Here is a 144,179-nt window from a genome sequence, read left to right as displayed (position 1 = left end):
TTTTTGGTCCTCTTACTATGTGTTTTAAATGGGGATATACATTTAAGTTGAGCCTCTATTATGGTGTCTTTAAAAAGTTTCCATGCAACTTGCAGGGATTTCACTTTTGGCACTGTGCCTTTTAATTTCTTTTTAACTTCCTCATTTTTGTGTATCACCCTTTCTGAAATTAAATGCTATCATGTTGGGCTGCTGTGGTGTTTTCCCCATCACAGGGATGTTAAATGTAATTATTTTATGGTCACTGTTACCAAGTGGTCCAGCTATATTCACCTCTTGGACCAGACCCTGTGCTCCACTTAGAACTAAATCAAGAATTGCCTCTCCTCTCTCTTGTGGGTTCCAGGACTAGCTGATCCAAGAAGCAGTTATTTAAGATGTCAAGAAACTTCATCTCTGCATTCCGTCCTGAGGTGACATGTACCCAGTCAACATGGGGAGAATTGTAATCCCCAGTTATTACTGATTTTTTTTTTTTAATTTTTATAGCCTCTCTAATCTCCCTGAGCATTTCACAGTTACTATCACCATCCTGGTCAGTAATATATCCCTACTGCTACATTCTTATTATTTGAGCATGGAATTATTATCCACAGAGATTCAATGGTACAGTTGGGTTCATTTAAAATCTTTATTTCATTGGATTTTATACTTTCTTTCACATATCGTGCCACACCACCACAACCTGTTCTGTTCTTCCAGTATATTTTGCACCCTGGTTTTATTGTGTCCCATTGATTACCCTCATTCCACCAAGTTTCTGTGATGCCTAGTATATCAATATCCTCATTTAATATGAGGCACTTTAATTCAACCATCTTATTACTTAGACTTCTAGCATTTGTATATAAGCACTTAAAAAAATTGTCACTTTTTACCTGTCTGCCATTACATGATGTAACTGAATGGGACTCTTTCACTTGACTGTTTCTCATCAGATCCTACCCGAGAGTGACCTGCTGACTAAGTGCTGCTTGCACAAACTAAAGATGCCGGGGGTAGTTATGAAACTGGGTACTTTGTATTTTCAGGTCTCCTGAATATTAAGGATTAAAATTAAATGAAACTGGTTTTGTTACAAGAGAGGGAAACAACTCCTTTCTTTTTGTAATTTCACTGTGCCCTTTTGGACATGTCCATCCCTTACCCTCCACATATCTAGCAGTTTCCCTGAGCGGACATCTAAACATTAAAACGGACTATGCCAATTACATATACAAACTTTAAAAAAGTGATACTCTGTAGTTCAGATTACTGGAGAAAACCTAGATACTGGTCAAATAAATCCTCTTTTTTGACCTTTACACATGCTTGCACCTTTCCATAAAAGCCAGAAATAGAAGGAAAACTGCTTGCCAAAATGGAATCTGAAAACCAGAATTATAGTAAAACTTAAAAAAAAATTACTCTTAGTCAAATTCACTCCAGGAAACTGCTGAGTTTGTGTCTATGGAGACTTTAAGCTGCTTGATAATTTAAAAAACGAACAAACAAAACAAAAAAGCATATCACATCAGTTACATAAGTAAGTCAGACGAGAGGTGAAATAGTTTCCTTGAAGCTGAACTATTATTTACACTTCATTACCAGGTCTGGGAACTTCCTGTCATCAGCCTTCCTTATTACTTTCCTGCAAAAGTACTGGCAGGCAGACTCAGGTGGCATTCAGTCAATGCTCTGGCAAGTACAAAAACTGTACCGTGATAAGTTGCAAACTGATTGCAAAGATGCGTTCTTGAGCATATCAGGTACATCAGGGTACTTCTCTCCCATAACAGTAAGGTTGACATTTCTCACTCATTTCAGACATGTTGGCTATTTAGATAGATGCACTTTAAAAAAAAAAAAAAAATTATGTCCACTCTGCTCCTCTAATCGTGAAAAAAAAAAAAAAAAAAGATTAGCCCTATTCTGCGCAAATACAGCAAAAAGCCCACACTGAAGTTATTCTCAATGTGAAGTTGTGGTACCTTAAATACTTGAGTATAGCACCTTGCAAATAGTGCAATGGAACAGATTAGGACTAATCTCTTTTCAAATTCACCCTCTCTACATGAGAATTTTTCACTCAGCAAAGAATTCCTGGAAGCAGAGTCAAATAAAGACTGGAACCACTCAACATGACTGCAGTACAAATAAGTAATCTACCATTACCATAGTAGGTAAACAAGTCAATCATTAACATATTTATTTGCATACCCCCATCAGCGTATAGAAATATTATCCCTAATTTATAGAGGGGGAACAAGAGGCACAGAGAGACTGTGTGATTTGTACAAGGTCACACAGGAACTCTGTGGCAGAGCAGGAAATTGAACCCCAATCTCCTAAAACCCAGGCTAGTGCCCTAAATACAGGACCTGTCCCTCCTCTCTAAACAATATCTGCTCACCTGTATACTTACAGTTTATGATTTCACATGTAATCTGGTATTTTGCCTCAGGTTTAACCCTCTTGTGGAGTAGAGTGTGTGAACCAACTACTTCCTCTGCCTACTGATGGTCCTGGTAACTCACTCTTTTGAGGTGCATGGTTTGTGCCACAGATCCTGCATTTGATCCTTTACCCCAGAATCCTCATTTGTGGGAAGACTGCAATTTATCCCTAGCATCTGCTTCCTGAAGGCTCCATGAGTGGCACCTTGAGTGGAGAATGCTGCCTGTGCCCCATCCCACAGTCTTGCCCTTCAGGACCATAACTTCCCACCTCCAACATCAGTTTCTTGGGGTAATAGGATAAGCACTATTGGACAGCCCATCCCGCTTGAGAATCCAGTTCTCAGGAGGATGGAGCAGTCAATAGGTAGCCACATTTTGTCATTCTGCCCAGCCCCACCTTGATAGGGCAATCAGAGCAAGGGCAAAGAAGTGGGAAGAGAAGTCCTTCTCATGCTGCTCCCCCCGCTCCCCAAAACAGAACCAACTGGGTGGGGGGAGGGGAAGAAAAAGCAGTCATACCACCTCCCCCACAATACAGGGCCAATACAGGGGAGAGAAGAGAGGTTCTTCCCATTCCATCCCTGCCCCCCCCCCCGCAATACAAAGCCAATGGGTGGGGGAGGGGAGAGGTTCTTCCCATTCCACCCCCGCCCCCATTCAAAGCCAATGGGTGGGGGAGGGAAAAGGTCCTTCCCATGGCTGATCCCTTCCCCAATACAGAACCAATGCCGGGGGGGAGGGGTCCTTCCCACACCACCCCCTTCCCCCACACAGGACCAACTGGGGGGAAGGGTAGAGAGGTCCTTCCCCTCCCCCCAGCAGAGAACCCCACAGTGTGGGGCCCCAGGACAATGTGAGGGAAAGGGGGTGCCCTCCTGTCCGGCGCACCCCGCCTGGCCCCAGTGCTGGGGGGCGGGGGGAGGGGCAGCGATCCTTGCTCCCCCCCCGCCCGTGCCCCAAGGCGCGGCCCGCGCCCCCTCCCCCGCGGTGCGGGGCTCTCAACCCGCCTCTACCTGTGCCGGGGTGGGGGCTCCGGCTGGTCCCGCGAGCGGGGCCGGGCCGGGCCCGTCTGGCCGGGGGGCGCCCCGAGGGGCGGCTGGGTCGAGCCCCGCTCCCGGCCCCCCGCCACTCCGGCCGCCTCTCCTCCTCGCCTTTAGTTTGACCTTTTCCGTGTCTCTCCGCTCCCGGCCCCGACACTCTTTGACGTCAGTCCCCTAGCAACCAATCCCCGCCCCCTCCAACTCTCGCGCTCGCACACAGGGTGGGCGGGGAACCCGGCTCGGAGTAGCCAATCAGCGCACAGGCCACCGCCTCTTCTCCCCTCCCCGCCGCTCGAGCTCGCGCGCGCGCTCTTGCCTCGTGGCCTGGAGGCGCGCGTGCCGGGCCCAGGGAGTGGGAAGGTGCCTGGCGGCGCGAGCGGTCGGTCTCCCCACTGCACCTGTGCCTGCATGCTCCAACCCCAGCCTGCGGGCCGCGGCTGCCCCCCTGTCCATGCGCATACCGTGCACCCTGCACCGTCCGCGCTGCGCACCTTGTGTGCGCTCCGGGTTCGTGTCTCGCCGGCTGCGGGACACGAGTGAACTTCCCTTGGCCCGCCCGCTCTCCCCCCTCGCCAGTGTGAGCGCAGGCTCGGGGGAGGGAAGAGCAGGGCGGCTTAGGGCGTCAGAGCGAAACGCTTCAGGCCTTTCGGCAGGAAGAGTTGGGAAGGAGAAGAGCAGCTGCACTTCCCCGGCGCGGCTCCTGTGGCGGGGTGCTCCTTGCTCCGTTCTCCCTGGGCAGGGGACAGGCAGGGATGCAGGGAGAGATTCTTGCACCCGAGTTGCATTCCTATCTCCCCCCCCCCTCCGCCCCGCTGACTCCTGACCTTTAAGGAGTTCAGTCTCCTGATTCCTCACTGCCCCCCGGCCCCCCTGCCTTTGGCCCAGTTCCTTAGTGGTCCAATGTCCATCTTCCCTACGCGCACTTTCTGTGGCTCCAGCTAGTGGCGTTGGAGCAATTTTTGTAGTGGGGGTGCTGAAAGCCATTAAACGCAACTGTAAACCCTGTGTATGGTGGAAACTACTTCAAGCCAGGGGTGCTTGTGCACCTTCAGCACCAGCCTTCCCTTCAGATTCCTAATCTAAAACCTGCTCCCACTGTCTGGGAGGGGGCATGTGTGGGGAGATTAGCTACTTGCAATACAGAGTTGAATAAATCTTGGCAGCTATGTGCATGAGTTATACCCACACCACTGTATGTGCACTGTTATACCTATATACCATCTATTGTACATCCACAGTGCTCACTCATGCACAATACACTGTGCAGCCTGTGTGTGTAACATTCTGTGCAACGTGTGTAAGCTGTGCATGTATTCTAAATATGCACACTTTATCCACACACAGCTGGCTAGGACTCTAGTCTGCACACAACTCTATACATTCATGAACTGTACATATGTCATATGTGCTCCATACACCATTGTATACCATTTTGCCATGTGTGCACTGTATACCATGCATGCACAGTATGCTATGAATACATTGTCGATTACACATTCACTATACAGTACGGTTCCAAAACTGACAGTTTGAATGAGGTTTCAAACGATTTTGAGTGAGATTTTAAATATCTCATTGAGGCATATATAAGATACTTACAGAGAGTGGATGCAATTGCTTTTCCTTTAAAATGAATGAGCAGTTGGGTGCATGTATTCATGGTGACAGTACCATGCTCGTACCCTGTTGTACAAAAGCTGAGGATTTCCAGCGTGCAGGACTTGCACGTGCATTGTAGAGACAGCACTAGCTCTACACTCAGACTCGATCATTTGAAAAGGAGAGTTCCTAAGGAAAATATGAAGGCAGAGTTTTTAACAGTCACTGGGCCAAATTCATCCTGCTGTAACTGAAGTTAGTGAAGTTACAAAAGGGATGAATTTGGCCCATTTTGTAGAAACTATACCCTTCTTCTGAGAGACAACAAACACACTTTGGGCCAAAGCCTCTGTCAGACTCGCACTGTGCTACTTGCATGAGTAAAACAGCAGAGTTTGGCCTTCAGTGTTTGTTGTGTTGTATGACTGCAGTTCATGCCTTACAGGTCAAATCGTGCAAAATTCTTATTGACTTTAGTGATTCAGGATAGGGCCCTTAGCTTGTAAACTCTGAGAATAGGATTAATTTGGCACATTTTCACTGTGTATACTTATAATAACATAATATATAATTATAAATAATAAAATAAGAGATGCTGCCTGCCATGAAGCATCGCAGTCTAACATAAAACACACAGCAATATAGGTAAAGGAGGGTATGGAAAGATCAGTATCAAGAAAAGACCTAGCAAATGCAAAACACTAGTGAGGCAAAATTTATCGATTCAGATATAATCTTGGGGGATGGCAGTGGTAACCTTGCAGTTCTTACTTCATCAGATTGTGGTGGACCCCTGCATCTAATTTCCATAAGAATAGAAACTTCTGGCATTGAAATGCTGCCCTGAACATGTGTCCCCTCTGCAAACTTTCTTCTTAATGAGATATTGAATGGGGAGGGAAGGAATAAATGGTGGTTTCCAACAGTGGTTGGAATGATCAAAGAGGCCTGTGAAAACCAATTTTGTCTAGAGGGGGAAAATAGAGAGTAGATCACTGCTTATAATGAAAAGGAGTACTTGTGGCACCTTAGAGACTAACCAGTTTATTTGAGCATAAGCTTTCGTGAGCTACAGCTCACTTCATCGGATGCATCCGATGAACTGAGCTGTAGCTCACGAAAGCTTATGCTCAAACAAACTGGTTAGTCTCTAAGGTGCCACAAGTACTCCTTTTCTTTTTGCGAATACAGACTAACACGGCTGTTACTCTGAAACCTGCTTATAATGAGTTCAGACACAGTGAAACTCCAATCAGAGTGAAGTAGGCAGAGAATCTAAAAGAATGTCAATGCATTTATTCAGTGCTGCTTTTAGTGAATCTCTGCTTAAAATGAAGCTGTTGTATAAGGGAAAATCACTCCAGTAGTAACTAGATATTACAGTAAAGGATTCATTATAAATGCCTTAGTTATTGGCCAAATTTTTCCCTCAAACACATGCAGACAACTCCCACTGATTTCAGCTCTCTTTGTTTCTTCGGCAGAATTTGGCCCTATAAAGGAGTTCATTGTGTATAAACACACACAGTAATATAGTGCTTTTCATTCATAGTGCTTTAGAAAGGAGGGCAAGTGTAATTAAGTCAATATTATGGATGGGACGCTGAGGCACAGACGGTGGACTTTAAGTACAAATAATTTTAAAAGAATTCTTGTTTAATCTTTGAAAAATAAGACACCTCACTCAGTTTGTTGCAAATAAAACAAATATTATGCAAAGATACACAGTACCAGATAATTTGTGCATGCAGAAAAATGCTATTAAGCTAATGTTCTGGCATGCTGTGTAGAAAGAGAAGAGCAACAAAAATGATTAAAGGTCTAGAAAACATGACCTGTGAGGGAAGATTGAAAAAACTGGATTTGTTTAGTCTGGAGAAGAGAAGACTGAGAGGGGACATGATAACAGTTTTCAAGTACATAAAAGGTTGTTATAAGGAGGAGGGAGAAACATTGTTCTCCTTAACCTCTGAGAATAAAACAAGAAACATTTGGCTTAAATTGCAGCAAGGGTAGTTTAGGCTGAACATTAGGAAAAACTTCCTAACTGTCAGGGTGGTTAAGCACTGGAATAAATTGCCTCGTGAAGTTGTGTAATCTCCATCACTGGAGATTTTTAAGAGCAGGTTAGACAAACACCTGTCAGAGACGGTCTAGGTAATGCTTAGTCTTGCCAAGAATGCAGGAGACTGGACTAGATGACCTATGAAGGACCTTTCAAATCCTATTATTCTTTGAAAGTGTCTCTTGCTGACCCTTAAGAAAATGTAAAAGGAAAAGAACTTAATGTTAGATTTAACATTGTGTGCATATGTTTTAGCACTTTTAAATATAAATTGAATACATCAAAACTTTTTATTCCAAAATGCCATCAATCCATATAAATTTGATCTGTCTGCTTTAAGTGTTCCCACAGACTTATTATAGGAAGCTTTCAGATTAAGTAGACTGGAATATTTGATGCTTTCTTACCTGTGTTTCAGAGCCCACATGCTACTGCTGTGGAAATGGTTACATTTTGCTCTATAGCATATATGCATGGTCTGGTGAGAGCCAGGATACTGGGAGTCAGGCATTCTGGGTTTTCTTCTTGGCTCTGCCACAAACTTGCTTTGTGACCTTAGGGAAGTCATTTCATTGCTGTGTTCCTCAATTTCCCCATCAGTAAATGGGGGATAATACTTCCTTAAATTATGGGTGGGGGGTTACAAAACTTTATAAAGAAATGTGCAATTTGCAGATAAAAAGCACTATTGTAAGTCTATAATAGTTCAAGTGAATCTATGGTAATAGTCAATCAGTCCAGTGAGACCAACCACTTCACAGATGAAGTTCAGTGACACTGGGTGGGAAAACCTCAAATATTTTTACTGTGTTTTATATGGTATGGTTATATAATCAACGAGACAGCCAGAGGCTGTTGGCTCAGTCATATTTTATGCAGCAGTTCTTTCACCCAGTAATGACCTTGAAACCAGGAAGAGCCAAATTCTGCTCTCACATCTATGCAACTATTATTTACATTCCAGTAGCACCTAGAGGCCCTGTTGTGGTAGGCACCCTACAAATATGTAACAAGACTGCCTCTGCCTTGAAAAGTTTACAGTCTAAATAAATTAAAGGTAGGAGGGAAACAGGCACAGAAAGGTGAAATGTCTGTCCCAAGATTCCACAGCAGTTTAGTAACATTGCCAGGAACAGTACCCCAGTCTTCCAAGTCCCAATCTAGCACTGTAATGCACTGTTTTTCTAGATTTCAACCACAAATAAAGGATGGATTTGAGTCTATGTATGTAATTTAACATATTGGTAGATACGTATGCCCTGACTGAGGCAGCAGAGTTTATAACAGATTTTGCCCTTTGATTTTTGTGTATATTTGGTTATAGAAAGAGTTGCTTTTTCTAAGGCAAAGATCACATTAATTTGTACTTAAAGTTCCATTTACTTCAATAGGGGCAAGATTTCATCTTAAGCATCCTCAAATGACCTTCATAAGATCCCAGGGATCAACATATTTTCCTTCTGATTATTTACCCAGAACCAGTACTTAAAAGAGTTCACACTGGCCTTGAACCCATTTGTGTTTGTTTGACAGTGATTTTTATTCCCAGTAGGTCATGAATACTGAATCTTAATATCATGTCATCTAGTTACTATACTATTTATGTCCCCATCACCACCACCTCAACTGCAGTTTTGTTTAAACAGCCAATATTTGATATAACGTTAGAGGTAAATACAGTTTGCATGAGGTTTTAACTCAACTCATGACAAGGTTTCACCCAGCTCATAACATACAGTTTATAAACTGGGCATCCTCACTTTCAAATGGTATAAAGTGTCATTTTCAATTCCTGAAATCACTTCCTTTGGCCATTTAACTACTGCAGTTCAAAGCAGTTCCTATTTTGGTTAAGGGTTCTTTCATAGAATCATAAAATATCAGGGTTGGAAGGGACCTCAGGAGGTCATCGAGTCCAACCCCCTGCTCAAAGCAGGACCAGTCCCCAACTAAATCATCCCAGCCAGGGCTTTCTCAAGCCTGACCTTAAAAACTTCTAAGGAAGGAGATTCCACCACCTCCCTAGGTAACGCAGTCCAGTGTTTCACCACCCTCCTAGTGAAAAAGTTTTTCCCAATATCCAACCTAAACCTCCCCCACTGCAACTTGAGACCATTATTCCTTGTTCTGTCATCAGCTACCACTGAGAACAGTCTAGATCCATCCTCTTTGGAACCCCCTTTCAGGTACTTGAAAGCAGCTATCAAATCCCCCCTCATTCTTCTCTTCCGCAGACTAAACAATCCCAGTTCCCTCAGCCTCTCCTCATAAGTCATGTGTTCCAGTCCCCTAATCATTTTTGTTGCCCTCCGCTGGACTCTTTCCAATTTTTCCACATCCTTCTTGTAGTGTGGGACCCCAAACTGGACACAGTTCTCCAGATGAGGCCTCACCAATGTCAAATAGAGGGGAACGATCACGTCCCTCGATCTGCTGGCAATGCCCCTACATATACATCCCAAAATGCCATTGGCCTTCTTGGCAACAAGGACACACTGTTGACTCATATCTAGCTTCTCGTCCACTGTAACCCCTAGGTCCTTTTCTGCAGATCTGCTGCCGAGCCATTCGGTCCATAGTCTGTAGCGGTGCATGGGATTCTTCCGTCCTAAGTGCAGGACTCTGGACTTGTCCTTGTTGAACCTCATCAGATTTCTTTTGGCCCAATCCTCTAATTTGTCTAGGACCCTCTGTATCCTATCCCTACCCTCCAGTGTATCTACCTCTCCTTCCAGTTTAGTGTCATCTGCAAACTTGCTGAGGGTGCAATCCACACCATCCTCCAGATCATTTATGAAGATATTGAACAAAACCGGCCCCAGGACTGACCCTTGGGGCACTCCACTTGATACCGGCTGCCAGCTAGACATGGAGCCATTGATCACTACCTGTTGAGCCCGACAATCTAGCCAACTTTCTGTCCACCTTATAGTCCATTCATCCAGCCCATACTTCTTTAACTTGCTGGCAAGAATACTGTGGGAGACCGTGTCAAAAGCTTTGCTAAAGTCAGGGAACAACATGTCCACTGCTTTCCCCTCATCCACACAGCCAGTTATCTTGTCATAGAAGGCAATTAGATTAGTCAGGCATGACTTGCCCTTGGTGAATCCATACTGACTGTTCCTGATCACTTTCCTCTCCTCTAAGTGCTTCAGAATGGATTCCTTGAGGACCTGCTCCATGATTTTTCCAGGGACTGAGGTGAGGCTGACTGGCCTGTAGTTCCCCGTATCCTCCTTCTTCCCTTTTTAAAAGATGGGCACTACATTAGCCTTTTTCCAGTCGTCCGGGACTTCCCCCAATCGCCATGAGTTTTCAAAGATAATGGCCAATGGCTCTGCAATCACATCCGCCAACTCCTTTAGCACTCTCGGATGCATCGCATCCGGCCCCATGGACTTGTGCTCGTCCAGCTTCTCTAAATAGACCTGAACCACTTCTTTCTCCACAGAGGGCTGGTCACCTCCTCCCCATGCTGTGCTGCCCAGTGCAGCAGTCCGGGAGCTGACCTTGTTCATGAAGACAGAGGCAAAAAAAGCACTGAGTACATTAGCTTTTTCCACATCCTCTGTCACTAGGTTGCCTCCCTCATTCAGTAAGGGGCCCACACTTTCCTTGACTTTCTTCTTGTTGCTAACATACCTGAAGAAACCCTTCTTGTTACTCCTAACATCTCTTGCTAGCTGCAACTCCAGGTGTGATTTGGCCTTCCTGATTTCACTCCTGCATGCCCAAGCAATATTTTTGGACAAATGACCAGGGAAGAGTATAATTTTCCACTTCTTGTAAGCTTCTTTTTTGTGTTTAAGATCAGCAAGGATTTCACTATTAAGCCAAGCTGGTCACCTGCCATATTTACTATTTTTTCTACACATCGGGATGGTATGTCCCTGTAACCTCAGTAAGGATTCTTTAAAATACAGCCAGCTCTCCTGGACTCCTTTCCCCCTCATGTTATTCTCCCAAGGGATCCTGCCCATCAGTTCCCTGAGTCTGCTTTTCTGAAGTCCAGGGTCCGTATTCTGCTGCTCTCCTTTCTTCCCTGTGTTAGGATCCTGAACTCGACCATCTCATGATCACTGCCTCCCAGATTCCCATCCACTTTTGCTTCCCCTACTAATTCTTCCCAGTTTGTGAGCAGCAGGTCAAGAAGAGCTCTGCCCCTAGTTGGTTCCTCCAGCACTTGCACCAGGGAATAGTTTCCAAAAACTTCCTGGATTGTCTGTGCACTGCTGTATTGCTCTCCCAGCAGATATCAGGGTGTTTGAAGTCTCCGATGAGAACCAGGGCCTGCGATCTAGTAACTTCTGTGAGTTGCCAGAAGAAAGCCTCGTCCACCTCATCCCCTTGGTCCGGTGGTCTACAGCAGACTCCCACCACGACATCACCCATGTTGCTCACACTTCTAAACTTAATCCACAGACTCTCAGGTTTTTCTGCAGTTTCATACTTGAGCTCTGAGCAGTCATACTGCTCCCTTACGTACAGTGCAACTCCCCCTCCTTTTCTGCCTTGCCTGTCCTTCCTGAACAGTTTATATCCATCCATGACAGTACTCCAGTCATGTGAGTTATCCCGCCAAGTCTCTGTTATTCCAATCACATCATAATTCCTTGACTGTGCGAGGACTTCCAGTTCTCCTTGCTTGTTTCCCAGGCTTCTTGCATTTGTGTATAGGCACTTGAGATAACTCGCTGATCGTCCCTCTTTCTCAGTATGAGGCAGGAGCCCTGCCCTCTTGCGCGCTCCTACTCGTGTTTCCTCCCAGTATCCCACGTCCCCACTTACCTCAGGGCTTTGGTCTCCTTCCCCGGTGAACCTAGTTTAAAGCCCTCCTCACTAGGTTAGCCAGCCTGCTTGCGAAGATGCTCTTCCCTCTCTTTGTTAGGTGGAGCCCGTCTCTGCCTAGCACTCCTCCTTCTTGGAACACCATCCCATGGTCAAAGAATCCAAAGCCTTCTCTCCGACACCACCTGCGTAGCCATTCGTTGACTTCCACAATTTGATGGTCTCTACCCAGGACTTTTCCTTCCACGGGGAGGATGGACAAGAAGACCACTTGTACCTCAAACTCCTTTATCCTTCTTCCCAGAGCCACATAGTCTGCAGTGATCCGCTCAAGGTCATTCTTGACAATATCATTGGTGCCCACGTGGAGAAGCAGGAAGGGGTAGCGATCCAAGGGCTTGATGAGTCTCGGCAGTCTCTCCGTCACATCGTGAATCCTAGCTCTTGGCAAGCAGCAGACTTCTCTGTTTTCCCTGTCGGGGAGGCAGATAGATTACTCAGTCCCCCTGAGGAGAGAGTCCCCGACCACCACCACCCGCCTCCTTCTCTTTGGAGCGGTGGTCTTGGAACCCCCAACCGTAGGACAGTGCATCTCATGCCTTCCAATCGGTGGAGTCTCCTTCTGTTCCCTTCCCTCAGATGTATCATCTAGTCCACTATCCGCATTAGTACCTGTGGAGAGAACATGAAAATGGTTACTTACCTGTATCTGCGTTGCTGGTACATGGATGCTTCCCTTTCTTCTTCTGGAGGTCACATGCTGCCAAATTTCTTCACCGTCCTCCTGTCCCCCAGTGCAGCCTGCTCTGAATCTTCAGAACATTGTGCCCGTAGAAGCATATCCTGATGTCTGTCCAGGAAATCTTCAGTTTCTCTTATGCAACGCAGGGTCGATACTTGTTTCTCCAGACCTTGAACCTTCTCTTCCAATATGGAGACCAGCTTGCACTTTGTACAGACAAAGTCGCTTCTGTCCTGTGGAAGAAAGACAAACATGGCACATCCAGTGCACGTCACAACAGCTGAACATCCCCCATACATATTACTTTCCTTCTACAAGCTTCCTCAGGAGTTGTAGTAACTACTCAGAGAAGCCGGCAATATGTAAGCCTCAGCGGGCTCTCCCTAGGCAAACTCCCTTTGGTAGCCACTCTGCTGTTCGCTGCTCAGCTGGTTCGCAGCTGACTGGCTTTTTATAACAGTCAGGCCCACTCAACTGGTATGCTAAGGGCTGCATTAAGGAGGCTGTGTTGGTGAGTATCTGAGTGTCTGTTGTGGGAACAGTTTGATCGTGTGCTTGATTGGTGGTTTGAAAAGTGTGAATTGGGAGTTCTTTGTTCCAGGGAGTGCTTTCTAACACTGTTTTCTTATTTACAATACATACTAAAGTCTCAAGCAAAACTTTCTGTGAGATGAATCTTTTTGAATCTGAATTTGAATCTGCCTTCATAATTTTTCTCCCAAACTTTAGATTTTATTTCATAGAGAAGGCCAGGTATTCAGCTGGTGTAAATAGTGTACAGAACCGTTTAAGTCAATAGACCTGTGCTGATTTACACCAGCTGAGGATCTGGCTTTTCTTGCAAAAGTAAAGATTAAGGTCCCTGGCCAATAGGAAATGGCATTGTCCCTTTTGATCCTGAGAGGTTTTCTGCACTCACAACCCCTAGCTGCATTCTGCATTAGGTTAGCAATCATTGGAATTAGTAATAACGTAGGTGTAACTGACAAAGCTGCAGGCTGAGTTTTTATGGGCTTAGTTTAAAGCATTGTTCCACCTTCCTTCCTTATTGTACCTCCACATTTGATGGGAAGCAGTCTACGTAGGCCCAAATCTGGAAGCAGTAAGTCTTATTGCAACACTAAGAGCACCCCAATGTCAGAGGGCTAGGGGCTCCCCATTATCTAACAGTGAGCCTCAGCCTATCTGGCCAACTCTGTTTACTCCAAGTTGTTGTCATAAACAGTATCTGAAAGGTATCCTGTAAGGTATCATATGCGAACCAGTAACACACTGGGCATTACTATTATTGTGTGGTGTATATATGAGTGATATATGTGCTGGAAATATGTTCTTAAACTTTGTTTGCCAGGTAGGGTTTAAGTCACCCCGCCCTAGAACGGGGAATGTGGTCCTACCAGCTTGAATGTGTCACCGATGTAACTTGAGCAAAGAGAGTCATGAGAGTACATTTACATAAAAGATAAACAAAGCCATCAAACTAGGAAGTTGGGGAGATAGCTACTTAACTGTTTCAACATGGGGGAGGAGACTGCAAAAATTAACCTGGCATCAGCTCCCCCACAGACACAGTGAGCTGAGTCCCCAGGATAGCTTCCTGACTTTGAAAACAAAGATAAAACTTGTTGTTAGGTTTTAACCTTAGAATTATAATCTTAGTGTTTTTACTTTTTCTTTTGTTTGTTTGTAATCATTTCTATCTCAATTCCTTCTACTTGGTACCATTTAAATGTCTGTTCTTTGTTAATAAACTTAATCTTGTTTTATTACACAATCATCTCAGTGCCGTGTTTCAAATTGAAGAGGAAAATCCTCAGCCAAACTAACAGGCTGGTGCTGTGTACTGTCTCTTTAAAGGAGCAGCAATATGAGTGGCACGTAATGGAGGCTGGGGGAGGCCAAGCCTGCCCAGACCTCGCACCGCCAGGGGGAGGCAGTGGGAGATTACTGCACATGCTCCAGCCAATTTGGGGCCTGTGGAAAAATCTCCCCCTGGAGGCCTCCCTCGCTTCCCGCAGCTCCCATTGGCCAGGAATGGCGAACCGCGGCCTCTGGGAGCTGCGTGCGGCCGTGCAAATGTAAGCAAAGTGTTTGGCGGCCCGCCAGCAGATTACCCTGATGGGCCGCAGGTTGCCCACCACTGAGTAAGGCTGTGTCCTATGCCTGTGCTTCTCCAGCAGTGAGGTTGCAAGTGAAATTCAACATCAGAGACAGAAGCTGCATTTTCTACCTTTGCTATTCTTTTCTCTTTTCTCCTTTTGAGTGCGTTCATCTTGCTTGTCTTTTAGGAAATGGGAATCGGATTTTAACACAGCTCCAGCCCATCTCAACTAACTTTGCTCATTTCCCCAAAAGGACAGTTAATACAATCTTTAATGCCATCTAAAAAACCTGTTCAGTGGGGATGGGGGTACTCCTTTGAATTTCTCTCTACTGCTAAAAAAAAAAAAAAAAAAAAACAGGAATATTGTTAAAATAAAAGCCTTATTTACTTCAAATGCTTTAACTGTTTTTCCTTTTTCTATATTTTTAATAAAAAGTTAATGGTGTGTTTGCCAGGGTCTAAGCAGACCAAGGTCTCTGTTCTCAAAACCCAGAACTTTGTTTAAAACTGTTGATGTTGTACAGTAACAGGGTCGTATTCAATCCTTTGACTCTTTGGAGCCATTTATTCCATCAAAATTAATACAACAGGGTCCCACTGCTCCAGAATGGTAGAGTGGGGCATCAAGTTGCTGCAGAACATCATACCTAAGGGCTACTAGGAAGCTTTAGTCAGCATTGTGATGAGGCGTTCACACCCATGAGAAGTGGTGGTGTATGGGAGACGATGGAAGAGAGTACGGCACACGTGGGCAGAAGGGATCACACAGAAATGTGATCGGAGATAAATTCTAGGGGCGGCTGAAGGACAAGGCAGGGGAGTCATGGGAGGAAGAGACAATATTTTGGGGCCATATTGCCCATCCTTAAATTCCACAAACCTACTCCTTCCTCCACTAGAGTTTGGAAAAAAGAGGAACTAAACACAATTTGACTTTTCTTTTTAAAAGTAGCTCTTTTCTCTAATGAAATCTGAAGTTAAACCCCTCATCAAATTCAACCCTACCTATGGAAACCTGTCTTGGGGCTGGGAAGACATGTCAGACAAGCTGGTGCAGCCTGTAAAATTCTCAGTGGGGGAAAAAGGGATCCTATGCCAGGCACAGAGGCTGGTTGACAGTGGCAGCCACAGCAATTGAAGAAAGGGATGCTCAAGGGACAGGCAGTGACTCTCAGAAGGACAAAGGGAGGGCAAGAGAAACAAAGGAAATTGGGGCAGAGACAGAGACATTAGCTAATTTAAAGCAATCTTACTTTACTTACAGTCTTACTTTGTCTTTTAGCTTTCCACTGTCTCTCCCCACTGTCTCCAACCATTATAACAGTAATACCACCATGTGATGATTACTTAATTCATTTCATCTACCAGGATCCCAATAGTTTTCCTGACGGGACAGACTGATACACAGAATCAGCTACACAAGCAAAGCAATAGTGAAAGCAACAGATCAGGTGCCAAATGCTTAGAGTAGCAGCCACTATGCTTAAACACAGGGTTGGGTAAAAGTGGAAACTCAGCAAATAGTCACATGAATCCCAGAGAGACAGGCTAGGGAGAGGGACAGACAGACACTATATAGTTTACAAAATGTTACTTTTCTTTTCAGTTCTGTAATACTTTTTCACAATTTCTTTGCATCTCCTTGCCTAATACAATAACCATATTTGTGTGACAGGTTCCCCCTGGGGCACCACCTGGAACTGGGGTACCACTGAGCCCCCTTGATCCACCAGCCTGGGCTCCCTTTACACTGTACTGCTGTGACCAGCGTGCACTTTCACCAGCACACATGCAGGTCGGGACACACCCAGCTGCAGTTACCTGCAGATGCTGTGATCAGCCTTGCATGTGAAGGCTCCAGCTAGGGAACTTCCCAGCTACTCAGGCACAAACACCATCTGGATGTAAACCCAAAACTATACCGTCTTGTGCTGCACAGAGTAAGCTCATGAAATTTGCCCCTTCCCTCAATGTGAAGAGGAATATACAACAGCTTTCTCCCCCAAGTTATGACTCCCACACACTGGTTTTAGACAAAGCAAAACCAAGTTTATTAACAACAAAAGATAGATTTTAAGTGATTATAAAGGACAGAAAACAGATCAAAGCGGATTACCTAGCAAACTAAGCTTTATATACTACATAGATCGGATATGAATAGCAAATTCTCACCCTAAATAATGATACAAGCAGGCTGCAGATTCTTAAGGGGCAATCTGCAGTTGCTTACAGCTTGGAATCTCCAGGTGTTCCATTCACAGGCTAAAAATCCGTTTAGACTGGGTCCAGCACTTCCCCCAGTTCAGTCTTTGTTCCTCAGGTGTTTCCAGGAGTCTCTTTGGGTGGGGAGTCAGTGAAGAACCACAGTGATGTCACTCCCCTGCTTTATATAGCTTTTGCATATGGCAGGAACCCTTTGTTTCAAAGCTTGGTTCCTATGACAACCAGTGGAAAAATACTGATATTCCAAGATGACCTGGTCACATGTCCCTGTAGTGTCACAGCAGCCATGAGTTGCAGGCTCTCTGCAGTTTCCTCAGGAAGGCCCCCAGGTAGGAGATAAGTTTCTTCTAAGGCCTATTGTTTTCTCTACTGTCCCTTCCCCACCCAGCTTTTCAGAATGAAAGCATCTTGTCTAGTGGGCGTTCCTCAGGTGTAAACACATTTGTAATAAAGATACATAGTCAATATTCCTAACTTCAGGTACAAAAATGATACATTCAAACAAATAGGGTAATCACATCCAGTAAATCATAACCTTTCAAATGATACCTCACATGACTTATCTTGCATAAATTAGATTATGATTATGTCATAATGATATCATCATCATATCACTATGAAGAATATGGGGTGCACTGTCACAATTTGTATCTCTCTTTTATCAGTTTATATATTGCCTTCCATCCTGAAGGACTCAAAGCACTTTACAAACACAACAGGTTGATACCTAAACTATAACTAATGATCACTTCCCCCATCGCTGGAAGGAAGTCACCTCTGCAGTGGATCATGGCAACTGTTGGACAGCACTCATCAACACTGCACAGCAACTTAAGGTAGGAAGCGAAGAAGGATACTCTTTCCAACTGAAAGCATGAATTTTAGCAGGATACATTTAGTCATGTCAAATGAGCTACACTGATTTATACCAGCTGAGAATTGGCCCTTATATATTTAAGGCAAAGGAGACATGGCAGAGTCTATAAGAAGAGAAAGCAGGGCCATTCTGGGGGTGTTGGGTCCTTCTTGGACAGAGGTGGGAGCACGTTAGCAATACTAGGAACTCCAAGAGACACTGACAGTGCTCAGCCAAATTAAGTCGATAAAGACACCAGAGGGAGTTTCTCTACATTCTTCCAACTCCAGGAAAAGGTCACTGGAGCCAAAAAAGTAGAGGCTGAATTGGCTCAGAATCTGAGACACAGCTCTGTTTCCCGACCTAGGTTTTTAATACACTCATGACCATGGTATCCAGGCACCTCTCTGGCTATAGTAGTGTAAGTGTCTGAGGCTGGAAGGTATTTGGAGGAGCCAGCAGTCGGTGTAGGGAGGGCTGATGCGGGGACAGGGTACGAGGCCATGGAGGCAGCCCTGCACTGGGTGTCATGAGGGTCAGAATTGCAATCAGGAGGATGGAGGTATTCTCTGTCACTGATGGAGTATCCTATTATTAAAGGGACAGCCTACCCATCATGATTTCAGCTCTTTCTATCTGCTCCCTAGGAAAGCACCGTGTGTTAGAAGAGGCCGGTATATATTAGGGAGAACCAACTCAGTTCTATTTTAATATAAAATCCCTCAACACCCAAGAGCCTGCAACACTTTCTAGAACTGAACAGAACACACTTCTCTGAAGTTGTAGGATCCAGCTGGGGGACAGTTATGTGACCTTGACAGTGTACCCATCTATACTACAAACAGGGACTGCATTATAACCAGGCTCCCTGACTCAGTTATAACTGTAATGTAGATGAGACACAAATTCAAGACTGAGTACCCAAATGAATTTAACTAGAGCTTAGGAGAGATGCAAAAAAGTTTTGGGGAGGATCATTCCGAAAGCTTTCTCCCAATCCTCCCCCTAGCATCCAGCTGCAGGTGCGGGACCTCAGAATGAGATAATCTCCTCCACCCCACTGCTGCTCTGCACACTAGTAATTAACAGACTGGTAGGGAACCACTCAATTTTTCCCATCATCTCCATAATACTCTGCTAGTCACAGAATGTCACCAGGCCCTAAAACACTTATTTCAAAAGCAATCATTAGTCTCCCACACAAGAACATGAAGCTAAGGAGGGAAAAGTAGAGACTGAAAACAGAGAATATGGCTGCCATGGCCCAAGTCAAGCTCGCCCTTCTGGACTCTCACCAGGCTACTGTGCTTGGATCCCACCATCCCTGTGGGCAGCGTACTGGCTCTTTCTTTGGCCTGTCTGGCACACTTTCTGGGCACAGGCTCTGTCTACTAATCCTTCATGGGAACAGGATCTCATGATCCAGCTGCTTTAGGCCCCAGAACCAGTTCACCTCCCCACCCCCGATACCCCAGTAGCTTAAGCACACTCTTTTGCAGAGCTTCAACCTTGTTGCCAGTCTGGGTTACAGTTTACCTCTCCAGGGACATGTGATAGTTCAAGCACATAACACAAACTTTGCAGAGGTTTCTGACACAATTACTCTGTACTTTAGATAGCACAAGCAAAATACAGATCTAGGTAAAAACAATAAACTACCCATACGCCATCCCCTGCCTCAGTTTCCTCACCATTCTTTAGTATTCTTTGGGATTTGGTCAGATTCCACGAGGGTGTTCAGGATCCCTCTCCTGCACATGGCTTCTCCTCTGAATCATGAAATGAATCCATCTCCCCCCTTCCTCCACTGCAGCCAGCTTTCCGCTTTGTATCCAAAATGCCCACAGAGAGACTCTTTCTTTTATAACTTCCAGTCCCCTTTCTCAGGTGACTCCTCATCAGCCTTTTCAGGTGATCCGAACCCCCCCCCCCCACTAGATGATTCATTGCTCAGTTACCAGCCCATCTAAGTAGAAAGAAAAGGAGTACTTGTGGGCACCTTAGAGACTAACCAATTTATTTGAGCATAAGCTTTCGTGAGCTACAGCTCACTTCATCGGATGCATACTGTGGAAAGTACAGAAGACTTTTTATACACACAAACCATGAAAAAATGGGTGATTATCACTACAAAAGGTTTTCTCTCCCCCCCACCCCACTGTCCTGCTGGTAATAGCTTATGTAAAGTGATCACTCTCCTTACAATGTGTATGATAATCAAGATGGGCCATTACCAGCACAAATCCAGGTTTTCTCCACCCCCCCCCAACACCCCCCCCCCCAAAAAACACTCTCCTGTTGGTAACAGCTTATCTAAAGTGATCACTCTCCTTACAATAAGAAAAGGAGTACTTGTGGCACCTTAGAGACTAACCAATTTAGCTTACAAAAGCTTATGCTCAAATAAATTGGTTAGTCTCTAAGGTGCCACAAGTACTCCTTTTCTTTTTGCGAATACAGACTAACACGGCTGTTACTCTGAAACCTCTCCTTACAATGTGTATGATAATCAAGGTGGGCCATTTCCAGCACAAATCCAGGTTTTCTCCCCACCCCCCCAACACACACACAAACCCACTCTCCTGTTGGTAATAGCTTGTCTAAAGTGATGACTCTCCTTACAATGTGTATGATTTGAGCTGGAAATGGCCCACCTTGATTATCATACACATTGTAAGGAGAGTGATCACTTTAGATAAGCTATTACCAGCAGGAGAGTGGGTTTGTGTGTGTGTTGGCGGGGTGGGGAGAAAACCTGGATTTGTGCTGGAAATGGCCCACCTTGATTATCATACACATTGTAAGGAGAGGTTTCAGAGTAACAGCCGTGTTAGTCTGTATTCGCAAAAGAAAAGGAGTACTTGTGGCACCTTAGAGACTAACCAATTTATTTGAGCATAAGCTTTCGTGAGCAACAGCTCACTTCATCGGATGCATACCATCCGATGCATTCGATGAAGTGAGCTGTAGCTCACGAAAGCTTATGCTCAAATAAATTGGTTAGTCTCTAAGGTGCCACAAGTACTCCTTTTCTTCTTACAATGTGTATGATTTGTGCTGGAAATGGCCCACCTTGATTATCATACACATTGTAAGGAGAGTGATCACTTTACATAAGCTATTACCAGCAGGAGAGTGGGGTGGGGGGAGAGAAAACCTTTTGTAGTGATAATCACCCATTTTTTCATGGTTTGTGTGTATAAAAACGTCTTCTGTACTTTCCACAGTATGCATCCGATGAAGTGAGCTGTAGCTCACGAAAGCTTATGCTCAAATAAATTGGTTAGTCTCTAAGGTGCCACAAGTCCTCCTTTTCTTTTTGCAAATACAGACTAACACGGCTGTTACTCTGAAATCATCTAAGTAGATAGATTCTTCTGGTCAGTAGCCAACTTTCTGTCCAAGGTGATTCCATCTGAGTAGAGGACCATCAAGATTTAATGACCCTCCATTGTTAGCCTTGAGGAGCACTACCCCTTGAAATTTAAATCCAAAACAGAGGTAAAAAGACAGAAGAGCAGGTAGATTAGCCTTGCAATCAAAATGGAGTTTGCAATTTGAAATAGATACATATAGGGTTGGGCAGAGGAGAAAGGGGAGGTCGATAGAGATTTGGATGGGCAGGAGGATTGAAGGGGAGGACACAGAAAAAGGTAAAGAAGGTAGGGAGGACAGGAGGAGGAATAGAGACAATGCAGAGGGGAGCAGTTCTGAGCGCAAAGCGGAAGCATGATTAGGAGACAGCAATTAATGGAAGGAGCAATGAATCAGACCAAACCTGAGTAATCGAGCACATTATCAGGCTAACCAAGTGGGTTTGATAGATTCATATATTCCAAGGCTAGAAAGGACCACTGTGATCATCTAGTCTGACCTCTTGTATAAGATCTAGAGATGCACAATGAAAGTAATGCTTCCTGCGCACTTCGTGGTATTGGAAACTGTGTCTTTAAGACTTTAAGCAGAGAGAGAGAGTCTTGGCAGAGCAGTATGAAGCTCCTGTTATGCACAGCCACTTGGAACAGGACACAGGATAAAGCAGAATTCTTGCAATCTTGTTAAGCAATGAGTGATCACTGAACACCATACACCTCACCCCACCCAACCTTAACTCTTCCCTCTTTGCTATGTCAGCACACAGAGTTATGGTAGCTCTATGTGTAATGATGCTATCAAAATTGGGTGTCATGTTGCATCAGTCAAGAGTTGTCTTGGCTACATGACAAGCATTGCCATGTTCTGTGGACAGTTAAGATACTTTGACTTTGTGAATTCTTTGTTAGAATAGGTTGTGATAAGAATGAGCATCCATGTTCTTTTCCTACTAATACCTTGGATGTGGAATGTTGATATTGTTTTGTACTCATATGTGCAGCCAAGTCGTTTTACTCATCATTTTCACTTAGTTGTTTATTTTATTATTAATGAAAGTAAAGCACTTTTTAGAAACAGAAGAGCAGAAGCTCTATTTGCCAGCTTTTGATTTGCTTATCGGTGACTACTTGAGATATCTTCAGCTCTGCATAATTCAGAAATTGAGAAGGAGACATTATGCATTCTCTAGAACTAGGACATTTTGAGTTCTAAGGATCTTTTTTTTACTTGCAGAAGCTTTATATCTTATCCAAAAGAGGACAACATTTAAGAGCCGGATCCCACAAGTCCTTATGCACATGAATAGCCAGTACAAGTAACCCTAATGAAGTTAGCAGAATTATGCACATAAGGGCTGTTCATATGAGTAATGGCTTACTGATTTCTTGATGAGATTGATTGTTTGGCACATGTTCCACTGAACTGGGATGAGCTGTCAAGCTTGACGACAGCTGATCTTGTTCATGAGCATCCATTAATTTAGTACCGTCCTATTAGTCAGTCTTAAGTAGGCTTTAGTAGGACCTGCTGAACATGGGCAAAATCCTTCAAAATGCTAAGCAGCTCTATCGCTTCTTATTTCAGTTGGAGTTGCAGGTGCTCAGCATTTCCAGGATTTGAAAAGACAGAAACACGTTGTAAAAGGCTGTAAAATGCCCACATTCTATTTTATTTTTAAAAAAGAAAATCTGACCTCATGAAAGGAAGTTATAGTCTCTCTTCATTTTGCTACAAGTGTTGTAAAACTGGTATTTAAATTGTAGTTTCCCTCTGACAGTTAAGGGGAAATATAAAAATTAAAATCTGTTAGATAAAAACTCCAACAACTTCAGGCCAAAAAAAAAAATCCTAAGAAAAATCGGACTCTTTTGGGTCATTGAGGTAACACTAAAATAAAATTAAAAAAAAAAAAATCACCACCAACACTGCAAGTGCTGAGAGCTTTCATGTTATCTTTGGTGCCTCTCTGTATGTCATTTTTGTGGGGCACTACGTTACAGTAGGGCCCGGCTGGTGCTGTTAGTGGCAACAGTCTATCAACATTGCTATTATAAACCCCATTTTTATAACTTGTGTGTACACATTTGCTGCCATTTGAAACTTGTTACAAGAAAGTATAACCCACTATGATATCTTAATGGATTGACAATTTCTCAATTAGAAGAATTTTATAAAACTAAACCACCACTGAAAGAAGCAGCTAGTAGCGTTATCATTACGATCATTTGTATTACCATAGTACCTAAAAGGCCTAGTCATTGTCCAGGACACCAATTGAGCTAGGTATTGTACAAAGACAGAACAAAACGATAGTCCCTACACCAAAAAGCTTACAATCTAAATAAGATATTTATAAGGCATGTAATTATAAGTATAGGTTATTTTATTCATGCTGAAATAACAAATGTCTTTGTTTACTTAACTTCTTGTAGTTATTAGTCTATTAAGTGGGTTTTGGAGTACTTAAATTTGTTTTACTGAATTTATTGCTGGTGAAAGATGTTAAATGGAGAGTTCTGGAAGATGCAATTCAATTGATTATTATTTACTTGTATTTTGATATGCATTTGGGCCTGTGACAGGGTGCTGGCTAAGAAACTCCAAGCCAGACCTCTGTCATACTCACTCCAATTGAGAAAGGGGAATTGGAGCTGGCTAAGTAAGCCCAGACCTGAGTGGCAAATGGGGAACAGCTGCCGGTCTCGTTAGCCAGGGGCTACATAAAGACTGTCAGGCAGGTAGCTAGGGAGAGGGAGCGTTTGTTCACTCTTCCTTGCTGGCTGTAGCAGTCTCTGAGGCTGTAAGACTGAAGCTGTTTGTAGCTACAAGGTGGTGTGAAAGTAAGCTGTGAATAAAGAGCATGGGTGATTACACCAACACAGAGGTGTCTGTCTGGTTTGTGGGTACATCAGGGTAGAAGCAACGGGGCCCTATTGTGCTAAATTTTGTACATACACATTATTATAATTCAAGGAAAGCACTTAAGCATGTGCTTAACTTAAAGCATGTGTGTATGTACCTATCCTGAATAGGGATGCTTTCCAGAATTGAAGCCAGTAAGAGACAGTCCATGCCCTAAAGCCTTGGTATAAACAAGATATACAAAATAGGGAGAAAAGCAGCATTATTATCTCTATTTTACAGATGGGGAATTGATGCACAAAGAGATTCAATGGCTTGCTCAGGGTCCTACAGGAAGCCTGTGACAGAGCCAAAAAATGAATCCAAATATCCTGAGTCCTAATCCAGTGCCTGAACCCACACACACAAAATCTTTCCTTTTTATTTAACCACTGAACAGGTACCAGTAAGGCTGCTTATGAATCGTTTCACTGCAATAATCATGGCAAATGGGCCTGACATCTATCTTAGCGCACCAACTCTGTCATGGACACTATGGTAGAAAAATGTGTTTAACCAGCCTCAGTGGTATAGATAAGTCATCATCAGTCCAAGCTTTCCTGACACTGCACCAATGGTTCTCAACATGATCTGGAAGGACCCCCCTTTAGGATGGAGAAGGTAGATCTGGCTCCAGGCCTAATCATTTCTTGGTCCCTCTGCTAAGCTTGAAAAAAGGGAAGGCAGATATTCCCCATAGCAGCTGTACTGACTCTTTGGTTGAAACGGGAGGATTTCTTGTATTCCCCTGCAGTTTTTTCTTTTGCTATGTATTTTTAACTTTGCCTTCACCACCCTATGACAGGACACAGCTCCCTCCAGAACCCAAAAAGTAATGTGATGTACTCTCTCTTCCATAAGGAACTATGCAAACTGCCAGGAAAGTGAATTATACATCCAGACTTAAATCCCCTCTACAGTGATGCATTTTGCTGCCACTAAAGATAAAAATTTCATAAATATATTTTACTACTTGGACTTAGAGGAAATGCACAACTGCCTCATTGACTCAATAGATTTAATTGCTCTCCAGGAGCTTTTATGGTCTATTGTCTCAATTATAAAGTGAATTACATAGTCCCCAAGTACTTGCTCACTTTGCTTTCAAGGAGAGTGAAAAGATCAAGTTGAAGCAGGAAATTCAACAAAAAGGACGTCATTTTATTGGAATTCTTCACCTTCTCCGTGAGGAAGGAAAGGTCATCAAGACCAGTCCAAGCCATTTGCAGATGACATATTTTATCCCTGCTGAGGCCATTAAAAGCCCTGAAGCACATCAACTCAGGAGCTGTATGCAAAAGACACACATTGATCTTAATGTATTTGTGGAAAAAGAAAAGTTCATATTGGATGAGAGAGAAATGGAATTAAGCACTGTTTCTTCCTGTGCTAACTGATGTCTATTGTTTGGCACAAGGAATATAGATAGAAGCTAAGAATCAAGGTTGGATGGATGATTTCTGAAAGGCTGAATGGCATTGTGAGGAGCAAGTGCCTTCTCTACCTAAAACATGAAAAGGTTCTGAAACCTATGATTGCCAGGATATCATAGCACTCCTGAAGAAGATTTAGTAAAAGCCAGGCCCTTTCAGAGGTCCAGAGAGGCCTGGGCCACTTCCAGCTTTTGAGGGCCCTAGCCATAATAAAAATAAAAAAAGCTAACACATGAAAACAAAATAATGCACCAGAAAAAGAGTGAGACATAATTTTAATATTTTTTTATTTAACAAATGCTTTTCTAGCCTTTTTCTGTGCAAATGCACTAATTATTGAGGAAAAATCTAGCTTTTGTGCAATGTCACAGTTGATATTAAGCATGGCGAGCCCATTCAAATGCTCTTGTTCCATAGTTAAACGGTGATAGTTCTTTACCTGCTTCAACATGTTGAAGGTGTGTTCACCTGAAGCCACTGATGCAGGCAAACTGACAAAAATATGCAATGCAATTGTGATATTAGGAAACACCCCAGACAGTCCAAGTTCGAGTATTTCTTGAAGCAAATTTCTTTGGCTTGCATCCAATTTGAAGTTCGTGGAATACATTCATTTGAGGAAGATGACCTCGTCACCGAGATCTTTTGAGATTTCTTTGTTGTACTGTTGCTGAAATTGTTCAGCTGCAGAAAGTAGATCTTCATTCCTCAGTCTGTTGAACTGCCAAAGAAACCCAAAAAGGATACAAATTAGACACAGTGACTCAAATGGATGTGTAAGACCTGATTGAATAGAGTCAATGATGACAAGGAAGACACTGACCCTAAAATGCTGCTAAGCATTGGATTCAGAAGGTAAGTTGCGACTGGTGGAGAACTCAGATGAAATGCCAATGTTCTGTGCTACTAATTTGAACTCAGACAGGATTCATCCCATTGTTCACGAATCTGTTGAATGTCATTGATAAGACTTTCAATGTTATCCCTCTCAACATCAAGTGTAGCATTGCATGCTTCAATTACCAGATTAGTTTGGTGGATCATTGTAAGTAGCTTCATCCACAAAGATGACATCAGAATGCATTCAAATTTGGACATGTGCTTCTGAATAGACTGAAGTTCAGTTCAAGCCTGTGCAGTGAAATTGAGAGATTCAAGCTCATTTAAAGCCTTTCTCACTGAATTCAAATGCTGTACAACTGGTTGAACACCATCAATCTGTGCAGACCATCTAGTTTTGGACATCCCATGCAGTGAAACAGGAAGATATTGCTTCAGAATTTCCCACCTTTGTGGACTGTACATTTGCTGAACAGTTCCAAAGTAAGTAATTGCATGATTCAGCACAGTCAACACCTACAAGGTTTAGTGTGTGGTTTCCACAGCCGGAGAAAATACAGTTTGAATTATGCTCGAGCAGAACTGCTTGTATGCCTTTGTACTTTCCAGCCATATGAGATCCATTGTCATGGCTTGACCAATGCAGACTTGAAAATGTAACTTAAAACCTTCTAGAATTGCTAGTACTCAAGCAGCAATTTCTTTTCCAGTTTTTCTTGTGAAATGATCAAACAAAATAAACCTTTCTTCAACTGAAAATTTTGAGCTGTCTACAATCTTAACATATCGAATAGCCATAGTAGTCTGTTCCATGTGAAAACAACCTGGAGTGGCATCAACAATGATTGAAAAATACTCGGCATTTCGAATCTCACCAAGAATTGTTATTTGTATGAATGACCCACATAGCTCAATAAACTCGTGATGATGATGGCCAAGCTACCGAGCTAGGGCTCAACCAACCAACCAGTCACCTCTTTTAGGTACCATATGAAGATAATAATGAGGAATTCTCACACATAAATAATTCCTTAGTCAACTAGACATAAAACTATAAAGACACTAAAATGTAATAATTCTCTGCCTTTCAACACGCACTTGATCCAGCATCAGCCACTAGTAGTGGTTTGTTTATATAATCAGCTGATCTGAGAGGACATGTTCATCATGGTCTAATCTTGTGCCATCAGAACCGATATATTTTTATTAATATTTATGAACATTTTAAACTCTTTAATATGACAAAATCTATATCAGTTAACAAAAAAATTATGTCTTTTACCAAATCGCATCTCTTATTTGCTTAAATTTGCAGCACTAAGCTGAGAGAGTGTGTCACATTTTGGTTCGATAGGGATGCGCATAAAAACAAGTTGTGAAACTTATCAAATACAAAAAAATTAACAAGTGTCTAAATTTGAGGCCCCCTTTGAGCTTGAAGCCCAGGCCAAATGGCCCTCCTGGCCCCTCCTCTGATTGGCCCTGACAGAAGCTAAAAGCTGGACAGAGAAGCACCCAAAGACACAGACTTGATATTGCCTGAAGCGATAAGAACTACAAATAATAGATCATACCAAGATGAAGGAAATCTTGTGATGATACTGAAGTAGCAATGGTGGGCTGGCATATTGCAAATAAGAAAGACTGAAAATAGGCTGTAATAACAGAATAAAGACCAATGAATGAGAAGAACTGTATGTAAAGACACTTTTCACACATTGATTTCTGCAATGGGACTACTCAGTTAGGGAAGACAGTACAATTGTTCTCACCCCCAAGGCATAGGATTTTCAATGCCCTGTGCTGCAATCCGTATGACTTAGAGACAGATTTCCTTTATCCTATATATTTCATACATTGCAGGTCATTTATAAGCCACAATAACATGTGGAGATGATATACAGGAAGTGAAAATTTAGGATTCACCATTGGCAGTTAAACACAAAAGATCGTCACAGTTTAATAAGGAAGAGAAGAGACACTGTTCAATGGTCCCACTCCTCAGTAAGGTATCAAAGGTGAAGTTAAAGGACTATGTTCATGGGAAAATGGAATAAAACGTTACTGAATTGTGTGGAAAAATCCCTCAATGTCAACAGCCCAGGAGGGACAAATCCTAGTCCTTGCTTTTTGGCTTCTGGTGGGTAGCAGCAGAAGTAGCAGATAATATCTGCTGCTCAGCTGATAGACTGGAAAAAAACCATTTGGATTTGTGCTGTGCACAGACCCAGTGGGCATGCTCAGGCAACGAGAGATACCAATGATGGGCATAGTATAAGAACCTAAATACATAAAGCGGACTAGAAATGTCCCTAGTATTTCACACTTGGTAATGTTTCTCTCCTTACTGTGAGTGTTTACAGTTACAGGGCAAACACTCAAATATTACCTTATAAGATGGGATATAGCTATTTATAAGTAAGATTAATATATGCTGCAACAAACAAGCATTTCATAAAGTCTAAACGCCAGATACATTCTTATAAGGCTAATACCTATTTTGAGAAAACCAACAGGTGACCTGGTCTGGTCTCCAGTTGTCAGTTCTTATCTAATGCCTGCAGACTGGACAAGAGCTGGCATTTGGCCTGCCAGCATCATGGTGGCAATGCATCATTTCTACTGCTTCTGGGCCTGATGCACCTGTGTTACCTGGCCCATAACTGGCCCAGGAGCAGTCGCCTGGCTGCCTGTAGGCTCCGTCCCACACAGACACAGTTCTATTAATTGATAAACTATCCCAGGGGTGGCTTGCTATTATTCTTCATTTGGCAAATGGTCATTAGCAAATAGATTGTTTGCTTTTTTATTAGCCACAGTAAAACTTGCTGATTCTTGTTCTTTTCATAAAAATGCTTGCAGTGTTGGGAGGGTGTTTTGGTGCTTGTTATTTATGGAAGAGCCTTTATTTCAATCTGTCTTGTAAAAGGTCTGTGGCATGCAGGATTGCTTGCTGTATGGCCTAGTAGTACACGTATAACCAAGGGTTCATCTGACTGATACTAACAGATTTACTTAGAAATCTGTCACAGTAGTAGTGGCAGCTCACCTTGATATACATTAGAGCTCTCAGAAAATGCTTTTGTCTGCTATTGTCGGATGGGATGATGCTGAGTGAAAGGTGTTCGGAAAACATAAATAATGGAAAGTAAATATATTTATTTTTATCTTTCTATTCCTCCTGCTAAGAAATGATAAATCTTATAAAATATCATTCAGAAATTTGAGCAATTTGCTTAAAAACACAATTTATCCATTAATGTTCCATGCAAAGAGTCTACAGCATGTAGGTGTCTGTGTGTGAATGTCCCATGAATGGTTGAAGACCCCTATTTCTAAATTCCATAGCACAACATTGGGAAAACTAGTCTAATATTCTGTTTTTAGCAGTGGTTATTACTTGATGCTTCAGAGGGCGTGGTGAAAAGTCTGTTAAAATTTGCCAGTCCTGCTTTACTAAGGCACCTGGAGGAAAAACATCTTCAGTATCCCTGCAGATGAACTATTTACAGTCTAAAGCCTAATCCCATAGACCAAGATTCTGGCACTCCTGCTCACATTAAATGGTGTCTTATTCAATGAGTGTTTACTCACATCAGTGTAAGGGTGCAAAAGCTGACTGGTAGCTTGTTTAGCTACATATGTTAGTGGGTAATACATTTATCCAGCCCTTTTTAAATCTAGATGTATTATTGTCTCCCTCTAGCAGTAAATGTGGCAATCAGCAGGTTCACTACACAAAAAGGTATATTTTTTATTGATACCTATGTTCTTTTATCTATTGTTCCCATGTGCTAGTATTTGGGGACAGAGAGGGCCGGGTCACTTTTACAATAATACTGTAATAGAAAATGAGCATAGTTGTCACTGAAATGGAATGAATAGCAACAGGGTGAAATGGGAAATGTACAGCTGTCTGCACAGAGGCCTTCAGCCTTCATCATGTGCTTTTAAGGTTCCTGTGGATTATTAAAGTCTGAAGAGCAAATGGAAAGTCAAAGATTCAGGACAGGCACATGGAAGATACTGGATTGCGAATGATGGGGATCAGCGAGGATTGACACAAACAGTAGATTTTGGCCAAGCGGCCGCCAAGTTCTTTGTAATGTAAACAGTATCGCCAACTCCAAGCATTCAAAAATCATGAGTCAGGCCCCCAAAAATCCTGAGATTTTTTAAAAAAAATATATAGATTAGGTATTTGCCTTCTGGTTTCCTAAGTCTTTAGGGTGCTCTCAGTTCATGTTTTCAATCTTTTCCCCACAATCATGAGGGTGAGGAACTTACTTTCTTTTACAAGGAAAGCTGGGATTCCCATGCAAACGGTTCATTCCAGCAGATGAGTGTTTAAGAAAGCATCAAATATTGTGATAGAATTGCCAGAGTTGGACACACTACATCAAGAGCATAAAGGCAGCCTGTCCTGGCAGCAGTGAAAGAGAAAAGGTGACAGATACCGTGCACTGTCATCTGCCTATCCCCATTGTGCTACCCAGAACCTGCACATTCTCATTGTCCCTATTTATGGCAGACATAGCATGGCCAGGAAGCTTGGCCCATAGGCCAGCACCTCTCCTCCCCACCAGAGCCTTTCTCTGCGGCAGGAAAGGCCCACGCAGTGGAACACTAATCTGCTAAAAACAGCAGTGCAGACACGGAAGGCACTGCTTGGGCATGCAGACAGTCGGGGTATGGTTAATACCCTAGGGGTTCAGGAGTGTAGGACCCCCTACTCTACCTGCCTAAGCCGTACCTCTCCATCTACCCTGCTATTTATACCCTGGCTACAGGAAATATAGCTGTACCCTGAGATGGTGCTTTTAAGGCACAGCCTACACAGTGGGTGGAGCTGTAACACTCCCGCAGTAGCCCGAGGAGGCAGCATATTTCCTGGATCTCCCTAGTTCATGGAGCAGTGCCCTTCTGTAGCCCTTCCTAGGGCTCAACTTTCTCCCTTCTGTGCTGCCTGAAGGAGTGGAGACACAGCCTTGCCTTCTCCCCATCCCCTTTGGGGCACTTGCACCCTCGGGGCAGTAGGGAGGGAGAGGTCCCTGTGCTCTCTAGTTCAGGGACTGCAGGTTTAGCTGGCCCTTACCCACATGGGGCATAGGGATTGTGGGGTGGGTGGGAAGACTCTTTGTGCCCTCCTGACCCTCTGTACCTGCATACAGGCCTGGAATAATTTACTTTGGAAAAGTCCCCATTGGGTCAGATCCTGAGGACCTTGCTCAGGGGTGGAATCTTCAACCCCTATCACATGGAGTGGGACCTTACTGGGCAAGCCCAGTGAAGACAGTGGGACCAATCGCACAGTAAGGTACTACTCAGCATAAGGGTGGCAGGAGCAAGTCCTTAGTTTTTACCTCTTGACATTCTAATTGAAGTCACTGTTTGTGTTTTGCCTGCATAAGGCTCAAGACAGAAACGAGTAAGGGCTTCACGATTTGGCCTAACGGAAATACATTATTGTAAGGGCAGTTTTCTGTTGTTGTCCATATTTCCCACGCCTCTTTGTGAATACTTGCTGCTTACAATGAATTCAAGTCTTTCCTTCTTACTGCTATTGAAAATAGTACACTGCACGTCTATAGAACCTTCCATGCAAGGATCACAAAACTTTTCTTTCTCTTTTAAACCAAACATTAATGAACTTAGTCTCACCACCCTACCTCCTGTGAGGCAGATCTACAGTATTCTTATGCTCATTTTACAGGGAAGTGAAGCACTGAAAAGCAAAGTGACTTGTTCCAGGGCATACAGAAAGTCCCCGACAGATGTGGGACATGATTCCTACATCCTGATTCCAGTGCAGTAATACCCAAACTATGCTTCTCTTTCTATGCAGTGCTATAAGAGTACACAGCACTGCAGAACAGCTAAACTATACCAAACAAAGGACAGAATCCCTTTCCCACAGAGCGTGCAATCTTAAACTCACAGGGGAACTGCAGTACCCACGTTCCCTCTCCTGCAACATTTATTCCCATGAGTAATCATTACTCCCATGGGTATCCCCAGGGCCTTTTGCCCTCGGATATCATGGTGTCAGCCAGCTTAGTAAAAACATCGATTTCATTGTGACTACTCATGTGAGTACAGATTACACAGGTGAGTAACAATAGTAGGATCAAGCCTACAATGACATAACCAGGTCTGATACAATACAGGACACAGTGGTATGTGGTCTTTATAGCTAGAATAACTTCAGGAAACAGGTTTTCAGAGGTTTTTTGGAAGAAGTGAAGGAGGGGGTTTGAATACTGATTGCTTAATCCTGTCCAACCCGTGAGTAACTTCCCCACTCCTATTTCTAGTCTTTTCAATAAAATACAACACAATGTCTCCAAGAGAACTTAGATGTGATACATTTTGCAGGCACTGTAGCTTATTCTTTGATTAGCCACTGGGTTGTGCTGTTACTCTATATTCTGTGCACTCATTTCTCATATACCAACTCCCAATACATTCTTCAGCTAAATGAATGTTGCTAGTGGCAAACTTAAATTGTAGTATGTCATAAGAATATGGTCAATAATTAATGTCACAACAGCAACTCCCCCCCACCCCCCGCCTGCCCTTATTGTGTACCTGAAGAAGCATACTGTAAACCACTTTCTGCTGGATCAAAATTATTCACAGGCTCATCACCAGCATTCACTAATTCAGATTCCTTGCAATGATTGCTGTGGCCCAGCTACCGGCTTGTCTGAAAACAGATGCTCGTGTCTGTACAGGTAAATTTAATAATCAAGCTGACTTTCTAAAAAAAATATCCTGTAGCTTTTGTATAACCTGTGTACAATTTGGTTCACTTTTTTCACAGCATTGTTCCTTGTAATCAAAACCAATCAGGGACTATCTGTGATTAGCCTTTTAGTGCATGGGTTTGTTTTTTTAAAAGGTGTCATGCCAGACAAGTGTGCAGCATGCGCAGTGTACTCCACTAACAATAATGCTTGATACAGAAAATCAAACACGTGGAGTTAACCCACTCCCTTCAGACAGCTTGCTTAGTTGTTTTTGATGTTCAAGGTTGCACTCCATATTGTCATTTTTTTCTTTGGGATCCAACTGCAGTATAATAAGATTATAAAAATTCCATATCTATGCTCTGTGGGTTTTACCCTATTAAGCCACTAGATCTCACACATTTTGTTCCAATAGAAAATATGGTAACTGATGTGCATCAATAAGGGTGTATGTATTTGCTAATAAAGCACACACCCTTTAGAGATCTTGGTTCAGTTTGCTTTCAATTACACTGATGTAACCCTGTTGGATCTGGCCCCCTGTATGGCTACACTAAAGCAGAAAGTAGACCTCACTTGATTTAAATATGACTTAGAGGGACATGATGGCTCAGGTATTGTTATTGTTTGTGTTGTGGTAGAACCTACGAGGCCTAATCATGGACCAGGACCACACTATACTAGGTGCTATACAAACACAAAACAAAAAGATGGTCCTTGCCTCAACCCCCTTCCAATTCTAGGGGACAATCTTGGTTTAAGCGATCATGAGCTAATGCAGTTCAAACTGAACAGAAGGATAAACAAAAATAAATCTGTGACTAGGGTTTTTGACTTCAAAAGGGCTGACTTTCAAAAATTAAGGAAATTAGTTAGGGAAGTGGATTGGACTGAAGATCTAAAGGCAGAGGAGGCCTGGGATTTACTTTAAATCAAAGCTGCAGAAGCTATTGGAAGCCTGCATCCCAAGAAAGGTGAAAAAATTAATAGGCAGGAGTTGTAGACCAAGCTGGATGATCAAGCATCTCAGAGGGGTGATTAAGAAAAAGCAGAAAGCATACAGGGAGTGGAAGATGGGAGGGATCAGCAAGGAAAGCTACCTTATTGAGGTCAGAACATGTAGGGGTAAAGTGAGACAGGCTTAAAGTCAAGTACAGTTGGACCTTGCAAAGGGAATTAAAACCAATAGTAAATGGTTCTATAGCCATATAAATAAGAAGAAAACAAAGAAAGAAGTGGGACCACTAAACACTGAGGATGGAATGGAGGTTAAGGATAATCTAGGCATGGCCCAATATCTAAACAAATACTTTGCCTCAGTCTTTAATGAGGCTAATGAGGATCTTAGGGATAATGGTAGCATGACAAATGGGAATGAGGATATGGAGGTAGATATTACCATATCTGAGGTAGAAGCGAAACTCGAACAGCTGAATGGGACTAAATCGGGGGGCCCAGATAATCTTCATCCAAGAATATTAAAGGAATTGGCACATGAAATTGGAAGCCCATTAGCAAGAATTTTTAATGAATCTATAAACTCAGGGGTTGTACTGTATGATTGGAGAATTGCTAACATAGTTCCTATTTTTAAGAAAGGGAAAAAAAAGTGATCTGGGTTAACTACAGGCCTCTTAGTTTGACATCTGTAGTATGCAAGGTCTTGGAAAAAATTTTGAAGGAAAAAGTAGTTAAGGACATTGAGGTCAATGGTAAATGGGACAAAATACAACATGGTTTTACAAAAGGTAGATCGTGCCAAACCAACCTGGTTCCTTCTTTGAGAAAGTAACAGATTTTTTAGACAAAGGAAACACAGTGGATCTAATTTACCTAGATTTCAGTAAGGCATTTGATGCTGTGCCACATGGGGAATTATTAGTTAAATTGGAAAAGATGGGGAACAATGTGAAGATTGAAAAGTGGATAAGGAATTGGTTAACAGGGAGACTACAGTGGTTCATACTGAAAGGTGAACTGTCAGGCTGGAGGGAGGTTACCAGTGGAGTTCCTCAGAGATCGGTTTTGGGGCCAATCTTATTTAATCTTTTTATTACTGATTTCGGCACAAAAAGTGGGAGCGTTCTAATAAAGTTTGCTGATGATACAAAGCTGGGAGGTATTGCCAATTTAGAGAGAGACCGGGATATCATACAGGAAGATCTGGGTGACCTTGTAAACTGGAGTAATAGTAATAGGATGAAATTTAATAGTGAGACATGTAAGGTCATGCATTTAGGGATTAATAACAAGAATTTTAGTTATAAGCTGGGGATGCATCAATTAGAAGTAACGGAGGAGGAGAAGGACCTTGGAGTATTGGTTGATCACAAGATAACTATGAGCCTCTAATATGATATCGCCGTGAAAAAAGCTAATGAGATCTTGGGATGCATCAGGCAAGGTATTTCCAGTAGAGATAAGGAGGTTTTAGTACCATTTTAGAAGGCACTGGTGAGACCTCACCTGGAAAACTATGTGCAGTTCTGGTGTCCCATGTTTAAGAAGGATGAATTCAAACTGGAACAGGTACAGAGAAGGGCTACTAGGATGATCCAAGGAATGGAAAACCTGTCTTTTGAAAGGAGACTCAAGGAGCTTGGCTTGTTTAGCTTAATCAAAAGAAGGTTGAGGGGAGATATGATTGCTCTCTATAAATATATCAGAGGGATAAATACCGTAGAGGGAGAGGAATTATTTAAGCTCAGTACCAATGTGGACACAAGAACAAATGGATATAAACTGGTCATCAGGAAGTTTAGACATGAAATTAGATGAAGGTTTCTAACCATCAGAGGAGTGAAGTTTTGGAATAGCCTTCCAAGGGAAGCAGTGCGGGCAAAAGACCTATCTGGCTTCAAGATTAAACTCGATAAGTTTATGGAGGAGATGGTATGATGGGATAATATGATTTTGGCAATTAATTGATCTTTAAATATTCATGGTAAATAGGCCCAGTGGCCTGTGATGGGATGTTAGATGGGGTGGGATCTGAATTACTACAGAGCATTCTTTCCTGAGTATCTGGCTGGTGAGTCTTGCCCATATGTTCAAGGTTCAGCTGATTGCCATATTTGGAGTCGAGAAGGAATTTTCCTCCAGGGCAGATTGGCAGAGGCCCTGGAGGTTTTTCGCTTTCCTCTGTAGCATGGGCCATGGGTCACTTGCTGAAGGATTCTCTACTCCTTGAAGTCTTCAAACCATGATTTGAGGACTTCAATAGCTCAGACATAGGTGAGAGGTTTATTGCAGAGGTGGGTGGGTGAGATTCTGTGGCCTGCATTGTGCAGGAGGTCAGACTAGATGATCATAATGGTCCCTTCTGACCTTAATATCTATGAATCTAAGAAATGTACTTAGGTAATTAGCAGTGTGATAGGATGCCAGCCATTAGGGCCCCAATTCAGAAAGATCCATGTTAAACAGGTGCTTGAGTGCGGTCAAGAATAGGGATAGGTTTAAGTACATGCTTAAGTGCTTTCCTGAACTGGGAACCAGTGAGACTCTGGCTCAGACTAATAAGCGCAGGATCCACCGAGTCAGAGGAGGGACGTTGTCACACCACTTTAAAGTGCCATTATCAGGAAAGCGTAAACCTGACATCCTGGTAGACTGCATTTATTCCTCCTCCACAATTTTCCTTCCAAATTCACTCAATCTTCAAGTCAATTCAGGGTTGTTGTTGTTTTTCTAGCTGCCAGCATTGTAAGCTCAACCTGATACCTGAGAATCAAGCTATGTTCCTTCTGCTTATTAAAACATCACCAACTGGAAAGCTTGTGAAATGAGAAGTTAACTGGCAATACTGTGGAAGATGCATAAAGCAATGTAGGACACAGCTGGCACATCTACGGGAAAGAGAAAAAAATTATCATTAAACTCAGCACATATGAGTCAGGCAGCACAGTGCGAGTGGGTATTTACAGCACCTAGGTGCCATTTTAATGCAGTTTTCTGACTATAACCACATTTCAAGGGAAAGGATCTAAATGAGGGTCCAAAAATTCAGATCCCTGTGACAACAGATTTCCAAGAGACTTATTACAAGGGAATCAAGTGAAGAAACATCAATAAAGGTTTATTTACTATTTGCTCACTTTTTAATTCTTAAACTGCAACACCTTTTGCCATTCTAATTAGCCTAACTTAACCTGACTAAGATGTGCTTATTTGTCTCCTATTTCTTTGTTTGTGGGGGGATGTTTAAATGTCAGCTTTACAGAGAGATAAACAGATCCATGGGTGAAAAGAACAATTGTTAAGTAGCGATGGGTGAGAACAAACATCCAAAAAGTTCAGAATTTGTGTTGGATTCAGATAAGCATCCAGAAATTCACATGTGTATTCAAACTATCTGAATCTCTTTAATCTGAAAATGTGGGCAGGATATCACATTGGAACAGTCTCTCTGGCTCCGGCCTTCTAGCCCCAGCTAGAGGGCCTCATTCTTCACTGCCTTACATCTTTCATAGTCACTGAACACCTGCCAAAATGCTATGAAATCAGATGGTAGCATTTTGCAGCCACTTTGCCCAGTAAATGACCGTGCAAGATGCAAAGCAGTCGAGTATCAGGCTGTGTGAGTTCAGAATCTCTCACTTCATTAGAGCACTTTTGGTTCTGATCACAGGCAGCTCTGTAAATGTCTAGCTGATAGCAGCCCTCCCAAAGGGTCAATGTGGCGATGACTGTCAGCACCTGAGATGTTTTCAAAACGTTTCTTGGCTTTACCAATAATAATAAAAAGGAGTAACCTCAGATCATCTTATTTTTTCAAAATTGAAGGCTGTATAGCTCCTATAACTACCTCACGGGAGAAATCAATTCAATATTTGTAAATTAGACCGCTGACATTTTGGTAACCACTGATGAAAGGGTCATAGTTCATATCTGGACAGATCTGCTTTTCCCTGTGCTCAGGACCCTGTTATGAATGAGTGCCCCAGATGTCAAGATTCTAGTCCAATGGAAACATGGAAGTTAATTGTGTCAGTCCCTCACCTGTTACAAGCGACTGTATTAGATTAGATATTGTGGAGTAATTAGAAAAGTGTCAAGAGTTCAGTCATCTCTACTCATTTCTCTCTGTCAGCTCCCTTTTTATTATCAATCTGGTTCTTCTATGCTACTGCTCGTCCATTTCTCCTGGCTGTTGGTCTTGGTCAGGCACCTGTGGCTACATTTGTAAATTATCTTCAGGAAACAGGTAAAATCAAGTTGAGAGATATAGTTAATATTTTTCCCTCCTAAAGGCCAACATCTACTATGACACCCACAAGAAGTGAGTCAGCCACTACAGTCTAAGGTTATTGGACATTTATCTTCTATATTCGGAATAATAAAAAGAAAAATTCAACCCTGCTGTGCACATGACTTCAAGGGAGTGTGAATCAGGCCCTATGGAATAACCACATAATCTTGTTACCATGACTACTCTTTCCTCCTCCACCCCTACCCACTGCATTGTTGCTCCTTTGTTACATCATACATGAAACTAGAGTCTAAGCTCTTCAGGGCACCGGACCATGTGCTAATCATCTGTATTGTGAGCTGCCTAGAATGCTGGTAAATTATAATTAATAATAAGTTAGAGAACAAACCTCTGCCCCAGAGAGGTGGCCCTTTCCCGCCTAGGTCAAGGCTATTTGGTGGGACAACAGGGAGGAAGTTTGCAGTGCTGCTTTCCATACTGTATAAGTTCTGGGTATAAAATAAGGATTTCAGTCTCCAGGACAGTCAGTCAGGCTCTTTTCCATCTGAGATTTTCTGCTCAGCAGCTGCTTCTGGTTCTCTCATTTCTACCCTATCACCTGCCCCCCATTCCAGTTTATCCATTGTTTGTCCTCTGTGCTCAGGTGCTCTCTGGGATACGTGGCTGGCTTCTTTATATCTGGGGTTCTTTGCTTGGTGTGCCCCACTGGCCCTCTCCTTTGGCACCTTTGACGTTTATTATGACCCCATCTTTTTGGCCTCACTTGACTCCAATTGCCTTTTTGGTCCCTCTTCTCTGAGTTGAGGGGGGAATCTTTGTTGCCTCCTGACAAAACCTCTGTAAGGGGCCCCATCAGTTTTCCCCACGTGAGGCACAAAGTCAAATAGGCTGGCTCTTTTACCCAGCCATGGAGTGGAAAGGAAAACTACAAAACAGCAATAGAGTGTGGAACTCTCCCTGGCCAAATTTATTACTGGCATTAATCTCACCACTCCCTTGAGTTCAGGGGAATGAAATCTTTCTAGTCGAGTGCTGAATTTGGACCATGTTTGCTTAATGAAATTTCTGAATAAAATAATTTAGCATCCAGTTTATAATGAGAAAAAAAAAAGGTGAAAAAGCAATTGAAAATCTGCATTAAGGCTGAATGACCTGATTTCTGGATCACAGAACCCAAGTGGGCGTAGATAGACAGTTCTGAGGGCAGCAGGACAGTGGGTGCCCTTTGCCTTCATGGACACATGGGCCACGTCCTTGTATGGATTTGGTATAGAACGATCTTCTTGTATAAATACGTTTCCCCATTGCTCTGGAAAAGTGGCATCACCCCAGAAACAGACAGCTGCTGCTGTTGCCATCCAAAGTCACTCCACTTGCTTAGATGCTTGTGTTGCGGCTGCTGCTCCTGTCACTCAAGGAATTAATCTGTGTTTGGACTTTTAAATCCGCAGGTGGGAAACTGGTCTTCCTTTCCCTGAATGGCTCACGTGCCAATGGAAAAAGCAACTAACTGTTACCAGCTGCTGCACAGAAATGGGGCACTGGAGGAGTGTGCCAAGCCTGTGTACTGTGTGGGACAGGACCTGGTGTAACGGGATACTTGAAGTGGGTTGTGAGAGGACTGAACCACAGGTTTGGGCCATCAGCATGGCAAGTGGTCCACAAGCCAATTTGACTGGAGATTTGAAAGGGAAGGGCAGTGACCCATGGACCAGCACCCCCAGAGGGTGAGCAGAGCACCTTCTAAAATGAGATATCTGTCAGTCTTCAAGCAATGATCATTTCTCTCTATTGTGTGCCAGGCCAAGGCTCTGCTAGGATTTCCTAGTCCAGGTACGAAGACCTATGCCCAGGGATAGGAAATAATAATAAACAAACGTGGCAGATACAGAATGGCAGCCAGAGGGAGGAGGGAAGCAAGTAGGATCAAAATGAATTTATTTTTGTCTTATTAGCAGGGTCCATATATTACTCTCTCACGCGACCATATATCACTCTCTCACAGTTGCTGCAGTGAAGGCATGGGAGTGGCATTGGGAGGGAAGTATCTAGGAGAGCACTGCTCCCTTCAGAAGGGTTCCACAGTCTAGAAAAGCCTCAAAACCCCTGGGTTAAGCAAAGCAGAACATGGTTGCGTGTTTCAGGAGCCAAGGAGTATTTGTTTTCAAAAGGAATCAGAAAATAAAGGTGATGAGTAGAAAAATAATTACAAGGCTTAGAGGGCTTAAAATGCACATAACAGGATAAAAAAAGTAAAGGCAAAGACATAAATATATGCAAAGAGATGATAGAGATATAAGTCCAATGCTATATCCCTTCCACTGGATCACACAACACCTGCCTTCTGGTATCACTCTTAAGCCACTCACTGGAGTCTAACCAGAGACCAGCTGACTGTCTATTTTTAGAGTGCCCATCATTGTGGTTTATGGGCACAAAGAAGTCTAAGGGCATACAAACGGGGTGCTGTGCTTTATAGGGTCGCATACTGCCCTTTAAAGGGCCCAGCCCCTTATCGCTGACTCAGTCTTAGAAGTACAGATACATATATTGACCACAAGACGGAGACAAGTATATGGAAGTGTCTATAGTCATGGCAGAACCACGATGCCAGCCCCGACAGACTGTCACTTCACTGCCACACACATGCAGGCCATGAGTCATGATACTGGTGCCAGACACGCATATCAGAGTCTCCTGCCCCCACAGCCACCTGCATGTTATCATGTCCATGTGCCATGCATCGAGTACAAGCAGTGGTCTCACAGTGACTACATGCCTCTCTAGCTTCGTACATCACTAGCCACCATTGTGGCATTAGGGATTGGCAGAGTACTGCTTCTGTTCAGTGTCTATCCCAGGGGTTCTCAAACTGGGGGTCGTGGCCCTTTAGGGGGTCGCGAGGTTATTATGTGGGGGTTGTGAGCTGTCAGCCTCCACCCCAAACTCCACTTCAACACCATCATTTATAACAGTGTGAAATATTAAAAAGTGTTTTTAATTTATAAGGGGGGGGGGGTCACAATCAGAGGCTTGCTTTGTGAAAGGGGTCACCCGCACAAAAGTTTGAGCACCACTGGTCTATCCCCTCTTTGTGGGTGTAATTTTGGTAATTTCCATAATATGTGTTCAGTTTAATTCTTTGGTTTGTTCCATACAACTAAAAGAGGACCAACCTCCTTTCCTGCCCTCACACACCAGAGTCCCCCGGAGGGATGTGCAGTCAGACATGGAGTTTAGAGACCCAGATTTGGTTACCACATGTGCTACTGCCCACCAGACAAGACCAGGGACAGAGAGACATGGACCAGAACTGTAGCCGGTTTAAATCAATATTGCTCCACTGAAATTGAAGATCTGACCTATTGCCTAGTGATCTGACAATTAGAAACTTTCCTCTATGGCTTTATCCTCTCTGCCTCAGTTACCCCATCTGTAAAGGGGAGGTGATATCAGCTATCTAACTTACACAGAGACTGTGAGAGTTAATTTGCCAGGCCCAGTTGTGCATGACTCCTACTGAAGTTGTAGGCATGCATCTGAGTGCCACATGTGGCTACTTATTTATAATAAGGTGCCACAAGTCCTCCTTTTCTCTTTTGCGAATACAGACTAACACGGCTGTCACTCTGAAACCAGTGACTGAAGGATCTCGAAAATGGCCATGTAATCAAGGAGTTCTGCCAAGAGATAGGTTTTTATTTCCGGATTCCAGCTACATGACATGGGTCTGGGTCATAAAAGGTTAATATCCCTGTCACATGACAAAACTCAGTATCCACTGATCCCCGTGGCTGCTGTTACAGATCCCAGTTCAATTCATCTGGTGGAGAAGGAAGAATTCTAGAGCCTCCTTCCAATGACTTTACAATACAGGCAGGGAAATGAGGGGCCAAATCATCAGCTGAGGTAAATCAGAGAAGCCTCAGCAAAGTTAAAGGAACTATGCTGATCTACACCAGCTGAGCAACAGATCTGAGAACTCTAATAGGAAGCATTTCCATTTTATTTAAACTTTTAAGGTTAACTACTTATGTGAATGAATATTTCTGGCAGCTGCAATATCTACTCATTGCATTCAGCCAATGAACTATTAAGTACAGAATATCTTTAGCAGAGTAGGAGACAACTTCTCTTCTGTGACAGCTAATCATTGTTGCCTTTGCTTTACTCATTCAGTCCCTTTACATGGAGTTACACCCACTCATAATCAGCCCATTCATACTCAGCCATGCATAGAATCACCTCCAAATATATACATTTCTGCTAATTACCAGTTATGCTCTCACTTATACTCCCATTGCAGGTATGATTCAATACTAAAATGGGTGTCAGCAGAACAGAAAAGATCTCCTAGTCCCTCTTATTTAATGCAGCAGCTCCTTCCTCTAATCTATGTACAGGCAGAGTCATTCATCCACTCCAGAAAGTAAACACCTCCCAGCATCACCTCTTGTTATAACATCTGCAATCTGCAGCACTTTTACATAAGGTCAATATATGGATTTTAAAAAAGATAATAAAATAAGGGGTGTGGATTTCCATAAGCCTCTAAATGATTTAGCAGCACAGGTTCCATAGAGTTAGTTGAGGTGCTTTTCCAAACCTCACCTTAAATAAAATAATAAACAACAGTACTTTGCATATTTAAGGTGAAATTCACCTTAGTGTAGAAAGCCTGCAGAAACCTCTGGGCACCACCCAACCCAGCAGTTTACAGGCTCATCCCTGTGGACAAGAGTCCCCCACTTGTCATTCCTTGGATGCCCCCTTTCCCAAACCATATGGGAATGCTGAATACTGCCTGTGCAATCCACCTTCTGCCATCAGTGCACACCTGTTCTCATCAGAGCTACCTGTTCTGCCTGGAGCACAAGACCAGGCCCAACCTAGGGGCCCTACGGGGATCAGAGGAGTGGTCCACACATGCAAGCTGCCTTTCAATCATCATCTTGTTATCTGCTCTGGCCACACCCTTCAGGCAGAGTGAGATGCAAATGAGAGAGGAGAGTATACTGTCAGTGAGTGGCCCTAACACACTGGAACAGGACTGGATGGGAGCACCACTGTCATGGCCATGCTTCTCTCAGGTTAATGGCTGCAGCTTGGTGTCGAGGTTACCAGAAATGGATTGCTTTCAGTTTCCTCTTTAACCAATGTGTCACCCAACGCCCTTCAGTGACAGCCTAGCAAAACCATGGTAATACTGACAAGAACTTGGTTTGTTTGCAAAGTTAGGTTATTGGTATTGCAGTTTAAATATTCAATATTAAATATTTGCATCTATGTTAAAATGGTTTAGCTTGATTAGGTAATTTACTCACTTAAGCTAAGTGAGGTTTAAACCAGGTTAAGTGCATCTATACAAGGTGTTCGCAGTGTTGTCACCAGATCAGTGGAGTTACCCCTGTGCACCTTTTCTAATGTAGAGCAGTCCTTAGCAATACCTAAGGCTTGTACATAATATGTTTTCAAAAAGTGGACAGAAAATACTATTTGGCCAAGGGAATGCAATAATGCAATAGTTATTAAAGAGAATGGTAGAATGTGATACCATTTCTTTCTCTGATTAGCCTAGACATTGTCTACCCTGGGGATTTCAGCCATACGCATTACTGCACCAGTGAAAAACCCTTAGCGTAGACAGGGCAGGCTGCCATAACTGCAATTTGCATTGGTGCAGGTTTCCTCTGCTTGAAACAGGATTAAAACGCACTGGTGCAAATCAGGGTTTATAGTGGCTTTGCCTACACTAGGGTTTGCTCTTGTCCAGTGACAATGGTGGCTGGTCACCAACGGCAGTAACTGGGCAAAGGCCTGGGGTAGGCAAGATTTTACATTCTTCCCACATTCACCCTGGCTGTAATCCACCCTCCCCCCCGTCCCACATCAAAGCAATCCAGCTTTGAGCAAGTGAACCATTTCCAAAAGAAGGCCGGGCAGGGTGGGCTGCACTGCAGCTGTACCAGAGGCCATTTCTCCAGCTTATGGACTGGGGACCTCTTGGCACTGCCTGTACAGTGTGGTTGGGCCATCGGATATGTGTAAACACAGGTTCCATGGCCTCTCATCACTCCATGTTGCCCGATGTGTGGCTAGCAACAAAGTCCTCTCCTAGTGCCCAGGGGAAAAGGCTGCTTGCATTTATCCTATGCGGGGGTTAAGTAATGCAGGGGCTCTTGTGCTGGCTGCCCACAGGCGGCTGAACACTGCCTCTTTTTACTCAGAAAACAACACGTATTTACACTTAAATACATTCCATTTTTACTAGGAAAATAATATTTAGTACTTTCTGGGCCAAATTCTCCTCTGGTTTCACTTCACTGCCTTAGGTGGAATTAATTACACCAGCAGAGAGTATGGCCCTTCTCCAGATCTCTGTAGAGTGTTAATCAGCCTAAACAAGGCCTTCTGGAGGTAGATGCTTACAGGGGCTATTGCTAAAAACAATTTAGAAATAAGGAAACTGAGGCAGAAGGATTAATACAGAGGATTAATCCTCACCTCAACCTGCAGACCATGGTGAGTGGTGAGAGGATAGTTTAATCTCCATGTCCATTCAACTTCATGTGCTGTGACTGACAAGAACTGAGCTGTGTGAATCAGTGGGAAGAAATGTATGTTGACATTTCAACAACATTTTCTGCACTTTGGACCCTTCAAATTCCCTTGGCCACAGAAGGAGTCAGAGAAAGGAAGGTCCAGTGGTTAGAGGGGTAACCTAGAACTCACAAGAACCCCTTTCAGTTCTCTGCCCCACCACAGCCTTTTGTGTGACCTTGGGCAGGTCACAGTCTCTCCATTCCCCACCTGTCAATAGCACTGATCTCCGTCACAGGGTTATTGTGAGGATGTATACACTAAAGATGGTGTGGTGTGCAAATACTAGGGTGATGGGGGCCATATAGGTGCAGTCAGCATCAGGGCCATTATTGGGGGAATTTGTTGAAGGTTTTTCAGGGTTTTCCACTATATTCATACTAAGTATTATCAGTAGTAATAAGTCTCGGGAGTTCCTATCGTGCAGTCTTGTGTTCAGCACTACCAGACTGAGCCTTCCTCACCTTTTATTATTATTTATTTGTATTTTAGTAATACCAAGAGATCCCAGCCAAGATCAGGGCCTCGTGCTAGGTAATGTACAAACATGTAATGAGAGCGTCCCCCCACCATTAAGAGCTTATACTCCAAAGTGGCCAGCACTGAAGTTAATGATTGTCTTCTCTATTCTCCCTCCATGAACCAGTTAAATGCTTTGTAGGTAGAAAAACCTGAATTTTGGGGTCCAAATCCTCCGTGCAAGAGAAGAATATTTTGCTTAATAGGTCAGATTGAGACTGATGTCTACATTCACTGTACAACTACATTGACATGAGTTGGGTTGCGCAGGCTGTAACCCAGACCTGAATTCGATCCAGTGTCTGTTGTTTTTGTATGTATATTGCCTTCTTGTTTTAATTGGTTTTATCTATATTCCTCTTAGATGTCCTGATTTTAAACTGTGTCCCTTTAATCTTCTCAGGCTGTTTGCCTGTATCAGTTTCCTCTGTCGCTTAAAAAATGTTGTCAGGGCAACGCGAATTCGTCTGAATTAGCCTGTTTAACCTTTTAAGTTAATTTAAAAGTTCTGTGGAGTATGTGTGTTCATGCTGCACTCCCTAGGAACAATCTCCCCTTCCTTCCTGCATGGGAACAAATAGTAAAGGGCACACACTCAGCAAGTGATGCCTGGCTTTTTCAGACAGTTCACCAGTTTGCCAGACTGAAACCTTGGTCCAATTCTCCATTGCCTGGCCACTTGTTTAGTCAGCCAAATGAGTAACATCGTGCCCCTGCTACATAATTTAGTGAAGCACAAATTACTGAGCTCAATACATGGGTAACTGTGTGAAATTTAAGGGCCTGTGTTACATAGTTGGTCAGACTAGATGATCTAATAGTCTCTCATAGCCTTAAACTCTAAGAATATATCACTAAGTTTCTCTGCTCATGTTGGTGTTAGGTCTTGCCCAAGCTCACACAAGACATTCATGGTGGAGCAAAGAATTGAACCTTGGTCTCCCAGGTCAGCATGCTATCCATGTGACCTCCTTCCTACTGTTTAGTGAACATGCTGCTGACGAAAGGAGCTAGACTATCAGCCCTAGGAGTCCTCCATTTACCCACAGTGCAGAGACAGCACGGGCAGTGGTAGTGCCAGATTCCTCACCTGGACCTGCAGACCATCGTGAGGGGTGAGAGGATAGTTTAATCTCCATGCTCATTCAACGTTAGGTGATGTGATTGTCAAAAGCTGACCTGTGTGAACCAGTGGGAAGAAATGTATGTTGAAATTTCAACATTTTTTGCACTTTGGACCCTTCAAATTCCTCGTTCCTGAAAAATGTGATGAAATTACTACTTTCCCACTGGAAACATGCAAACATCCAATATGCCAGATTTCAGGTGAATTCTCAAGACTCTTTTTGCTTGGAATGGGACTATCTTTGCCTGCAAATGGGCTCACTTTAACAGGAAATGGGGCCATTTTTGAACAAAATATTTCAGTGAAATAGACTTTTTTGCATTGATATTGAAACAAAAATGTTCAAATTTAACTTTTTATTGTGAATATCTCTCTCATCTTCAGCCAACAATGATGCCAATGGTGGTGGCGGTTTGTGTGCTGGTGACCTCTGCCTTGAGGGAACGTGATGGAAACCACAGAACTCAATTCCCACAGCCGTTAGAGGTAAGTCATGGATTCCTAGCTACAAAACCATCTTCCTCAATGGTTTGGCTCAAGGCACTTATAACCTTTCTGCCTCAGTTTCTCCATCTGTAAAATAGGGTTAAGTCATGACTACTCTGGGCTGGATCTGAGCTGCTGGTAAAGCTGAGCCCTGCCATTCTGGTCTCCATTATAAAGCAGCATCTGTCAGTGACTTGCAGTAGTCAAGGATTTCGTTTTTCTTCCCACTGTAAGCAAGAAAGGGGGTCAATTTTTATGAATTTGCTGAGGTGTATTTGTCAAATGGATAAGTGTAATAGCCAATATTAGCACAGACTCCAATAGGATAACCCCTAATTATTGAGTCCACCAAGTGTTAGCTTACTAATTTTAATACTGTGTTCCTTTCTGGTCAACTTTTAACTTGATCAGTATTTCTCAAATCAATTCACTTGGTTTTTGTTAACAAATAAACTATTTATTAATTCACCCAGAACCAAATTAGTATATTATCAACAGTTCACACCACTCAAGTGTAGACACAACCAATATTCTAGGTATTTACTAAACAAACCAATGTAGTCTTGCAAGCTGTTGTCAATGACTATGTTTGAGACTCAGCAGTTATACCAAGGAACAGTGCAAATCACTGAGATTTCTTATTACATTTACTTATGATGATCAGTTCTTTAGTACCTAACACATTTAGCACCCTTCCAGTATTTATCCAAGGAGGAAGGATGCACTTGTCTTTGTTGTCAGTTGTTAGCTGTGTGTGTGTTCTCTCTGTGTGCTGTACTGGCCAGATAGCCTGTACAGCAGGCTCCAATCGAACTGTCCGAGGATCACAGACTCCGTTCAGTAGCAAAGGCACTTGGCCAGGTTTACTGTTGATGAAGCATAGTAATAGCACCCAGCAGACTCTACGGGGATACTAAGATGTGCATGCCTATTACAATGGACTCAGCTCAGTGAATGGTAGGACTTTCTGTTCTGCCCTCGGCTAGGCAAAGACACCTCTCCTGAGACGCCTCTTTTATACACTGATACAAACAAGTTACATATTGCCCCTCTGACATGCTTAGTTACCACTCTTTACCTTGTACATGTTGGTTTGCTCAAAACATCTCTATCCATCACGCTGTCATCCTGACCTTATCTTTAGGAGGGGTCAGTGTGTCCCTGTTATCTTCCGGGAGTGTTTTTATACCATACTTGGTATCGGGGTGTTTTGGTACCACCCTTCGGAATGTGTTTACACAAGTGTCCCGTGTCTAACACTTCTTAGGTATATTTGCATTTTTGCAGTGTCAGCCCTGTTCTTGCCAGGTTCCGTGAACTAGCAAGTAGACATGTTTTGTAACAGAGCAGGGCCTGACTCTTGTTAATTCTGCTTTATATTAGCAGGTCGTGACTCTGTTTAGGCCTTAGGCCTTACACTAAGCCTTCTATACCAGGCCTAGTGTCTCAGACTCTCTCTCTCTCTCTCTCTCTCTCTACTACAGTTTTTAATGGCACTTTCGAGAGTGTGGTCCTTGCTATTTGAATGGATTGGATCAAAAGGGTCAAGTTTAGAATATCAAAAGTGATTGCTGATGGTTCAAATCTTAGGCCAATTTGCTTGGACTTATAAAGGAGTTAAAATCTAAAATATGGTTATTTGAGGTTTCACTGGAGAGTGTAGACTCAGCAAGAAAACCTACTGTTACTTAGGTTAAAGAATAGAAAGGGAAATACAGTCTTTGAAAATGAAATCTCACTACTACTTATCCTCTTAACCCTGGAAAGTGGGAGGAGTCCGTTCAACATGGCTGATCTGGGTATGGGTCATACTTAGAATTCTGCAGCTTGTTGTGTTCAGTCAACTCTAGGGCCCCACATGGTGACCTCACTGGTATACATGCCCTGGTCTCATGGCTCACTGGAGGTAGCCACCTTTTGATTTCTGGACATGTGCCAACTGAGTGCTCAAGTTTCAGCTCTGTTTCCCTGCTGCTTCCATCAATATCCAATATTTGGTGTTGGTGCAGAGCAAACTTCTTCAATCCTTTTCTTTTTATGTTTGATTCATTTCAAGATTCTAGTTCAACACTAGCTCACATTATTAATTAGAATTTCCCCCTTTTAAAGCAATTTCTTTTAATAATACAAAGTTATATCCTGGTTTATACCTTCCAACGTTCCTTCTTCCCTGTGCCATACAATTCCTATTATTTTGAGCATGCCACAAACATTTACAAAGAGAACCAACAAAATTCCTTGCAATCTTCCAAATTTGATGGACATATTTCATGCATTCTTTGAGCTATGTATGCATCATATGTTATTTAGGGTTTGCAACTGTCAGTAACCGGAATGTGGGTAGACATGCCTAATAGAGCAGGAGTCCTTCGCCAGGAATTGGAACCCAGGATCAAAGCTGGAGTCAGACGCAAGGTGCGAGAGCCAAAGTCAGAACTGAAGTCAGGAATTGGAGCCCAGGTTCAGCATTGGGCTGCCTGGAGTGAATCAAGGCAGAAGCAGAGCTGGGACAAGGCTGAGAACAAAGAGGTACAGGACAGCCATCAAACCAAACTTTCTTTTTTTCTTTTTTCTTGTGAAGCAGACTTGACTGAATAGTCTATAGATGCCACCAACTATAATTCCTCAATATTTAGCGATTTATGCCCTCTCACTTTGCCCCATGTCTTTCAGGTAATGTAACAGTACCCTTTTAAATAATTCTCCATTTCCCAAAAGTTTTTACTAAATAATAATGTAATTTATTATCTTAAGACATTCAAATTCCTCAGAAAGTTTCCCCTTTATCAAAGCTCTTACATACCCATCAAAGGTGATCAATAGGTGGATTATAAAAGGTGGATCAAAAAGATGGACCATAAAGTGGAGAGAAAGCTCGCTAGATTGTTGGGCTCAATAGGTAGTGATCAACGGCTCGATGTCTAACTGGCAGCTGGTGTCAAGTGGAGTGCCCCAGGGGTTGGTCCTGGGGCCGGTTTTGTTCAACGTCTTTATCAATGACCTGGATGATGAGATTAATTGCACCCTCAGCAAGTTCGCAGATGACACTAAGCTGGGGGGAGAGGTAGATATGCTGGAGGGTAGGGTTAGGGTCCAGAGTGACCTAGACAAATTGGAGGATTGGGCCAAAAGAAATCTGATGAGGTTAACAAGGACAAGTGCAGAGTCCTGCACTTAGGACAGAAGAATTCCATGTGACACTACAGGCTGGGGACCAACTGGCTAAGCAGCAGTTCTAGAGAAAAGGACCTGGGAATTACAGTGGATGAGAAGCTGGATATGAGTCAGCAGTGTGCCCTCGTTGCCAAGGAGGCCAACGGCATATTGGGCTGTATTAGTAGGACCGTCGCCAGTAGATCGAGGGAATTGATTATTCCCCTCTATTCAGCATTGGTGAGGCCCCACCTGGAGTATTGCGTCCAGTTTTGGTCCCCCCACTGCAGAAGGAATATGGACAAATTGGACAGAGTCCAGTGGAGGGCAACGAAAATGATTAGGGAGCTGGGGCACATGAGGAGAGGCTGAGGGAACTGGGCTTATTTAGTCTGCAGAAGAGAAGAGTGAGGGGGGATTTGATAGCAGCCTTGAACTACCTGAAGGAGGTTCCAAAGAGGATGGAGCTGGGCTGTTCCCAGTGGTGGCAGATGACAGAAGAAGAAGCAATGGTCTCAAGTTGCAGTGAGGGAGGTCTAGGTTGGATATTAGGAAAAACTTTTTCACTAGGAGGGTGGTGAAGCACTGGAATGGGTTACCTAGGGAAGTGGTGGAATCTCCATCCTTAGAGGTTTATAAGGCCCAGCTTGACAAAGCCTTGGCTGGGATGATTTAGTTGGTGTTGGTCAGGCTTTGAGCAGGGGATTGGACTAGATGACCTCCTCAGGTCTCTTCCAACCCTAATATTCTACGATTCTATTATTCTATAATTGTTTCTTCGAACTTACAGAACGTACATAGTCCATCTCTGTGTCTCTCTATTCAAAAAAGATTTTTGTTTAAGCCACAATGGCCAGTAGCACTCTAAACAAAAGCACTTCATTAGTCCTATCCAAGCCCTGAAGTATGTTATCCTCAGCTCAAGGACACAATTCAAAACTCTTCTTCCTCTTTTTTCATAAATCCAAATATTTATCATCCCCTCTTAAATTTTGGTGTACTAGGCTAAGTTCCGGTTTACTCCAAGGGTATTTCTATATCAATCCTTCCATTTTTTACAGCATTTTTAGCTGCTTTGTCTGCCATTTCAGTCTCTATTATCCCTTTATGTGCTGGGATCCAAGCTAATGCTACATGATTCCCCATCTGTACTAACTCCGTTATTTGAAATATAATTTCATTGATTAATTCACTTCTGCATACTGAGACACCCTTTTTTATTGTCATAAGGCCTGAGACTGAGTCTGAAAAAATGAGGGCTGCTGCTGGGCATACATCCCAAATCCAGTTCAATGCTAGCATTCTTACTACTAGTTCAGCTGTCATGGCAGCTACATAATCAGATTATAGTCTTTTAGATGCATTAGTTTCCAGGTTTGGTATGCAACATGCCATCCCTACTCTTCCTGTTTTTTCTTGGACCCATCTGTATAGATCTGACAAAACCAACTCCATTTTTAACCTGTATGCTGGTACGCTTCCTTTTTAATACCTGCTCTTTCTTTTTTACTATTCAGTTTATAAAATAAATCTAAATCCCTGTTTGGACATGTAACTTTCCATCCATAACTCATTTTCCCACATCTAAAAGTTTTGACTTCATTTAGCTTTTCCTTGTCTTTCAGCTCTTGCGTCCACACTTCTATTTGAACCTCGTGTGGAGTTCTAACATAGTGTGCTATCGTTTGCCTATCGAGTGACCAACAATCATCATATTTATTTGGTACTTTCAACGTTGCAGTTCCCATTAACTTTGGCCCAGAAAGTTAGATCCAGTCGTTTCATTTGCAGTGTATCAGTAGTGTGCCTATAGGTGTTGTAATAAATGCACCGCACACAATTCGTAGTGCCTGTGCTTGTATTAAATCTAATTTTTAAGTTCTGATTTTGATGCTGACCCAAAAGTTTGGCAGTCATAGTCAATAACTAGTCTAACTAAGGCTGTGTATAGCACCAGCAGTGTTTTCTTATTCACCCCCCAATTGGTCTCAGCAAGCGTTTTAAGCAGGTTAATTCTTCCTGTACATTTATCTTTAAACACAGTTCATATGATCTTTCCAAAGTAACTTAGTATCAAATATTACTCCTAAGAATTTGAACCTTTTAACTATATCTATTTGTTCTCCACACAGACACAGTTTACATTCCTTTGTAACTTTCCTTTGTGTAAAGATCAGTCCTTTCATTTTAGAAGTGGAGAACTTGAAACCCCATGTGTATCCCCAGTCATGTCTCTCGTAACACTTTGTTCATTCTTTTTTCTGCCACCTCAATATTCCTGCTCCCAACGCAGAGAGCACAATCATCTGAGAATAGAGTGACACCTACCCCAGCTCTTGTTTTTAGTTTTGGGAGATCATTTATCATAATATTAAATAAGGTTGGGCTGATAACACTTCCCTGTGGTTCACCATTTTTAATGTTATATATATTTGACATAACTTTCCCAACTCTGACCTGCATGGCCCTTTTACTCAAAAATTCTCTGATCCACACATGTGTTCTTCCCCTTATCCCTAGTGCACCTATTTTGTACCACAAGCCTTCCCTCCATAGCGGATCATATGCCTTTTCAGTATTTAGAAAGACAGCTATTATGAAACCCTTGTGCCTCACTCTTTTGTGTTTCAATTTCTAATTTAACAGTGTGATCAATGGTGCACCTTTCTCTCCTAAAACCACTCTGTTCTTTAACTATAATGCCATTGTTTTCCATCTAGGCAACCAATCTTTCATTCACCCTTCTCTCCATAATTTTACCCAGACAGGACATAAGGGCAATTAGTATTTAGGCATTGATTTTTGTGGCTAGTTTGCCTGGTTTTCATATTGGAGTTACTTACAGTTGCCACCCGTCTGGTTTTTATGCAGACATTCCATTATTTGGCTTATGTGTCCAGGTGCCATTTAGGGTTGCTAGGTGCCTGGTTTTCAGGTACCCGAACCAGCAGTCTGGTTACTGCGGGGCAGGGAGAGGTGCTGGGTCATTAACCTGCACCAGCCCCTGCTCAGCTGGAGTGCCTCCTACCTGCAGGCAGGCTCCTTGAGATGATCCAGCAAGCAACAGGGGGAGGGAGGGAGAGGAGTGAGTGCCCGGGGCTGGGCCTTGGTGGGAAGAGGCAGAGCAGGGGCGGGGCCTTAGGGGTCTGATTACTAGCAATTAGAAAGGTGGCAACTTTAGAATTACTACTTGTGATGTGGTGTACCTGGCCCTTTGAGGCCCCCTGATGGAGGCCCAATTGTCCTACCACACCCCACCCCAGGGAAGGAGCAGCAAAAATGGGCCCTCCAGGCCTGCCTACAGGTGCCTCATGGAAACAGCTAATCAGAGCCCAGCAGGCTCAAATAAAAGGAGTTGCCAGGCCCAAGCAGGTCAGTTCCTGGCTGGGATCAGTAGGGTGAAGAAAAGCATTGTTCTCTGGCCCGAGGTGCCTGACAGGGTGGTTTGCTTTCTCCTCTTTGTTGACTAATGAGTCACTTACTTAGGCCTTGTGTACACTACCGAGTTTTGTCGACAAAAGGCAGCTTTTCTCGACAAAACAGTGAATGTGTACACACTGTGATTTGACTTTTGCCAGCAAAAATGCCCTGTTTTGGCAACAAAATAAAATCACCCCGACGAGAGACATAAGGCTTTTTGCGCAAAATTTTTGTCAATGAAGTGCCAGTGTAGACACCGCACTTGATTTTATCACTTTAAGTGGCCTCCAGGAGGTGTTCCACAATGCCCATCCTGACTGCTCTGGTCAGCAGTTTGAACTCCACTGCCCTGCGGCCAGGTAAACAACCATTCACCCCTCCCCCTTAGAAGCCCCAGGAATTTTTGGAATTCCATTTCCTGTTGGCTTGGCACGTAGAGGTCTCATTGCATCTTCGCAGGTGACCAAGGTGTCTTATCACAGCAAACACTCTCCCTCTTGGACCACTGTGGAGTTGCTGAATCTGCTCAGTATATGGGCAGAGGAGGCTGTAAAGTCCCAGCTGCACTTGAGCTGTAGGAGGCTGTGAAGTCCCAGCTGCACTTAAGCTGTAGGAACTAGGATACTTACGGGCATATTTCTTGAGGCTTGTGTGAACAGGGCTATGATCGGGACATGCTGCAGTGCAGAGCGAAGATAAAGGAGCTGAGGCAGGCGTACCATAAGATGAGGGAGGCAAACTGTCGCTCTGGTGCTGCACCTAATATCTGCCATTTCTATAAGAAGCTGGATGCTATCCCTGGTGACAACCCCACCTCCACCACCAAGAGCCCCATGGATACTTCAGCAGGCCTGGAGGCAGTAGAAAGAGGACCTAACTCTGAGGACAAAGTCATTGGTTAAGAGGTGGAGTTAGACAATGCTGTGGAGCGCCTGGCGGGGTCGCCTTGTGGGGCAGGCAGCGGGAACTGTTCACCACTCCAGAAGTGTCTAGCCAGTCTCAGCAATTGCTCTCCAGTGAGCAAAAAGCAGGAGAGGACATGCCTGGTAAGTGGCTGTGGTTTGTGTAGTGCAGAGGTGGGTTCAGGGTATAGAAATGTACACGGCTGGCTGTGTTTCTGTGTGCTGGACGTTGCCCTGTGTAAGCAGACTCTGGATGAGCGCTCCCCTGACATCTAGTGGTGAGACGTGGAAAAAGACTTCAGAAGCTGATCTTGTTTGCAGGGACACACCACCATGCCTAGATGCTCAGCATGATGGGATTGCTTGCCCAAATGATCACTTGTGGCTGGTGTTGGATCCCCAGTCTCCTTGTTATCGGGGCAGGAGTAATAAAGGGTTGTTATTCTTGTTGTGTGAACCAAGGGCAGCAGAACTGTACCTGGCATACCCCAATGGAGGGACTCACCTTCAACTGAATAGCACTCGCTAGGCAGAGGACAGTGAGTTGAGAGGGGGTGGGGGATAGGTATGTGTACCTGGTGGTGTGGGTCCTGTTTAAGGGTTCTAGACACCATTTGACCCTTCCTCTCTCCATGGTATAATGAAAGAGCTAATTTAGACTTAGTTGAGAGTCTTGTTACATGCTGCAGATCTGAAATCACTGAGAGGTGTGTTAAGTGTCTGTGTGTGGGGTTCCTGAAGACATCTTGGTGAGTGGAGAGCTGGCAGAGAGGTGTGGCAAGCAGCCAGCAGGGAGGCTGGTGAAGAGGCATGGCAGAGAGGCACAGCCAGCAGGGTGCTGGTGGAGAGGTGCGGCAAGTGGCCAGAGAAGCTGGTGGAGAGGGCCAGAGCAGAGCCCCACAGAGGTGTGGCAATGGCCGTTGGGGCGATGAGCGAGTGCCTGAGCAGTGCAGCATGTAAGGTGCCTCCTTACCCCCCTCCCCGCCTTCCACAGAGGGTGGGAAGTGAACTCTGCAGATGAACTGCTGAACTCTGGGGCTATACTGGCCAAGGACAGCAACTGTGAGTGGGTACAGAGAAGGGACGGGTACGTTAAAGGGACTTTCGGGATTGCTGTACTTAAGACTCTGAGGGGAAAAGGACACTGCCCAACTTACTTGGGGGTGGGTCTTTTGCTCATGGTTTGTGTTTATGAACCCTAGTTGCAGTGTTTTCCCAAATTAATGCTGTTCCTTCCTTCCTTTTATTAAAAGTTTTTTGCTACACTCAGACTCTGGGCTTGTGAGAGGGGAAGTATTGCCTCTTAGAGGCACCCAGGGGGTGGTGTGTAATTGTCCCAGGTCACTGGGTGGGGGCTCGAGCTGGTTCTGTGTTGTATTGTTGAAAAGGAACCCCTAGATACTGAACCCGGCCCTTGTTGCTGCTGACTCCACCTGGCACTGTGTAGCTAATCAGTACAGTGGAACAGGGTGTTGATGCACACCGAGATCTCACGGGAATCCTCCTGAGAGATCTCTAGGAAAGTTTTTTGGAGGTCCTCGGCATTCCTCTGCTGAAGGTTCCCTGGCAGAGCAGCTTTGTTCCTTCCCCCATTGTAGGAAACTTTCCTGCGCCATTCAGCAATCACTTGTGCAGGAACCAAAGCGGCACACAGGCGAGCAGCATAGGGGCCAGGGCAGAAGCCACAAGCGTGTAGTAGATGTGCCCTTGCTTCCCTGCTTATCCTCAGCAGTGAGATGTCTGCTAAAATGACCCCATCCTGTGGAAAAGTGTGGGAGAATTTTAGGCCTTGTCTACATTACAGAGTTTTGCCCACAAAAGTTATGTCGACACTCAAAAAGCACTATAATAAAAATCTGTATTGCATGTTCACACTTGCTCCCTCTGTTGGCAGAGTGTGTCCACAGTGGGGGCACTGCACTGTGGGTACCTATCCCATAGTCCAGCTTGACACCTTCTGTCGCTAGGTCTTGTGGAAAGGCGGAGTGGTAATTCTCCGTGGTGTTGCAGGTGCTTGTGGATCACCGTGGGCATTTCACTGACATCAATGCAGGGTGGTCCAGGACGGTGCATGATGCACGCATCTTCAGGAACACTGGCCTGGATAGAAAGTTACAAGCAGGGACTTTCTTTACAGACCAGAAGATTACAGTGGGGGATGTTGAAATACCCATAGTGATTCTGGAAGGTGTGGTGTACCCCTTACAGCCATGGCTCATGAAACCTTACACAGGAAACTTGGACAGTAGTAAGGAGCGGTTCAACCACAGGTTGAGTAGATGCCGGATGACAGTGGAATATACCTTTGGCAGATTAAAGGCATGCTGGTGATGCCTTTATGACAGGTTAGACCTCAATGAGGATAATATTCCCATGGTCATAGTTGCGTGTTGTACGCTGCATAATCTTTGTGAAGCTAAGGGTGAAAGGTTTGCTCGGGGTGGAGTATTGAGGCAGACCACTTGACTGCTGATTTTGAGCAGCCAGATACCAGGGCTATCAAAGGGTCCCAGAGAGGGGCAATTTGAATCAGGGAGGCTTTGAGAACCAGTCGTGTATTCTTCTGTGGTTGTTGCTGCAATATTACGTTATATGTAGTTTTCCTAGGACACAATGGTGAAATTTGGGGCCTTACATTCCAGTACACAAATGGTTAAACTGACTGTGTATATATTGGTAGTGCCTGCTATCTCAATTTGTAGGAAACAAATAAAGATGAGTTACCGTTCAAAAACTTTGCTTTTATTGCACAAGAAACAACGTACACACACACACACACAAAGACGCTTGGTGGGAAAGGAGGTACCAGGGAAAGGCAGACTTTCAGAGCTGTGTGTAGGTCCAGTTATTATTTTAAAATTGTTTGAGAGGGTGGAATGAAGGGGAAACCAAGAAGTCCCGGAAATCGGAAAGGACTGTGCAGGCGGAGTTTGGGGTTGGGGACATAGAAAAGAGTTCTGAATGTGCTGCAGGGGAGAGCGGGCACACATCTGCTCAATCTGCAGCATTATTAAGGACTTCACCATCTGTGTTTGCTCCTCCATGATTTTAATTATCCACTCAGTAGCGTCCTCAACAATCTCCGGATTTTCTTTTCTGTCCTGCCTTTTGGCTTCCCTCCACTCTTTGTGTTCCATTTTCTCTGCACTGGAGAAGTGCAGTACCTCCTGGAACATGTCTTCTTTGCTCCGTCTTGGGTGCTTTCTTATCTGGCAGAGATGCTCAGCCGGTGCGTGTGGGGTGTTCCTCAAGGCCACATCTGCCGAAGCACAAGGAACAATGCACAGAAGCATGATTGTTAAGTTCATGCACAGTATTGAAACATTTCAGTGAAATACATCTCTGGTAAAATAACAATCACTTTCTCACTGACCCTTGCCAGGCACACATCTCAATGAACACCCAAAGCATGGTGAGTGTTGGCGGCGGCCAGGGGGCGGGGGCTGGAGTTACTCTAAGCAGTTTTTAGTCAGTTTCATAGAATCATAGAATATCAGAGTTGGACGGGACCTCAGAAGGTCATCTAGTCCAACCCCCTGCTCAAAGCAGGACCAATCCCCAACTAAATCATCCCAGCCAGGGCTTTCTCAAGCCAGGCCTTAAAAACCTCTAAGGGTGGAGATTCCACCACTTCCCTAGGTAATGCATTCCAGTGCTTCACCACCCTCCTAGTGAAAAAGTTTTTCCTAATATCCAACCTAAACCTCCCCCACTGCAACTTGAGACCATTACTCCTTGTTCTGTCATCTGCTACCACTGAGAACAGTCTAGATCCATCCTCTTTGGAACCCCCTTTCAGGTAGTTGAAAGCAGCTATCAAATCCCCCCTCATTCCTCTCTTCTGCAGACTAAACAATCCCAGTTCCCTCAACATCTCCTCATAAATCATGTACTCCAGCCCCCTAATAATTTTTGTTGCCCTCTGCTGGACTCTTTCCAATTTTTCCACATCCTCCTTGTAGTGTGGGGCCCAAAACTGGATACAGTACTCCAGATGAGGCCTCACCAATGCCGAATAGAGGGGAATGATCATGTCCCTTGATCTGCTGGAAATGCTCCTACTTATACCGCCCAAAATGCTGCTAGCCTTCTTGGCAACAAGGCACAATGTACTCTACTATATTGCCTATACCTTTTTTTAGCCAGGCAGCCACTTTCACATAGTTAGCACCACCTAATCTTATTTCTTTGGCTAGGGATCTTGCAGTTTTAACACTTTGGCTTCCTTCCTTCCTCAGCTTTGCTTTTTTGATGATATTATCATCATCTGTTTCTGCTTCTACTTTTTTGTCCCGCTTCCCCCACTTGGTAACCTTTCTCCCTCTCTTATAGACTCTTTTTGGGTTTCCAGAGTGACTTCATTTGAGATCAGAAAATCCTCCATCCCAAACCAAATTGGTGCTGCTGCTGGGCTTAACAACCGGTCTGCTGACTCATCCAACCAAACAGATGGCGTAGCCAATCAGGCATCTTACTGCATTCCAGCTGTGCTCATTAGGTTACCTGGAGACTGGTTCTGCTGTAGGATCTGTTTCCAGACAGCAACAGAAAAAGAGACACTATCCACATAGAGGGAGAAATAGATCTGATACACAAGGCAAGCAAATTTGTAGTTCCAATTTGGGGGGAAAGACACGCTGATGAGGCAAAACAGATTATCCATGGAGTATTTGATTTAGAAGGCAAACAAATGTATAGTTTATAATTTTGGGGTAAAAACATGTGGTTTGGATTTCTTGGGGGTAACAGGCAGTTTGTCCTATTTGACCTTCAATCTCACAACAAGTTACATCTAGTTTGGTTAAGTCACAGCTTCCCCACCCATTTCTTGGTCCTCTCAGTGTGCAATGGGTCACTTTGTACACGGAGAGCAACGTGTTTCTCTGCTTGGTAATTGTTTGGAGATCTTTTGAGCTTGGTTAGGAGGCAAGAAGAGGCTTTATCCATATCCAGATTATGAGAGATTTTTGCCTAGGCAATTATCAATCTCATTTTTGGTTTCTATTCTCGGGGAGTAGAACTCCCAGCCTTGGCTGATGTGTGGGTCCTTGGACAAACTGTCTCGCATGACATGAACTATTTTCTTATTGTCTTTATTTCCTAGGCAGATCAGATTTTGGGATAAACAGAGCTGCATAGCTTTTCTAATTTTTGTGGACCAGGAGGAATTACTGATTAATCTTACAAGCCAGATGTGTCTTTTTTTTATATGTATGACTTACACCTCACTGACAACTTTCAAGACCTACAAACATGGGATAAATCAACTGGTACCAAATGCCAGTTGTGGGTGAACACTATTAATGACTCATAGGTACCTCAGGGCAAGCTCTGAAACATTTGATTGAGAAACAGTCCTGTTATTTGTCATACACATTCTCAGCATGTCTTCCCTGGATAGACAGGGAAAGTCTGCATCACCCATGCTAGCAACAAAAGCATTAGAACATAGCTATAAAGCATAGCTATATAGCATCACAGAGCCATGTTTGTCAATCGCTGTTGACTACAGCTGAGAGTTGTATGAGGTAGATGTTTGACATGAACATGGAGGGCTAGATCATGATATCCAGCCCCAAGAATAGGAGCAGCATGGAGCCACCCCACTCCCAGGAGGAGTAGAATGCCTTCTCCCAGAGTGTCAACCCCACTTTGTGAGCCAGTGCAGAGGAGTGAGGCCATGGACCCACCTTCTCTTTTTCATTCCCCATCCTCTGTTGGCTACCTTGGTCCCCAGGGAGAAGGTGAGGAAGGGAGAGCAAAAGCGAGCTATTGTGTGCTGCTGTCGAGCAGCTGCACTAAGGGTGTGTGTGTGTGTGTGTGTGTGCGTGCATTTCTTGTGCCTCTCCTCCCCATCATGGCCAGTAAAGTCAGTACACAATTTGGCCTTTATTATTCTGGGCCTGATCCTGCAATCCTTACTCACCTTGAGAAGTAGCTGCTCAGGCAAGTAGTGTACATGGAGTTCAATGAGATTTACTTCCAGGAGGAAATACTACTTATTATGAGTAAGGGTAGCAGAATCTGGCACACAGGGTAACATTTTCGAAAGCACCCAACTCCCAGTGACTTTCAGTGAGACTTCCTAACAGCCAGATTTTTAAAGATATTTAGGCATCGTTAATGGGATTTTTCTCAAGTGCCCAGGTGCCTGAGTCCAATGGGAGTTATGGGTCCAGGGGCATTTGAAAATCCCAGTGCATGTGTCTCTTCATCTTTAGGCACCTTTAAAAATCCTGCCTTAAGTCACTTTTGAAAATGGGAGTTTGGTGCTTTTGAAACTTTAACCCACAATTTTTTTCCAGAGTCGAGCCTCTATTCGGTTCAGCTCTGATCCCTTCCGTTACTTGCTGATCTTCCCCTTATTGCTATGAATTGCTTAGTTCTGATATTTGTCTCACGTGTTGCCTTGCTTTACTCTGTGAGCTGTGTTCCCTCTTTTGTGTCATTTTATTTCTCTCCACATAAAGTCACACTGATCTAGTCTGATCTTCCCATTATTTATGTTGTTCATCTGTTTGGTTCATGTGTTTGCAGAATAATATTGTGTGGTATCAAGCAAGTTGTATTATCATAATTCTAAAATTGCTTGGCCTTTTGGAATCTTGGATTTCTGATAGATTTGTCTTCATGCTTAAGAAGCCCTAAATTGCAAACTTTTATTTAAAAAACAAGTCTTTAAAGCGATAATGTCAAGTTTGACAGGCACCAAATAAACCAATGTAGATTATACTGCATGGGCAGACACCAGAAATAATGTGTCTGCAAGTAAGGCCGACCCCACTATTAATATCGCCATTTCCTGAACTGGGCTACCAGTCCGCAGCAAACCCGTAATGATGATTACAGCTGGTCACATAGTGGAAACCTAACTGCTGAATTTAAGAATCTGAAACCTGAGTTTTATTCACTATTATTAGTAGGTTCTCAATATGTTATTTGCAAATATTCAGGCTGTTGCTAAGTATTCATGAAAATACTCATGAATCCTGACATTTCCACCAATCTTAGCACACAAGTGCTTGGCTGAATATTGTTAGCAGGACTTCATTATTTTCTAGTCATTATTCCCCTGTTTAAAAAAGTTCCAGCAGTCCAATCAGAGTGGACACAACCCCATGTGACCACACCATAGGAATGGCCAATGGGAACAGTTTGCAAATAGCCCAAAGTCTGAGAAGCATTTGTCTAAAGCTACTCAACAAGTTCTCCTGGCGCTAAAAGAAAATGGGGGTTGATTCTTGAACAATCTGAAGAGAAAAAATAAACTTTAATAATTCAACCAGGTCTAGTGCTTGGTTTCTTGCAGTGTGAATAGAGTATATGGATTTTTTGCAGGGAGTGGTGGAAGCCCCATTGTTTGGGTCATCTGAAACTGCCATAGACTGCGCAAAGCATTGGAGAGCATACCAGAGGGAACTAACTTGCAAAGATATGCCCCGATGACCTATTAGGTCTGTTCCATCTCTAATCACTCTGGCTCAGTCTACTGTATGCTCATGTCATGCTGCTCCTCTGCTCCATTTCCACCATCAGGAAGAGTACTGACATTTTGGTGTTTCACCACCCTGCCTACTCACAAGACTGATGCATGCAGAGGGAGTGACAGACAGTGTAAGGATTGTGCCATCTGCAGACACGCATCCCGGATGTCAGCCAAACCAGAGCTCAGTGTTCGAGTCACCCAGCAGAGGAACTGGTGGTTTCACTGAATCGTGTGTCCTGGATTTACAGGTCTCAAACTTTCCAGTCTTGGGGGCAATTGCAAATAAAAAATAGGCCTGGATTTTGGTTATTTCAGCTCAGGAAGGCAGGGAGAAAGCACATGGAGCTCCTGCCAATGCCTCCAGCCATGCCGGGGGAGGCAGAATGCTTTGCTTGCACTCCAAAACGTGAGTGCTACGGGCACATGGCTGCACAACAGCTGGTGGCCGGTACTGTGGGCAGCATACGCTGCACTTCTGAAGAGGAGTGTCAGTTCTAAGCCCCGGGAAGTACTGTGCCTGCCTCTGCCTCCGACGTTACCCCTGGCTTCTCCTCATGCTTTTCTGCCACCTGGCTCCGGCTGGCAGAGCTACAAGAAAGTCTTGCATATGCTGGGCCGATAAGTTGTTGCCATGTCTTCTCTGTGTTAACATGGGGATAAATATCACCCGCTGGACAGCAGCTCTGCCTTTAAAGTTCACTCCATGCAGACCAGCAGCGTGGGTGTTAAGTATTAGCAGGAGCTCTGCTTTAGCTTCACTTAGGCTCTCTCAGACCAGCAGATATTTGAAAAATGAACGCAACCTTTACAGGCTGATTGAATGAAGCATTCAGCTTAATTAATGGAACAATTATTCAGGGAAGAAATCCACACGTACAGTAGGGGAGACGGTACATTGTTCAAAGCATTGTGTGGGGAACATACACACAAAGCCCGTTCAGAGTAAGGAGCCGAGTGCAGACACCAATGCTGCTGAAAAGGCTGATCCAATGCCTGCAGCTAGTGCGTTTGTGTTCTTGTGCAGCTCGGCCTCCATCACGGGTGAATGGGGAGGTGTCTGTGGGGGTGAAATTCTACAGCCCCTCTGCTATGTTCACCTCACTAGCTGCTTGTGAGGGCACAGATCATTATTTATATTATGCTAAGACTTAAGAGCCCCAGGCTTTGATGATGGCCCCGTTTTGCTAGCTGCTGTACAAACACAGAACCACAGTACGGTCCCTGCCCAGAAATGCTGGCAAGATTAGACTGGGTTTTAACTTTTAAGTCCTCTAACGGAATGGGACCTCAATAGCTTTCTGAGCTTCAGTATCCCTAATTTATCTAGCGCTGAAAGTCTGACTGCAGCTTGAGGTTGACAGGTGCAGGAAGCATAAAGTCTGTACATTTCTTCCATGGCCTTAAATGTACACCAAAATCCTGGCTCCAAACACCCCCTACATTTACAAGCTCGATGGTTTTTGTTTTAATAATCATGGTGGTGCAGTGGATGGGGCAGGGGTCGGCAAGCTTTCAGAAGTGGTGTGCTGGGTCTTCATTTATTCACTTTAATTTAAGGTTTCGCGCTCCAGTAATACATTTTAACATTCTTTAGAAGGTCTCACTCTATAAGTCTATAGATTATATAACTAAACTATTGTCGTATGTAAAGTAAACAAGGTTTTCAAAATGTTTAAGAAGCTTCATTTAAAATTAAATTAAAATGCTGATCTTACGCCGCCGGCCCCCTCAGCCCGCTGCCAGCCTGGGGTTCCGTTCACCTTGGCCGGCAGCAGGCTGAGCGGGGCCTGCGGCCGGGACCTGGCTGGCAAGGGGCTGGCAGCCAGAACCCCAGGCCGGCAGTGGGCTGAGCGGCTCTTCAGGCCGCTGCCGGTCTGGGATCCCGGCCCTGCCCACATAGAGTGGGTACCTGCCTTCTCCCTGGTTCTCGCCCATTCTCTTCCTCTCTCTCTGCACTGAGCGGAGGTTGGGAGTGCACTGAGCACAGGGCTGGGGGTGAAGGAGCAGGCTGGGGGTTGGGGTGCAGAGTCTGGCTAGAATGAGGGAGGGGGCTCAGGGTTGGGGCAGGAGGTTTGGGTGTGGAGTGCTTACCTGGGCAGCTCCCATTTGGTGCGAGGGGTGCAGGAGCTCCTGTTTGGTGCTCAGGGTGGGGGTGGGAATGTGGGGGGTGCAAGAGTCAGGGCATGGGGTGTGGGGTGCTGGGTATGTGGGGGCGGGTGATGGAGTCAGGACTGGGGTTGTGGAGGGGCTGGGTATTTGGGGGGGTGCTGGAGTCAGGGCTGGGGACGTGGGAGGTGCAGGGGTCAGGGCAGAGGGCTGGGTGTGTGTGAGGGGGGTGCAGGAGTCAGGGCAGAGGGCTGGGGGTGTGGGCTAGGGTCGTGGGGGTGCTCCCAGCCCCTGCCCAGAGTGGCTCACGGCAGGGGGCTGGAGGGGATATGGCCTGATTCCAACCCCCTTCCCCAAGGCCCCGTCCCCACCTCGTCTTTGCTTTCTCCCTGGAGCAGCGAGCGCACTGCGGCTCCGCTTCTCCCCCTCTCTGGCAAGAACCTGTGACGTTATTGACTTGAACTGGGACCATATAGATCATTGTTGCAGCCAAGGTCCTGTAGTGGCACCAAATCTTATATAACGTGGGTCAAATGAGGTGTCTAAGACAAGGTTATGGTTTGCTGGTTATGATTATGCTGTCTATTATGTGTATCATTTTTGTAGTTGAAGTTATGAATATTGGCTCTATCCTGTCTGTATTTCAAACTTATGCCATGCTTCTGGGTGACAAGTTGGTGTCAGCTCTGCCTAGCCTGCCGTTAAGGACCATCAGCTATACAAGTGACCCATTGAGAGAAGGCAGACACGCCTTGCGACTCAGCAAGGTGTGCAGGGACCTGCCTATGGACAGATCTCTGAGGTGTTTCCAGGCCATGTGATGGGCAGCTTGTCCTTGCAACAAAGAAAGAAAGACCACATGGCGAGAGACTATAAAGAGCTGCTGCAGCTCCTCCATCTTGTCTTCAATCCTGCTTCTTACCTCTGGAGGAACTTGGCTACACTGAAGCTTTGAACCAAGGACTGAAAGACCCATGCCAGCCGTGGATGTCCTCCAGAGACTTGATTTGAACCTGCAGTTTATTCCATCACTGCTGCAAGCCTGAACCAAGAACTTTGCCATTACTGTATGTAATTGATTCCATTTAACCAATTCTAGCTCTCATCTATATCTTTTTCCTTTTATGAATAAACCTTTAGATTTTAGATTCTAAGGGATTGGCAACAGCGTGATTTGTGGGTAAGATCTGATTTGTATATTGACCTGGGTCTGGGGCTTGGTCCTTTGAGATCGAGAGAACCTTTTTTCTTTTACTGGGGTATTGGTTTTCATAACCATTTGTCCCCATAACGAGTGGCACTGGTGGTTATACTGGGAAACTGGAGTGTCTGAGGGAATTGCTTGTGTGACTTGTGATTAGCCAGTGGGGTAAAATCAAGGTCTTCTCTGTTTGGCTGGTTTGGTTTGCCTTGGTGTGCACAGAAACCCCAGCCTTGGGCTGTAACTGCCCTGCTTTAAGCAATTTGTCCTGAATTGGCACTCTCAGTTTGGTCCTGCCAGAACCAGCATCGTTACAGGACCATCAGCTGATCAGCGGCAGCGAGGGAGAGAAGGAGGGGCAGGAACCCAGCACACTGGAGGAAGAGGCGGGAGAGGGGGACCAAGCTTCTTCACCCTGCCCCCGCTAGCCGGGGGGAGGAGAGCGGAGAAGAGCGGGCCGAGGCGGGCAGGATTTTTAATGGCGCACTGCTGCTTGCTGGGGTCCCAGCCCCGCTCAGCCCGCTGCCAGCCTGGGTTTGGCAGCGGGCTGAGCGGGGCCGATGGCTGGGACCCAGCAGGCAGCAGCGTGCTATTAAAAATCAGCTCGCGTGCCGTCTTTGGCACGCGTGCCATAGGTTACCGACTCTGTGCCTCAATTTCCCAATCTGTAAAATGGTCGCGTCTGTTGTAGAATGCTTGGAGACCTACAGCTGAACAGTGCTGTATACGAGCCAAGTTTGCTTAGGCGAGGTCTCCTCTTATGGCTGCGTGTAGAATACAGATGCTGCACACCCAGCTAACACGGGTACAAATAGCAGTGTAGATAGTGAGACATAGCTTATGCAAGTTGAGTAGTATCCTACTCTCCTGAGCTCCCAGGCTACAGACCCTACACAGCTCTCTACACGCCCAAGCAGTGCCTCCCATGGCTATGCAGCTATCTTTAGCAGAGTAATGTCCCTCTGCCTCCCCACTGCTGAAGCCTTTCAGAGTTGTGTGTAGCTACATGTGTGGTGTCTGTATTACACCATGCCATACGTGTAGACATAGCATCTGATTCATAGAATCATAGAATAACAGAGTTGGAAGGGACCTCTGGAGGCCATCTAGTCCAACCCCCTGACCAGAGCAGGAGCAATCCCAACTAAATCATCCCAGCCAGGGCTTTGTCAAGCCTGACCTTAAAAACTTCTAAGGAAGGGGATTCCACCACCTCCCTAGGTAACGCATTCCAGTGTTTCACCACCCTCCTAGTGAAAAAGTTTTTCCTAATATCCAACCTAAACCGCCCCCACTGCAACTTGAGACCATTACTCCTTGTCTTGTCATCTGCTATCACTGAGAATAGTCTAGATCCATCCTCTTTGGATCCACCTTTCAGGTAGTTGAAAGCAGCTATCAAATCCCCCCTCATTCTTCTCTTCCGTAGACTAAACAATCCCAGTTCCCTCAGCCTCTCCTCATAACTCACGTGTTCCAGTCCCCTAAACATTTTTGTTACTCTTCGCTGGACTCTCTCCAATTTTTCCACATCCTTCTTGTAGTGTGGGGCCCAAAACTGGACACAGTACTCCAGATGAGGCCTCACCAGTGTCGAATAGAGGGGAATGATCATGTCCCTCGATCTACTGGCAAAGCCCCTACTTATACACCCCAAAATGCCATTGGCCTTCTTGGCAACAAGGGCACACTGTTGACTCATATCCAGCTTCTCATCCACTGTCACCCCTAGGTCCTTCTCTGCAGAACTGCTGCCTAGCCATTCGGTCCCTAGTCTGTAGCGGTGCATGGGATTCTTCCGTCCTAAGTGCAGGACTCTGCACTTGTCCTTGTTGAACCTCATCAGATTTCTTTTGGCCCAATCCTCCAGTTTGTCTAGGTCCCTCTGTATCCTATCCCTACCCTCCAGCGTATCTACCACTCCTCCCAGTTTAGTGTCATCCGCAAACTTGCTGAGGGTGCAATCCACACCATCCTCCAGATCATTAATGATTGTTCCTGCCACAAAGAGCTTCCAATCTTTGTGCTCTGTTCTTGTACAGCACCTAGCACAATGGAGTTCTGGTGCATGAATGGGCCTCCTAAACACTATCACAACACAAATAATAAATACATAATTTAGTATTATTATTATTATAATGCGCTCTGAAACTTACCATGGCTAACAGGGGGGGTGTTTGAAATCTAGATCCAAGTTTTGCAGCAGGAGTTCATCTCTGCTTTTTGACCTAGAGAATAGCCAGGAATTTAGCTGTTTTGTAAGCATTTATTAAATCCTTTTTATCCAGGAGCACTTTAGTATATTCATTTCATACCTGGTTTTATACTGATTTTTCAGTGTTGTGCTAACTTTATATGTCTTTAGCCATTCAGGACCAGACTCTATTCTCAGGCACATACTTATGTCCTTCATTTTGTAAGGTACTTAAGAACAAGTGAAACTGAAAGCATATGAGGGCAGGCCCATTCACATCAATGGAAATACTCAAGTGCTTAAGTTATACACACACTTAAGTACTTGTTGAACTGGTCCTAACTCAGAAGTAACACTGCTGATGTACAAGGCACTCCTTTGCATTAATACTTGGTGTAAATGAGAGCAGAAACTGGCCTTAATCTGAATTCGTTTTATTGGAGGAATCTCAGATCCTCTGGTAGACAGGCACTGTGCTGTATCAGTGTAATTAATGAGGATGATTTGCAGCGTCCCATATGCTATATTTTTGAAGATTTACCCGAGAATATTGCTGATGTAGCAGAAGTTGCACAAAGTACCATATCCCCATGGCATAATACGTGCAGCACTTCTCAGAGGCAGTAAATGTTCCGGCTTAATCAAAAAGACCACATTTCTTTCTATTACACTGCCTGGAGAAGCTAGAATAATTTTTAGCCAAGGAATACATTAGTTTAAAGTTTAAATTTCAAAACTAAATTACTCAAAGACTTGCAGATGTAAATCCGACATCCCCTATTACAACCAATCTCTTTTCTGCGAACTCAAATTTGTGCATGAATTTTAGTGCTCCTGATAGTAACTATATGAGATGGAGGCAGAGGGCAGGCAGCTACAAGACATACGCTCCCACACAGCTTTGACAGTGCACCTCAGTCTCAACAGGCTAACACACTGGTTGTTTCAGTAGTCATCTTCTCTCACAAGAGACTATTGCCTGGTGAATTATTCCTAGCACATTCTTTATTCAATTGATGTCTTCCCTTTTCTTCCGCTTGCAACTTATTCATAAACAGACTTAGATATTTATGAGGATGGTTGTTGGTTGAAATTGGTCAGCTAAACTTTATGTGAACACATGTCAGCCAATGGACTCTTCACAAATGATTCACTGCAACTCTCGGCAACCTGCTGCTTGCTTGTTATCAGTGGGGTGAGACTGGCCACACTCTAAATGGAGATGCTAATACTCCCCTCCCTACCTCACAGAGTTGTTGTAAAGCTTCATTAATTGATCTTTGGAAAGAGCTTTGAGTAGAGACGTGCAAAATAATATTATGCAGACTAAATATTATGATTCATTTTAATAAATTAGAATAAGGCAGCACAAGGCTGGGAGTCAAGAGACCTGGACTCTGTGCCCAACTTTGCTACTGACCTACTGTGGGACCTTGGGCAAGTCAGTTCACCTTTATGCCTCTGTTTCCCTCCCACACCTTAGTTGTCTTATCCGATGAAGTGAGCTGTAGCTCACGAAAGCTCATGCTCAAATAAATTGGTTAGTCTCTAAGGTGCCACAAGTACTCCTATTCTTTTTGCGAATACAGACTAACACGGCTGTTACTCTGAAACCTATTCAGTTTGTAACTCTTCAGGGTAGGGACTAAGTTTGTGTAGTGCCTAGTACAATGAGACCCCAGTGCACTACTATTAATACATATTCCCAGGGTTCCCAGATGACTGGACTGGAGACTTCAGCCAGCTCTGAATCCAAATCTCCAGAGATGAAACCTTAGCAAAGGCACCTATTGCACCACTCACCTTTTATTTAGGACCATCTGTCAATTTGCCCAGCAATGTCTATCTGGAACACCACATTGCCTTTGTGACCGTGTGCACCAGTTCCATTCTAGAGTGCCATGGATTTCAGTGGAATGTTTGTATCACAAGTAGTTCTAGGGAAGGAGTCTCTGGTTAATATACTCACATTGCTGGGATCAGTAAAGGGATAAGTGAATGAAGTGTAATGGCCTGTGATGATCTAATGCTGCCTTCTAACCTTAAACTCTACGAATATAATTTTTTTAGGTGATCTAGCTTTCCCATAGCTATAAAAATATATTTGTTTTGATATTTAGAAACCTCTTGTCTGCTGCCTAGTTTGACATTTTCCTTAACAGCAGAGCTGTAGCCTGTATACATATAGTGAGCTATCTACCCATTTTGCTGTCATAATGTGGAATATGCCATTACATTCACACACACACTGGGCAAGATCCCTAGCTGGTGTAAATTGACGTAGGCCTATTCAAATCAATGGATCTGCAGCAAATTACACCAGTTGATGATGTGACCCACTGAGTTTACCAGTCCTATGGTGGGTGGCGTCAGAGCCCGAGTCTCTGTTTGCTTCCCTGAGGAAGGTCATGGTTTTAGAGGAGCCTCCTCTTTGTGTGTGCACAGAATTTCCATGTTTACTTATTTGCTTGCAAAATCTTTATTTCTCTACAGGCACCAATCAGTTAGGTGTGCGACTACTTGATTGTACTCAGGTTGTTATATACACGAGAACTTAGGTGACCATATTTTCACAATTAGAAATTGAGACAGTTTATGATTATATATTTTTGGGTCACAAAATGAAATACATTTTCTTTTATAAATGTGGGCTAGTGTCATTGCTACCAGCTTCTGACTCAGTGACAGGCATATTGTGAGCTGGAGGATTTCCCCTCCCAGTTCAGACTGAGTTAATCAAAAACAGCGAACAATTGGCATTAACGTTCACGATGAGCCAAAGAACAGGTTAATTAGCACCTACACTCATTTGATTTTTCTCTTCCCTCCTGTAGAGAGGTGACGACTCACTGGCATGGCGCCTCCTGCTGGTCGTCCAGGGAATTAGCTCTCCAGCATATGGAGTGCCCTCTACAGGCCAGTGTCTTGTTCCTGCTGGCCCCCGTGTCCCTCCCAGACCCCAGTGTCTGTTTGCCCTGGGGTTCTGCCCCAGCAGTATCCCCTCGCTCTGGGTCTCCCCTCCCAGGGGAACCCCCAACCCTCTAAACCCACCTTGCCTCAGTGGCTACTACCAGTCATCATCTAACCCCCGCTCACTGGGCAGAATGCAGTGTAATGGCCACTGATCATTGGCAAGGGGTTAGGACCAGCTGCCTCTGCCTATTTCCAGGCTGCTCCTCTGCAGCCCCAGTACCTTTCTGGGCCTTTACCAAGGCTTGCAGCCTGGGGGTTTACCAGGCTGGAGCTCCCCAGCTCCCTTTGCCCTTCCCCAGCACTGCTCCACTTAAGGTACCTCGCTCTCAGGCAGCTAGCTCTTCCCACTCCAGGGCTAGAGTGAGACTCCCCTGCTTCTGGCCCCCAGCCCTCTTATAAGGGCCAGCTTGGCCCTGAATGAGCTGGCCACAGCTGTGATCAGCTACTCTCTCAGCTTCCCCTAGCTGTTCTCACTCCTCTTCCCCCAGCGGCAGCCCTCTCCAGGGTTGCTTTTACTATTGGCTCCCCAGGGCAGCCCTCTCCCAGGGGTGTTTTAACCCCTTCAGGGCTGGAGCAGCCCCGCTACACCTCCAAGCACAGCTTATCCCACTGAAGGCTCTTTCTCTTGGCCTGTCCTTGGTAAACACAGAGCAAATTCCATGCAGCACAGCAGTATGTCCTGAAGAAACATTTTGTAGTTATACAAAGACAAAAATGTTTTGAGTGATGATATGAAAAAAATAATGGGACATTTCAGGTGCTCTGAAAGAATATCCAAGTACTTTCGGTCACAATATGAAATGCTTCAACTTTCCTGATATAACTAGGACATATGGTCTCTTTACTAATTATCTAGTTTGGAGTGAAAAATGTTGATTTTTGTCCATGCATAAAAATGAAGCCCTTGGATATTCTAGTATTAGCATCTGTGATGAAAAGCATGGTTGTATTCACACTCTACACACGATTGTAATAATTTTTATGCAAAATATGCCCTGTGAGGTATCATTAAAAAACAAAAAAACACATGTATCAATATTCTAATGTAATGTGTATATGAAATGTGTTCATAAGAGTTATGACCATAAGCTGAAATTATGACTGCAAAGTGTTTACCAGGCAAGTCTGGGGAGGGGGTCGACCAATTTCTCAAAGACAAAGGACAAACTGACACTGCTGCCAATCAACTTCGATGACACATGGTTAATCACCTGTCAAGTGGCCATTCTTTGGCAAAGAAGTGGGGAAGGAACAGATTGATCTACATCTTAGCAAACAACAGGGAATCTTTCACCATCAGACTCCATGTCTCTATCCTCACAGCTGGAATGAACTTTATCTAGGGGTAACACTCAAGAAAACACATTTAAAAGGGTGACTGGACTACAAAAGTGAAGGGCAAAGACACTTCAAGCTCTCTCTTTCCTACCGAAAACAACAAAGGGACCAGCCCTTTGACTCTGGGTGGAGATCCTGATCTGACAAGTTGGTCAACCATGTAGCTGGGAACTTGCAGTAAGGATTTTACCTTGAACCAAGTCTATCTTTTTAACATTTTATCTACTAGAAAGTGTTTTCTCTTTATTTCACTTGTAACCATTTCTGACTTTAATACCTCATACTTGTACTCACTTAACCTATTTCTTTGTAGTTAAATAAGCTTGTTTTATTTTTAATTTAAAGAAATCCAGTGTTGTGTTTAAACTGAACTGTTTGGTAACTCCAATTAAAGAAGCAAACTGTTGAATAGTGACTATATATAGGGGCAACAGACCTATAATATCTGAACTCCACAGGAGAGGGCCAGACAGTGCAGAACACACATTTTGGGGGAAATTAGGGACTGGGAGTGTGTTGGGGTCACCCTGAAAGTGGTAACCATGGCTGGTGTAAGCCCGAGTGGGGCTGGAGTGTTGCTGACAGGCTGCTGGGGTCAGAGTTGCTGGACCAGGACTGCAGAGACACAGGCACTTAGGGTGTGACCTGCTTGCTGTTAGACTGTTTGTCAGCAGCCCAGGCGTGATGTTATCTGATGAAAATATGACTATATAGATCATTGTTGCAACCACTATTATATATTTATTGATATATTAATTGATCTTCAACTATTCATGGTAAATACGCCCAATGGCCTGTGATGGGATGTTAGATGGGGTGGGATCTGAGTTACTACAGAGAATTCTTTCCTGGGTGTCTGGCTGGTGAGTCTTGCCCACATGCTCAGGGTTCAGCTGATCGCCATATTTGGGGTCGGGAAGGAATTTTCCTCCAGGGCAGATTGGAAAAGGCCCTGGGGGGTTTTCACCTTCCTCTGTAGCCTGGGGCACAGGTCATGTGCTGGAGGATTCTCTACACCTTGAAGTCTTTAAACCATGATTTGAGGACTTCTATAGCTCAGACATAAGTGAAAGGTTTATCGCAGGAGTGGGTGGGTGAGAGTCTGTGGCCTGCATTGTGCAGGAGGTCAGACTAGATGATCATAATGGTCCCTTCTGACCTTAATATCTATGAGTCTATGAGTCTATTTGCAACAAATCTTGTACAAAATTTGGCATATAAGATATCTATTAAAAGGTTATGATTTTCTGGTTATGATTGTGCTGTCTGTATGCATGTATCATTTTCATATTTGAAGTTATGAATATTGGCTCTACACCTGGATTTCAAATGTTTGCTCCTGGGGTAATGCCCATGAAGTAGTTAGCCAGCACATCTTGGAGGGACTATTCAAATTGAGTGGCACATCGAAAGGACACTTAACTCACAATGGACCATGGGAGATGCCCATCTACACTGAGTGGACTGTCCTATAAATGTGCTGTCTGGAATATAGGTAATGGCTTCCTGCAATGACTGAGCAAAATTGGGCATGAACATTTGACTTGCCCATGTGATTTCAAACACTATCTGGTCACTTGTGATTCTCCACTACCTGTGCTGAAGTTTTTCCTTGAAACAGTGGGTTTCCCTCCACATGGCAGAGGATATAAAAGGCCCTGGAAACCCCTCCAAATGCCCCTGTCCTGCTCAAGTCTGTGGAAGCAACCATAGACTTGACTTAAGCCAGCAGTTTATTCCATCACTGCTACAAGCCTGATCCAAGAACTTTGCAATTACTGTATGTATTTGATTCCTTTAACCAATTTTAACTTTCATCTTTCTTTCTTTCCTTTTATGAATAAACCTTTAGATTTTAGATACTAAAGGATTGGCATCAGCATGATTTTTGGGTAAGATCTAAGTTATATATTGACCTGGGTGTGTGGCTGGTATTTTGGGATCAGAAGAACCTTTCATTTGATGAGGTTGATTGTAAAGAACCACTCATCTCTGAATCCAGAGATTGGTTGTGGTTGGTGGTGATATAAGAACTGGAATGCCCAAGGAAACTGCTTTTATGACTTATTGTTAGCCAGTGTGGTGAAACAGGAGTTTACTTTTGTGGCTGGTTTGGTATATCTTGTGAAAGAATAACCACCAGTTCTGGGTTGTGTTTGCCCTATTTCTCAGCAGTTTGTCCTGAATTTGGCATCCTCAGTTGTGACCCACTGAGGCACGGTTACACCAGGTTGGGAGCTACAACAGCAAATGATTGCAAGTCACCCAAGGTTGCAGAGCAGCTGGTGACACAACCCGTCACTGATCTGGATTGCACCCCAGAATGTGACAGCTTCTTAGACTTTTGTGAGGCTCGTATAGAAAAACATTGATCAACTACAGTAGAACTTCAGAGTTACAAACACCATAATTACAAACTGATCGGTCAACCACACACCTCTTTTAGAAGTGGAAGTATGAAATCAGGCAGCAGCAGAGACAAAGAAAGAAAGAAAGAAATACAATACAGTACTGTCTTAAACATAAACTACTAAAAAAATAAAGGAAAAGTTTTAAAAAAGATTTGAAAATGTAAGGAAACTGTTTCTGTGCTTAATTTAAATTAAGATGGTTAAAAGCAGCATTTTTCTTCTGCATAGTAAAGTTTCAAAGCTGTATTAAGTCAATGTTCAGTTGTAAACTTTTGAAAGAATAACCAAAACATTTTGTTCAGAGTTACAAACATTTCAGAGTTATGGACAACCTCCATTCCTGGGTGTTCATAACTCTGATATTCTATTGTAACTCTTTTCAATTACTTTTTAATGTATCTTAGCCCATTTTCCTTCCTATGGGAACTTGGTTTCTGTCAAACCTGATAAAACCACAGACATGTTATGGGGAAAAAAATCAGACTTGGTAGTTACTGACTGTCAGCTAGTTTGTCTACAAAAAATATTGCATTACATCTCACTAGAAAGCAACGTGATGCAACAGCCTTTGTGCGGAAGGAAAGTGATGCATTTTGTGACAGTTTTTCTTCTTTCAGATTAAATTTGCACTTAAACAAGATACTTTGCACCCTTTCAATTCACTGTGCAAAAATAACTGAATTCATCTGTTCATTTTACACATAGATTTTTTTCTTGAAACAATTAACCTTGTTAGTATGATGGTGAAGGAATCCCAACTTTCATGCCCATCAAAACAAACAGGTCAAGAATCTTGTTTCTAGTTTGCAATGAACCCTATAATTTTCAAAGCATTTTTTCAGGTATTAAGTAATGAACGCTCATACCAACTCAGCCAATGTAATTTATCTTCATTTTGCAAGTAGGAGAAGCAAGGTATAGCAGCGTGAAGTGATGTACTCAGGGCCTAGGACTGAGAATTCAGAATGAAGATTGGAATTCGAGAGATCCTGGCTCCCAATGCTGTGTTCTGACCATTATATCTGTGTTTTACACACTGCCTTTCCACAGCCCACTTTGTAATAGAAAATTAATCTCATGGTCCAGGCCTCTCTCAGCTCCCTTACGTTCACCATGGCTTTCTCTGCATGGTCTTGCAGAGACCCAGAAAGTTTTCGTGGACCACTGCTGGTTTATGGACCATACACGACACTGGTTGGTACCTCTCCAGTAATGAAATACGCCCAGCATGACTACATCATATGAAATATATCTACTGTATTGTCCGGCCAACTGAAGTTGCATTGAAATGAATTATGTGATTCTTATGATTGGGAAATTGAAAAATAAATAAATAAATAAATAAATAAATAAATAAAACAGATTTCTTAAAGGACAGAGGGAACCTTGAGGAGATTGAATGAACTAATTTAGACTCCATCATTTATTATGTATAGCTGGGATTATGTTTTCTAATATAAACTACTTTGCATTTATCAACATTGAAGTTCCCCTGCAATTTTGTGGCCCCGTCACCCAGTTTTGTGACCCCGTCACCCAGTTTTGTGACATCCCTTTGTAACTCCTTGCAGTCTGCTTTGGACTATTCTTAATTGTGTATCGTCTGCAAATTTTACCACTTTACTCTTTACCCCTTTGTCCAGATCATTTACATGCAAAATGTCGGTCTTGACTTCCCTATTTTTGCTTTAGGACTCCTTGGATGACAGAAGATCTAGTGGAGACTAGTGACGTCACAGAAAACCAAAGGTCTGAAAGCTGAGGAAGTGGAAAGGGATTTTTAGTCAGACTCTTTAAACTCATTGTCTTGTTTTGTTAACACCTTGGGGAAAAATTGATCTCTTGTGTGAAAGAGTCAGCACCCCGCCTTTTCAACTCAGAAACATCTCACACTCTAGCCCCAGAAGGAGTTCTCCAACAAACCCCCAGAAGACAAAATAACAGAACAAGCCTCCCATAATCTTTTTTTCAAGCTTTTTTTCCTTATCGAGAAGCAAAAAAGGGCATAAATGCCATTAGTTCATGCGACCTGCTTTACAGGCAAATAAAAAGCCAGGACTCTGTGTCTTCCCCATTCCTCCCACTCCCACCTCCTTTGGGGGTAGTGGTGTGTGTCCACAAGAAGCAATCACTAGGTCTTCCCTGGATGCAGAAGCTGAAACTGTGTCTGGCCCTTATGGGGGCTTTGCAAGTGTGGAGACACTGTTTGCACCCTCTCTGCCACTGTGTATACGTGTAAGGCCTAGCACAATCTGTGCCTTAGACAGTGGCTAATGCTGGTTTATGGATAAGGCTATGTTTATGTCATGGAAGTCATGGAAGTTGGAATCTGTGACTTCCAGAGACCTCCATGACATTCTCTGCTTCAGCCCCTGGGGCTGCGGGACTCTGGAGCTGGCAGCCAGCAGGGTCCTGGCAGGGTTACAATGACAGGTGACAGTAGTGACGGGGGCCCCCTGCAAGGTTCCAGCGACAGGTGATAGCCTCCTGAGGGGACCGTTCTTGGGGCTCCAGTGAAGGGTGACAGCCTCACACGGGGAGAGGGGGATGTCTCAGGAGAGCAGCTGGGGGTGTCTCATTTTCTCTTTGGGAACTATGGTCATCCTGCAGCTCCCAGCCGCCGTGGGTGGAGGGCCCCCCCCGCAGCTGCCGTGGGTGAAGGGGGAACCCCACAGCTCCCAGCTACCATGCTGGTGGGGCAAACCATGGAGCCACAGCAGCAAAAGTCACAGAGAGGTCACAGCTTCCGTGAATTTTTGTTTATTGCCCGTGACTTTTACTAAAAATAGCCATGACAAAATCTTAGCCTTAGTTATGGACACACACTGCGCTGGACAGTACCTCTCCAGTAAGGAAATAAATCCAGTGTCACTATATCACATGAAATGTATCTAGTGCCCATGGGCTAGCTGCTCAAGGGTCTACACTGCAATTAGAGGTGTGACTGCAGCACATGGAGATATACTGGAGGTAGCTTTGATCTAACTAGCCTGAATAACAATAGCAGGGCCGCTATGGTAGCACAGGCTTTACAACCCATAATACAACACAGGCCAAACCAATACCAGGGCAAGAGCCTCAGTGCACAATAAAATTACATATCCCAGAATAAGAAAAATCCCCACTGTGCAGTATTTTAAGAGTTTTATTTTCAGGGAGGGTTGTTATCCAGAATTTGCCCTTCCCCACACCCACAACACAAATAGGACTCATGATCTCTCATTCTCCTTGACTTCCAGCCTCTTTGATTTCCAGAGTGTCCAGTGGACAGGCAAAATGCACTGTGCTTTTTTAAACACATAACTGTCAAGGGTTGTGGTCTGTATTGAGGTAGTTCATAGAGACCCCAGCCAGGGATCAGGGTCCCGTTGTGCTAGGTGTGGTACAAACAAAACCAAAAAAGTCAATACCTGACACCTAGAGCTTCCAACTAAATATAAGAAGAAAGACAATAGCTGGCTAAAACCAAACAAACAGAGGGGGGTAGGTGATTGTCAGGAGCACAAGTAGGGTGCCCAGATAGCAAGTGTGAAAAATTGGGACGGGGGTGGGGGGTAATAGGAGCCCATATGAAAAAAAAAGTCCCAAATATCGGGACTGTCCCTATAAAATCGGGACATCTGGTAACCCTAACGTTGTACCAATGTACTGGTTTAGTACTGTTTTATTGTTTTGTATTGGTTGGTCCAATAAAAGATATTACCTCACCCACCTTGTCTTTCTCTAGTATCCTGGGGCCAACATGGCTACAACCCTGCAATCGATGTACTGGTTTGATTTTTTTTTTTAAGTAAGTCTGGGGCAAATTTCCATCCAGCTGAACTCTGTTTGCAGCAGTCGAGCCAGATCTGTAAAACAGGAATTGCAGCACTTCGTTCTGGAAGAGGAGAGAGAGCAAAATAATAAAACAAGCCCCTAACATTCACAGCAAACAGGAAATGGCAATAATTCTTGGCTGTAAGCCCAGCATGATACTGTCAGAAACTCTGACATTATATGCCGTACATGAGACTGGAAGGTAAGCTCAGAGTCACTCGCGTCAGGGTTCCTGACAACTAGATGTAAAGTGATGGCCATCAAAATTGTATGCCAAGGGAAGGACATGTTTTAAGACATGCTGAGTTCAAATGATCATTGGATAAATTGAGTTGTCAGAAATTAGCATGCTGCCCTTTGAACTGACAGAACAGACACCAGCTATAGTAGCGGGAATGAGAATCACTCTTTCAAGTGTCTCAGTTGACAAGTGTTTGGTTTGGGGAACTGTTGGCATTTGTGACCTTTGCATTTCCTTAGAAAGCTGACGAGCTTCACATTAAAAAAATGGGAATCACGGCACTAATAACTTGAATAGGTAAGTAAATCATCTATACAATGCTCGCAAATGACAAGCCGCAAACAGGATTCCCGATGTGTTGCCCATAGCGTGTGTATGTTTGACCTTATTTGACTGATCAGAAAGGGAATAGCAGGGATCCAAAATGTAAGTACTTTACTGCAGAGGATAGGGGAATTCAGTCTGATTCACTGATGTCAGCTAAAGAGCAATACAAGTTTTAATTTTGTGCTTAAGTGTAGAAAAATGCAATGACAGTTCCTAAAAGCAACATAAGCCTTAAGCTTCAGCAAGAGTTGTCATCTTCTTTAGGTTATAAAATGAGAATCAACAGGCCATATCTTTTTCACAGACATCAACCTCAGTTTTCTGGACCTCCAATATCCACATCTCATATCTGGTCCAGTATCCAAAGTTCACATTTCAGCCAACATTTGATTTTACAAAGCTGCAATTATACAAAGATGCCAGATGTTCTGCTGGAGTTTTGTTAAACTGGAGCTTATCTGTAATGCACCATAAAGAAGCTTTCAGTGCTCTTTTATTTTTCTGAGCTGTTGTTTAAAGCCAAGAGAGTGTGGTCTTCCTTTCTTTCTTTCTTTCTTTCTTTCTTTCTTTCTTTCTTTCTTTCTTTCTTTCTTTCTTTCTACAAATTTTGGGCCAAGCCTTCAGCTTGCTTAAGCTGGCAGGTACACCAATTTACACCCTGTAAAGATCCATCCCATTACCCGGTAGGTGCTAGATTTAGTACAGATGGTCTAGGAATGCAGTGTAGCAAATTTGTGCTGGATTCTGCTCCCAGTTTTTCCAGTGTAACTCCAGGGAAACTCTGTTGACTTCACTCAAGCTGTTCCTGATTCAGTTTGGTCTCACACATCAGAATCTCTGTGTAAGAACATAAAACAGAATATTACAATTACTGAAACTCTGGTTTTGTTCAAGCCAAAACTTAAGAGGCCCAAAACCCTTATTTATGTAATTTTTATTTTCCCTTAGCCTCTTGGCAATAGTTGGTAGGAGCTCCTGCCATAAGCACTAATGAATTTTGCATTGAATTCTGACTCCTGGCATTTAGGGCTTGATAAACCTTCTTTCCCTTTATCTGAAAGATTCCTTTTCTGCTAATTGGTGTCAACATCAATCATGATCAGGGGTGCAACACCACTAGTTTAAAGGCCCATTTGCTGGCTTGCCTTAAACCCTGAATAACTTGGAGCTGTGGGCAGCTTACACATGAAAGTAGCAATAAACGTCCTTTCCACTCTAAGCTACACAAATCTAGGAAAAACAGAGAAAAAGTTAGTGTAGTGGCAACAAATAAAAGCTGCTTCCAGCAGGCTTGTCAGTTACATTACTGGCACAGGACTAGATGAGACCCTGTTAAATGTGTTACTTAGCAAAAGTGAGAGATTTTACCAGATTCCCAAACCTACAAGCCACATCCTGCAGCCCTTCCTCAGGCAAATCTCCCATTGAAGGCAAGGGAAGGGCGACAGCTCCATGCACTTACATAAACAGCAATAGTCTTTGTTAGGTATAATAACCACTTTACGCTATCTGTACCCATAAGAAGAGTCACGACATCCCTTCTTTCTTTGTCCATTATACACAGTATAGAACTAAAATAACTGCGATGCCTGCAGTATAGACAGTCAGGAATGCAAATGGGATGGGTAGGATGGAGAAGGAGACTGGCTAAGGGGTATGGAGGGTTTCACCTCTGTGTTGCTGATTCAAATCCATCCTAGAATAATAGCCACCAAGAGTTGCTACCATCTGGTGGGATGATTTAGTTGGGGATTGGTCCTGCTTTGAGCAGGGGGTTGGACTAGATGACCTCCTGAGGTCCCTTCCAAACCTGATATTCTATGATTCAATGATTCTACGATCTGCTCAATGTACCATGTGAAATGAATTGATGGTCTGTTTCCAGTGAGCGGTTATCCATGTGACAAAGCCACCCTCATAACTCCCCTTTTGCTCATCTCAGTGGAGAGGCCAAGGGTTAAAAAATGATCTTGGAAACAACTACCTTCTCACTCCTGAGATCAATCCACCAGTGGTCCATTTAGCAGGTCTACTGAAGACCCACCAAATCGACAGCTGATCGCTCTCCAGTCGACCCCTGTACTCTACCCCTGACGAGAAGAGTAAGGTAAGTCTACGGGAGAGTTTCTCCTGTTGACCCCCCATGGTGTAGACCACATGGTAACTCGACCTAAGGTACGTTGACTCCAGCTAGGTTATTCACGTAGCTGGAGTTGAGTAGCGTAGATCAACTTAATGTGGTAGTGTAGACATAGCCCTAAAGATGGTCCCTCAAGGTCACATTGGTTGGACAATGGGGGAAGGTTACACCGACACTTCCCGTGTCATGTCGATTGGATGGAGTGAGGGCTTCGATCTGCAGGGCGGCCGGCATGGCACCTTTGATGCAACTTCTTCACTATCAGATGTTCTATATGAATTATGAGAACAGGATGGCGTGGGTTTAAAGAGCACAGCAGTGCCTCCTGGTGGCACTCCAGGACTGTCAGTCTTTAAATGGGCACCGCAGCACAGGATGGGACACTCTTCATGAGGGTCTTGTTGGCAGAGCTGGATAGGCTAAATATAGAATTGGAGATGGTTGGCCCTGGACTACTGGTTCTTACTGTGCTGCACACAGTCCTGCATGCATCATCTTTGGGAAATCACTTCTATATCCCAGGGACACGACATTGGTTTTAGCATCTTTTTATTCTGTTTTTATATAGGGTCCCATACTGCCCTCCTCACTGTAATAATAATACAGTAAACCCTCATATAACGTGGTAGTTACATTCCTAGAAAACTGTGTCATATAAAAATGCGTTATATGAACTGAAGAATAAATGGGAAAAAGAGGGTTACATTCCCAGATATGACAAAGTTGTACATGTTGGGGGCGTGGGAGGGGGTGCGGGGCGTGGGCTCTGGGAGGGAGTTTGGGTGCGGGAGGGTGCTCAGGGCAGGGGGCTGGGGTGTGGGAGGGGGCTTGGGGTGCCAGATCCGGGGTGTGCTCACTTCGGGCGGCTCCCCGCAAGTGGCTCCCTGGGACTGCTGTTCCTGGCGGAGGTGCTGCCCTGATCCCTCCCTGAGCGTTGACTGCAGGAGCAGCACCTACAGGCAGAGGCAGCGTGCAGAGCTGCCTGGCCGCACCTCCACCTCCTGCGGGAACAGCAGGCATGGGGAGCCACCTGAGGTGAGCACCCCCCCCCCGAGATCTGGCACCCTGACCCGCCCCCAACCCCCAGCCCTGAGCACCCTCCCGCACCCAAACTCCCTGCTGTGAGCACGCTGTATAAAATGGGTCACTAAAGGAAAACCGCATTATGCCAAAAATGCGCTGTATAAATGCATGTTATATAAGGGTTTACTGTACCTAACTCTTATATAGCACCTTGCATCAGCAGATCTCAAAGCACTTTATAAGGGAGATCAGAATCGTTATCCCCATTTTACAGATGGGGAAACTGAGGAATTGAGAGGGAAGTGACTTGCCCAAAGTCACCCAATAAGCCCGTAGCTGAGCTGGGATGAGTACTCAGGTTTCCCGAGTCCCTGTGCAGTGCTCTATCCCCTAGGCCATACTTTTAAGTAGAGATGTGTTCAGATCTTGAGCCTCCCAGAGATTAAGGAAAGTCCTATGCAGGATTTGGTTCATCTCATAACAGTCTACATAGGTACCAGCTGCAGAGTTCAGATTCAGAGGTCCAACACACCAATGGTTGGGGATATTCAGATCTGAGCCTTTGGTCCATAATAGAGAGAACCAGCTGTGAAATTTGGATTCTCATTCCTCACACTCCAGAGTTCAGGGTTGTTCTGACCTGAGGCTTTGGATTGGCCCATGCTATAAACAGGCATCATCTGCAGAATTAAAGTCTGGCTCTGGATTTTCATCCTCCCCTCTCCCTCGGCACTCTGGCAAGCTCAGGTGTGTTCAGATCCAGGGGAGCCTGCTGCAGGCTCATTTCCGCTTTTACTGAGTAAGATCTAAGCATGTTGGCAGGTCCCCATTTAAGGACTATTCCACCTGTTCATGAGGCCTGTGATTGGGAAAGCAATAATCAAGAGATATTACCACTCCATCCCACTGTAAACTCCAGAGCTGGCCTGCGAACGACTGTGAGTAGAGTTGGTGAACTGTACATTTTCATTTGGGGCATTTTCTTTTTCAAAATGTGAAGCAATTTTGGCCGAGGTGATTCCCTCCATCTCCACAGGCAGAGCAGGTGAAAAGCGCTCTCATTTGCCGGAGCACTTTGAGCTGAAATTGATGTTCCTGACAAAGCAGTGGTGACAACAAAAAGCAAATTGCCAGTCCTCTGAAATACAGCAGGTACCTATTCCATCTAAGGCTGCCTCACTGCTCATTGAGCATTCGTGTTAGTGCAGATGGAATCTCTCTGTTGCCTACTGAAGCCTAAAATTTGATGGTAGCGAGCTGTGATACCTTGGATGTTAGGACAGTCTGACAGCCTCATAAACTGGGTATGGGATGTTCTAGGGGGAAGAGACAGGGTAAGGACAAACATGTAAGCAACTGACATCTTACTGGATATCTGCTAAGAAATCCTTTTGCCTTCTGCATTGGGCTCAGAGTTAAGAACATGAGTCAAATGCTGAAACAACCCTTAATTACTGTGACCACCTTACCCTGAGACAAGATGGGAGATTTGATTCAGGTTCTAAGACCATCCTATGCTGAGAGGCCCTCAGTTTTCACAAGCTAAACAGTGCTGGGCCGAGTCAGTCCTGGGATGGGACGCTGAGGAACACTAGGGGTTATTGTAATTGTTGATTTGGTAGGTAGCATTCTCCCTTCTAGACCGTCCTGTACTACTACCCTAGCATGGGGTTAAGTAGTAACAGGCTGCAAAGAGTGCTGGCTTTTGGATGAGATGTAAAATGGAGGTTCTGATCACTTCTGAGTACGGCACTTCTTGTAACTGTCATACAACAAGGGTAAAGAATCACAGAAACGGTCTTTTTTCCCCCTTAACATTGATCAAGGATCTTCATTAGACTTCTTCTGAAGCATAAGGTGTAGGCCATTGCCAGATATGACTATGACAGTAATGTCCTCATCAGAAAAGCACTGGCACCTTTGTTACAATAGCAGGCTCAGAAGGGCGGGCAAGGCTTGAATGACCATAAAGAGCGTGCTGGAAGCTTATACTGTTACTGACCTGTTGTATGGACAAGTAAGATTTCTCTCTCATCGACTGCCATCCTGGTATCTTTCGCAAGCACCACATACACTAACCAGTTAAATAAAATGTTGCAATTTGTTGGTGGAAAAACGGCAACACTTTTGGCCATCTGGCAAATTTGTACCACTGTGAATTAGGGGGTACTAACACCCTGCTGAGCAACTGTATGCATGAAGCTGGCATCATTTGCTATTACCTATATGAATAGACACGAATGGAAAGTCTGAACTTCGAAACAATAACACATCAATAAATTAAGCTGCTTTTTTTCACCTTTGACATGAATTGTCTTGGATTATTGTCCACCATAATCAGAATTTGCATTGCTAGTGGCAAAATAAGGGCCTGTTTGACCTTCTATAGCAGCAGGGCCTGTGTTTGTGGACTGATGAAAATCATTAGTCCAGAAAGTTACTCCAAGTGTCAGAAATCGGCTTATTGTCTGTATAATGCATTGCCTCACAGGTGCCATACTTGAATGCTCAATATACACAGTACATAGGGATTGTTTCCCTAACAACTCTCTCTAATACTGAAAATTGCCGAAATCATCTTCATGGAGTCGGGGGGAGTGGGGGGTGTGAGGGTGAGGGGATTACATCCATGGAGTTAATGCAAATTCTTAGTGAAAATTTAGAACAAAATCTAAGCGTTAGTCCTTTGTGCAGAGGGGCAGGAGGGAATCCATTCTGACTCCAAGGGAGGGAGTTGTTTTTAGTAGCTGAGCTCAGATTGTAAACTGACAGACAGGCAATGCTTACAGCTATGTTTCTCCAAATGAAATGAATAGGCAGCAGGTTTAAAACACACAAAAGGAAGTATTTCTTCCCACAACGCACAGTCAACCTGTGGAACTCTTTGCCAGAAGATGTTGTGAAGGGCAAGACTATAACAGGGTTCACAAAAGAACTAGTCAAATTCATGGAGGATAGGTCCATCAATGGCCATTAGCCAGGATGGGCAGGGTTGGTGTCCCTACCCTGTTTGCCAGAAGCTGGGAATGAGCAACAGGGGATGGATCACTTGATGATTACCTGTTCTTTTCATTCCCTCTGGGGCACTGGCATTGGCCACTGTTGGAAGACAGGATGCTAGGCTAGATGCACCTTTGGTCTGACCCAGTGTGGGCTGTTCTTATGTCCTAAGGGAACTACTGGCAGCTGGACCGTCTTTAGGAAGTAGTTGTGACTTGTCATTGGTGTATGCAACATGTATGTGTGTATAGGTGAAGGGTGGTTAGATAATCAGGCAAGTTCAAACTGAGAGCTTTGTTTCCCTTCCACCTCCCAGAAAGATCAGTGCAGCCCTTTATAGCCCTTTATTAGTTATTTCCCTCTCCATCTTACACATATTTCACCAAATAAACGGGGATGCCCCAAATGTGCAATTCATTATTACACACAATGCAGGTAATTTTGGAGAGCGTGAGGCCAGCTGAGCAACATGCTGCTGATATCAGATTACTCATTCTCCTTTGCTGTTAAGTTAGAGGATAAACCAATGGAGTTGTTGTTTTTTAAAGAAAAGCTAGACACGGAGCCCTTTTATTTACACACAACAACAAAACCAGCCCAAACGAAAGCCTACTGACATGTAGCCGGAGATCATTCCTTTATGAGTGTTAATGAAATGCCAAAGGTATCCTTGGTATCTTACAAACAAATAAAACTTGATCCCAGCCCCAGGGATCTTACAATCTCATTATATTTATTTATTAATTCTGCAGCACCATAAATGTGCACTGTGGTTTGCAGACAAATGTAGGAAGGCAGGTCCTTGCCTTTGGAGAGTGTAATCTTTCTTTAAAAAAAAAAAAGCACACAGGGTATCAAAACACTCCAAATGAACACATCTCCGAGAAGCACTGACTGATGTGCACTTGCACAGGAAAAACAAATAGTACACAGAGCCCCAGTATGAGCTGGGAGTGGAGTAAGAATCTAGTAGCGGACACTTTTGCACTGCATTATTCTGAATGCACATTCTTGACTTGCTAGATATTCGGACATAATGCTGCAGGAGATTTGTGATAGAGGCGAAGTGATATAATAGCTGAGCTAACGCAGAGGATGTGTTACTCCGAACTCCATATGGCCTAACCTACAGTACTCAGTCCTCGTTCTATATTACAGGCAATGTGCATGGTCCTTGACTGCTTTCCCTGTTGTGGCAGCTCAACAGCTTTCCCCCATTTCAGGGGATATGTAAGAAGATGGCGAGAGCAGCTCTACTGGAGTCAAAGGAACAAAGCCAATTTACAGCAGACCAGGAGCTGGCCCACTGCCTATGTGACTCACCCCTGACAGAGCTTAGCCTTGGGACCTGGCACCAAGATACAACGATAACTGGTGCACCAAAATAGATTAGGCAGACTGGTCTATCCAGATACTAACTGGGATGGGAACTATTCTCCATCCTGGCTAATTGGGACTTTTCCCTTTTGGTTGTGTTCTATATATGTAGTTTCTTATAGTGCCCTCATCAGCACAGCATCTCAGCGCTTTCCAGTCATGCATCAAGTGACATGACTAACATCTGTTATGTGTAAACCTCCAAAGCAGGTTCCACACACGCGTCTCCATTTCTCCACAGCGGTGATGCTCCTGTAGAGCGGCACTGTTGCTAAGCATAGGACCAAAGATCAAGAAAGCCAAGCAGACTGCTTTGTCTGAGCAATCCAATTTCTGGGAGCAGAAAGAGGTTCTTACCAGTGTAGACAACGATTCTAACAGTAAAGAAATATCTCAGAGAATTAAATTATTAGTGTATGTGTTGGCTGGAGGGTACCACTACTTGTATTGTAGAGCTTCCCCAAAACAGTTCAGATTTGTGAAGCCCAGCTAAGCTGCTCTATCTCCCAGGTGAACTGTGAATACAGGAACACTCTTTAATAGAAAGAACACCGGAGCACCATATTCATCTACTATAGTGCACTGAAATATGAAGAATAGCAAAACAAAACAACGGAAAAAAGTTCACAATAAACGGAATATTTGAATTTTAGAGGATTTTCTCCCCCACATTGTAACTTCAATGGAACACTCCCAAGTTGGCAGAAAACATGTTGGCTGAAATATTTGAGGACTAGAGAAGAAGTTTTTAGATTAAGGCATTAGACTAGGACTCAGAAAATCTGAGTACAATTCCCACCTTTTCCACAGACATCCTGTGTCACCATGGTCAGCTATGCCTCCGCTTTTCCCCATCTGCAAAAAGGTGATAATAATTCTCTCTCTCCCCACACACTTTGTCTGTCTTCTCTGTTTAGATTGTGAGTTATTTCAAGACAGGGACCATCTCTTGCTGTTCATATACACAGTGACTTGGTTGGAACCTATTACTAATAAATAATAAGAGTATTTGCCATCAGACCATTGAGCTATCAAGATAACCTCTAACGTGGCCCAGTCCCTGGTAGACACCTAATAATATACACAGCCAGTTGTGCCACTGTATACCGCAGAGTTAAACACCTAGCAATTTACAACCTGACGCATCAGATCTGATTAGTCTAAAGTAATACCAGTCATAGCATTTTCCTAATAGAGTATTTGACTGAATGACCTTCTGGAGCAGTTAATTTCAGACAGGCTGCATGTAATTTATTTATTCTAAATGTATCTGCCATTAAGTCCATGAAGCTTCCCCTTTTTCTCCTGTTAAGGAACAGTGTGAAAAAAGAGAGACCATCAGTTTTCACTGGCTTAGGAGTTGTTAACCAGTCCCACAAATGGCTGAACATCCTTAAACTGCTTTATAATAGGTCTTGCTATTAATGAAAACCATGAGAATGTATATTCTCTCCTGAGTTTGACAGTGGGATAGACAGGTGCCACTACCGAGGTGGAGAAGCCTCATGAGTTGGGACATCAATCCCTAATAATCTGAAAGTTCTTTCCAACTTTATTTATTACTCTGTGACACCTACAATAATGAGGAGTCAGTAATTTTAATGGAAAAAGCACAGCCAGATCTTGGATTCCTTACTCAGGCAAAATTCTCCATCCAAGTCAATGGGGGATTGTGATGGGGCAGAGAGGCCCCATACCAGCAGAGAAAGGGTTAAGGAGAGCCTATGGGCCCAGCTAGCCCCACTCTGCTACACCTGCAGCCAGTGCCAAACCTGGAGGGGGAATAGAAGGAGAGATCCTGGCTCAGTTCAGGGCTGACTGGTGAGGAGGAAGGACGGAGATCTGCCTCTCCGCTGGAAGGGAGCTTTGGCTACAGAGTTGTGGGGAGATGACTAAAGATAGTTTAGACCCAGGCAGACTGTGAAGAGCTACAAAAGGATCTCTCAAAACTGCTTGACTGGGCAACAAAATGGCAGATGAAATTTAATGTTGATAAATGCAAAGTCATGCATATTGGAAAACATAATCCCAGTTATACTATAAAATGATGGAGTCTAAATTAGCTGTTACCACTCAAGAAAGAGATCTTGGAATCATTGTGGATAGTTCTCTGAAAACATCCACTCAATGTGCAGCAGCAGTCAAAAAAGCGAACAGAATGCTGAGAATAATTAAGAAAGGAATAGATAATAGGACAGAAAAAATCATATTACCTCTATCCATGGTATGCCCACATCTTGAATACTATGTGCAGATTTGGTCATCCAATCTCAAAAAAAGATATATTGGAATTGGAAACGGTTCAGAAAAGGGCAACAAAAATGATTAGGAGTATGGAACGGCTTCCATATGAGGAGAGATTAATAAGAGTGGGACTTCTCAGCTTGGAAAAGAGACGGCTAAGGGGAGATATGATTGAGGTCTATAAAATCATGACTGGTGTAGAGAAAGTAGATAAGGAAGTGTTGTTTACTACTTCTCATAACACAAGAACTAGGTGTCACCCAATGAAATTAATAGGCAGCAGATTTAAAACAAATAAAAGGAAGTATTTCTTCACACAATGCCCAGTCAACCTGTGGAACTCCTCGCCAGAGGATGTTGTGAAAGCCAAGACCATAACAGGGTTCAAAAAAGAACTAGATAAATTCATGAAGGATAGGTCCGTCAATGGCTATTAGCCAGGATGGGCAGGAATGGTGTCCCTAGCTTCTGTTTGCCAGAAGCTGGGAATGAGCGACAGGGCATGCATCACCTGATGATTACCTGTTCTGTTAATTCTCTCTGGGGCACTTGGCACTGGCCACTGTCGGAAGACAGGATACTGGGCTAGATGGACCCTTGGTCTGACCCAGTAGGGCCATTCTTATGTGTGCACAGCATGATGTCAGCGGAAGAGCTTCTACCCCAACATCACTTCCGCAAAGGGCAGAAGCTGTTTTATTATGCTGACGGGAGAGCTCTCTCCTATCGCTATAGCGCGGCCTCACCAGATGCGCTGCAGTGGCTGTACATGTAGACATGCCCTCAGAGAGACAAGGTGGGTGAGGCAATGTCTTTTATTGGACCAACTTCTGTTGGTGAAAGAGACAAACTTGCAAGTTACACAGAGCTCTTCTTCGGTCTGGGAAAGTGACTCAGTGTCACAGCTAAATACAAGGTGGAACAGAGTGTTTAGCATAAGTAATTAACACATTCTGAGACCATTCAAGCTGAAGTGGTCCAATAACAGTCATAGGTCAAAAAGGAAAGGGATTAGTAGGTTAAGGACTGTTGTAATAAGCCATAAATACAGTGATAAAACACAAAAACTCCATATCACCTGTGGGTGGACACTATTCACAGAAGATTCACTCTGTCTCTGTCCTCTCAGTCCCCATCCTCAAAGGAAACTTGCACAACACCTTCAAAAGATGAGCCTGGGAACTGCATGTCATAACTTTAAAATCATGGTCTTAATAAAGACACTGGATTTATGGCTTATTACAACAATCTATAACCCATCATCCCCTTTTTTCTGTCCTAAGACTGCACAGCTGTTAATGGGCCAATTCATCTTGAAGGATCTCTTAGAACATATGTTAACTACTTACGCAAAGCAATCTTGTATTTAGCTGTGGCACCTTTCCCAGACTTGTAGAAGAGCTCTGTGTAGCTCAAAAGATAGTTTCTTTCACCAACAGAAGTTGGTCCAATGAAAAACATTACCTAACCTATCTTGTCATTCTTTTTAAATGAAAAGTCTGAGGAACTATCCCAGATTGAGGTATCAGTAGAGGAGTTTGGGGATAAATTGAGCAATAATAAGTCACCAGGACCAGATGGTATTCATCCAAGGGTTCTGAAGGAACTCAAATACGAAATTGCAGAACTACTAACTGTGGTATGTTTTAGAGTAGCAGCCGTATTAGTCTGTATTCGCAAAAAGAAAAGGAGTACTTGTGGCACCTTAGAGACTAACCAATTTATTTGAGCATAAGTGAGCTGTAGCTCATGAAAGCTTATGCTCAAATAAATTGGTTAGTCTCTAAGGTGCCACAAGTACTCCTTTTCTTTTAACTGTGGTATGTAACCTATTGCTTAAATTAGCCTGTGTACTAGATGACTGGATGTTAGTTGTTAAAAATAACATCTAGAGGTGATCCTGGTAATTTCAGTTAGCCTAACTTCATTATCAGGCAAATTGGTTGAAACTATAGTAAAGAACAGAATTGTCAGACTCATCAATAAACAAAATATGCTGGGAAGAGCCAACATGGCTTTTGTAAAGGAAAATCATGCTGCATCAATCTATTAGAATTCTTTGAGGGTTTCAGCAAGCATGTGGACAAGGGTGATCCAGTGGATATTATGTACTAGGATTTTCAGAAAGCCTTGGACAAGTTCCCACACCAAAGTCTCTTAAGCAAAAGGAGCAGTCATGGGGTAAGAGGGAAGGTCCTCTCATGGATCAGTAACTAGATAAAAGATAGGGAAACAAATGGTAGGAATAAATGGTCAGTTTTCACAGTGGAGAAAGGTAAATAGTGTGGATGCCCCTAGGATCTGTACTAGGACCTACGCTGTTCAACATATTCATAAATGATCTGGAAAGAGGGGTAAGCAGTGAAGTCTTCAAACTTTGACACGATACAAAATTACTCAAGATAGTCAAGTCCAAAGCTGACTGCACATTGGACAACATAATCCCAACTAAACACACAAAATAATGAGGTCTAAATTAGCTGTTACTACTCAAGAAAGAGATCTTGGAGTCATCACTGACAGTTCTCTGAAAACATCTGCTCATTGTGCAGTAGAGTCAAAAAATCTAACAGAATTTTAGGAACCATTGGAAAAGGGATAGATAAGACAGAAAATATAGAACATAAGAATGGCCATACTGGGTCAGACCAAAGGTCCATTTAGCCCAGTATCCTGTCTTCTGACAGTGGTCAATGCCGGGTGCCCCAGAGGGAATGAACAGAACAGGTAATCATCAAGTGATCCATCCCCCGTCACCCATTCCCAGCTTCTGGCAAACAGAGGCTAGGGACACCATCCCTGCCCATCCTGGCTAACAGCCATTGATGGACCTATCCTCCATGAAAGATGGTCAGGGATGCAACCCCATGCTCTGGGTGTCTCTACACCTATGACTAACAAAAGCTGGGAATGGATGACACCCCATGTATCACTCAGTAATTGCCCTGTTCTGTTAATTCCCTCTTAAGCATCTGGCATTGACCACTGTTGGAAGACAGGATACTGGGCTAGATGGGCCATTGGTCTGGGCCAGTATGGCTGTTCAGAAGGTGGGTATTATTGTCCTGATTTTACAGATGGGAAGGCATAGGCACAGAAATTACCTGCTAACATTTGCACAGCAAGTTAGTGACAGACCAGGGAACACCCTTACATCTCTCGATTGCAAGTCGCCCACTTCATCTTTTGGACAATGCTACTTTTCATACACACCGAGTCCCCTTTTAAAAGACTACACACGTCCTTTAACAAATAGCTTTTGTAAGTCTGAGGTTAATATCTTTACCAAGCATTTATTAGGAGTCCTGAAGTCCTGTGGAAGACGACCTCTTCTGGTATTTACTTTACCATGATGTGTCTGATTGACTGTACAATTCTGGTCACCCATGTTTATGAAAGATGAATTCATACTGGACCAGATGCAGAAGAGGGCTACTAGGATGATCAGTGGCATGGAGAGCCTACCATGCTAGAGGAGACTAAAGGGCTTGGCTTGTTTAGCTTAACAAATTTACACCAGCTGGCCTGCTATCTATATAACAGGGTGTAAATCAGGAGTGGCTCCATTCAAGTCAATGGCATTAAATCTGTGTAAGTGAGTGGAGAATCAGGCCTATGAAATCTTGTCAGTATTATATGAACTGAAAATACAACGACTCAGTTTTGTTTGCTGTCTCAGACAGAGTCCTTATAGGACAGCTATCCTCCACAGGGCCGTTCACATGCTAGCCTAGCGAAACAAACAAAGAATCCAGGATTTGGTGGAAGAAAATATGTCCCTGGTAGTGATAGGAGGCCTGAATTTCACTTATACTAAGGCCCCTTACACTACACTGGTAGTGGAGGGGGTGCTTACTATATGCTCCTTTTAAGCCCCTTTGCACTGGTCTTGCAGCACACAGAGGCCTTGGTGCAGTGGGGAATTCAGGGTGGAATCTCTCAACCTCCCCTCTCTGTGTTTTCTTTCCACCTCACTGGTGTACTGCTCTTCGGTGGGTGTGGGACAGGGAAATCAACCTTATTGCTTCTTAGTTGCTATGCTTATCAGCATACAGTCTGCTTATCTCCCTTTTACAATCCAGGGAGAATCTTCACTCCTTGGGATATTCCCAATGTTTTTCTACGAATCAACTCTTGGGGCCTAGGTTTTCTACCAGTGAGCTAGTTTTGCAGCTAGCACTAAACAAAAGTCACAGGTTTATTGTAGCCAGCAATTTAACAACTTTAAAATGAGATCTGTAGCACTGTATTTGCCGTGGCTGCAACTATTTAAATGCAAATGTATTTAGCGCCCTCTGTTCTAGCTACCAATCATTTGAACTGCCAGGACTTTTGTCTCTGCCTTTAAATACCTTATTTCTCTTTTGGGAGCGTCATGCCTTTTTAAAAAATATAATGTCTGAGCCTCTCAAAGCAGCATTTGCAATTCAGCTAAATGGCTCTGCAAATGTATTTCCTTCAGGCTGGCCTCATGCTTCTACACAACTTTGGATCACAGGTTGCAAATGGAGCATGGAGCTATACATAGCATTTGTGTATGGGCCTCAGAATATTAAATTCATTAAATATTAAATAAACCTCACCAGCATCCTTTTTTCCTCTAGGAACTTATACATTTGTTTAAATATTACACCTGGACATATATGAATACATTCTCCATACAGTCTTTCTATTGAAAACATCCAGGACGCACTCAAGTTACTTGACCTCTTTGATGTTCACAAAAAAGGGTGTGTCTACACTGCAATTAGACACCCCTGGCTGGTCCGTGCCAGCTGACTTGGGCCCATGCTAAGGGGCTGTTTAACAGTGGTGTAAACATGCGGACCTGGGCTGCAGCCCGAGCTTTGGGACCCTCCCACCTCGCAGAGTCCTAGAGCCCAGGCTCCAGCCACAGCCCAAACATCTACACTGCAATTAAACAGCCCCTTAGCCTGAACCCTGCGAGCCAGAGTCAGCTGGCATGGGCCCGTGGCGGGTTTTTAATTGCAGTAAAGACACACCCAAAGAGGTTGCTCAGCAAGGCTGCAGAACTGGTAACACCATATCAGACTCATATAAAGGCAACCAGGGACCATTTCCAACAGCAGTGATACTTATAATCTTCCTGCTTGATATTGTCATGAGCTGGGACATGGGTGATCAGGCCTACTGGTTGGAGCTGGAGTTAGCAGCCAGGAACAGTGCCAATGGTCAGAGCCAGAGTCAGGAACCAAGCAGGGGAGCAGGGCTGGAGCACACGGAACAGCACTGAAGCAAGGCTGGGAACAAGACAGGATCAGGGCTAGGAGCAGGGTAGGCATAGGAAAGTCACAGCTGCAGTCACATGCATTGAGCAGCCAGAGATCAATTGTTGCTATTGGGTTTAACAGCAGGCTTGCTGACTTCCTTGGCCAATCAGGCAGTCTTGCTGTGGCTCATGTATGCTCATAGGCTGCCTGGAGCCTGGGCCAGCACAGTTGCAAGTCCTCATTCCTGACAGATATCTCAGTCTGTGCAATAAAGTGTCTTTTATTTCAGAACTCGGTTTTTAACACGTTTTGCCTATTTTATGCCAACTTCAAGGCAGCCATTGTCAAAACTAAAGCATATTTTGAGCTTATAAAGTACCATTCATCAGAGAATCTCAGATTGCTTTTTAGACACTAATTAGGGACCTCCCTCCCCACATAACGTAGGTATTATCCCTACTTTACAGAAAAGAAAACTAAGGCACTTAATGTCAATGGCAGATAAGGGAAGAGAACCCAGGAGCTCTCAGAGCAACTGACTGGATGTAACACTCTACCACACTCCTTAGGCAGTGTTTGAGCAATAGACCTTAAGACACATTGGCTGGGTTTTCTGACACAGCGACAAGTCAAGAAACCTCAGAAAATCTTTAGGGTTAAGTTAGCATGTAAAACACATTCACTCACTTTACTATGGAGGAGCTCATTTCTGCTCACTGCATCCAATGCTGGTAGAATACTAGGACAAATCCTCAGCCCTCTATTTAATTCTCACACTAGACACTATATAACCAAGAGTGTTATTCACAAAGATTAAGTATGGGAGTCGTAAGATAATACAGGCGCTCAGCTAAATTAGTATTGTCCTGTGTACAGAACCAGTTCTTACAAGAGCTTCCATGTTAACATTAACCTAAGTCAGTTTTCCATTGACTAGCGGGTGCTTTCCCAATGTTCTGGTACACTATTCCCTTGGCTGACAGTACCTTCACCAGGGTCTATTCATACTTATCCTTTGACTCCTTGCTGTATTTGCAAAAATATCAGATATAGATCATTAATCACAGAGCCTGTCCTGTATCTGAATTATTTAATACAAAATATGCAGCATTTTGAATTATTTAATACAATATGTGAAAGGTTCTCTGTGATACACATGCAGGTATTATTAAGAGCCCGCACTAACTGGGTCTTATTTGCCAGAACCTAATAGCAACTTGGAATGTTTCAAAACCAGTAACCATCCCCTTATGTCTTATAGTGATAGATTTAAGAAGCTCATTTTATGCAACTTAACAAAGAGAAGGCTAAAGGGTGAATTGATTATAGTTTATAAGTGTCTACATGGGGAACAAATATTTGATAATGGGCTCTTCAATCTAGCAAAAGCATAACATAATCCAGTGGTTGGAAGTTGAAAGCTAGATAAATTCAGACTTGAAATAAGACATATATTTTTAACAGTGAAGGTAACTGATCTTTGGAACAATTTACCAAGGGTTGTGGTAGATTCTCCATCACTGGTCATTTTAAAATCAAGATGGGATGTTTTTCAAAAAGATCTGCTCTAGGGATTATGGTGGGGAAATTCTAAGGCCTGTGCTATACAGGAGGTCAGATTGGATGGTCACAGTGGTCCCTTCTGGCCTTGGAATCTGATAGATTTTTAACATAGATCATTAAAAGTGTTATTACAACTTTTATAGGACAGGATAGGCAATCCCCCAAAAGGTCCAAAGAGTTCTGGCTTGGTACACATGGGTATCCAAATGTCAGGATGCTTATCTGGACCATTTGATCCTCCTGACTCTACAAAACTGGGCTGGAAATAGCAGGGGAATAGGTTCTCTCCCAAGGTGTTTTGGTCTTTCCTGCTTCTAGATAGGCTAGAAATACGAGGCCAGCTCTTGTAATAGAATTTCAATAATTCTGCTTCCAGGGTCTTATCCCACTCCATTGAAGACAGCGGAAGGATTCCTACTGACTTCTTGGGGAGTTAGATCAGCCCCCTTGTTGATGCGGTGATTCACCATCATAAATAAAATGGCCTGGTATAAAACACAGCCTGGAGATTGGCCATTCCTGAAAGAATTTACATCTATGGCCCTAATCCTCAAAACACTCCACCATGTGTGTATCTTTATTCTCATGAGTAAAGTCATGGACATGCTGTAGTGTTTTCAGGGTTGGTGCCTAGAAGCCAAACACAGAAAGGGTTTCTTGCAGTGGGAGCAAGGTGGGAGAAAGAGAACTGGGGCTCACCATGACATGGAGCCTTCTGTGACTCTGGCCCCAACCTTGGGCCATGACCGTGTGCTCATCCCTGAGTCAAAGCCCTACTCCCCATTTAGAGAGGTGATGGCAGCCTACCCAGCAGTAGATGCAGCAGCATAGACACCTGTCTACTTCCAGGAGCAGCAGAAATGGCAGTAGAGGGCCCTTTCACTCTTGGGTAGGCAGGAGTAGCACGAGAGGACCTCATAGTACTTATCCCAGCACTCAGAATGTGTTTGCCTAGGTGAGTTCGGTTGGTGCACTCTTATTTTGCTACACATGCATTTCTTTACTAGGGCAGTGTTGGCAGTGACCCCCAGGGCAGTTGGATTTGAAGTTAACATGCCATTGAGATGAATGTGACAGAGCTATTGTTTCAGGTTGGCTGCAGACTCAGGCAGTCACTCCTGCATCAACTGTACTTGGGTCACATTTTCAAACTTTTCTTCTCAACCAACCATGAGGACTAGAAATGTCTTTTCTTTAAAGGAAAAGAGATTCTGATGTAATCATATGACTCCAGGAGCTGGGGCTTTAACCCAGGCCTATAATGCCTATGACTTAACCTGTCTAAAACAATAGCCATGTCATTTTAAAATAAATTACCAATGGGCTAAAGGGAGCATCAGTATGTGTTTTTTAGCAAACTCATCAGAATGAAAGTGTTCATTTGTCCATTCTCCATTTTTTTCTTCAAGATGGCCATAAACTTAACATATAACAAACAGTAACTTTTGGAATTTTTTGTTATGTGGCTGTGAATCATCTCAAGTAATATTTGGAGTTATTTTATTGCATAGCTGTGAATCAACTCAGTTTGTCCTTTCAACTTGCCTTCTGCTTTTACAAGGCTTTAGTATCTGATTACTTTTCACCTGAGTGAGTCCTGATGGTTGGTATCCTTGATTTACAGGTACTGCTGCAGCAGAGTGGATGTTAGAGTTACATTTCTCTCCATTTGGATAGTATATTGTAGCTCACGTTCTATGCCCCAGCATGTACGTATGTGTGTTTGTGGTTTCTGCCTCAACAAATGGCACCAGCATAAATTTAACGGCTTTCTTGGAGGGATTACATCTCTATTGACTCCAGCCCCAAAGCAGCACGCAACACACCTGAATGGTAATGGAGAGGATTCCTTAGAACATGCTTGTGGCCTGTGAGTTTGGACTCCAAGGAAAGAAGGCAAGTTACATTATAGTGGCTCATGCAGGAGTAGAGCTGAGAGAGTCTGGGATATAGTTCTTCCATCCCAATTTCTTGTATTGCCTTTGGCTTTGAGTGTCCCCAAGTTTGGCCCTTTCCTGTTACTGTGGCTCAGTTTTCTATAGAATAGCTTTATCTCTAAACCTAACCATCTCCTCATAACTTTTCTGGTATGCTGACTGCATGATACCAGGCTCTCTAGCCACTAGTTCAGATCTTTCCCTTTTTATCTTTGATATGGATCCAAAATGCATCATAAAATCCGTGGGATCAACATCATCCCTGGTGTAACTCCACTTAAGTCAATGAAGTTACACCAGCAATAAATGTGGCTGCTGACTCTTCTTTCCCACTAATCCTTTTATCTTTTTATCATTTTCCCGCAAATCTTTTAAAAACCAAAACCAAAAAGTTTTACATCCTTTTAAAACCAAATGACAGGGTCAAACCTCCTCATCCCTTTGCCTCTCTCTTGGCTGTTAGAAAAAAAAAATCGAGATGAAAATCCTTTTGTTTCTTTGTCACCCGTTCTCTTCACTCCATTTCTTTGAAACTAGTTTTGCATTTTCTGAACTTCAGAACTGTGTCCTTAAACTTAACTTCCTTACAAAGATTTTCAATCAGTCACTTATGTTAATCCAGAGCCCACAATATCTACCATAAAATTATCTTTAGGACGATGTAGACTTTAAAAGAAAGACATAATGGAAAATAATTTTTAAATCATATTTTCCTCAAGCTCTGGCTAATTTTCTTAATTGTCTGCTTCTTTGAAAAAAGTAATTTATTTTTATAGTCCACATTTTTCCTCCTGCTGTTCATCCTTTGAAGCACACAAATAATATAAGATCTAGATATCCATCTTCTTGCACCATTTATCATGGCTCTTCAAGACTCTTCTTTGAATTACTTGTGCTACTGTAAGGATTAAAAGGCTCTCAGTTCATATAATGTGGTCTTTTAGTTAATTTAGACACAGTTCGTATTGTTCATTGAGTGCATTCAATCTGAAGGCACTGTCACAACAAAGAAAATGGCCGCTCGCCTCTATTTCACAGCTGTAAATTTCACATTCTGCTTCCCATTTCAGCACTGTTTGTTATCTATTGTAGTATTTCTTTCTCTGACAAGAAAAACATTTACAGCCAGTTTCCAGTATGCTTACTGACATTGCATCATTACTTCTTCCACAAGTAATCCCGCTGAAATCAATGAGGCTACTCAAGGAATAAAGTGCTACTCAGTCTGAGCAAGGGAGGCAGAAGCTGGCTCTAAAATATTTGCATGTATATACAATCTATTTAATCTGCTCAGCAAAGTTTTAAGAGCAAAAGTGCCCATAAAGTATTGCTCTCCTTCTGCCCACAGACAATTGCTGCTGTTGCCAAGAGAATGTTTTTCCAATAAAATAAAATAAAATTTAAACCATGGAAAAGAAAAAGAACCAGAAAGGGGGAAAAATTAAGACAGAATCACTAATTTGATTATCAACAATCTCCAAAATTCACATTAAGCAATTATTTTGTTGAAACGCTAGAAAGGACATTTGAGACAGGTGCTGTTCTGACCACTTGATGGCACCTCCTCCTGGCTGTTCTGGGAATTAGCTCTGGCCAACCGTCACCCCTTTCCAGCGGTTGCACTCCATGACTCTCTGTTACTCACTCTGCAGCCCCTCTCTCACTCCAGGAGCTGCAGCTTCCTCTGTGACTGTGTCCTCTGGCCAGGTCACTAAGTGGTTTCCCCTTCCTGGGGGCAAAGGGGAGTCCTTCAAAGTCTTTCTGCTCAAGCAGCATCAGGCATTTCTCTCACCCTCTGCCATGACCCTGTAGCTCCTGCAGTGACCTAGGCAGTCTTCTAATTCACTGGCCCAACAGCACCACTCGGCAGTGGTCAGTCGGGGAACCCTGGCCTGCCCTCTACTTTGGGTTCCAGTCCAGGGCCTTAACCAAGGAGTCAAATTTCAGAGTAACAGCCGTGTTAGTCTGTATTCGCAAAAAGAAAAGGAGGACTTGTGGCACCTTAGAGACTAACCAATTTATTTGAGCATGAGCTTTCGTGAGCTACAGCTCACTTCATCGGATGCATGCTGTGGAAATCGCACAAGACATTTTATACACAGACACCATGAAACAATGCCTCCTCCCACCCCACTCTCCTGCTGGTAATAGCTTATCTAAAGTGATCATCAAGTTGGGCCATTTCCAGCACAAATCCAGGTTTTCTCACCCTCCGCCCTCCCACAAACAAACTCACTCTCTTGCTGGTAATAGCCCATCCAAAGTGACCACTGTCTGGAGAGTGGTCACTTTGGATAGGCTATTACCAGCAGGAGAGTGAGTTTGTGTGTGTGGTTTTTGGAGGGGGGTGAGAGAACCTGGATTTCTGGAGGAAATGGCCCACATTGATTATCATATGCATTGTGAAGACAGTGGTCACTTTGGATGGGCTATTACCAGCAAGAGAGTGAGTTTGTTTGTGGGAGGGCGGAGGGTGAGAAAACCTGGATTTGTGCTGGAAATGGCCCAACTTGATGATCACTTTAGATAAGCTATTACCAGCAGGAGAGTGGGGTGGGAGGAGGCATTGTTTCATGGTGTCTGTGTATAAAATGTCTTGTGCGATTTCCACAGCATGCATCCGATGAAGTGAGCTGTAGCTCACGAAAGTTCATGCTCAAATAAATTGGTTAGTCTCTAAGGTGCCACAAGTCCTCCTTTTCTTTTTTCAAGGAGTCAAAGTCTGCAGCTTCTCTAACCTTAATGCTCTCGCCTTTGGACTACTTCCTACCTTGCTTCTACTCATTCTAGTCAGACCCCTCTCTCACAGGGTCTACTAGGTCCCAGGGGTTCCTAGCCATCCTTCCCTCTCTCTTCCCTCAGGGAGAGTGACTGCCACTTTTCACCCTGCAGCCCACCTCTGTTGTCAGTCTCTTGGCTTTATGTAAGCGCCACCTGTTCCCTTACAGGTGATCTTGCTTCCAATTACTGGTCTCCTCTCAGCCTAAATCCCTGTTTGCCACCTAATTGGTTGATTGGGCCTGCCTGGTTTAATTCAACCCTCTCAGGGCCAGTGTGAGGAGCCTGCCCCATCACAACATTCTTTTACAGTAATTTCCTAGCTACCATTCATAACACAAAGGGGGAGAAGATAAAAAAGAGTCTTTGAGCTATGGAGCCATTCAGGTTTTATCAGAGTTTCTATTAAAGGGAAATGCACCTTAAAATAAATATTATATATACATACATATGCTGAGAAACTGCTACTGTGTCTTTGTTCATTGGGTCCAGAAATATTTGAGACACTGAAAACAGCTGACCAAGAGGATGAATGAAAATCCACTGGGGTCCCATGGAACAGATACGTTGAATGCCAGGATTGCAATGGTATACCTATGAGGGGATCACTGCTTCAGGTCCCAGAGAACTGGCACGGTGTGGTGGGACCACTGTGTCTTGGAAACCTGGGATGATGACCAGTGGCTGCACAAATTCCAAATGAGGAAGCAGACCTTCATGGAATTATGTCAGGAACATGAATCAACTCTCCAGCATCAGACCTAGATGACTCATTTTTGGAAACATATACCAGTACAGAAGTGGGTGGCGATTGCCCTTAGGAAGCTGGCAACACTTGACAGCTAATGGTCAATTGCCAACCACATTGGGGCTGGGAAGTCAACTGTCGGGCTGGTGGTTGTACAGGTTCGCCATACTACCAATACTGTAAACTATATAACCCAAGTCCCTGAAATTATAGCTGGATATCAGAGGATGGGGTTTCTGAAATCTGCTGGGGACATCAACAGAAGACACACATCCCACTAATTTTGGCATCCAAAAGGTACCAGTGAATACATGAACTGAAAAGTTTACAATTTCCTCATTCTCAAATGCTTAGTGGATCATAGGGGTCAGTTTATGAACACCAACATTAGACACAGCAGCGTGCTCAGTAAATCAGGATTGTGTTTGAGGCAGGAAGAAAGTACCTCATTGGAGATGCCCATGAATCAGTCTAGATGCCAATCTGGCCAATGTTGTTTGCATAATTGTGTAATGCTGTGCCTTGCACAACCTATGTGAGGCTAAAGGGGAATATTTCAGGAGTGAGTGGGCACAGGACAAATTTTGTTTGCAAACCTGGCAGCTGGATCCCACCCATGTGCACACTGCTCTTGGTTCCTGGTGGACAAGGGAAATTTGTGATACTATTTGCTCACACATTAAGGAACAGTGGGGAGCCAGAAGCACCACGGGACTCTATGAGATGCTATGGTGCTGCTGGAAAAGCTCAATAGATCAATGCGACAAAATTGCGTTGCAACATACCTTGGCAGGTTTCGATCCCCAGCAGCCGATGTTAACGTACCAAAAGAAAGCAAATAGTTGTATGAGGACCCCTTCACAAGGCTAACACCTTTAGCGGTGGTTGTGTGCTGTGGAGTTGTAAATGCAATTTAATGGCAGCATTGAACAACATTTTTATTATGTTAACAGTGGTTAAAAGGTGCTTTATGAGGAGCACTTAATCATTGTTAAAGTACTTGAAAAACAGTTCAGTAAGGGGCTTCACAAATTCCTTCTCCACAATCTGTTCTGCTACTGGTGGGCATAGCACTTATCAGCTGCTGTGCATGAGTACACTCAGGTTCCAGGGAGCGATGCTTGTTGTGGGTGGAGGATGAGGGGTCGTTAAAGTATACCCCTGTGTCAGATATTGTCACGGTTCATTTTTTAGTTTTGTTTCCTTTCTCTGTATTGCCACTTGCATTATTTATGAAGGCATAACGGTGTTTATGTACACGTCTCTTCTGTTCCACATTCCGGTGCTGTGGACAGCAACAGTTACATCACAGCTTAGTTCGGCATCATGAACCCTGTGGGCTTGTTTTTTAAGATTAGAAAATTTATGGCTGGAAAGGGGCGGAATGGGAGTGTGGGAGGGGCAGAGAATTCTTTGCATTTCTATGGCAACAAACAGTTAAAGAAATCACAGTTATGTTTTGTAAAGCCTGCTAACCCATTCCCATTGTGTGGGCAATAACCCATTGATCATACTCAAAAAGCAAGGTACACACACAATTTAAGTGAACAGTAAATTTTATTTAAAGAGAATTGTGGAACCCAGAACTAAAATGGTTCAATAGGAACTGGAGACAAACAAACAAACAAACAAACAAACAAAGGGTCAAATTCTCTGAGAAATGTACAAACATTAATGTCTGTGGACCTGTCTCCTTGCTCTTCCTCTCTGCCTCACCCTGACAAGGGGGCAGGGAACAGCGGCAGAATATTGTGCAGGAGAACAAGCAGGAACGTCTCCTGAATAGGGTCTGGGAGCCAAACACAGGCTGGGATACAGGGACTGACTTGGGCTCATCATTCCCCTCCTGCATTCTCTGGGGGGTTCCCCTGTGAGGGTTTTCAGATGCTGGCAGAGGGTGCTGTACCAGGCATCCGACCATGCTCCTTCCCATCATGATGGGGGATTGGGTCCATTGCCTAAAGAACAGGCTGGGCCGTAGCTGGAGGAGGAGGAGGAGGTGGTGTTGGTGTGTGGTACCAGAGAGCAGCAGTGGCTATGGTGGCAGGTGGGCCCCAAAAGCAGTTCAGTCACCAGATGCCCTAGGGATTGCATGAATGCATGGTCCTGTTCCCTATGGGCATACTTCCATTCCCTCTGGCGTGACTCCATTTCAAGGAACTGGTTCATGAGTGCCTCATCCTGTCTCAGAGCATGGTCCTCCCGTGCTCAAGGCATTTGAACTGCTCCTGACACCTTTTGTCAGTGCCAAAGAGCACCTCCAGGGTCCTTCTCCATTTGCCTCTGCTGTCTCTGCGGTGCTGCTCCTGTCCTCCTGGTTGAATGGGTTCCCTCTCTCTCTCTTGCAAGAGGCAATCGGTTCAAACTACAGCATAGTAAATTTAGATGAAATCTCAGGAAAAGCTTCCTAACTGGAAGTTGGACAATGGAACAGACTGCCTAGGGAGGTTGTGGAAGCTCCTTCATTGGAGGTTTCCAAGCCATCTGCCTTGGATGGTTTAGGCACAACGAATTCTGCATCTTGGCAGGGGCTTAGACTAGGTAATCCTTGTAGTCCCTTCGAACCCTATGATTCTATCAGCCTTGGTATGCCCAGCCAAGTCAAAGACAAGGGTACCATTATATTTCATTTCTCCTTTGAAGGAACCTAAGAAATCCCCTCACATAACACAGCTGTACTACTGACGGCCACAATATTCATATTTTTCAGCATCTCAGGAGTGCAACCGTTACAGTCCCTGTCCTTCTCAGACAGCTTTTGCGGCTCACGAGGAAGGAGCTGAGTGTAATAGTGGGAAGAGACCTGCAGTACTGTTATTAAAATGTTGTAATGTTTACATTGCATGTAGGGGCTGGGTAGGGTGGAGCTCAGTTTCCTTTCAGGGGCAGTCTTGCCAGTTATTTATTTGTTCTTTAAAGGCTGGCCATCATTTGGAGAACATTACAGTTTTGAAGGTACAGGAATGGCAAAGAGAGGTATCTTTCCAGTCCTGTGAAGGAGATCCAGCCAGCTATGCCAGAGAGATGTTTCTGCTAATGGTGACCCCTCTACATATTGCTGAGTGGGAGGGGTTTGGTGAGCTATGAAGGTGGACCGAGCACATTTGCCCTGCCATTAAATCTGAAGAACCAGTTTCAATACACCAAAAATTTATTGAATTATGCTTACGGAACTGCGAGGCAATTCAAAAGGAAACAGACTATGTTCTAAGCTGTTTGCAGTGTTGTAGCTGTGTTGGTCCCAGGATATTAGAGAGGCAAGGTGGGTGAAGTAATACCTTTTATTGGACCAACTTCTGTTGGTTTGTATTCTAACTATGTATTCTAAACTAAGAGATGGAGTTCCTATGGAAGAAGAACAGAGAACCACAAAGAATGTCCACCCACAATCATTCTACATCACCAGAAAGTCTGGCCTCTGTGTCCAGTGAACAGCACTGAAAGGGACAGGGAAACAGACAGCAAGTGTATTTTCTTCCTGAATGTTTGTATTGACACAACAAACTTGTCACTTCTCCACTGATAAGGGACATGACCCTGTGTTTGTGCAGCGAACCAAGTGAGTGTTTCACCCTCCCCCGCTTCTTCCAGCTTCTGCTGATTGCATCCATGCATGGAGAGATCAGACACCATGGACGGGGAAAGGTAATAAACACCTGAAATGGTCACAGGGAGAATGGATGGCTCTGACATTCCTTGGACAGCCAAACTGTTCCCTTTCCCTTCCTTGGGTCTAGGCGGGCCCACACCCACGCCAGCAACTACCCCCCAGTCCTTCTGAACAGCTAATGTTCCTAAGGGGAAATAAAGTTGTGAGACCTGGTGGAATCGGGGGCAAGGGATAAGTTTGGGTCTTTGAACAACCATAAATGTTATACAATGTTCTTTCTTGTAAGAAATGTTCTTTCCCCACCCGGCCTTTTTCCAAACCCACCCCCTCCCTGATTTCTCACCTTTCCTCATGCCCCAGGGACTATCGCTGCCAAAGAGCTGGCTGAGAAATGCACAGACACAGAGGCACAGTGACGGCTCATTAGTAATCTTTCTGATAGCTTCTGCTACATGACTTACAGTGCTACAGTAATACACAGCTGTAAATCAAGTTATCGTCAATTTACATCTGTGTATTACTCAGGGACCATGTTGGGATGAGGGTGGGGGCTGGCTTCTCTGGAGCAAGAGGGGATATTTCCAGGAAGCGTGTGTGGGCGTGAATTGCAATACTTGACAGCCTCAAGTTCTGGTTGCTGCTCTGGGGTCTTCCTCAACTGGGTCTGCCAGGTTCAGGTGCAGAAGCGCATGCTCCTCTTCCTCTGGGTCTTCTTCACCGGTCCACACTGGCTCCTTGTCCTGTCTCGCGTCAGCATCCCGTCATGTGATGAGGCTGGTGGGGTTCAGGAGGGGTCCATGAGTCACTTCAGGCTTCATACTTGCAGCTCTGCTCAGCACCTTGTCGAGCTCATTGTAGCGGGGCATGTAGGAGATTCCTACCTAGAGTGATTGTTTGGGTCCCTCACCCTCCAGTAGAGGAGGCTCAGGTGCTTCATGAGTTCCTGGCACTGGATCAGAGTCCAGTGAATGTCACCTCCTCCAGCCTCCGTGAGATCTCCCAATACAGGTGTATGTTCCTGCCACTCCAGACAAAGCTGTGGAGGACAGTGTACTCTGCCCACACATTGATCAGCACTTGGGTACGTCAGAGACGAGGCGGCAGCTCTTGATACCTGATCCAGGATTGCCTCTTTCTGCTCAATAGTGTCATGACCCACAGGCCTCAAACCAAGATCCACAGGAGCAGCCATGCTCCAACCCTCCACTTGGCAGCATGCTAACAACTGCTTGTCCAGGACCCATGAAGCCCAGCCCCAGTTTGAGGTTCTGCTCTTGAAGTCTTATTGGTGCAGTCTTAGAGTAGCTGATTGGCCTGCTGCTTAAGCCAGCAGCAGGAACAGGAAGCTGTCTGAACTGGGATCCACCCTGTCCCTGCTCCTGCTCCTCTGGCTTGACTTCTTGGCATCCCAACCCGGCTTGACTCCTAGCATCTGACTTGTGGTTCTGATCTCCAATTTGTCTCCTCTCTCAGACCCCCTGGTATCCTGACCCAGCCTGACTCTGGTTACCAACTTGTGGTTCTGATCTCAAACACTCGTGTCTCATGACTTTGGCCCCACTAGGTCTGACTGCCCATGACCTGGCCATGACAGCTTGTTGGGACCACAGTAACCCTACGGGACTGAATCTGGTGCAAGAAGGATGGACCCCACCGTCACAGCCACCAGAAGCATTAGAATCGCATAAATGGGCCCTCCGTCTTCAGGCGGATAATCAAACACTGCAGGCCCAACTTGCGCAGCTGATGGGGGAAAACCAGTGACTTCAGGAACGAGTGAGGCAGCTTAGCCCTGAGAATGCCATGCTGTGGACATCCCCTGCAGTGCCTTGTCCCAAACAGGGGCCTGCGATACCCATGGCTCGATGGGAAACACCGGTGGTTCTGGGGCTTCATGAACCAATGCCGCCTTCTCCTCCTGATGCCCAGAATCGATGCCTCTGATCAGTCCAAGGTGACCATGGTAATTAGCCTGCTGATGGGAGACACATTGGACTGGGCCTTCCCACTGCTGGAAGACCATAGCCTGGTGCTATCAAACTGGGATGCCTTTCTCCAGTCAATATCAACTATCTTCAATGACCTGCACTGAGTTTGAATGGCCAAGGCCACCCTGAGGAGAGTCTGGCAGAGACAAGGCACAGTGACTTCCTATGTGGCACAGTTCTTCTGCCTCACAGCAGATACAGTGTGGAGTGAAGCAGTACCACTGTACCAGTTCTGGTGGTCCTTGCAGAAAGAAATCAAAGACTAACTGGCCTGCAGAGAGATGCCTATGGGCCTAGATGCTCTTGTGGACCTTGCCATCCACATCGTTGAGTGACTGTGAGAGCAAAGAGATGAGAAAAGAGATTCCCTGCAGTCCCTCTACAACGTACAGGGACCTCACTTTCTGTATTGCCCACGAAACGCACACAAGTCGATTTGTCTCACTAGTGGTTCACTCTTGAAGAAAAAAGAACAGTGCCATCAATGCCACCTGTGCTTCTACTGTGGTCAGCTGTTTTCAGTGTCTCAAATATTTCTGGATCCAATGAACAAAGACACAGTATCAGTTTCTCACCCACGAGCCCGCACCCCCAGCTGGAGCCCTCACCCCCTCCAACATCCCAACCCCCCAGTTTCATGAGCATTCCTGGCCCACCATACAATTTCCATACTCAGATGTGGCCCACGGGCCAAAAAGTTTGCCCACCCCTGCTCTAGACTGTGCTGGTGCTCACTCCTGTCTGAGCCCCTAGACTGTGCTGGTGCTCACCCTTACTTGCGGTTCATAGACTACTTAACTGCTCTGCCCTGATTGCAGATCATAGCCTATTAACTGTTTGCTGTCCCGCCCTGACCAAGAGCCCAGGGCTCATAGATTGCTGTACTGTTCTGCTCGGCCGGAGGGCCACAGCACTAGGGGTAACTAATTCCCCTCTTTTGGCCTCCTTCAGAGAGTGTCAGGGAGGGATGGGCATGCAGCTTACAGGGGGTGTATACAATATTCACTGTTAATGATGTTCCACGCTATACAGAAATACAATGAAAAAAACCCCACATCAGAATTTTGATTTAAATCTTCCCTTGTGAACCAAAGAAACATTTTAGAATTCCACCAATGTAAAACATCATTAATCTGGTTGTTTTATAGCCTCCCCCCCGCCCCAGCGCACTTCTCCTCCCCTCCATGACATGGGAAGCCAGATTCTAAATGCTCCCTCTCAACGGTGCAAAATGCAAAATTCTGTGATTGAAAAGCAACTCTAATATGGAAAATTAGGTTGTAAAACACTGCAACCCGCACACAGCAGAAACATTTTGAAGCTACAGTTTGGAACAGAAGGGATGAGGTGATAAATATTAAAAGTTGACCTAATAATAGCAATACATAATGATTCTGATGATTCCAAAATTATTTTTAGAAAGATATGCATTGCTGAAATATCACCCAGTGAGACTACAGCATAATTAAGCAATGATTAATCAATACTTAACTAAAGAGATTAAGCTCAGGAGAAACAATTAATTGAAGTTAAGTGAACTTTGACAACTTGTATTAAGCTCAGGTTCTAATTTACAGAAGGAGGTGTACCCTCTAAATGGAGGGACATGCAAATTTTAGATGCTAACAAAGGGGTGGGTCATATTCATCCTACAGATATGTAGATACTACTGAGGCGTCTTTGATGGGGAACTATACATCTCAGTTTTAAAGGAGAAACCAGTCTATTTTTTCCCTTCTCATCCAACACATTCGTTGTTATTATGAATCTTAGATCTGATATTAAATCCAGCTATCTGGAGAAACAAATACAGTGAAGAATCACAGTTGAATGAGAGGCATGTAATTCAGTATGAAGGAGGGGACATGCAATAAGATTGTTTTGATTAGCCCATTGAGAATGAATCAAAGAATGAGTCTTGAGCCCATGCGAACAGGCCAGTTCAGTCCACACAGGGGCTCTGATTCAGGAGACATAGGACAGAAGGTGCAACCCAGGGATGAATTAGGGGAAGAAAGATGGCTTTAAGCTACTTTTGTATGCTCTCTAGATTCTGGGCTACTCCGTGAGCTGAAACAGCTTCTAAATTTAGACAGAGCTGAGCCCAATCCAGGCTGACAATGTGTTCCTCGGCAGCCGAGAATCCCCGTAACAACATGCACTACGGGGCTGCTCCCTCTTACCTTCTGCACATGCCCTACACTGGGGCCTGCAAGAGGGGCAGCATAAGGGCGTATATGGGAGCACTACGTTATTCTTACACTGGGGCCAGTTATGGTGCATTAAGGCCCCTTATAGACTGCTAGAGTGGCATATAGGGGCCAGAATGCGGTATCAAAACTATCCCACAGGTTTAGCTCATCTTAGCAGGTTCTGTCTTTAGGTGTGTCAGGGTTCCCTCCCCACTCTGAACTCTAGGGTACAGACATGGGGACCCACATGACAGTCCCCCTAAACCTATTTCTACCAGTTTAGGTTAAAAACTCCCCAAGGCACAAATTCTCCCTTGTACCTTGGATTAGGTAACACCACCACCACCAAGTGATTTAGACAAACTCAGGGAAAGGACCACTTGGAGTTCCTACTCCCCCCTAATATGCCCCCAACCCCTGCACCCCCTTTCCTGGGGAGGCTTGAGAATAAACAAGATGAGCACAGACCAACCTTGTTGTTTTTTAGGACACTAAAAAAACCCGCAATCTAAAAGAAACAGAACTTTATTATAAAGAAAAACGGTAAAAGAAGCATCTCTGTAAAATTAGAATGGAAGATAATCTTACAGGGCAATCAGATTAAAAAACACAGAGGATTTCCTCTGGGCCAAACTTTAAAGTTACAAAAAGAAAACCAGGAATACACCTTCCTCTCAGCACAGAGAAAATCACAAGCCAAAACAAAAATAAGCTAACGCATTCCCTTGCTAGTACTTACTAATTCTAATGGAGTTGGATTGCTTGCTTCCTTGATCTGTGTCCGGCAAGCACACAGAACAGACAGACCAAAACCTTTATAGATTGCAGTTACAGATTATGTCAATAATGTCACACCCCAATACTAATTTTTCCCTACTGTTACTCACACGGTCTTCTCAACTGTCTGTAATGGGCCACTCTCTTACCACTTCAAAAGTTATTTTTCCTCCCTTGGTATCCTGCTGTTAATTGATTTATCTCGGACTGACCTCACACTTGGTAAAGCAACCCCCCATCCTTTCATGTATTTATACCTGCTCCTGTATTTTCACTCCACCCCGATGAAGTGGGTTCTAGCCCACGAAAGCTTATGCCCAAATAAATTTGTTAGTCTCTAAGGTGCCACAGGGACTCCTTGTTGTTTTTGCTGATACAGACTAACACGGCTACCACTCTGAAACCTCTCTCCGAGATTTATCCCTTCCTGTCCATTGTCACTGTTTGCTGCATTTGGAAGAGTGGGATGCAACCAAGATTAGAGTGGATAAAATGACAAGATTACTCCGGCTAGTGGTTAATTGCTCTGCCTCTGGTGTTCAGATCCAAAGGAGGAGTGGCCTGAGGATGATCCAAACCCATGTTTATGCCCTGAATGATAAGTGATTAGCTCATAAGCACCGGGTAATGAGAACTGTCAAATATAAATGTGACAAACTACCTGAAGGGAACACGGGCAACTGCCGTGGCTGCACAGAGGACACGTGTTTCTTCGTTTTGTGGGGACTGGATCAGTTTGAAGTGAAAGATGGACCTGAACTGGAACTTCAGCTCTGGACATCTATGAACTTTAGACTCAAATTTGCAGCTGGACATGAACTTGTTCAAACTGCCTGCCTGGGCTTCTCTCTAGAGTGAGTCAAACCGTGACTCTGAACAGGAACACCCCTAAACATTTGGTTCATATCCTGGTCCAAATTCCAGTGCTAAGGCCCAGCTTTAAATTTGAATGCCCCTTTTAAAACAGGCACAGGACGTGCAAGGGAGTCACCCCTTAGTATCATTTAAATCACAGCAGCACCTAACAATTTCAACCGAGATCAGGCCACCATTGTGCTAAGCATCGAACAGACACTGTATAAAGTAAGACACATGCCCTGTTCCAAAAAGCTTATACTCTAAATAGAGAAGACAGGTAAAATGTGGGAGGGGAAACACAGGCCCAGAGAGCTTGAGTGATGTGTCCAAGGTTACACAGTAGATCAATGGCAGAGCCAGTTACAGACCCCAGTGCCCTACCCATTAGACCACACTGCCTCTCCTATAGCATGCCTGAACAAAATCAGCCCTTTAAAGTGCATACAGATGATTCAGCATGGAAGGCTATAGAAATGTTCATTATTAATATAGTGCTACCTGCGCTTGCTATATTTCCTAGGCGTCACTCGCTGAGTGGTGGAAAGCTGTCTGCAGTCATTAATTAAACACCCAGGGTGGTTATTTCCAAGTGTACTGCGTAGTTGTTAATGGCATCTATTCCACTTCTTATAATGTGAAATTCTCTCTCTCTCTCTCTCTCTCGCGCATACCCGGACACACTCAAACATCCACCAGGGCACAGCACAAGGCCTGGGCATCACTTAAATGGCTCACAGGACTCTTTCTTTGTACAGGGGTGAATTTCACCCTTTGCCAGTGTGGGGCACCCTTCACTCAGGAGGGATCTCTCCAGCTCTGAGGCAGACCAGCCGGCTTTTAAATTTCCCTGGCCTAAGACAGTCTCCTTGGAATGATGAATCTCTTTCCTTTTGATCCCCATTATTTCTGTAAATGGGAGAGTGCTGTAACTTTGTGGAAGTTAGGCTAATTAGAGCAGCTATGTCTAATCTTATTGATCTGCATTTTAAAGCTCAGCTGTGTAAGGAGGGGAAACACATTGGATTAGAAATGGCTTTTGCCAGTTATCTACCTCGAAGTGTAGAGTGCAGAAGAGTAGATTAACTGAGCACAGGCTGCTGCTCCTGGTTGCTACAAGAAAATAAATAATACGCCAAAACAGGAGAACCTCATGCTATATTTCTCCACAGCAGAGGGCCGCATCTTTTTCTTCTTCTTCGACAAAGTGCTCTAAAAGGTATGTGAAACTATGACCCACAGAAAACATTTCTTTAAACTGCACAGTGCTTTGGACAGGGACTTATATAACATCAGAGAGTGAGCCTGCTAACGCACAAAGAGCGTCTCGTTTTTATGGGCAGAGTCAGCAAAGCCATTCATCACTTAGGGCTGCACTCTGCCACCCTTACTCACCTGGATTAGCACCCTGTGTGGAGGCTCAGGACAAGGCCTATAAAGTCGCATATACCCTTTGTGCTGGCCTTCTACATCCAGTGACTCATAGCTACCAGGTTTTGCACAGTTCTACGTGTAACATGTATGTAAAATAAGCTAATTTGCATATTTGCCAATAACGTTAAAGAACTGGTGCAATTTCAAGCTGGTGAAAGGCCTCAGCATGACAGCCCTGGTGAACGAAATCCTTTGTTGAGCATCAGGGCAGCAGCACAGTAAGCTTCACCACACCCACTGCTCTCCCAGAATGCCTTGCTTCTGATTTGGAGAACTTTGGAGGGGATTTTCTCTAGGGGTTATAGGAGAAGTTTGGTTGCAGTTTTTGGTCTTCCTCCTGATTTTGCTGCTTCGTCCAAAGCATGGTGCCGAGTTTGCGATGTGGGAGCTGGAAGGAGAGACCCTCCTAATTTCTCATCTAGGGACAACTAGACATTCATTAGAGGGGAACAACTTTTAATTTCTCCTGAGTTAGGTTGGATTCAAACCAGTGACCTATGGTGCATCAGAGCCTTTTCCTATTAAGAGTGCCCTGAACAGCCCCACAATAAGAGCTAATGTAAGAGGCATACTAGCTTTCTGAAACACAGAAACACTGCATTAAAGAAAATTAACAGTATACAATCAAGTACTTAAAAGTTAGGAAATGTCAGAATTAAGGTATCTGGATGACTTTAATTTGGAGCCAATGTGTCTATGCATTATGATACACACTCTTTAGTTACATGATCACATACTGTACACACTCACACACACAAGACCTCAGCATGGCTTGATCTTTGGCCTTGAGCACAGTACAGACCTGAAGTAATGTAGTCACTGGTAGAAGTAGTTATTCTCTCTATGAGGTCCAGCACCTAGGGGATGATGACATGAAAGATTCTGCCAGTGGCTTTCACCTTTGTTTGTGAGAGACCTGTTGAATTCTGGGTATCCTACATTCTGCTCCTGGCTCTGGGAGCAGAATGTGATCAAGTGATCAGAGCAGTAGTTACAGACAGCAACACCAATCCCACAGATTTGGCACAATTATTCTGAAAGGCAGACGTAGGTGGTCATAACAGAGACCTAATTTTTTTCCTCTGCTGTGCTAGGAATGATTTTGTGCAGTCTTTTACCTTATTTAAAAAATGGGAGAATGATAATTGTAGCCTCGTAGGCTGGTGGTGTGAGGAATTAGTTGGAAATAAGGTATGCTATGACCAGGGACCCCATGGTGCCAACTGGAAGAGGGATAAAGGCTGCATAGGGGTTTACAGGGATCCCTTGGGTCTGATGTCTACATGTTGGTGCACCAAAGGGTGGCATATGAGGTCTCTACCAATAGCCAGTAATGCACTGGCCATCCTAATCACTGCAAGATGTATGTGCAGATGATATTTAAGGAATTGGTTTTCAGTATAGATACATATGTTCTTAAAGTATAAGAGTTAAGCAAGTCACCAGGAGGTGATAAACATGTTCTGTTTGGGCAGGGTGCAGTAGACACCTTTCTGGTTGGTTATTGCGTGGCTTGCAATGCATGTCTCTTTGCATTACTGAGCCTGATGCTAATGAAAAGATTGTGAATTCACATAAGAGCAGATCTGTAGGAAAAAAACAAACCCAGCAGGGGGAGCATCCTGTTTACAAGTAAAGAGAATATAGTTCTGAGGTATAACTGGGGGTACTGATGTTCATTTGGGATCCTTCACCAAGGAGACAAACCACCAGCACATCCTGTCTTATGAAAGGAGGGTCACAGCCTTGCTGGCTGGAAAATGCTGCAAAGACTTTGAGTGAGCTAAACTTTAATAGACAAGACAGTAACCTGTTAATTAAGTCTAGACTTTAGAAGGCATGTTATGATTTTAGTTTACCTGTAGCCATTTGTTTCCAATACTTTATTTGCTATTTCTAGACTCTCTACACTTTGCTAAATAAACTTTTACTTGTTTTCACTATAAACATATCTAAGTGCTGTGTGGTAAGTGGAGCAGTGATCTGAGGTGTAACTGGTAAGCCGGTGTGTACTGTTCCTTTGAGAGCAGCAAATCTGTGAATTCTGTGAGTATCCAATGGCCGGATGTTCCAGGGAGATGCTCAGCGGATTCGGGGGTTGGAGTGTGCCTATCGCTAACCTGTAAAGGGACAGCAGAGCCTGAATAGGCTGAAAGTAGAGAGCTTGTGTTGCCTGTGGCCAGTAGAGTTGGGGAGCTGACCCCCAGCAGGCACAGACAAGGCTTCCTCATGCTAAGGGCAAGTGTCTCATAACCTTTAGTGGTTTTTGCATTGCCAGCAATGGGAATGGCACAGTAAGAGCTTGGGAGGCTGAGTTCAGAATTTACTTAAATTTGCATTTTCATTACCTATATAAAATGAGCAAGGCTTTGCATTTTCATATAACTTGATAGCCCCAGAAAACCAGGTAGATATCAGTTAGATATCAGTTAGAATATTTATTAATGTCACGTGCCAATAAATCTTTGAAACAATAAATATCTAATCACTTTCCCTCAGGTTTGCTTGTTAAGTGCCAATTCAGAAATGCCTACCCGTGTCTTACATGTTTAATTTATAAATGTCTAATTATTCACTTTTGTTAACTATATGACAGCAGAAGTGATCCCATTTCAAATCTCAATAAGTTTCCCTTTAATAGGCAAATGCAGCAGCCTATGATACCTGCCTCCATTAAACCTAAATTAAATGCTTATCTGTGATACTTAATTTTTATGCTTTCCCAAACAGAAGGAGGTTAACTTGCAGCCCAAAGCAGTCCAACAATGTCCTCTGGGGTTTAGCTAATGTTTCAGTTTAAAAACCTGATTCAAGAACATTTCTTCTTAGAGACTCTAGCTCTGTTTAAATGGATGGCAATGTGGGAGGTGCCTGTATAAGAGACATTGTAATGATCATAGTAATAGTCTCTTGGTAATACCGTAGGTGGAACTGACACACCGTTTATTTCGTGAGGAGGCATTTGAGTGAAACTGGTGTTGCCAAGTTGGCTTTTTTTATTGCAGCAATTAATGGAATATTAAACTCCCAGATTCAAGGTTATCATTGTGCCTTGGCTCACGCACACTGGCTGTTCAACACAAACCCTGTTGGGTTCGTGCATGGAAGTAAGATGTCATTAAATGGCTCCCTAAAGTGTGGCCTTCCCAAGGAACTCTTTTTCTGAGGGGACCTTTTCTCTGGAGTTCCCTAAAGGGCCGTTGGCAAGGGGTTAATAGAGACAAAGTCCTTATTAGAATGTTCCCATAAAGTCTGGGCATGTGCAGTGCTTAGATCCCCTCCCAGGATCTGGGCAAATCCCAAGCTCACTGAAGTCAATGAATGTCTACCTATTGTCCAACTCCGACTCTATAGCATCTGGGTGACTTGCTCACTCAGTTTATCCCAAGAATTCAAAAGAATTCAACATAAATAGGATGCATTACAAACTGGAGAGAAAGGGACATTCGGCAAGGTCTGGCGTAAGGAGCAAAGAAGGAGTATATTAAACAAAAGGCAATGAGCTGGGTAGGCAGGATAGGATAGGTTTTGTTTACCATGCTTGCTGTATATCCTCCTTATTAAGCATTTCCTCTTTATTCACACTCCAAGCAGTGCTTCACCGTTGCATCTGAGAGACAATTCAAGGGAATTTTCCTTCCAATAAATTTTCTGCTTTAGCAAGAGAGGAATTTATAAAATATATTTCCATTTAATAAAGTAGCAGTAGATTCTCTTTCTACACTACAATAAAAGCAAACAGCTAGATGTGCCCATTGTTACAGTATTTGACTCCATTCTATTTCCCAAATCTTCTCCAAAGGTGTGCATGAGGATTAATGCCTTGTTGTACCTATTACTGCAGCATATGAGTCCACTATTATCAATTCTGTCTTCACTGAAATAACATGACTTTTACATTTCCTGGGGCCCCATATTGTCCAGCAACTTGTAGCCATTTTAATCATGTAAAGCACAAATTCAACAGCTGGTTGTGTGCCCAAATACCTAACCAAGAAATCCCGAGTGAAAATGTTAAAATGGCAAACAAAGCTACTGGAAATAAATAATGTGAGAGCAAAAGAAAAGACTGTAGGCACCAGCAAATGATGCCAGAGCTGTACAGCACAAATGCAAGTAATCCAGGGAGAGAGCATTCCAAAGGCACAGGACCTGGTCCTGCTTTGAGCAGGGGGTTGGACTAGACAACCTCTTGAAGTCTCTTCCAATCCTGATCTTCTATGATTCTATGACCTAGACAGAAAAGGACATGCCTTCCACCTGTCCAAGTTCATAGGCAGGACAATCAGTGAGCCCAATCCTGACAAACTCCGGTGCTGTAAAATGATGAGGAGAAGCGGGTGATTGAAAGTTGCAACTTCCAAAATTTAAAAGGCTCGCGGTTATTTAATCTGCAGCTGGAAAGCAGGGTGGATTTAAGGGCCCCAGCCAGGTAGCCTAATGGTCACGGTTGTTGTATTTGCCCAACAAGAGGTCAGTCCAAGGTTTGTGGTAAGGCTCAGAAGTCAATTAGAGTAGCATTAGACCAGGTTTTAGTTAGCTTTGTAGTGATAAAAGTTAGTTTTGTTTCATTCAGTCTGTTGGACTTTCTAGAATGTGACAAGGGATGTTACTTAAAAACAGCCGGAGGGCTTTGAGAGAACAAACGCTGACTGATCAGGCTTAACTTGTCACGTTGGGATGAATTCTTTGGAACAAATGGTAATCCAGGCATGGGGCAGATAGTAGTGTCGAAGGACACAATGGGAGAACACGTGGCAAGTTAGGATTTGACTAGGACAGAGTTGCAAGAAATAATAATTAAGAGTTGGAGACTTTGGGATCAACTGAGCCAACAGAGAAGTGGTGTTTATTATTTTTCTTAAAAATAAAGATACAGATGTGTTTACCTTGTTTTTAGGAAAGCACTTGATACAGTAACACACAAATCCCCTATTCAGCTAGGTCAGTGATATGACAAAAAGGTGAGAGAGAGCTATGGGTAGTGATGACACAGACTCACATTTATGAGCTGTCACAGAACCTTATAAGTTATAGATGGAAAAGATATTTGAAGTTAACCACTCTATTCCTCTGACACTGCTGGACTGTCCTCAACAATATATTCTCCCCACGCCCCAGTGCTTTATCCCCCCTAATTTTAAGTTTCATTTGGTGGGTCTTCCAACATTTCCCCAGGCAGACTATGATTTACCATCTAATTAGGAAGTTTTCCCTGATATCCTGTCACTCATGGCTGTGTGAGAATGGGCAAGGAGCTGGCACTGAAAGATGAAGGGTACGTGCATGAGCAAGAACAATCTAGAATGGAATGGGATGATGAAGTACTGCAAAAATCAGTTCTATGTCTTTGCTCACCTTATATAGCAGTGACTTACCAGTAAATATGAAGGTGTGAATATCAGTAATTATGAAAAATGCCAGACTGTCAGTCCTAGAGAATCAAGCCTTCTGTTATAATGAGAACATTAGAATGGACACGCTGGTTTAGACCAATGGTCCGTCTAGCCCAGTATCCTATCTTCCAACAGTGGCCAATGTCAGATGCTTCAATGGGAATGAACAGAACAGGGCAATCATCAAGTGATCCATTTCCTGTCCTCCAGTCCCAGCATTTGGCAGTCAGAAGCTGGATACAGCCAGGGCAATTGGAAAGCACAAAGTGGAAAGTGGAAACTTACTCAGAAATGTGCCTCAATCCTGATCTGAAGAGACAACTACTGGAGGTGGAAGGATGAGTCATTTACCCCTTGGCCTCAGTGCAGAAACTGCCAACAAGAAGACAAACATAGTATAAGTGCATTTTTTTTTTGTGATACGGGTAATTGCCTATTGGACACTGGACTGTGATCACCAATTGTCAGGGTTCCTTCCCCACTCTGAACTCTAGGGTACAGATGTGGGGACCCGCATGAAAGACCCCCTAAGCTTATTTTTACCAGTTTAGGTTAAAACTTCCCCAAGGCACAAAGTTTTGCCCTTAGATTAGGTACGCTGCCACCACCAAGTGATTTAACAAAGAATCAGGGAAATGACCACTTGGAATTCCTATTTCCCCAACATATCCCCCCAAGCCCTTACACCCCCTATCCTGGGGAGGCTTGAGAATAAACAAGATGAGCACAAACCAGCCTTGGATTTTTAAGACCCAAAAAACCCCAATCAGATTCTTAAAAAACAGAACTTTATTAGAAGAACAAAAGAAGATAAGAGAACAACTCTGTAAGATCAGAATGGAAGATAATCTTACAGGCAGTCAGATTCAAAACACAGAGAATCCCTCTAGACAAAACCTTAAGTTACAAAAAGACACAAAAACAGGAATACACATTTCCTCCAGCACAGTGAATTTCACAAGCCAAAACAAAGAAAACCTAATGCATTTTCTAGCTAGATTACTTACTAACTTTACAAGAGTTGGAGGGCTTGCATCCTTGATCTGTTCCCGGCAAAGGTATCACACAGACAGACAAAAGCCTTTTCCCCCCACTCCAGATTTGAAAGAATCTTGTCCCCTCATTGGTCATTTTGGGTCAGACGCCAACCAGGTTACCTGAGCTTCTTAACCCTTTACAGGTAAAAGGACTTTCCCTCTGGCCAGGAGGGATTTTATAGCACTGTATACAGAAAGGTGGTTACCCTTCTCTTTATATTTATGACACCAATTCATCTCGCAATTGTCATTCAGAAAGCATCAGTTGGAAACACTCTGTCATTATTGACTGGGGCTTGATCTGAAGTGGCAACATAAGATTCCATATCATATTACCAATCCCTCAAGTCATACAGTTCCTTGTCAATACCTCTAAAAAGAGAATGTCAAAGAAAGTAATTTGGGCAGAAATATGCTTTATAAAATAATTATAACTATCTATTCAGATTTCATTCACCTAATTAATCTTGCAGTAGCTGTCAGATCATTCAGTTAGAAACCAAATTACTCCAACCCTAATGTTATATACTGTTCTCAAACAGTATTTTTATTGCTAATTACTTGATGTAATGGAGTTCTCATAAAATAAAGCCAACATGGACAACCAGTTTGGATCTCTTCTGCATAGATTTTAACTTGTCAATAAAGGTGGATAGCTAGTCAGATAGAAGATCCAAGCAGACATCAGTGTGTTTAATTACCATTGAAAAATGAAAAGGTCAAACTAGGACATGACTGACAAAGTCAATCAAGCCTCCTGGAAGAAGTCCAAATTCCAGTCCTAATTGTCCACCTCCTTTTTCTTCTTTTGGAGGCGTCTACTCTTAAGTGTGATGCTGAGAGGACAAGGACAGTCTCACTGCACTTTGCTCCAGTTAGTCAGAAATTGAGACAAGGATAATCAGATCTAGTGGGACAGTGGTAGCCAGACCTAGTGGTTGGAGCCAGACGTCAGTATTGGAATCAGAAGTCAGGGACAGTGCTGAATCAGGCAAGAGCAGGGCTGGGAACTAGGCTGGAGTCAGATCAGGGCTGGAGTAGGACTACGGTGACCAGATATCCTGATATCTTTGTCTTATATAGGCAACTATACCCTCTCTCACTCCCAAAAAAGTGTCCCAATTTTTCACACTTGCTATCTGATCACTCTAAGCAGGACTAGGGACAAGAGCAGGGCTGGAGCAGGCTGATGCCTGTGGAGGCTGTCATAACTCTCAGGAAGAGATGAGCTCCAAGCCATGAAGCAACAGCGAGCAGACTGATCTACTGGTTCTCCTGTGAGACTAAGGCCATGTCTACCCTACAGAGTTAAGTCTACTTAAGTTACATTGATGATCATAAACGGCTGCAATTACATCACTTGTGCATGTTCACACAATGTGTCAAAGGAGCATATCTACATTTGGTGTTCTAGCACTGACAGGGAGAACAATGCACCGTGGGTAGCTATCCCACTGTACAAATCGCCACCTTCTGCCTCTAGAAGTTCTGGGAAAGGATCACAGTGTTATACCAATAAATTAAAAACCAGCAGGATCTTATTAAAGGGAAAAAGGCAAAATACCACATTTATTGTGAATACAGAAAGAATCATAGTAAGCAGTTAGTTACAGCTGTAACATTCCATTCAATCTCATCTTTATTCACACATTCATTCATACACACACACACACACACGGGTTCTGCAAGGTTGTTATCATAGTAAGCAGTTAGTTATAGCTATAACTTTCCATTCAATCTCATATTTATTCACACATTCATTCATACACACACACACACACACACACACACACACACACACACACACAGGTTCTGCAAAGTTGTTATCATAGTTACCAGCCTTAGAGTTGCTCATGCCAAGCCACTGGCCAGGTGGCCTGGACATGAGGAGGGAGCAGGGCCTTGTCAGACGCTCATCTGATGCTCCTGGAAGTTGGTTTGCAGAATCAGACCCCAAAGTTCTCACTTTTTAGAGTCTATTTTTATAGGAATTTCTTCCTATGCCAGTCTATGGGAATTGCTGCATCATGCTGTTGCTGAATCAATCAGCAGATAGCACATTCCTGATGGCTCCAAGATGTTATCTTGTTCTTTGGTTCTCCCATTCTTGAGGCTGTTGGGTGGATTCCAGTCTGCCCTCCGGGGGTCCTCTGGTTATTTCCACTTGACGCCTTCTTCAGCCGATGGACACTGGATTCTTAGGCTGGCACCTCCCTGATCATTCAGTTATTATCCACACCAAGCATCCATCCACATACATCCTCTATCTCTATTTCAATCACAATTGTTAATACAACAAAAGGGCGGGGAGTCTCTGGGTGCTGTTTCTATTGTTAGAGTATTGCTTTGAGTCTCTGTGAATTGCTTTGAGAACAGACTCTGTCTTAGAATGTACTAACACAACTAGCAGCTTGCAAGTTTCACACACAGAGGGAGAGAAACAGTACCAAAAACCAAGAGACCTCTTAATTAGTAATACCCTGGAATTTAAACTATGGGGAATCAAACTCATTTGTGATTTTAATACAGAACTTCTTTAATATGATCCAACAACAGTGCATCATGGGGGCTGGCTCGTTGCCCCATGATGCAGTTTTTTCCATCCCATAATTCCAAGGGCCTCCAACTATATTTTGAGCCATTTTTCAACTGCACCTGTAAACTTTGTGCCCCCCATCTCTGCCTGAAAGCATGGTCCTGCACTGCTCTCCAGTCTTGTGATGAGCATTATGAACACAATGCGGTCAATGCTGCAGTATTTCACGAACCGTGAATCTGACCAGGAATCCATGGTGCCTGCTCTGCTGTGTGCCATGGAAAGAAACGAGTCAAGATTGATCTTGGCATTCATGGAGCAGCTGCACATGGTGAACCGTTGCTATTGGGCTCAGGAAACAAGCATTGAGCAGTGGGATCACACTGTGATGCAGATATGGGATGATGAGCAGTGGCTGCAGATATAGGCTTTGACTTTTAGTTTTCCTCGGGGGTGCTCCACCCCGGCTCTTCTCTGAGGCCCTGTGTCCACTCCGCCCCTTCCCCCGAGGCCCTGCCTCACCCCACCTCATAGATTCATAGATTCATAGATATTTAGGTCAGAAGGGACCATTATGATCATCTAGTCTGACCTCCTGCACAATGCAGGCCACAGAATCTCACCCACCCACTCCTGCAAAAAACCTCTCACCTATGTCTGAGCTATTGAAGTCCTCAAATCGGGGTTTAAAGACTTAAAGGAGCAGAGAATCCTCCAGCAAGTGACCCGTGCCCCATGCTACAGAGGAAGGCAAAAAACCTCCAGGGCCTCTTCCAATCTGCCCTGGAGGAAAATTCCTTCCCGACCCCAAATATGGCGATCAGCTAAACCCTGAGCATATGGGCAAGATTCACCAGCCAGATACTACAGAAAATTCTTTCCTGGGTAACTCAGATCCCAACCCATCTAATATCCCATCACAGGCCATTGGGCCTATTTACCATGAATATTTAATTACCAAAACCATGTTATCCCATCATACCATCTCCTCCATAAACTTATCAAGTTTAATCTTAAAGCCAGATAGATCTTTTGCCCCCACCTCATTCCACTTCCACTCCTCCCCCTTCCTTGAGGCTCCACCCTCACTCTGCCTCTTCCCACCCCATTCCGCCCCCTCCCTGGAGACTCCGCCTTCACTCTGAAATGAGGATCTCACCGCTAAGGGAATGTCCAGCTGTTGTTATGGAATATGTCCCTGGGGTGGAGTGCGAGGGGTATGGTGACGGGCTGGCAATACACATGAGGAAAGTGTGTGGGGAGGGCATGGAATGCAGTTCTGTGTGGGCTGCAGGGGGAGTTGAGCACAGATGTGTTCTGAGTGCAGCACAATCAGGGACCTGAGGCTCTCTGTTTGGTCCTCCATGAGCTTTATCATCTGCTCCTGCCCCTCTATTATCCACTCCTGCCCCGTCTCCTCTCTTGGCTATCCAATTTTAGTTTTTCATTTATTGCCTCTCTCCATGCTCTGTGCTCACTATAAGCATGATCAGATGATTGCAGCACTTCTCGAAACATGTCCTCCTTATTCCTCCTCATTCGCCTCCTTCTCTGATGGAGGCGCTCTGCTGGTGCGTAGAAGCTGGCTCGCTAGGGCACATCTGCAAAAGCAAAAGAAACAGTGCACAGAGTCCGTATTGTGAATGCACTCACAGTCTTGAATCAAAAGTTACATACCCCTCTTTCTCACTTTCCCTTGGCGAGCACGCAGCTCGGGGAGATCACTAAACACAGTGAGTTGAACGGAGCTGGGGAAGGTGCAAGTTGGAACAAAGGGTCTGGGTGGTTTCAGAAGGGGATCAGTACAAGCACCTAGGAACACTGTTCTGAGTACTGGCCCCGTTTTCCACAGGCAGGGGTGATCAGAGCTGAAATCGCACGACTGGGGGTAATGGAAGATGCAAGGGTGCATCTCCTGCATGTGTGTGGCTTCAGACCCGGTCTGTATGCTGCTTGCCTGTGTGCTGCTTTGGTTCCTGCAGAAGTAATTGCTGATTGGCATGGCAGATTTTCCTACAATGGGGAAAGAAACAAAGCCGCTCTGCCAAGGAGCTTTAAGAAGAGGATTACAGAGTACCTTCAGGAAAGTTTCCTAGAGATCTCTCTGGAGGAGTCTCAGGAGATCTCAGTGTGCGTTAAAAAATGTTTCCACAGGGCCCCCACTGCATAGCTGCCCAGGGGAATGAGACGAACCCCGATAATGTCACGGCAAACCTGGTGGCTGAACTTTGTGACTTTGTCCTCACCCATAACTATTTCACATTTGGGGACAATGTATACCTTCAAATCAGCGGCACTGCTATGGGTACCCGCATGGCCCCACAGTATGCCAACATTTTTATGGATGACTTAGAACAACGCTTCCTCAGCTCTCGTCACCTAACGCCCCTACTCTACTTGCGCTATATTGATGACATCTTTATCATCTGGACCCATGGAAAAGAAGCCCTTGAGGAATTCCACCATGATTTCAACAATTTCCATCCCACCATCAACCTCAGCCTGGACCAATCCACACAACAGATCCACTTCCTGGACACTACGGTGCTAATAAGCGATGGTCACATAAACACCACCCTATACCGGAAACCTACTGACCACTATTTCTACCTACGTGCCTCCAGCTTTCATCCAGACCACACCACACGATCCATTGTCTATAGCCAACTCTAAGATACAACTGCATGTGCTCCAACCCCTCAGACAGAGACAAACACCTACAAGATCTCTATCAAGCATTCTTACAACTACAATACCCACCTGCTGAAGTGAAGAAACAGATTGACAGAGCCAGAAGAGTACCCAGAAGTCACCTACTACAGGACAGGCCCAACAAAGAAAATAACAGAACGCCACGAGCCATCACCTTCAGCCCCCAACTAAAACCTCTCCAACGCATTATCAAGGATCTACAGCCTATCCTGAAGGACGACCCATCACTCTCACAGATCTTGGGAGACAGGCCAGTCCTTGCCTACAGACAGCCCCCCAACCTGAAGCAAATACTCACCAGCAACCACACACCACACAACAGAACCACTAACCCAGGAACCTATCCTTGCAACAAAGCCCGTTGCCAACTGTGCCCACATATCTATTCATGGGACACCATCATAGGGCCTAATCACATCAGCCACACTATCAGAGGCTCGTTCACCTGCACATCTACCAATCTGATATATGCCATCATGTGCCAGCAATGCCCCTCTGCCATGTACATTGGTCAAACTGCACAGTCTCTACGTAAAAGAATAAATGGACACAAATCAGATGTCAAGAATTATAACATTCATAAACCAGTCGGAGAACACTTCAATCTCTCTGGTCACTCAATTTCTGACCTAAAAGTGACTATTCTTCAACAAAAAAACTTCAGAAACAGACTCCAAAGATAGACTGCTGAATTGGAATTAATTTTCAAATTGGATATAATTAACTTAGGCTTGAATAGAGACTAGGAGTGGTTGAGTCATTATACAAAGTAAAACTATTTCCCCTTGTTTATTCCTCCCCCCCCGCCACTGTTCCTCAGACGTTCTTGTTAACTCCTGGAAATGTGCTGGAAATGGCCCACCCTGATTATACTTCAAAAGGTTTTCTCTCCCCCAACCCACTCTCCTGCTGGTAATAACTCATCTTAAGTGATCACTCTCCTTACAATGTGTATGATAAAACCCCATTTTTTCATGGTCTGTGTGTATATAAATCTCCTCACTGTATTTTCCACTTTATGCATCCGATGAAGTGAGCTGTAGCTCACGAAAGCTTATGCTCAAATAAATTGGTTAGTCTCTAACGTGCCACAAGTACTCCTTTTCTTTTTACATGCAAACAGTATCTAGTGTGGTTAATTTCTATCCCTTCTCCCAGATACGCCACGTAACAACATAAAGGACATCCCTAACTCATGTAACCATGCAGTATCAAAGCAAAATTAATACTTTCTGGAGCTCCCCTCTCCTGCTTCAGGTGCACCACAGCTGGACTGCTGGGACTGGCTAGAACCCTCTGGAGTTAAAAAGAGGTCCTGGCTAGCCATGCCCCTGGACAAGACAGTCGCCTGTCCTACATCCTCCTCCAACTCTACTTTCTTGTCCACCACTTTTTCCTTGGGGTTGACTCTGCTGGCCACTGCTTCCAGTCCCCCTCAAAGTATTCACGGGGCTCTTCACAGTGGAGGTTGAGTCACTGCCGAGGATGATGTGCAGCTCCTTGTAGAAGTGGCATGTTTTTGACACCTCACCAGAGCGATGGTTGGCCTCCCTTGCCTTCTGGTGCACCTGCCACTTGATCTTAGCATAGCACTGCTGCATGTCCCTTTCATGCCCCTTCTCATCCATGCCACAAGCAATGGATGTCAAAGTTCCTACAGCTGAATCAGAGCTGCGATTGCACAGCCTCCTCTCCCCAGAGACCCAATGGATCCAGCAGCTCCAGTGTACTCATAGAAAAATCATAGAATCATAGACGATTAGGGTTGGAAGGGACCTCAGGAGGTCAGCTAGTCCAACCCCCTGCTCAAAACAGGGCCAACCCCAACTAAATCATCCAAGCCAGGGCTTTGTCAAGCCAGGCCTTAAAACCTCTAAGGATGGAGATTCCACCACATCCCTAGGTAACCCATTTCAGTGCTTCACCACCCTCCTAGTGAAATAGTTTTTCCTAATATCCAACCTAAACCTCCCCCACTGCAACTTGAGACCATTGCTTCTTGTTCTGTCATCTGCCACCACTGAGAACAGTCTAGATCCATCCTCTTTGGAACCCCCCTTCAGGTAGTTGAAGGCTGCTATCAAATCCCCCCTCACTCTTCTCTTCTGCAGACTAAATAAGCCCAGTTCCCTCAGCCTCTCCTCATAAGTCATGTGCCCCAGCCCCCTAATAATTTTTGTTGCCTTCCACTGGATGCTCTCCAATTTGTCCACATCCTTTCTGTAGTGGGGGACCCAAAACTGGAAGCAATACTCCAGATGTGGCCTCACCAGTGCTGAATAGAGGGGAATAATCACTTCCCTCGATCTGCTAGCAATGCTCCTACTAATGCAGCCCAATATGCTGTTAGCCTTCTTGGCAACAAGGGCACACTGTTGACTCATATTCAGCTTCTTGTCCACTGTAATCTCCAGGTCCTTTTCTGCAGAACTGCCGCTTAGCCAGTCGGTTCCCAGTCTGTAGCGGTGCATGGGATTCTTCCATTCTAAGTGCAGGACTCCACACTTATCCTTGTTGAACCTCATCAGATTTCTTTTGGCCCAATCCTCCAATTGTCAAGGTCACTCTGGACCCTATCCCTACCCTCCAGTGTATCTACTTCTCCCCCTAGCTTAGTGTCATCTGCGAACTTGCTGAGGGTGCAATCCATCCCATCATCCAGATCATTAATGAAGAAGTTGAACAAAACCGGCCCCATGTCCAACCCAGGGGGCACTCAGCTTGATACCAGCTGCCAACTAGACATGGAGCCGTTGATCTCTGCTCATTTAGCCCGACGATCTAGCCAGTTTTTTCCCACCTCATCCAATCCATACATCTTTAACTTGCTGGCAAGAATACTGTGGAAGACCGTGTCAAAAGCTTTGCTAAAGTCACAGTATATCACATCCACCACTTTCCCCATATCCACAGAGCCAGTTCTCTCATCTCAGTCCTCTCCTCCAAGTGCTTCAAAATGGATTTCTTGAGGACCTGCTCCATGATTTTTCAGGGGACAGAGGTGAGGCTGACTGGTCTGTAGTTCCCCGGATTCTCCTTCTTCCCTTTTAAAAAGATGGGCACTATATTTGCCTTCTTCCAGTCGTCCGGGATCTCCCCCGATTGCCACTATTTCAAAGATAATGGCCAATGGTTCTGCAATCACATCAGCCAACTCCCTCAGCATCCTCGGATGCATGAGATCTGGCCCCATGAACTTGTGCATGTCCAGTTTTTCGAAATAGTCCTTAACCTGTTCTTTCACCACTCAGGGCTGCTCACCTCCTCCCCATACTGTGCTGCCCAGTGCAGCAGTCTGGGAGCTGACCTTGTCTGTGAAGACTGAGACAAAAAAAGCATTGAGTACTTCAGCTTTTTCCACATCCTCTGTCACTAGGTTGCCTCCCCCATTCAGAAAGGGGCCTATACTTTCCCTGTCCTTCTTGTTGCTAATATACCTGTAGAAACCCCTCGTGTTACACATCCTTTGGTAGCTGCAACTCTAATTGTGCTTTGGCCTTCCTGATTACACCCCTGCATGCTTGAGCACTATCTTTATACTCCTCCCTAGTCATCTGTCCAAGTTTCCACTTCTTGTAAGCTTCCTTTTTGTGTTTAAACTCACCGAAGATTTCTCTGTTAAGCCAAGCTGATAGCCTGCCATATTTACTATTCTTTCTGCATATTGGGATGGTTTGTTCCTGCTCCCTCAATAAGGCTTCTTTAAAATACAGCCAGCTCTCTTGGACTTCTTTCCCCCTCAGGTAGGAGCACGCTTGCTGCAGAAAGCCGGCATGGTCAGCTCTAACTTCTTCACAAAAAGCTCTATGCCACCCGTCAAGGTGTTTTTATTATGGCAATGTAGCAAAGGAGTTAAATCAGCAAGAGGAGCATTGTTGTGTGTGCACCTCCACTATTTTGTTGACAAAACCTGACTTTTGTTGACAAAACTTTGTAGTGTAGACAAGGCCTCAAATACCTGCTCTGAGAGTCACCAGACCAGCCTAAAACAGGAACGACTCATTCCCGCATGCGGCTCAATCAGGCTCTAGTTCAGGGATGACGCATCACCTTCCCCAGCACAACTTAGAAAATGAGCACATTTTCTGCTAGTCTAATATAGTCACATTCATTATGCAGAAAGTTTCGCTCTGTGCAAAATTTGTGCACACACACATCTGATGCAAACCCCTACTGAACACACATAGATAAAAGATGAACACATTACAATTTCTTTGCACAATGCTGATGTTTTGATGACATTTAATCCAACAAGTCTGACGATATTTTATCAGAAGCCAAAGGTTCTAAAGTACCTTCAGTTTGCCTGCTATACCAGCAGCCACTGAAGTCAGTACATATGGGTCAGTAGGACTTTAGCTGGTGTAATTCTGACTCATTTCAGAGGCTGTTGTCTGCAAATAAATTTCAGTGTTTCACCAGCACACCTGTGCGTGACGCACCTTGCATCACATCCACTACTGATTTGCAGCCACCTCTGGCGCACACAGTAACAAATTTAAAACAGGAAAAAAGAAAAATATTGTATTCTATGGAAACAGAAGGCAGAATTATGCAAGTAAGGATTGAGCCAGGAAATGGGGACTGTTATATTTGGACCCAGCAGAGAAGGAGATAGACACAGACACAGAGGGAGCTGATAGAAAAGCAGCTGTTTGCTATGCTTGCTTTATTGTTCAGGTAGCAAAACTGAAAAACAACAACAGGAAAGTGAGGCTTTGCACTGGAGCATACGATTACCAGCAGTCCTGTATCACAAGGGACGTCCTTATTTAAATAGAAAATTGCCTGTCCCCTACTAAATCAGTGTGGGATGCCTTTTATCCTATATTTTAACATATTAAAATATTAGCATTATGCAAAGCTAGTTTTATTATTACGTTACCTTCCAATGGGATAAAGTTTGTAAAATTAGACAATGTAGTAATGCAGAATCGGTCCCAGGATTTACTGAACTGATGTACGTACAGTGCAGAGGTTCCCAAAGTATGGGGCGCAGCCTCCTGGGGGACCACAATAAGGTTACTGGGGGACATAAAGACCTGATGGAGCCATGCTAAAAGGATGGATGGGCTCTGTCCAGCAGGGGAAGCAGAGAGGGTTCTGTGCAGATGGTCTCAGCTGCCAGGACCAGGCTCTCTGCCCACCTCGCTCCCCCTCTGCTGAAGCTGCAGCATCCACCAACCAGCACTTATGCCCCTCTGCTGGGGACATTGGCAGAGACTCTGCAAGCGGGGAACAGAAGGCAACATCCTGGGAGTGCTGACCCCTCTGCTAGACACAGCCCCTTCCTGACCCTGGCCCTTCAGGGCAGCTTCAGGGCACACAGCCCCATCCACTTGCCCTGCCAGACAGAGCCTGTGCAGGGAAAGCAGATGGGGCAACGCTCAAGGGCTGGAGTCAGCAGGGGGCCCAGTCCATCAGGGGGCCAGTAATCATGGGTGCATCTTTCCACTCCCCTCCCAACCCTGTCCCTTCACTGCTGCCCTGTTCACTTCTGGAGCTGGGTCCCGGCAGCCAAGAGTGCCTGACTGTTGCAGGGAGAGGAAGGTTTCCTCAATTGTCACATGGTTAGTATGCCCCTCCCTTTGTGGTCCTGGGCACCCCACCCCGGCCCCCGTGGGTACAGGGTACTCCTCCCTAAGTGTGTTAAGAAAACAATCTCATATTTTTGAAATACAATGCTGGCAACCCTACTGGGGAGGGGGGAGTCAAAACATTTAGAGGGACAGGACATCACAGGGGCCAACATTCATAATCTTACAAGAAATGTCAAAGGATTTTTCACTACCACATGTAGTCAGGACCCCAATTTTACAGCTCATTCAAAAACCAGCAACTGCACTAGCATGGTGTCCCTGCAATATGATGCTAAGGTGGCTCAGTAGTGATGCATATTGAGTCACCAACACCACTTCCTTCAGTAACCCAGATTTTCCTTTGAGGATATCAGTTTAGGCTGTAAGATCTGATGAGATTTCTGGATGGGGATAGGGATGTATGTAGTGTGTGTATGGGTGCAATCAAAGAATTATTCAGTTGTTGTCGTGTTGGAGATATTTGAATATTCCGTAGGACACTTGGTAGCGAACTGTCACGAAAACTGTGACTGACTCCAATAAGGAAAAGAAGCAGACTGTGTAACCCTAGAATTTGATATGACTGCAGTCAGCCATTTTGTGTCTTTAGCTACTGCTAGCTGAAAATCAAATACCACATAGCTAGAAATAATCTTATGCTCTGAGAGGCAAGGCCAAACAGCTTCTTGTTTGCAGATCTGCTTATCAGAATGGGACGATGGGACAGAGAGTTAATGTACCATGAGAATGGAAGGAATGTTTGGACAGTTGACCTTGGTTTAGTGCCCCTGACATACAAGTTTTATTCTTGTTATGACTAGAAGTACTAGAAATGTTTTGATGATAAGAGATAATGAGCAGTTTGCTGAAATTAGGAGAATTGGTGACCCACTAGGGGTTACTATGGTGACCCATTAGGCATCACTATGAGTTATGTACTTTGTTTAAGTTAGCCATAGAAGATTAGGCAAAAGGATATATTTTGGAGCAGTCCGAAGAAGCTTTTATTTGAGCAAGGAGTTGGCACGTAAATTCCCCAGCAGCCGGACAGAAGGAGGGCTACTGGAAGGCTGGTTGCTGATTCCTTGTAATCATCTCAGACTTTGGGTAAATATAAATATTTGGGATGCTCTGAACCTACTGCTACAGCATATATGTGTGTGAGCTTGAGACCTAATAAGTGAATAGTGTTAGGTAAAAGCACTCTTGTTTGTACCAATCATTTATCAGATGGAGGAGCTGCATCCCCATTGATTTATTCCTGACACCGTTTGGAGTGAAACCATTAAATTACCACTGCTTTGGGTTCTGAAAACCCTGGGTAACACCTGCTAGGATAAACTAGGGAAGGGATTTTCAAGAATATACACCCTTAAAGTTACTATTTAATAACTATTGGTGAACATTCCTGAAAAATTACACATGTTGTTGGGCAACAAATATTTAGAAGGGGATACAAAGCTTCAGGAAATTTGATTCTGTTATGCAAGAAAAGGAAATTTCATTGGGAAAAGGTGGCAAGGGCTGTGAAAGATTTAATAAAATGGAAAGGCATCTGGCTACGATGACAAATTCCTAGTGTAATTTTATAATATTTCAAGAAACCAACCTTATTAATAATATACTCAACATATATATATGGGAGATTTCTTAGAGATATAGGAAGTAGAAAGTTGTCCTTATGCCTTCTATTTACTTGTAAAAATAGATATTTCCCCCCACAACATTATTAGTAAAAAGACTGATGATATTTTAGGGCCTAATCCTACAAAGATCTACATGCTAAACTTTGTACAGTGTGAGCAGTCACATTGACTTCTGTGAAATGGTAGATTCTTGATCACGTGGAGTCATTATATCAAGAGGCAGGAGAGCAGCAAGAGGCATTTATTGGCTGGCATCCCCAAGCCAGAAAGCTGAGGCTGAAGGGAGGATGAGCAGCAGAGGGACTTACTCACTGACATCTCAAGGGCCAGAGAGCTGGACCCAGAGGAACCAGGAGGGGTAATGGGGGATGCTCCCTGGAGAAAGGCTCTGGGGGTTCTCACTGGAAAGATCAGGGTTGCACTTTGTGTTGGAAGGGCTGGTGTGGCTGTCATGGCAGAAGGACAGAAGGGGACTGATGGAGACCAGACATGGTCAAAAGTGCTGGGGTGTGGTATGTTGGGCAATGAGACACAAGATGTCTTGAGTTTTCATGACTGCTTGCACTGGGGTGAGACATGGACTATATGTTTGGGACTTCTGTTATGGACTATTTTGCGTGAGGTTTTTATAATAAATAAGCCCAAAGGAGGGTATTATTGTGTCAGAAGAGCTTGAAGTGAAATTATTGGCTTATCTGAAAAGGGAAACTGAGGCAATCACACCTGTCATGCTGTGGCCTACCACAGGAGGACACTCAGATTCATAGATTCCAAGGCCAGAAGGGACCATTGTAATAATCTAGTCTGACTTTCAATATAACACAGGCCATAGAACTTCCCTGAAAAAATTCCTAAAGCAGATAATTTAGAAAAACATCCAATCGTGATTTAAAAATTGCTGGTCATGGAGAATCTATCATGACCCTTGATAAACTTTTCCAATGGTTAATTACCCTCACTGTTAAAAATTCACACCTTATTTCCGATCTGAATTTCTTTAGCTTTAATTTCCAGCCATCGTGTTCTACCTTTCTCTGCTAGATTGAAGAGCCCATTATCAAATACTTGTCCCTCATATAGGTAGTTATAGACTGTAATCAAGTCACCCCTTAACCTTCTCTCTGCTAAGCTTAACAGGTTGAGCTCCTTGAGTCACTATCAGGCATGTTTTCTAATCCTTTAATCATTCTTGCGGCTCCTCTCTGAACCTTCTCCTTCTTCTATCAACACCCCTGCTGCATTGTTGACACCAGAACTGGACACAGTATTCCAGCAGCAGTTGCACCAAAGCCAAATACAGAGGTAAAATAACCTCTCTACTACTACTAGTGTTTCCCCTGTTTATGCATCCAAGGATTGGATTAGCTCTTTTGGCCACAGTGTCATAATAGGAGCTCCTGTTCAGCTGCTTATTCATTACAACCTCCAAATCTTTTTCAGAGTCACTGCTTCCCAGGATAGTCCCCACCATGTGGGTCATAGAATATCAGAGTTGGAAGGGACCTCAGGAGGTCATCTAGTCCAACCCCCTGCTCAAAGCAGGACCAATCCCCAATTTTTGTCCCAGATCCCTAAATGGGCCCCTCAATGATTGAACTCACAACCCTGGGTTTAGCAGGCCAATGCTCAAACCACTGACCTATCCCTTCCTTCCCCGTGGGCCTGCATTCTTTGTTCCTAGATTTATACAGTTACATGCTTGTGCCCTGCTTACCAAGCTATCCAGATCGCTCTGTATCAGTGATCTGTCCTCTTCATTATTTACCACTCTCCCAATTTTTGTGTCATCTGCAAACCATATTGGTGATTTTTTATGTTTTCTTCCAGGTCATCGATAAAAATGTTAAATAACATAGAGTTGAGAACCAATCCCTACAGTCTGCACTTGATGATCCAGACCCATTTGATGATGATTCCCTATTTATAATTACAATTTGGAGATCTATTAGTGAGCCATCTTTTAATCATTTAATGGGTGCCATGTTGATTTTATATCATTCTCGTTTTTTAATCAAAATGTTGTGCAGTACTAAGTAAATTCTAAGTATATTACATCAACACTGTTACGTTTATCAACCAAGCTTGTAATCTCATTTTAAAAAACATATCAAGTTAGTCTGACACAATCTATTTTCCATAAACTCATGTTGACTGGCATTAATTATACTATCCTCCTTTAATTCTTCACAGTGGGGCAGCCCCATGACAGCTCTCTTCTAGAGAAGAGAGAGCCTGAATGGCGGCTGTCAGTCTACTTCTAAACAGTTAATAAATATTCACCGAGAGCCATCAATGTCAGGACTAAAACCAAACAGGAAAATGGCAATCTCTTTCCCTTTTGTAAAGGAACTTGTTGAAATAACTGCCTAAGTCTGCCCTCTGTTTACTAAACCGGCTTTGGAAATCTCTAAATCCATTTATCCCGAGGATTATCATCATCTGGTTTCCAGACAACATTCTCATTTCCTCCATTTTTGATACCTTAGGCCATTAGCTGTGGTATTGATCTTTCCTTAATACATGAGATTTCCTACAGCAAAAGCAGCTCTGTGTCTAAAAAAACCCATCCCCGTTTAATCTGTATAGCTAGAGTAGCATTCTGTTAGAAAGTTTAACATTCTTTGGCTTTTGTTTATACTAAATGTAACAGGGTAGGCTGTGAATACATCCTCTGTGCAATAGACTGAGCCTGCTATCAGCCACCTGGGGAAATACAGTGCCAGAGACAAAAGCCAATGGATTGCTTCTGACATGCCAGTCCGTGAGCTTTTAGTACCATTGCTTGACATTGGGGATAACAATTATGGGCAACCCTAAAGAGGTTCAGCTTGGATAAGCCTAATAAGTTCCCTGAACCTTTTGAGGTTTCACTTGTCCCTCTATGCCCCCATATGGACTAATCCTAGGAAACATTAGTGGTTTAATCCCTTATTTAAACTGCAGTGGTGCCCAAAGGTGCAATAAGGATTGGAGCAGGTCTACACTTCAAAAGCCGCAGTTGCACTGCTGTAGCGCTTTAGTGAAGACACTGCTACACCAGCGGGACAGCTTCTCCAGTTGGCATAGTTAATCCAGCTCTGAGAGAGGTGATAGCTGTGTTGACAGGAGAAACCCTCCCTTCGACATAGCACTGTCTACACCAGGGGCTTGGCTGGTATAGTTGCAACTCTCTGGGGTGTGGATTTTTCAAACCACTAAGTGACATAGTTCTACCGACGTAAGTTTATAGTGTAGACCAGGCCTAGCTCTTCCCCCAAGTCTTGGCCAAGATAAGGTTTAGAGCTTTGATGAGACTCATTTCATACGGCTCTAGTCCTAATGGCAAGTAGCAGTCAATGACAAAGGGTTTGTTCATTAGTCCTATGTGCTATGGGTTGGTTACATACGTTTCCCCACTCTTCCCTCACAGAATGTATATGTAAAAAGTAGTGCGTCTATACAAATGCTGCATCTGTCAACAGAGCTAGCTGTAGGCTGAGTTCAAGGACATGCCAAACCCATGTGGGAGTGAAGATAGCCTATAGAGGGATGTATCCATCCAAGCATTGGGAAGCAAGGTTGACATCCCTTCTTCTGCACCGTGAAAAGCTATGACCTAAGTGAAAAGTTTAGTAGAGTAACTCTAACTGGTGCTATGGACCTTTTTAGGATTCTCAAATGTAATAATGCTTAGCACTTACATAGGCCTTTATAATTTCAAATCAACATATAAAAACTAACTAATTAATCCTCAGAGCCCTGTGATGTATGACCATCTTATTTGCATCATCCTACACAAAAGTTACTACGGTCAAAATTTTCGAACTCAGGTGCCTAAAGTTGAGTACCTAAATAAATGATCAGATTTTCACAGTTGTTGAGCATCTGCAGGCCACTTCATTTAGGTACTTGATTTTAGGCACCCAGTTGTGAAAAATGTGGCCTTTGCAACTTAGCCAAGACCACATAGCAAGCCAGTGGTAGTATCATTATATATGGAGTTCCAGGCCCTCTTAAATAGGAGGCACTTATTGAAAGCAGCTAACCACTGCAGACATACAAACAGGCTTTCACACAGCTTGAATTCCAGCTTCGTCTTCCTTGTTTACCAGGGAATATATCCTGTCTGGAACTCTGTATGGCACACAAAGACATCTAGGGACTAAACAACGTATTGCAAGTTAGTATCATAACAGGTAGAGCCAGGAATAAACTCTCAGCCCACTAGGCACTGCTGTCTCATAATATATTTCAGATGGCAAACAATATACTAACCAAATACACTTACTTATGCTTTTCATAATTAAATGTTGCTGGTTTCCTTTCCTACTGCCAAAGCCTGCAAGTAAAATCTCTGTAGTTTTAGAAAATATCTATTTACGTCCAATGTCACTCAGGGCCAAAGTCTTTCTTTGCTGTTATTTTGAGCATTACGCAAAACAGGCATGGCACAAAATGTCAACTCACTCACAGCCTGTGACTGCTGTACTCAAGCAATACTTCAAAGAGGCAGCTTGGGGGACTATGATCTCAGCTCACTGAATGGGCTTTGGTGATTCACAAAAGCTCCTGTTAGAGTCAGTGACAGTTATGTGGCCAGAGTTCAAACCTTTCACATGAATAAAGAGTTTTTACTTCAGGCAAAGTTTGATTTTACAGTGTTTCTGAGTGGGCATCTAAAGTAGCCCCTGTACACTTGCACTATTCAAAAGTACAATAGAGGAGCTAGGGGTGTTACGAATGGACAATCATACTTGTCCAGTTCTGACATTAAATAAATAATCCATGAGGATGTTATAGCAAAACCCCATAGAGTTTCTTTTTAAAACAGGCTACAGTGCAAACGTTTATAATTGACTAGAGCTGGTGGGGGGAATTTCGATGGAATAATCTGTGGTTCCATTGAAATAGAAATGCTTCTTGAAATCTGGTCGATTTGCTGGAATTTCACTTTTCCTGAGTTTTCCTTCATAGAGAATTTTGAAATTTTCAGTTTTTGTTCTGATTTGGAATGAAAACCAATTTTGAAATCTCAAAATCCTTCCTGTAACAGAGCTTCTGCCTTCCATAAAGCTCTAGACCATATACTGTAGTTTTTATAAAATGGCCATTATGAATGAAGGACTATGACTAATAGACAAATGTTCCAGTTGTGCCGGTACCCTTTATGACTACATTTAACAAGAGTGCCAGATTCTAGGACACTGCATAAATATGCGGGGCTGTTCTGCTGACTCAGCATGGCAGTTATTCCAGGTGGGTCCTATTAGCTCCAACCCAGGATATATTCAAGCAGATTTCTGAAGAACAGGCAACTAGGGGCAGAGACAGAGAGGAGGGAAGTTAATTATTAAAATGAACAGTGGAGTAAGGAAGTAAATTTGGACCCAATACTGAACGTGTATATTTTGTTAGGTATAGGGTGTTGACACCAGCTGTTTACACTGCACAAGTTAGGGCTCAATGGACAATGGAGTAAATGTCACCTAGTGGTTAGAGCAGGGCACTGAAGCCAGAAACTAGGGGGTACCAGTTGTTCCATCTGAACTTGGACAAGTCATTTAACCTCTCTATGCCTCAGTCTTCCCGTCTGTAAAATACAGATAATAAAACTTCTCCAAATTGCAGGGTGCTGTGAGGCTTACTGAATGTTTGAGAAGTGATTTGGGTCCTCAGACAGATGATGCTCTATGAGAGAACAAGGCTGGCTCTTAAGCTACTATGGATTTAAGAAGGAACAGGGTGTCCCCAGCTGGTCCGGTTGCCAGAGATGGGGTTAGGGCACTGGTGGAAGAGTTTTCTCCCTTTCCAGTCCCCAGTGTCAGAGGGGAAAGGCAGTGCCAGCCCATGAACCGGAGAGGTTGGCTGAAGTGGAGAATCCAAGAGGTCACTTGCTTTCCCTGTGCTAACGGATGCCCCTGTAAGCCTTCTGCCAGTTAGACTCGGCAGCAACAAGGGCCAGGTTCAATATCTAGGGGTTCCTTTTCAACAGTACAACACAGAACCGTCTCGAGCCCCCACCCAGTAACCTGGGACAATTACACACCACCCGTAGGCGCCTCTGAGAGGCAATACTTCCCCACTCGCAAGCACAGAATCTGAGTGTAGAAAAGAAACAGATCAGCTTCTGAGTGGTCTAATGACTATTGTTTCTCAGTCCTATCTGTGGTGCCATTGACACAACGATGGAGGAGGCTATGGGTATGTCTACACAGTAATAAAACACCCACGGCATTGAGTATCTGAGAGTACATCTATCTACACAGAGATAAAAGCCCCACTTCACAGCCACAGCTGGCCTGGGTCAGCTGGCTAAGGCTACGGGGCTAAAAATCTCTGTGTAGATGTTTGGGCTCAGGCTGGAGCCTGAGCTCTTGGACCCTCCCCCTCACTGGGTCCCACAGCTCAGGCTCCAGGCCAAGCATAAACATCTACTCAGCAATTTTTCTGCCCCAGAGCTCAAATCCTGCAAGTCTGTGTCAGCAGACCCAGGCTAGCCACTGGGTTTTTATCCCCATGTAGCCATACCCTCACAGCCCAGGTCGATTGACTCAGGCTTGGGAGGGCTTGGACAGCAGGGCTAAAAATTGCAATGTGGACATCTGGGCTTGGGTTGGAACCCAGGCTCCAAAACCCTGCAAAAGGGGAGGGTCTCAGAGCCCGAGCTCCAGCCCAAGCCTAAACATCTATGCTGCACTTTTTAGCCCTCACACCCCCAGCCCGAGTCAGCTGACCTGGGCCAGCTGCAGCCATGCCGTGAGTCTTTCACTGCAGTGTAGACATACCCAGTGTGTCTTTCTAAAGCTTGAGCTTCAAACCCTTTTTGTATGACTATATGGCTTCAAACTTGGCTGTAGTCTCACAAAATGCATGCACAACACACATAGTATAAATTCCTATGGAAAAATATACATGGACTTAAGTCTCTCTCATGTGTCTTCCCATTGAAATGAATAGCTCTGCTAAGTACATGTGGCATTATATTTTTGGTCTAGAAAATATTCCAGACTGCTTCAAGTAAGAGCACTGGGTACAGACGGCACGGGTTTGCAACTCTGGAGATACAGCTACCAAAAATTCACCAGACAAGCTGAGCCCATTATAAATTTACTATATATGTATGTTCAATCCTTTTTATGTAACCTTCATTCATGCAAATAGAATTTTAATTAAAGATATTTTAAGGTGGTGTTCAGCACGTTGGAGATTAAAAAAGAAACACACTATTTTCCCAGAGTCATTCATATATTTTTCATGATAGACCGTGACTTTTCTTCATCATTATTTTCACTCTGTTGAAATGATGAATTACCCAAGTTATTCAGTGCACTGAAAGACAGGGTCTCAGGCAACTCCACTGGGGGACTGGTGGTGGGGAGAGAAAGAAAGGAGGAGTTAAAAACTGGGACAATTTAAATTAGTCATTGGTGACCGAGAAAGTAGAACAATACCCTAGATACACAGTGAAATGTGGAGGGAAAAAATCTCTTGATAACTGTTCAATCGCTGCAGGAACTGACACAACCATGTTTCATGGGGTTAATTTATACTTCTTGGGCTTATTTTAGAGGAGATGTCTGAAGTTCATAATAGCTCAGAGCTCATTATGGATTTGGCAAAAAAGAAAAAAAAAGTGAAAGCTACTTATGTAGCACAGAAAGCAGGGGAAAGTATCTTTCCTAACCTGCCTCAGAAGTGGACTCACATAGGGATGAGAGAACCAGTTATTTGACTAATTCAGTTTGATTGTGGAAGTTCTTGGGGTAGACTGCTTTGTAGTGTTTAGTTTGGCTGAACATTCATGTTTCACATGAACCTGAGAAAAGCCAGATACATCAGTGTTTGTGTTTGTTTTTCCATTAGCACTTTTAAAATCTCATATACCAATTTTTGGACCAAAATACCATCGGATCTGATCTTCTTGTAATACATTATTTCCACCATCTAGGAACTCAAATACCATGACAAGATGGAATCTTGCATTACTAAAGCCTGGTAAGTGATACTAAGTTATCAAAAGGCCAAGGGGGAAAGTGTAAATATACATACTACATTTTTATAATTGGTACTTCATGGTTTCTAAAAGCCCAGCCACCAGCAGAGGATATATACTTACATACCACTATGGGCTGTGTCGCCTAATGGATAGGGCACTGAACTAGGAACAAGGAAGCCTGATTCTGTTCTCAACTCTGATCTGAGGAAGAGCTCTGTGTAAGCTCAAAAGCTTGTCTTTCTCACCAACAGAAGTTGGTCCAATCAAAGATATTACCTCACCCACTTTGTCTCGCTAATATTCTGGGACCAACACTGCATACAACTCTACAACTGATCTATCTTGTAACTTTCAGCAAGTTACCATGCCTCAGTTTCCTTATATCTTGCATATTTACTTTGCAAGCTCTTCAGGACAAGGACTGTCTCTAACTAAGTGTTTGTACAGTGCCTAACACAATAGGCCGTAAATCACAGTTGTGAATTCTTTGTGGTGATATGACTGCAATCATTAAACCTTACTATAGCCAGCTGCCCTGCTTTCCTTACCTGCAGAGCTACTATGATTTTGCAGTGAAAAGCAAATATTAGAACAGGTTACAGGTGAACTAAATACACCTGTGTAATTTCACCTCCGCCCTCCCCCCCGCTAAGAGTTATATTTTCCAAAGCCCCTTGGAAACAGTCCCTCCTGGAACACTTCCAGTGGATGGTGGTTCAAAGTATCTCAGCGGATTTACATGTTTTGTGTCATGTTCTCCTCTTTTAAAATACTTTCTCCTTTTTTTCCTCCTCCTTCTGGAAGAAGGACTGAGACACTCCTTACACCTTGTTTTATAGACAGGAGCAGGGAGGAACTCAGAGACATCTATAGTTTCAGTGAAGGTCAGTGCTTTATTACAGATAACACAGAAGTGGTACAGCTAGTCAGCCCTGTTTCCAGGTTTAGTGAAGCCTTCCAGACTAATCCCTGAAGTGCCTAGCAGCTCAACTCTCACCTGCCTTTCTTAAATCCTGAGAGTTATTCCTTGCCCAAGTCAGAGTTATTCCTTGCTAGACTCCTGCAGACTGATCATTTTCATCCTGAAATTGCTAGTTTGCCAAGCTGGGACTCCAAGAACTTACCAGTTCCATTATAAGAATATAAGAATGGCTATACTGGGTCAGACCAATGATCCCTCTAGCCCAGTATCCTGTCTTCCAACAGTGGCCGGTGACAGGTACTTCTGAGGGAATGAGCAGAACAGGGCAACTATTGAGTGAATCATCTCCTGTTGTCCAGTCCCAGCTTTTCACAGTCTGAGGTTTAGGGACACCCTGAGCATGGGGTTGCATCCTGGACCATCTTGGCTATTAGCCAGGAACCTGTCCTCTGTGAAATTATCTAATTCTTTTCTTAACCTAGTTATAATTTTGGCCTTCACAACATCCCATGCAAACTAGTTCCATAGGTTGACTGTGCATTGTGTGAAGAAGTACTTCCTTTTGTTTGTTTTAAACCGGCTGCCTATTAATTTCATCAAGTGACCCCTGGTTCTTATGTTATGCGAAGAAGTAAATAACACCTCTTTATTCACTTTCTTCACACCAGTCATGATTTTATAGACTTCTATCACACCCCTACCATAGTCATCTCTTTTCCAAGCTGAACATTCCCAGTGGTTTTAATCTTTCCCATATGGAAGCTGTTCCATATCCTTAATCATTTTGTTGCCCTTCTTTGTACCTTTTCCAATTCTAAGATATCTTTTTTGAGATGGGGTGGCCAGAACTGCATGCAGTATTCAAGCTGTGGGTGTACCATGGATTTATATAATAGAATTATGATATTTACTGTCTTATTATCTATCCCTTTCTTAATGCTTCCTAACATTCTGTTCACTTTTTTCACTGCTGCTGTACAATGAGCAGATGTTTTCAGAGAATTATCCATAGTGACTCAAAGATCTCTTTCTTGAGTGGTAACAGCTAATTTAGACCCCATCATTTTGTATATATAGTTGGGATTCTGTTGTCCAATGTGCACTACTTTGTATTCATCAACATTGAATTTCATCTGCCATTTTGTTGCCCAGTCACCCAGTTTTGTGAGATCCTTTTGTAACTCTTCACAGTCTGCTTTGGACTTAACTATCTTGAATAATTTAGTATCATCTGCAAACTTTACCACCTCACTGTTTACCTCCCTTTTCCAGATCATTTATGAATATGTTGAACAGTACAGGTGCCAGTACAGATTCTTGGGGACTCTGCTATTTAGCTCTCTCCAATGTGAGAACTCACCATTTATTCCTACCCTTTATTTCCTATCTTTTAACCAGTTACTGAGTCATGAGAGGACCTTCCTTCCTATCCCCTGACAGCTTACTTTACTTTTCCTCATTTCTGCTCATGACCTAGTAGCCAGGCCTCTCCCAGATTTCCTTTCTACAGTAGACTCTGTCACTCTTTTTGTTTTTAAGCACACACCCTCCTCATATTCACTTCTCACTAATTCATATCTCACTAATCACTTGAGTCTAGTGCCCTGACTGAGCTAATCCATAACCTACAGGTAAGAAGGCAATTGGCTAGAGTTCCCATCTTCCAGGAGTCTGCATGCAGTTAACGTTGCTCAGGAGACTTATACTGCAGTAAATGAAGACAATTTCCCTCATGAGTTGACACGACTCAGCCTCTGAAACCTTATTCACGGTTGGTTTCTCCCTATACACAAAACAAGGCAGAAAAAAAAAAGTTAGCAAAGTTCCAGTTCCTTAGGGCTCCACTCTGTCATAATATTCAGAATAAATTTCACTCAAGAAGAAGAAAGAGATCCATAATATTTCAGGAGAAAACCAAACACACAAGAAAAAAGACTCTTAGCCATCCTGACTTGCTGTAACCCATCTCCTTTATTGAAGGGGCAGAAAAGAGAAGAATAATGTTGTGGGCATTTTGGGGGTTGGTTCACAAACAGACTCAGGGCTTTGGCAACATCCTCTCAATTAGCTTGGAGCAAGAAAACATGACTCAAGAGTTTCCCTCATAAATTAGCATTTACAGTATATAGTGCTTTATGTGTTCATGAACTAATTAATCTTCTCACCCCAATATAAAGTAAGCATGTCAGTATTATTACAGATGGTGAAACAGATACAGAGAGGATAAGAAAAGTTGACCAAGGCCACTCATGATGATGGTGGCATACCTGGGACTAGAACCCAATACCCCCAACTCCATATCTCCTGTTCTTACTACTAGACAAATCTGCCTTACACAAAGGGCACAAAACTTATCCCATTGAAGTAAATGTGACTTTTGCTATAGATTTCACCCAGAGCACGATTGGGCCCACAAAGTATCCTGTAATGATGATGATGTCCAATGAACACGTCAGCATGATCGGAGAGAACCCTGCTGTCCAGAAGCAGACAATGTGTCTGAAAGACTGGCACTGCTGCAGCCCATCACTTACACAGAATCACATCGGTTTCCTTCTCATGTCCCCTTTTGCTTTGTTTATGTCCATTTTCTGGCAGAGTTGGTCTTAAACAAAAAGCAATGCAAGTGATTGCTTGGGTCCACACTTTGACACAGCAATTCACAGACCTGTCCAATTTCTCCTTCAGGGAATTTCCCCTCCTCAAACAATGGGGCCAGACATGAAGATGGCTCACCGCTTCCTCTCCTTCTTCAGCATCTTGGGATCCCTCTAGCTGTAATACCAGCCTGCTTTTAGGCTCTGGCTCATACCTGTTGTACTCTGTGGTTTTTATACCCTGCTTTCCCTGGGCTGACAATGACTGTGAGACAGAGGACTGAGGCTTTGTGTTTTTGACTTCCAACTTAGAATCATAGAATCATAGAATTGGAAGGGACCTCGAGAGGTCATATAGTTCAGTCCCCTGAATTCGTGGCAGAACTAATTATCTAGACCATTCCTGACAGGAGTTTGTCTAACTTGCTCTTAAAAATCTCCAGTGATGGAGATTCCACAACCTCCCTAGGTAATTTATCCCAGTGCTTAACCACCCTGACAGTTAGGAAGTTTTTCCTAATGTCCAATCTAAACCACCCTTGCTGCTGTTTAAGCCCATTGCTTCTTGATCCTCAGAGGTTAAGAAAAACAATTTTTCTTCCTCCTCCTTGTAAAAACTTTTTACGTACTTGAAAACTGTTATCATGTCCCCTCTCAGTCTTCTCTTTTCCAGATTAAACAAACCCGATTTTTTCAATCTTCCCTCATAGGTCATGTTTTCTAGACCTTTAATAATTTTTGTCGCTCTTCTCTGGACTATCTCCAATTTGTCCACATCCTTCCTGAGATGTGGTGCCCAGAAATGGACACAATACTCCAGCTGAGTCCTAATCAGAGCGAAGTAGAGCGGAATAATTACTTCTCATGTCTTGCTTTCAACACTCCTGCTAATACATCCCAGAATGATGTTCACTTTTTTTGCAACAGTGTTATATTTAGCTTGTGGTCCAATATGATCCCCAGATCCTTTTCCACAGTACTCCTTTCTAGGCAGTTATTTCCCATTTTGTCTATGTGCAACTGATTGTTCCTTCCTAAATGGAGTACTTTGCATTTGTCCTTATTGAATTTCATCCTATTTACTTCAGATCATTTCTCCAGTTTTTCCAGATGATTTTGAATTTTAATCCTATCCTCCAAAGCACTTGCAACCCCTCCCAGCTTGGTATCATTTGCAAACTTTATAAGTGTACACTCTGTATGCCATTATCTAAATCATTGATGAAGATATTGAACAGAACCGGACCCAGAAAGGATCCCTGCGGGACCCCACTTGTGAACCATGACTGTGAACCACTAATAAGTACTCTCTGGGAATGCTTTTCCAACCAGTTTTGCACCCACCTTATAGTAGCTCCATTTAGGTTGCATTTCCCTAGTTTATTTATGAGAAGGTCATGCGAGACAGTATCAAAAGCTTTACTAAAATCAAGATATACCACGTCTACCGCTTCCCCCTATTTCCCCTATCCCTGTCAAAGAAAGCTATCAGGTTGGTTTGACATGATTTGTTTTTGACAAATTCATGCTGACTGTTACTTATCACCTTATTATCTTCTAGATGTTTGCAAATTGATTGCTTAATTATTTGCTCCATTATCTTTCCGGGTACAGAAGTTTCTCTGTAGGCACGCTAGCAAGACTGGGTTTGGCTGCAGTGATCTTTCTGCTGTGATTTTTGTCCTATTCCCATTGCCCATCAATGAGATGATTTGAAAAAAGCAATCTCTCACTTGGAGGTTTATCATCTAGCATGGGGTCTCTTCTCTGACTGGTCTATAATTCCCTGGGTAGTCCTTATTTCCCTTTTTATAGTTGAGCACTATATTTCCCCTTTTCCAGTCTCCTGGAATCTCTTCCGCTTTCCATGACTTCTCAAAGATAATCACTAATGGCTAAGATATCTCCTCAGTCAGCTCCTTGAGTATTCTAGGATGCATTTCATCAGGCCCTGGAGACTTGAAGACATCTAATTTGTCCAAGTAATTTTTAACTTGTTCTTTCCCTATTTTAGCCTCTTCTGATCCTACCTCATTTTCACTGGCATTCACTATGTTAGACATCCAATCACCACCAACCTCCTTGGTGAAAACAGAAACAAAGAAATCATTAAGCACCTCTGCCATTTCCACATTTTCTGTTATTGTTTTTTCCCCCTCATTGAGTAACGGGCCTACCCTGTCCTTGGTCTTCCTCTTGCGTATAATGTATTTGT

The sequence above is a fragment of the Chelonia mydas genome, chromosome 2 (genome assembly GCF_015237465.2).
Source record: "Chelonia mydas isolate rCheMyd1 chromosome 2, rCheMyd1.pri.v2, whole genome shotgun sequence".
In the NCBI taxonomy this organism is placed as follows: domain Eukaryota; kingdom Metazoa; phylum Chordata; order Testudines; family Cheloniidae; genus Chelonia; species Chelonia mydas.
Note: the sequence above shows the minus strand (reverse complement) of the source record.